The sequence below is a fragment of the Prinia subflava genome, chromosome 2 (genome assembly GCF_021018805.1).
Source record: "Prinia subflava isolate CZ2003 ecotype Zambia chromosome 2, Cam_Psub_1.2, whole genome shotgun sequence".
NCBI classification, from domain to species: Eukaryota; Metazoa; Chordata; class Aves; order Passeriformes; family Cisticolidae; genus Prinia; species Prinia subflava.
Genome location: NC_086248.1, coordinates 92,021,497 through 92,150,393, shown reverse-complemented (window position 1 = coordinate 92,150,393; position 128,897 = coordinate 92,021,497). Strand labels below are relative to the sequence as shown.

General features: G+C 40.6%; 3 protein-coding genes across 4 annotated transcripts; 1 reads left to right on the top strand and 2 right to left on the bottom strand.

The window, feature by feature from the left end:
• Positions 1 to 51,995: 51,995 nt before the first annotated feature.
• Positions 51,996 to 56,377, bottom strand: NENF (neudesin neurotrophic factor). Its single transcript, XM_063391021.1, has 4 exons — positions 56,068 to 56,377; positions 54,865 to 54,925; positions 54,243 to 54,346; positions 51,996 to 53,683 (listed from the first exon to the last, which is right to left on the bottom strand). The coding sequence occupies exons 1-4, from the start codon at positions 56,254 to 56,256 to the stop codon at positions 53,507 to 53,509; spliced, it is 531 nt and encodes a 176-aa protein (XP_063247091.1). The 5' UTR covers positions 56,257 to 56,377; the 3' UTR covers positions 51,996 to 53,506.
• A 1,258-nt stretch (positions 56,378 to 57,635) lies between these two features.
• Positions 57,636 to 75,988, top strand: PACC1 (proton activated chloride channel 1). Of its 2 annotated transcripts, none has more exons than XM_063391020.1 (8): positions 57,636 to 57,976; positions 61,221 to 61,317; positions 62,904 to 63,113; positions 65,164 to 65,318; positions 66,154 to 66,296; positions 71,419 to 71,563; positions 74,509 to 74,613; positions 75,306 to 75,988. In XM_063391020.1, exons 1-8 carry the CDS (start codon positions 57,941 to 57,943, stop codon positions 75,465 to 75,467), a joined length of 1,053 nt encoding a protein of 350 aa, XP_063247090.1. In that variant the 5' UTR covers positions 57,636 to 57,940; the 3' UTR covers positions 75,468 to 75,988. The 2 variants fall into 2 exon arrangements, with proteins under 2 accessions (XP_063247090.1, XP_063247089.1); XM_063391019.1 differs by having other exon boundaries at positions 57,717 to 57,976; positions 61,158 to 61,317.
• A 1,916-nt stretch (positions 75,989 to 77,904) lies between these two features.
• On the bottom strand, positions 77,905 to 120,082 carry PPP2R5A (protein phosphatase 2 regulatory subunit B'alpha). Its single transcript, XM_063391018.1, has 13 exons — positions 119,920 to 120,082; positions 102,741 to 102,937; positions 97,276 to 97,377; positions 92,283 to 92,375; positions 90,106 to 90,236; positions 89,841 to 89,900; positions 88,542 to 88,650; positions 86,138 to 86,191; positions 83,052 to 83,102; positions 82,213 to 82,332; positions 82,000 to 82,127; positions 79,818 to 79,919; positions 77,905 to 79,128 (listed from the first exon to the last, which is right to left on the bottom strand). Exons 1-13 carry the CDS (start codon positions 120,068 to 120,070, stop codon positions 78,996 to 78,998), a joined length of 1,431 nt encoding a protein of 476 aa, XP_063247088.1. The 5' UTR covers positions 120,071 to 120,082; the 3' UTR covers positions 77,905 to 78,995.
• Between the last annotated feature and the right edge of the window lie 8,815 nt (positions 120,083 to 128,897).

Below are 128,897 nucleotides of genomic sequence, written 5' to 3'. Positions count from 1 at the left end.
GTTGAACTAAATATAGGCTAAGCTAATCTGAACCAAGTCTAAACCTGGGATATTTTCATTCCACATCTTAACCAAATGGTTCATCTGGGATTATTCCCAAGTGGTTTTGAGTAGGCTTAGCCAAAGTCTCGACTGGAAAATTGAAGGAAGTAGAGGTTCAGCCCTTTTGGTGTGCCAGTGCACTGTTCAATGTTAGCAGTTCTTCTTTTTCAGCCTTTCTTTGTGGTACAGTGGCATCTGCTTGTGAAGGTTATTCACAAAAAGCCCATTTGAGGGGCCTTGGTGGGCAGTGTCGTGATGGCGTGGTGCAGTGCAAACCTCAGCTAAATTGTGCTGTCCCAGAGCATTCCAAGGGAGGATGGTGTGGTTATTAGACAGTGGCTGTGTCTTTTATTAAACTGAGTCATACAGAGGAGGAGAGGAGAGAAGTGGGCAAGCTTTCAGGAACACAAGCCTTTCTCCTTCAGTTGCCTTAAAAAAGAAATTCTGGAAAACTGTATCAGTAAATTTGTGCTGTTCTTAAAATTGTGTTCTCCATCAAAAAACCTGGATTACTCATTGGCTTCTAGAAATGTAATAGCTGCTAGTTTTCCACTAAGGTGTGCCTGGTTACATGCTGCTAGGGACATACCTGTCAAACAGAACTGGGTTTGGACCCATAAATGTGTAGTTGCACTGCTCACTGCTCAAAGTGCAGCAGAGCAGCCCTGGGATATATTGTCTGGAGATTAAACTGCATCTCCTCTGAAGGGGGAATTTACAATGCTGACCTCACCATGTAGTCACCTGGATGACTATATGCTGACAATAAAAAAGGCTTCTGAATGAGCCACCAGAACATCATGGCAAAGCTTACTGTAACCTGAAGAGGAAATCTGTCCTGATTGTACATCTCTGCAGTTGTGTACTAGCCTATGCTAGAACCTCCCAGTTAAATAATCTTCTTAACCTAGAAAAAAGTCCTGTGATTTGAATTGAAGCGTTCCTGGAATTTTCCATGTGCCCTTCATGGCTTTGAGGTGGTGCCCCCTATCAGAAACAACCTTCCAGGAAGTTTGTCAGCACTGAGCAGTATCAGGCTGTGTGTGAGTCTGGCATAATAAATGCCCTCGACTGCAGAGCTATGGATTCTGCTCATTCCCATCCCAGAATGTGAGGTATCTGCTCGATGTACTGAGTGTCCTCATGGAAATTTTTGGGATGAACCCGAAGAGCTACCAGGCATGGAATGGCTCCCACAGGCTGAGGGACAGAAATGGCCTGTCAGCAGCTGGAGAATATTTTCACAAAGCAATCCAAGCGGACTTATAAAGTACCTCCAAAACATAAGCTCAGAGCTTACCTTTTTTAACCCTGATGGACACTTAAAAACTGTGGTTTCAGCAGAAACATATATTTGGCACCTAATTTTGTCCTCCTGTCAGCCTTTTGCTTTCACTCAGGTAATAATGAGCAGCTGTTCTTCAAGTTCCATGATGGCCCCTCTTCACTTCGAAGTGTCACTTACCCTTTTATCTGAAAACATGTAGCTTTTTAGCATAGTCAAGGCATCCTAATTCTTACAAGACTTATGAAGGTCCGCGTATATTTAATGGATTTATTGATCTTATTTTTAAAAAGGCACCATATATTTTCTGTTGCCTTCTATGTCTGGAAACCATTTTTCAGGGCAGTCTATGAGAAGTTTCTGGTGGAAGCTGGATTCCCTGACTCAACAGGGCTCTTTGTTTTCAAGGAATAGAAATAAAGAGGATCTCTTTTGACTTTCCTTTAATTATAAGCCTGAGGGCAGAGGGAAAGAAGGAGCGATTTCTGTTTCTCAGTATGATGTTTGTGGTTTAGTTCTGCCTGGAGGAGTTGCTGTTTTGTTGCTAGATGATAATTGCACCTTTCCTGTGGCTGTAGAGGAGATTTGGCAGTGTTGCACTCGTGATTTGTGGGAGCTCTCCAAAAAGTTAATTGGGAGTTTCTTCCGTGACTTGAACATGCTACTCTCCTTCGCAGTCCTAAGGATTTCCTTGTGGTATGATCCAGGGCCGGATGTCAAGTCAGTTCTTGCAGTCTGGCTTTTCATTCTGGAGAAAACATGATGCACTTGAAGTGGATTTGAGATAGCATTTTCTCATTAGAGGTTACGTTACGCAAGGTGGAGAACGGCAGTTACCCTTAGAGCTATTTATTACACTTGTGGCTCTGAATCTAATGAGGGAAGATGGGAGTCAAGAAGGGACATGACAGAAGTTTTTGTAAAGTGGGGATAATCTGGATGGTGAAGGTATTTGAGAACATCAACGTTAAAAAAAAAAGATTTTGGAAAGTGTATGCACTTCTGCTGTTATGAACAGCCCTTGATCAGGCATAGGCACCAAGTCAGTATTCTGTCATTTTCTTCATGGGAGTCTCCTGTGTAGTCTTTCCTATTTCAGGTAGAAAAGAGGAGTAAAGATGTGAGCAAGAAATTTAGTTGAAGTGCAGTCTGCCACAGGGTGTTTTGGGTAAGTTGTTCAATGCTTTCTGACAAAGACAGGAGGTGTATCATGACCACCAGGGCAATGTGGTGAGCATCATGTTAAGGTTGTTAATCATGTAAGTACCTGAGAGAATTAGAAATTGCACATTAAAGCTCTTACTTGTTTCTTTTGACCATTGCCTACTTTCTGCAGAACAGCTGCTGCAGCATCTATGTGAACTGAAACAAGGTAGCTTTGCATACATTCTGATGTAGTCTAATAGTCTCACAAATGTATTTATTCCATTTGTGCCATTTGTTACATGATTGAAAATTTGGATAACTTAGCAAAAAAGGTGCCTTTTCATTTCTTTTTAAATCTTGGTAAGAGTTCAAAGCATTCAGCTTTAGCAAATTTTCTGATGGCTTACTGTGAATTAATCAAAGTTTAATTCATATAATAAGGCCATTGTGGCTTTTTATGTAATATGAAACTATTTTATAAGTCTGTTAATTTATAATTGACATTTTGTCACTTGACCTAGCCCGTTTTCAAGGTCAGTGCAGGATTGGTACCTGGTAGTGTTTGTCATGACAGGATGAATTACAGAATTTATGAACTTGCTGTTGTTGCCACTGCTGTGTACCAACAGTGCAACTTGAAAACTTACATTAAATATGGCTTTCAAAATTCAGAAATAGATTAAGCCCTATTCCTCTGTTCTCCCTTCTAATCCTTCCTGTCCTCACTCACCTCACTTTCCACCCTTAGGTCAAAGTTTCCAAGAGTGTAAAGTCAAAATGTTTCACATAAATCTCCTCCATGCACCTCAGGCTCTTGGAAACTTTATTTCTCTTCTGTTTGTTTCTTCCAAGACTTCTTGTTGCTTCTTCTGTATCCACTGCGTCCTTTTGTTTTGTGGTTTGTTTTGTTTTGGTTTGGTTGGGGTTTTTTTTGGTGGTTTTTTTGTTTTGTTTTGTTTTGTTTTTTGTCTTTACTCTGGAGTGTTACTTGCCTTTATCTAGGACTGTCAGTGGACTGGAACTCTGGTGTTCAACTGTTATTTAAAAAATGTGGATAACTTTCTTAAGTTCACAAAGAAACATCTGTGGCATACTGTAAATCACAATGAGAAATACATTTTGCAAAGCAGGCACAGTTGTGTAAAGAAGTTTAAAACAAGCTAAAACCTCGTTGTTTTCCCCAAAGGCTCCTAGTTTTGTAACTGTTTAGATTTGTGAATTCTTTGGAATTTGTCTTCTGCCTTGGAATGCCTAACTAAATGTGAGATGTTGAAAATGGACTCAGGAGATCATGACTACCATTTTGAAACTTCCGTCAACCGTGGGGCACTGTGCACTGTGGAACATTCCTCTAGTTAACGCAATGCTTAGCAGGAATCCTAAATCTGTTACTCATTCAGTTGAAGGCACGGCAGAGGCAAAACCGATGCACGAACACATGTCATGGCAATAGACCTAAATGTTATCAGAAGTTGCCCTATGAGAATTTAATCTTCAATTTTTGACTTTTCTGCATGTTTAAATCTTAAAATATTTTTTAATTGAATGATTCTGAGATGATACCTTCTTTCTGCTCTACGTTTAGAAGCAATGAAGGTAAGGTTGTTTTGCAAGTGGGACATGCCCTGTCCCTGTGGAGCTCAGTGATGTTTCTTGGTAACTGAAGTGATGCACGACTGCGTGTGTAGGTTTTTGGGTGGCAGAGTTTGCTACTTCTTGCTTTCCCTTCTTCACACAGATTGATTGTTATGTCTATGTTGTTGTAAAAGCTGGGTGTTCTAACAGTTTCCAATTAGCTTCTGTCTAATTTGCCATACTTCCTGGAACAGAGAGATTTCCTGCAAAAGCTTGGTTCCTCCCTCATCCTAGTGACATCACTAAACTACTTTTGAAAAAGCATTTCAGGGCTACCACATACCTAATTATAAGTTGATTTTTTTAGGCTTTTAAATTTGATCTGTGTTGCAAAAATGAAATTATTTTTAAGGATTGAGTTGCATACTGCTTAAATGTTGCTCAAAACTCTACAGAAATCTTCCTTTGATTTAATTTTCATATAGTCTGTCATTTTATTAGCATTTTAGAAAGATTAATTACAATAACTGGTCGTGATCGCTTATGTCCTAAAAGCCCCTTGTAATCTGGATAAAAACTGATTTTTTTTAACCTTTCTGCTGCACTAAACAGACTACTTAAAACTAAGCCAAATTTTGCTCTAACTTCTCTGATTCAGATTCCTTTTAATAGCTGTGGTTACAGTGTAGTACTCTTCCTATCTCCTGAGTTTGTTATGCTGTCTTTACTGTAATCTTTGTAGGGGCTTGAAAATGCAGATGAGGAAAGCCAGGTTTTATTATTTTGCTTCTTGAGAACTGCTACAGAGTTTTGTTGATTCATGATTGCTGTTCTGTTTAAATGCTATTTTGCACTGAGAAAAAACTCAGCTGTTGAAAGTAAGAGTGCATCTGTAATAAGGGTTATTATGATTAATTTTTATGCTTGTTGTCAGTTCTCTGAAAAATATAATTGCAAATCTAAAAAGGCGCAGGGTTGTTTACTTAATGATCCCTCAGAATATATTCCTGTATCTCTGAGATCAGTGATAACAGGATGAAGTAAGAATTGATTATTCAAGGTAATATTTTGAAGTTCATTGAGTTTTTTAGCACTAGTGGATGATATTCTGCATCAAATAAAGTAGAAACTATCACTTCTTTCAGAATGAATTTGTGTGAGGCCGAATTTGCTGAAAAGGTCTGTTTTCACTCAGCTTGGAATATGAGGTTTATTTATTGACATATGTATTTAAACCAAACTGGTGTGAATACAGACCAGATGTTTCTTGGGAACATTTTTATAGTACATTTGAACCATAAAACAAGGTGACACATTTTTTTAATCAGCATTCCTGATTGTGTGATGAGGAAATGTGTATTCTAAGTGGACAAGTGTGCACAATCTTGTACAGCCTTAAGTGCTACAATGAAAATTTAGATACAGAATAGAATGGCCCTCTGTATAAAAGAACATGAATCATGTTTGATTTAGATCTTTAACACAAATAAGGACTCTTTTAAATTTATTTTCAGCAATCATTTTAAGGGCTTGGTTAAATCTTCATATCCATATCCATTCTCACTGAGAACACGAGAGGCTCTCAGCAAGTAGCTGGTGACATGTAACAGTGAATCTAGGACTGAAAAACACATTAATATTGTGCAAGCGTTCCACACTTAGTTGCATTGATTCAGGAGTACCTTCATGTTATAAAATTTTCTCTCTCCCATTGATTTCTTCCTGCAAACCCTCCAAGTGGAGATAACCTGTGTCCCCAGTCTTAAAGTCTCTTCTCCCCTTGTGAATGTGCTGAACAAGGCCAGGGCAGAGGTGGGACGTAGTGGTATTGGAATGCATTAATGCCGTAAGTGTAGATTTATCTTATTTCTAATAACAGCAGCAAGGAATGTTATTTGGAGTTTTTTACTTTTTATTTCACACACAAACACACAGACACAGGTGCAGACACACACACACAACACAGAGTCAATGTTTCCCAAAGATGAGCTCAGCAGTTCCTGGTTAATTGCGTTTTCTAGCATTTTGCAACTAATGTTTTATTATGATGATATTCTTATTAAAAATGAGACCTACAATTTGGACAGTTAATTCCTGTAAACTGTCCCTTTATGTGTTGTAACATTAACTCTTGAATCATTCAGTCACAGGAATTTTGGTGTTTATAGAATTGGGAAGATGACTCGCATGGTCTTTGTCTGGTTTCACTGAATACTTAGATTCAACAAAGAGCATTCCTCTCAGAATTGAAGTAAATTAAAGGAGACAAGTCACACAGAGGAAGAAATATTTTCTACCCCTTCTTCAGGTCTCCATTTGTTTTCATTGTATGAAGCAACATACAGAGAACATGTTAAAAGCCACTGGTAACCCGTTTTGGGTATCTTCAGACAGCTTTTCTCAAAAGCTTTGTGGTTTATGAAGAACCCTTATTACATCTGACCCTGGAAATCAGATCAGTCCTTTTCTGAAGTGTGCTGTGGATGCCTGTTCTATCTCATTGTGCACATAGGGAGATCCCAAAGTTATGAATAAGTTCATGGTAGCCATATGTCATGACAGTGTGTCTAGCTTGGGTCTTTGAGGCGCAGTTGGAATATACAGACAACATAAAAGCTCATATTGCATGGTAGAAACTTAAACATTTTTGAAACTGGCAAGTTCTGGTTCTTCGCCTCCATCATTTTCTAAACACGTACAATAGTCTTACCCTATTCCATTTAGCTAAATTTGGTACGAATATAAACTGGCCATCAATATGTAATTGCAGCTTGATTCTGTACACTGAACTAGAGATACAGTAGTTCAAAATGCAGTTGGCATTTAGGTGCTTGTAGAGCTTTGTCAGTGCCGTTCAGCTGCACAGAGGGTGTGTTCATTTAGCAAAGGGTTCAGGCTGCTTCTTGTTTAGGTTTGTTCATACATTTTTTTTCCCTCTCTTTGGTGGAGTTAACCCTTTGCAGAAAGGCAAGAGTGTGTTAAATAGCATCAGTTTGATGGGTGAATAGACCATAGGTATTAACAGATGCACTGACAGGTTTTTAACAGTGGCAAGGGTTTCTAACACTGTTTGCAGTGTCTGGCTCTATAAACTCTGACCAACATAAAGCTGAAAGAGCTGCCAGATTTACTGGCACTTAACTCTATTTGTGAGTGCTCACAAGTCTGGGAATCTGGCTATTGGCAGACAATGTGTCAGTTTGGGAACTTCAGTCATACTCATTTAGCACGTACCCAAGGGTTTGATATCAATTGTTTTGGGGTTGGGCTGTTGATGTTTTTGCATTGTGGTCTTGTTTGATCCAAGTGCTATTGAAAGCAGCACAAATCTCTCCATTGACTTGGATTAGTTGGTCACTGTATGACATAACAAGCCTGTGTTGATCAATTCCCTGCCGTTCCTACTATGAGCCCACACATAATAATGGAGAACAATTAGTGGCCATTGTCACTTTAGTCAGTTCCCAGTAATGTTTCATTTTTATTTTCAGGCTGAACCCCCCAATCCTACGCAGTGTTATAAATAAACCAGGTAAACAAGGCCTCCTTGTCACATTATTAGAATAGTAGGTGCAACATTTGCTAAATTTAGAACTTTCCCAGAGTCATGGTCACAGGTTCATGTGACCTGTTACAAAAGTTGCTGATTTCATTGTTTGGTTTTTGAACATGACTTTCGACTTGTAGCCTGCTGGAGGTTGCTGCAGCCTATAAGAAGGAGGGCACAAAGGGCGGGGTATTGCATAAAAGTTTGTAGCTGTGACTCAGTTTTTGCAGCAATACTCATCTCGCTTCTCCTGCTTCCTCCTGCTTATCAAGAAGTGCCCTACAACACTGTAGTGAGAGAGCACTGCCTGTTCAAAGAGCACCTTCAAAACCTACTAGAAATAGTGAACTGTAAAAAGCAAAGCAGTAAACTGTAGTGCTCCTTTCCTAGTTCTGAAATTTGGGGGAAGTATCCATGCTACAGTGTTACTTCTTATTTTAGGAGCAAAATGTCTATCACATCCTATATATAAATGTCATTTAACACTGGACAAAGTTGAAACCATCTAACAAATATTTGCTGGACAGTATTGTCTTACTGAGGAAATAAAGTGTCAGCTTGTCGTGTGTTTTTAGGGCTACTTTACTAATACATTACCTAATTTACTTTAAAATTTATGAATAATATGCACAATGTAGTGGGAAAGTCACCCTTTTTTGTAGCTCTGCAAACTAATTACTTGGTCACCCATTTGAATCACTGCAAAGTACTGTCACTTTGAGGGTTAATGCAGGTTTGTAATGTTTTTACCTCCTAAATAGACTGTGATTCTCAGGCCAGATTAAGTATGTTTTGAAAGTCATATAAAGAATTATGAACATGATCAGAGTGCCATTTTTCCTTTTTAGAGTTTCTTGCGCTGTGAGGTGTCTTCTGCTTTTCCTTGCATTTCACCATGTGCATCCCTTGGTAATTTCACATGATGGAATAGAAAACAGATCAGAATAGTATACAGATAAAAGTCAGTATAGGGAACCATTATATCTCTTAGGGAGGATGGGCTACTTTTTCTGTAGCAGAAATACTTACTATGTCTTTGATTAATGTTGCTGTTGTCTTTAAGCCTAGGAAAAGAAATGTATTAAAATAGATTGTAAGTGCACTTTTGTTCTGCACGGTAATGTCACTTTAATTCTTTATAAGAGGCAATTAGATAGCAAAGCATGTCTTAGAATATTATATTGATGTCTCTACTCACAGATTAAGTTTTTTGAAGGAAAATTTTCTTATGCATCTTCTTTTACCTTAAGTATCAGTGTTTTTCATGCTTAAAGTTTCATTTCCTACCTGAGGAAAAAGATAAATAGGTAATAACTGTAATAGAGGAGAAAATGTTTTGTTTTATTTGTTTGTGTGGGGATTTTTGCTTGTTTTTATTACCATGTAAGCATGATCTTGTACTGATCCTATGTTTAGGTGCATTTTTTTTTTTGTTTGCTTATCACCTGATATCTGGACATGAGGGAAGAGAGCAAAAAGATTTTGTCTTCCTACCTGTGCACTGTTCCTCTGTCTCCTTTTTTCGTAGCCACTACAGCATCTCTGCATTCCTGGTCCTGGTACATGGCCTGAGCACAGGAGTCATTTGAGCAGTCCGAATGCTTTTATGTGCAGACAGCCAGCTCTCCTGGAATAATTTATAAGGACTGCATCAGGAGCAAAATCGGGGAATTTGGAGGACTGCCCTGAGTTGTGCTGGTGGTTGTGTGTGACCCTGACCCTCACTGAGGGAGGCACAGGCCATTTCCCTTACAGTGCTCTGCCACTGCTGGCATAGAAGAGCAGCAGATCTGAGTTGATGTGGGCAGTCTGTAGGTATTGAGACAAATCCCACAGTAAGGAAAACCTCTGTGGCTCCAGAGCATGTTGCTGTTTTGGGGTTTTTTTTTCTGCTGTGTAACTCGTGTCCTCCTGTTGGCCCAAAGAGTCACCACAATGCAAAGTGGTGTTGAGATAATGTGTCTGTACAAGAAATCCACTCATTTTTGTGTGGCAGGGTGAACTCAGGTGCACATTCCCTGGTTCTTTTTATTACAGGGGATTTTGCTGCTGTCTTAGTTATTATTAGTGGATTCTTAGAATTATTAATGGATTGTTTATTCTGGAAAGATGCAAGTAATTGTGAAAATCTGCAAAACACTAATAGCATATGAGTGTTGTAGGCAGGTAGCCACACTAGCAATTGGTGTTGTGAGCAACTGATGGGTTATATAAATTGACCTTTACCTGTCCTTTAATTTTGCAGTGCCATATCAAGCTATGTTGGGGTTTTTTTTTAATGTATAGATAGGACTTAAATTAATGTCAATGTTTAACTTGCAACTTGAGCTAAGATTACACCAAAACCAAATCTAATACTGAATTTCAAAGGAGCCTGCAGGAGAGTGTGTCTCCTAGATCAAATAGTAATGGTTGATCAGAAATTCCAATCTCATCCATGTATGTGCCTTATGGAGAATGAAAGTGTTAATTCCAGTAAACATAAAGGCAAGACCTAGGGAAGTGATGGCACTGGTCATCCAAGCATGTTGAAAACTGAGGGGCAGTGTAGTTGTACATTTGATTTGTTACTCCTGTGTAAGGATTCAAATCGTATTTTTGTTGTAAAGGCTTGTTGTTATAAAGATTTCAATTCCATTGAGCTTCCGACTGCCCAAAATAGACCATTTTACCAGTCATCTCTGAGCTCTGTGCTGCCCCACCTAGATCTCTGCAAGTATCCCAGAAAATTATTCCAAAGCTAGAACAGGCATGTCTATATTATACTGCAGCCAGTGTTATGACTGCATTTATAATTACTGTGAGTTAACATAATTCTTTCCTTTATGAGGACAGCTCTTGGAGAAACTTCTGTTTCTCTTTGATTTTATTGTTTCTGTTGGTGTAAGATAAAAGCCACTCAGGCTAAAGGAGCATAAAAGCTTTTTCTTATGAAAAAAACGGTATGCCAGTATGAACACATCTTACATGAAACCAAAAAGTTAGTCAGTTCCAATCTCAGCTTTTAAAATTTTAAATGATGATGTACACAAGAGGTTGTAAAGTAACTTTAAAAAGGACCTTATGATGCATACATCTTGTGTAATTCTGGATATTCAGATTACAGAATTATTTTTGCACATACTCAGATTTAGTCATGTGTGGATCAACCATAGATAGCTCTGTAGGTGTTTTTTGGTAGGGAAGTGACATAGCAAGCAGTATAGGATGTAAAATAGAAATGGGCTATATTGAATTGATCTTTAGTGTTTGACCTAAATTCAGAAGGGATTTAGTTACACTCTTAAATTCACTCATTCTCAACAGGTAAGAATTTGAACATCACTATTTATAGTAGAAAAAAGAGGCTTATTAGAATACTAAGTGACCTGAAGTTTTCTAGTCTAGGTATCATTTAATCTAAATATACCTATCAATGGCTCAAAAAAAGTCAAGTGCACACAGCAGTTTGGCTTCATGAAATGCTCTTCTGGGAGCTGATGGAGTGCAGAGTTTCTATTGGTTTCTCATGTGAAAGTGGTCTCTCTCTACCCTTCGTCACTGAGCATCTATATCCATGGCCACCCACAAGAATCTTATTTTACCTCTAGGCTCCATGCACTGGGAGGTCCTGTTGGCATTAGTGAGTATAACTGTGCCCTGGGAAAATAGGGGTTCTGGATTCTTGTTGTTCCCTGTGCTGGATGTACAGTGCCACTTCTTTTATTGCTCTGAATGCTGAACGGACATTTTCGTCAAATATTAATCCTGCCCAGATAAATCTTCCTCCTAGAGTTCTGCCCTTCTCCTTTTAGTTACTGTTCAAATGGCCATCTCTTTTACCTGATAATGTTAATTTTTCACATGAAATCAGGCAGTTCTGTTCCACTGATGATATCAGTTCAGGATTTAAATATTTTTCCTAACACAATGTGTTATACATTATTCATAATTATAAATTACAGTTACTGAGTCAAGTATATCTCAAGATATATACAGAACTGCTCAGGTTAACCATCCAGCAATGCCCCTTGTGTGCCTATGCTAATCTAAAACCTTATCTCTTCTGCCAAGTTTTTCACAAACAAATGTCAAAATCACTGTATTTTGCTTGACAAATTATTTGAGTTTTTAAAAACCACCATATTGGTATCCATTCTTTCCCAAGCTGGTGCTCTAGATGCACACCAATCATACAGTTTGGTAATAAGTAATTTACTTTATGCCTTTGTATGAATACACATAAAAATATCATTTATGTCTATAATTTATGGCTGTCCCAATGGATTTGATATTTCCTATTGGTTGTAAATTAGATTTATTTTCCAGTTTAATTTTTCTATATTACTTTCTAATCAAAAGTTCTGTCATGAAGAAAAAGAAAACAGAGAAGTAATTAAAAACTACCTGGCATAGATAATAGACTTATTTCCTTATACTGGGTGTTGCCCCATATTGTCATGTGCAAATGAAACATTTTTTATAAATGATTGATTTATAGAATGGCAGAGCATATTACAAAAACAACAGTCATTTACCGTAAATATTTAATTTTCAGTCTTGTGTTCTAGTAAGGCTGTTTGGAAAGAAAACAAGTATTGGGATTTTGTGTGACTCACTGTGGCTGGTAATTCTTAATCTCTAAAGAATATACATTCTACAGTCCTTGGAAAGTACACTGTTGATTGTATAAGAATTGCTTAATGCATTCCCAAACACTTGATTAGTAAATAATGCTCTACCTGAGTGAATGCTGCTGACAGAGAAATTCCATGCTAGGTGTGGTATACTACAGACTGAAGTGTAAATGAGAGCATGTTTTGTTTATTCTCAAATCTGTGATCTGGAATGACAGCATAGAACAGAGTTGTGCTGTGCCAGAAGCTCTTGGTAAAATCCAAAACCCTCCCCAAAATACATTTACGTTCATGTTTTGTTATGCACTCTGTATGTGAGCAATGCCCATCCTTGCATGCCAATCTTTTAAGAAGATGTCACTGTAATTGCTGATGTGGATGTCTGGAAAATGTGTGCTAACTAACGTATACAAACATGCAGACTATGTATTCCTGGTGTTGAAATAGTACAGTTAATGAAATTGCATGATTTTGTGGCAAGACTAGCATAAATGTCATTATTCAGATGCAGGGTTGTGAATTATTTTGGTGGTTTTTGGCATTAAACTTGAAGTGAAGTTTGTTTCAAGAAGCAGAAAGTCTGCTTTTGGAATGAGATATATGTAAACTTGTTCACAGTATTTCCTCTCACTACCAATCATCCTTATACCATATGTTCTAAACTAAACAGTGCAGATTCCAAATGAATGCTGATGTCTACAGTACAAACACTGCTTTATCATCCTTTAGTACTGGTGAACTATTTTCTCTGTTTGACTCTGGGTTGCCTGTGGAAAAATGTTCTGTCTATGTATTGATCAGGTCCTGTTATCCTCAGTTGCTCTGGCTGCAGCACAGTACTTCACCATATAAGATGCAGTGCATATAAGATGGTATTTTAAATCAGGCCTTGCTCTGTTAATAGCTTATAAAGTTGCTGCTGCTCTTGACAAAATTGTTTTCATGTTTTCATAGCTGAATGTACTAAATAGGTTTTCAGGTTTTTATACCCTGCTTTACCTAATGGAATAACACATTAAACATATTTTTGCCTTTCTGGATTATTCCTCCTCCTCTACTCCTGTATGTCTGAAAGTTGGCTGGAGAAACCTCTGCTAAACTTGCCCCTAGAGTGACTTTCTTCATGGAAGTCACATCTCATATTTAGTTGCTTACTTCATCAGGCTTACTTGCTTAAATGCTCTGCTCTGTCAGTGCTTAACAATTTAATCCTTTACAGCACTTAAGTATTGCATCACCCATACAAGATCTAAAAGGCCAGTGGCCAGGCTGGGTAAGTCTAGGAACCCAGTTTCTGCCTTGACCTGATGAGAACTGTGAGTTAATGGAAGTTCTCTCAGACAAGTTCATTTCCCCTCCTTGTTTCATTTCTGGTTTGAGCCTTTGAGAGTTTGGAATTGTCTGAAAAGAACTGGAAATGAGTTGTTCTCTGATAAACATGATGAAGGCAGGACCAAAGTTGGTAAATATGAGTTCTGAGCAGAATCAAATACAAGAATTTTATTGGACTATTTCTTGAGGTTTTGTGTTACGGTTGTGAGATTACATTCACTCTATCAAATGAGAAATAAATTGCAGTCTCCTTGTGATAATCTGTCATCCATATAAAAGCATAGATCAGGTCTTTCTCTGAGCTCAGATCCAGTGGGTTGTCACACTTTTTGTTTTCTGCCCTGATTATTTATTGAGAAGGGTATTATTACACAGGCTTTTCAAAAGATTTCCGTTTTGCAATGAACTTGCTGCCAGGCTTCTGACAAAATTCAGTAAATGTATTGAGCTGTATTTATTAATTCAACAGAATGATATCAGTGATACTCACTGAGCAAAGTAACATCTAACATTCAAGACAGTAGCATTTCTGACTACAATGTCTTAATATTTTAATGAAACCACACTGTTTATTCCAAAACTTCAAGGAACATGCTCAGTATAATTTTGAATTTTTCAACTGATCGTCTTTATATATGACAGATCCAGTTTCTGTTAAGTTTATTCAATTTTATTTTATATATCTTAGCTCCTTGGAGCATTTCAAGGTGGTCAAGCAAAGAAAGTTAGAAGCCACCATGTGAAACAGAAAGATAGATACTTGTGATTTGGGGGGTAAGGCATAATGAAAGACAAGAGAAGTAATGGTGAAATGGGTGAAATTTGGATTGGTGAAATGAAGATTCTGGTAGGATTTTTTTTTTGATGTCAGAAAAGGTGCTATTTCAAATGTAACATGTTTTCTTGGAATGGAAAGAATTCTTGTCATCTTGTTGCAAAGCAGATGAGCTCCTTCATTTGATTTTGTTTTCCAGCCAAGCAAACAAGAGCCTGAGGGAAGTATGGACATACACAGTTATTTCATTTACAAAAGTGCAGCTATTATGTCTTTATTTTCAAAGCCTCCTTGTGCAGGGAGCTTCTTCGTTTAAAGATCAACATTCACTAAACAACATTCAATAAAAACTTGGACTAGAAGCATCCACTGACCCTATGTTTTTGGAATTGGTGTTGGAAATTCAGCATTCAGGGTTTACTCTTTGGGGAAGGTGCAGTGGAAAGCTGTGATAGAGATGTCTTGGAAAGAAGCCATTTGTGGTCAGCAAGGATTCTTTGCAAGGTTGTTAACTTCTGTATCCCTGAATTGTGTTTACATAGCTGCCTAAAGGATTTCTGCACTTTCAGTCGGAGTACGTTCCCCAGCCCAAACACTTGTGTGACACAGCTGTTGCCATTTGCCCCATGGATGCTCACCTTTCAGTTAGGCCTGAAGAAACCTCTGGGTAACTTCTAAAATACCTGCACTGGTTAAAATTCTTCATACTCATGTGTTTCAATATTAATTAGGCTTTTAGGCTTATGATTACTGCATTTTGTCAAGGCACAGGGCTGTCACCCAGGAAGTCTTACCTGTTGGCTTGCAGTTTTGCCTAAGGCATGTTAGCCTGACAATTGTATTGGTAGAATTTGGAGAATTTGTTGTAATCAAATATTGTTGCTAAAATGTTTAATTCTGTAATGTAAATGTGCATGAAGGTTATGAAAGATGCATAGTTTTCTACTAGAAAAGATTAAATTTCAGTATTTAAAAAATTAATAAATGTTACGTGCAACTAAAGATACACAGTCATATGTTGGTTTTTTTCATTTTCTCTTGGAAGTGCTCATGTATTTTCCCCCTCTCTTATGAGTCCTTATTTTTCCATCGGAATGGCATGTTCTCATTTGAGAAGTTTTTCAGCAGTGCTTTTTTTTTAAATGTTTCCAAGGTTCATGTTCCTCACTGAAGAACCTCAACATGATGAAGTATTTTAAGGTTAGTGAAGGCTGATTTTTTGGTGATAAGTATCAAGTCCAGATTTGTACAGTGAATCTGCCTCTCACAAAAATCTGTGTCAGCTCACTTTGCCAGTTTTTGCTGTTATCACAACCCAAGTGTAGGAGACTAGGGACGGATTTTTATCACACAAAATTTTATGGAGTGTGTCATTAGGGTAGCATCCTTTTGCTTCTCCAAAATGTGTGCTTGGCTGGAAGGACTTGGAAGAACAATGATAGATGTTCTCTGCTGAACATAAGAAGACATAAATACTTCACTAAATGCCCAAGCCACCAGCATGATGAAAAAGGAGACACTTCAGTTTCCTAGAGCTCAAATTACCTTTCAAGAGTAAATTCCAAACTCTGAACCAGTGGAGTTTGTGTACTAGGTGTGACACTGACATTTTGTACTGCCCATGATGAGATGAACCCACAACTTAAAGCAGTGGCCACCCCTACCTGTCCTGTATTTTACCTGAGTCTGCCTATCTTGGATGTGTCTCTTTCATGTGGGAAAAGATGTCAGTCTTAATTTTGATACTCTGTGTAGGCTGCCAGGCCTTTCACAGCCACATTGATGGTGGACAGCTCTTGGGCTTGCTTGGGGAGTGGCCATGGGTGATGTTTGTGGGAGGTGTCACAACTGTGGGACAAAGAGGGGCTCACCACCTTGCCAATAGTGAGGTGGTTGCATTATGTCACTTTTCCATATCCCTGATCAAATCAATGTGATTTAGCCAGAATAATTTTTAAACTGCATGAGTAAGAAGCTTCCTGCAGGATGTGTTTTTAAGTTCTCTTCAAATAGGGAATTGTTTTGCCCTTTGCTAGGCCTTTTTATTTTAATGGCTGCTGAGGTTAATGGGTCTTGTGTTCAAATTTTAATGCTGGTTTTATATAGCTGCAGAAAATAGTTTAGACACACAACTATTCTACTTGTAAACCTGAGGAAGTACAGGATCTGTGGACTTATAGGCCAGTTGCAGTATGTAAAGGATCTTCACTCAAAGGCACTACAATTTTAATTTTTTCAATATTTGTATGTATTGTTAGAGGTGCACAATTTCTAACTTTCACCCCTCCCAACCCTGTTATGATGTGCTGTTGAGCTGAAAATAAGAACTGGTACCCTCCTCTTGGGCTCTGTTCCAGCAGTGCTTGGGTCCTTGGGAACAGACAAATCTCTCTCCTGCTGTTTGCCTGCAGTTGTTTCCCAGCTCTTTAAATCACAGCACTGAGATGCCAGCAGTCCAGACACCAGAGGTTCTGCTTAATTTCTCCCAGGCAGAAATGTGATTTTGCACTTACCTACCTGTGCTTTGACTGGAACTTTTTAAGACACCTTAATTTGATGTATTTGGGATTTCTGTAAAAGACTTCATATGCTGTAAATGAAGATGTATCATCTGAGAAACGAGGGTCACATGTTTAATTGCAAATGACTTGGGTTTACTGCATTCTGGTGTAATTTTGCGATGTCCTCACCCAAGAAGCAGCACATGATTATTTGTAAGCTTGCCATCCCTGGGAGGAAATTCAATAAGGCTTTCAGGATCTGCGTTGTAAGGCCAGTAATTGCCGTGATCCAATAAGGGAGAGCTCTGTGGTGGCATCACTCGAGAGAGTAAGCGTGGTGTGACTGCTGCTGCTTCTCGGATCATGCTGCCTAATGAAAGATTAATGACGAGATGATGCTCTGTAACAAACATCTAATACTGCCACCAGGTCACAGGTTTGATTTGAACCAATCAATACAGTTCATTCTCCTAAGGGTAGCTAATGATAGCATGCTTATGAGAAATGAAATGGCTTGCAATCTAAGGCAGCCTGCTCCTTCTCACTGTGTCAGCTTTAAAGAAACAGCTTTCCTTTTATTGTGTCATCTAAACCTTGGGAAGAAAGGAGAGTTTAAATTCTGGGGGAAAACATTAAGAAACCTTTTATTAAAAAATGGAACTCAAGAAGAGAATCCTGTATATTCAAAATAAATTAGAATTAAAACTCAATGAAACATAAGTTGAAAAGAAAAATGTCTCATATTCTCAGAGTATAACAGTATCTGAAAGAGAAAGAGTTTGATTTAGCCTTGATGTTTAAGGATCAGATGTACATTTATGTGTGTGTTCTTAATCCTTAGAGTGACTCACTTGCCTAGTGAAAGGCAGGGGGTCAAGTCCCCTCTATGTGACATTGACCCATCTGAGGAGAAAAGGAAAGAAATTGGAGTATCATTCTTCTTCAGGGCCAGATAAATTGCAGATGTAACCAACTGAGTATTTTTTTAAAAAATTATACCAGCTATATTAATTGCAGAAGGCGAGTTTAGGACACAGAGGAGGGACTGTATTCAAGTAATTCCCTCAAAGATAATCCTATGAGAGGCTGAACATAGGATCAAAAATCCTATGAGAGGCTGAACAATCTTAGAATTGGAAGGCAGAATGAGGAAACTCAAGAAGTTTTTTAAGATTTCAAGATTCAAAAAGATTTTCAAGATTTTTTCCTGAACTTCTAAGCCCTTCGAAGTAGACTTTGCATTCTTCCTTTTGTCTAAGTAATAATGTGCTGTGAAAGTGTTGGCAGTAAGTTACTGCAGCTACACATGGAGTAAGATACTGTAGAGTATGAATAAGGGAGCTTGACTTTTGAGCTCTTGATTATGATACTTCAGAGTTCCAAGATGCAAAGTGGGAACTCCCTACCTGTCTTTAAAAAAATCCCAAACCCAAAATCCCTCCCCCCAAACTCAAGCTCAAATTCTCTAATGAATATTCTGACTTTCATAGCAAAGTAGAATTGCTGTCCTCTAGGTATGAACAGAACTATACTGACATGGCTTCAGTTACTTCTTAGGTACAAAATAATATTCTAAAAAATCATGATAATTTGTTTCCTAGATGAAAATAGTATTTGCTTACTACTCAGGCAAGTACCACACTTGTGTACCTGTGTGGTACTTTCATTCTAGATTGGTAGCATCGTAAGCTTTGTAAATGTTAGCATTATTATCATTAACAATGTTACATTCCTGGAATGTATATATAATACCTGGAACAAATTAAGATTGTCACCAAAAAAATCAATTTGTCATCAAAGTATCAGTACTGGCAAATACATTAATTATAAATAGAATTTTCATGCTAACATCATTTCCCAGGAGCAGAGATGCACAGAAACCCTCCCTTGCAGTGACTAAGCAGTGTGTGGTGAGTAAGGCACCTCCTAAGAACAGAACAGCAATTCTAATAGCAATTTCAGGCTTGCATTTTGCCACTCTTACACAGTTGTAAGAAATATATATATATTGACATTAGGTGACATTTCTTAATGTTTAGCTTTCTAGTTTTCATCATACAGCAGGGGTGAGGACAAATTAGTCACCCCTGGCTGCAATCTGAGCATCTGTGCCTCAGTCAGTGGAGCTGTATCTGTTTTATTTGATTTCTTCCCCTCTGTATTGATTACATTTTCTTTCTAGCCTGCACTGTAATCAATCGCTATCGCGTTTCTTGGATTAACTTGGATTTCTCATCTTTTCTATTTCCATTTCCTTTTTTCTATTCCAGTAAGTGCTTTAAAGCTTTAAATGTTTAAAAAGAGCCTCTTTCCCATAAACCCTGGAATTTGCCAGGATCTCTTCTTACAAGAGGACCATGGTCTAATGGTGAGCAACCTGAGGGATAGAGGTTGCTGTGTTTTTATCCCAGCTGATTTACTTTGTGGCCTTAGGCAGGTCTCTGAACTACCTGCCAGGAGAGCTGTGAGGATTAATTGAGCAGACAAACTGCTGTGTAATGCTTAACATTGTCTGACTTGAACAATCAGTGTACATTTAGTGCCAGCTTTGAACACAGTCTGTGCTGTTAGTGGGTGAAATTGTTGGGTTTGGGGTTTTTTGAGTGGTCTTGCCTGTAGAGTGACAATAGGATTCCTGACTCCAGCCATACAAATTCATAGTTACACAAACTTCAGGGAAAAAACTGACATTTCTGTTTCTCCTTAGTAACTGGTATTTTTTTCTAAAATTTCCTGTCAGTCTTAGAGAAAGATGTAAGTTTGTCTGTCTTTGTGAGGATTCATGTTGAAATGAATTTCAAACTTGTTGCTATCCACAGTCCTGGAACTCAAGATGGAAAAAAACAATATCCAGGAAAAAAAATATGCCAAAACTGACGTCTAGAGAAACAAAGTAGTACATAATACTGTTCATTTTAAATTGTAATAATTTCTACATATAGTATGTTGTAAAATAAATATTTTGTCAGCTTTTTAGTAGTTAGATCAGACTTTTCTTTCAGAAGAATCAATTTATCTATATCCTTTGTGTTTATCTTATTTTTATTACTGTGTCAAACTTCTCTGTAATTGCACTATTTGTACTTCATTTTTCTTGAATATGAGTGGCAAATTCTTGCATTATGTTTCATTCTGATTAGCACTTTGTATCCTGACACTGCCTTTCCTGGCAACATCTCACCAGAATATCCTACTGTCCTTTGTGCCACATCACAGTGATTGCTCACAGTCATCCTCTGGTGCACTAAATACACCCTCTTCTTTCTTCTCATTTGTAATTTCCAGCTTGTCACAAGAATTCTTAGTCCTATATGGATGACCATGCACTTTATCTAATTTCTTTCTTTTATGGCAGAGTTCTCTGCTCCCCCTTGGTGTGGAATACAGTCCTTCTTTGTACTAACAGCTTATCACAAACCTAGTTTCTCTGCCAAGGTCACAAGGGAAAATATTAAATATGTCTCGAGGCAGCTACTTGAGGAATTACCCTTTGAGTTTCTCTCTAGCCTGATATTGGAATTGTTTGAATGGCTTTCTCTTTAATTAGAGCGTAGAAATATAAGTGCATATATTCTGAATTCTCCTATTAAGTATATGCATAGATCTTGGATTTTATAAATCATACTGAAACATAAAAATGGATTGCCCTACAGTAATCAGAGAAATCTCTGAGAGGTTCTAGATGTTCTTCAGGTATTTGCAAAACAGCTCCACTCAGTCCACTGTGCCAGCACAAAGATTTCCAAGCCAAGCATCACATTTAGGAAAGCATCTCTGCAATGGTTGCTTCCTTCCAGTCTGCCCTCTGTGTACCCAGGGCTGTGATTTGGAGCTGCCAGGGCTGGTGTGTGCTTTTCAACACCTTTCAGTAGCACAACAAGCCCGTGTTAGTGACTGAAGTTTGGGTTAAGGCATCCATATCCACTCTGAGCTCTGTCTGGTCAGGCCTGGAGTACTGCCAAGGATGAAGCATATGCAACCTCTTTGGACAACCTGCTCCAAAGCCTGGCTGGTGAACCATGCTAATTCTGAACTCAGGTTTGCCTGAGAATCATTATAATTGTATTGGTGTGTTGTTGTTGCTTAGGCCTGATGTACTTAAGCTAGCATGCACATTGTTACTTTAAGTATCTCTGCCCCTGTGTCCTGATTTATGTGTAAAATAAGTAGCCCACCCAGAAATTTGATCGAGTTATTGGCTGTGGACTGACAGTGGGGCCTTTTAGAAACTGGATATTTGAGTCTGAGCACATCTTTAGTTCCTGTTTTCCAAGGCAACCTCCTGCTTCTATTTGGCATGTGATTTGGGAAATAGAAATCAAATCATTTGGCAAACTGTTTTTTTGATGTCATTCACAAATGGAGCAGATGCTTAAATGATCCTGTTTACCTTTGCAATTGTAGCATAAAAGGTGAAGAAGGAACCCCTTTAAAACTAGGCCCTGAACTTTTTGTTCTTGAGTTTCAGTTGAAGCTGAAACTTTTGGAAAACTTGTCTCTGATGTCAGTGGGAATGAGATGGGGCATGTTTATAGAATAAAGGCATTATACTGGCTGTTAGTGGTGCAATGTGTATGAATAAAAAGGGTTTATCTCACTAAATGTTCAGAGGTTTGCCTGAAATCGCTTTCAATATCCTTTCTTGTTCTCTATATAGTAAACTATGTAATTAGGGAACATGTTATACAGCAAACTCAGTTTAAAAAATTGATTTTTAAGGCATAAAAGAGGCAGTGACTGAAGTCCTGCCAGGCTCTATCGAATACTCACATGTATTATATTGTAAACATAATATGGTTATACTGTATGTTGTCATAATAATTGGCAATGGTACTGGAGTCAGTCATTGAGTGCTTTGTTCATGTAGTAATAGATGACAAGGGCTGCAACATTTGTTGGCAGCAAAGTTGTTTTCCTATCTCTTTCTTGTCGTAAATTGGTTTCAGAATAGTTTTGTGGGGGTTTTTTTCAAACTGACTGTCTTAGGATCCAGATGGCTGTATCTCTTTTTAATGAGATTTGGGATATTTTCCTTACAAGTGGTGTTCAGTCAGTGCTGCAACAAAGGCTGCATTCTCAATTTTTCTTAAAGCAAGGCACTGTAATGGGAGAGGGAAGGCTCAGCAGTGACCCACAGCACAGAGGGGTGGACTGAGACTCAGTGGAATCCAGGGCTGAAGATAGCCTGAGTCAGGAGAGAACCTAAAATGTTCGTCTGGAGGCCAGCAAATGGCTTTAGGTTTGTGGATAGGACCAGCCTAGTTAGTCTGTGTGGGCTGGATTCCATGATCCTAACTCATGCAAGCCATGTTACTGGTGTCCAGCAGGCTGACATGGGATGGGACCTGTTCCTTGTGGGTAAGTAGAAAATCTGCCTATCCACTTGCAAAGGTTCTGAAGGAGCAGTCAGAATAGAGAAAAATTGGTAAATGTCCATTTTTCCTGCAGAAACAGCAAGAGGTTCGGTTTTTTTTTCCTGTTAGTTGCTGGAGTTTCACAGGACACAAACCTCTTCAAATTATTTCTTTTAAGATCCAGACCATATGTAAGACAGGGCTCTGCAAGATCCTGAAAGACAATTTGTGATGGCTTCAGGCATTCACAGTAGGCATTCATTTCAGTTGTGAGGGAGTGAATTTCATCTAATGCAGGTTTAACAGCTGAAAAAAGGTTGTCTGTACCAGCATTTCACCTTCCAAATTCAGACTATAAGCCTCAACATCCTTAGCTTCAGATTCTTATTAAATCTGCACCAACACACAACCTGTGCATCACCATGCTTTTACCTCTATGTATATCTTTCACTTTTTGCCAGTTTGAGTCAGCTCCTTCTGATTTTAGTTACACATGACGTAGGCATGTGCTTCCACCCTTTCCAGGCTCCCATGCCTTCTCTTGTACTCCTTATGCCCCTGTCCTGCTGTCTCTGTGTCAGTCATTTTCTGTCTCATTTCACACTGTGTGCCACTCTCCATCTCAGAGCCTGTTTGTGTCCTGTCTCCATTCTCAGTGTCCTTGGACTTCCAGCTGCCGAATATTCCCCCTGCATGTATCTCTACTTCTGCCAGCAGGACAAGAGTTGCAAAACAATCAGTTCTACGAGGAGGTCTTGTTCCTACAAAGCAGACATAACTTGATTTTGTCTTGCACTGATGTGTGGGATTTGGCTTTCTCTGCTGTCTACATGGGCATTCTGGATCCGTAAAGCTGCTGCCAAAAATCTGAACCTAAGGCAGGGACTGTCTAAAGCTCTCACTTGATCCATAGCAATATCTCAACAATTTCCACTTAGAAAGCACACAAATTAACATTGTAATGTTTTTTTTAACACTGTAAAGGTTTTAGTTATTGGTGCCTGATGAAATTGCAGCATTTTTTTCTTACTGATACGTAGCAACAGGTGCACGCGTAAATTCTATTGCACAGTGGATTCTCATCTCAGGTATAATAATTGCAAACTGCACTTGACCCACGTGCTTTTCTCATCAATATTCTGATTGTTTGTTGTGTGACTAATCTGTATTTTAAAGCAATATTTGCTCATAAAGGATTATTGATTAGGACATGCTAACAGGTCCTCTCCCTACACCAGTGATCTGCACAGAAAGATGTACATTGGCTGCATGGGATCAGAACAGGATCAGAACAGGAGAATTTTCACAGAGCACAAGGCAGCTGAAAATTGCAAAACCTCTATGAATTTTTCTTAGTGCACTTTACACCCTGTGAGGGGAAATTTTCATGCAACAGTGGTCAGTACTGTAACTGGGACTGATTTAGTTTGTACTTTAACCAATTAAAAAGTCCTGGTATCTGCAGATTTTTTTTTTTACTATTGTCCAGTCTGTTGTTTTATCAGTCAAGCTTTACAAACCATGAAAAATCTTACAAGTATGGCTGTACTTAGCCACACCTCTTACTCTGGTGGAAATGGCAGAATCTGATAGAAAGGTTTCCTGTGATGGAGTAACCAGAAGTTGGGCCTGTTTGTATCCTCTACACTGGAAAATTCAGAAAAGGGTAGTTTTGCCATGCCTGAGATTCTAGGGTGATGTGCTTGAAAGCACACATCAACCTAGCCATAGGAAATTTGCCTCTCCAGGTGTTTTCCAGCTTTATCAAACACTGTAGCAAAGAAGGAAAGGAGCACACAGACACAGCTTTTCCTTGATGAATCATCTTATTTATTACAATTCTCCCTTTGATAAAATTATTTTCTAAGAGGCTTGAAGCTCTCGTTTTCTTCATAGTGGCACTGTTTATTGGAAAACTGAAAGATCATGTATTGTCTTGTGCATGTACATCTTACGTGAGAGATCGTGTAAGCTGCTGCTTCTTGCAGATTGATAAATTCACACCCATCTTTCTCTGGAGGCTGCCCAAGGGGCAGGTGCAGAGTTTGTGGGCATGAATTGGGTGCTGCACCACTCTGGAGTCATGCTAAACTCTTTGTCCTTCATAGCACCCTACCCTTTCAATGAGTGCTGTGGAAAATGTTGGCTGTCATCCTTTAAACAGCACAGTGTTTGCATTTCCCTTGATCATCACCCCAGAGCAAAGTTCAGTAGGTTGAGGAAGTGTTGTTTAAGTGCAACTGATCTAAAAATATATCCAAAGGAAGACTACTGTATATGAACAAATCGTGGAGAGGCTTTATATAGGCCTGTTGATATCTGTAAATGCATAAAACAAGGAAGCAGCAGCTTCTGACATGGTTATTTCTGGAAAAGCAGAAGGTCTGACTGTTGTTATTATACCATGCACAGAGCCAAGCAGTTGCTCCTGAAGAAATTGTGTGTGGAATCAAGAACCCCAAAATTAGAACCATTTCCATGAGGTTGTGAACACTCTGCTCCAGATCTTGCTGCTGCAAATCGATGGCAAATCACATATTAATGTCAGTGAGATCAGGCTTAGGATTTCCGCTTCCCTTTTAACAAAACCCTTACCTTTCCATGGAATACCTGTTCTAAAGGAAGCCTGAGGATCTGACAATCTTGAGTGAATTGTGGCAGATCTCAACACAGAATATTCCAAAATCGGTGAAGTGGTGTGTTGGTGTCAGCTCAGTTCTTCAGGCAAAGAGAGAAAAATACATTTACAGTATCTGCATGGGAGAACTTACTAGGTCAGTTAGTTTGCTCTCTGTGTCACAGGTCATTATTACCCAGTCACCTCTGTATAGAGTGTTTTATGTGCAACTGCAGTAGTAAGCAGGCAAATACACGCTGACCTACAACACTCAAAAACGTATCCAGCCTTGACATGAAGAGGCCATTGAGGTTTCCCATGATAATTTCAGCTATAAATAACTTGTTGTTTAATTGGCCATGTTTCTACATGAACTTTGTGTTTACACTGAGTAGCCATTAGGAACCAGCATTTTCTGTTCTATTAAGTCAAGCTAGTTAATAACTACTCACTTGTTAACAAGTGAGTCTTTTCTTCAAACATGTCACTGTAAGAAATTTTCCTCTTCAAATAATTTTGCCTGCTTTTTTTTATGTTTAAATTCTATTTTGAAAGCATTCTTCCTAAACTCTGAAACTTGATGTGGTGATTCACAGCACATTTCACTAGTGAAAGAATTGTCTATACATACAAGGAATGTATTAAGACTGGTTTTCTGTTTGGATTTTTTACTACAATGTCAGCTGTTTGTCACCTGCAATTCTTGGTACTTTTCAGACCATATGTTTTCCAGGGAGAAAACTTGGCTAGTGGTGGAGCTTTTATTTCTACTCCTTTTGCAGCTTGCTGTATTAATGCATGTTTAATTAGAACTGGCTTAGTTTATTAAGTGATTCAAATTGTTCTGCATTAATATCTTCATCTTTCATCCTCACAGTTTTATTGATCTCACAAATCTTGTTATCATGGATGCATATATTTATTTTCTTCTCACGAAAGCCCTAAAGTTTATGTTGCAAGTCTCCATTCATTATTACTTTGTTAGATCTTTCAGTTTTCAGTTAATTTAATACATTTTACTGATAGTGTTGTGCCAGTGTTCATAATGAGAATGTCATACACTGTTAAATCAAGTGCTCTCCACAGATATATTGCAAATATACAATTACTTTCATCATCCAAATACTTGTCTCATCAAACAATGCAAAGACTTGTTTTACAAGACCTGTTTGCCACAAAACTGGGTTCACTGGGATGATATTGATTATATTCCATCACTTCCATTCTTCATTAAATTTATAACAGCTTTATTACCTGGAAGGAAGGTCAGACTCGCTGTCCATTAGCTCTGAGTCATCCTGCTGGCCTCTGTTATTATTGGCACAACATTAGCACTTTTTCAGTCAGATGGGATTTCCCTGGAATGCCTTAATTTAGTAAAATAAACATAATTAGCTCTCAAGTGTTCTCTGTCTTAGTTCTTAGGTGTGAGGTAGATAAATTGGCTGACTTTAAAACGTTGATTTCTAATGGATGTTGTATAACGTCCTGCTTGGTTACCAGGGGACTGGAAAATGGTTCAGCTTCATCACGTGACGTAAGAACAGCTGTCCAAATATGGAATAGAAATATTTCTAAATATGCCTGTCTCTTCTGCACCACTATTAAAACTTGTATCATTTCCATCTGGCAAAGAGTTTCTATAGGTGCTAGGATATTGTAGTCTTGATAAGTTTGAGGGGTTTTTAGTTCTTTGTGTTACATTGGTGATGTCAGCTGTGGACTTTCTGCTGATGTGTCTAACTTACTGATATTTTTCCCTTTGTAACTTCTAACTCATATTATAGTTTATCTTCATTATTATATAGCACTTTTTGTTATGAACTTCTGCTTGCACCAGAATTTTGAAAGAAAACAGCATTTTTAGGCAAAATTTTCCTTCCCTTGACTGTGAAATTACAAATTCATGACTATCCTAAGACTTCTTAAAAAAACTTCTCACTTCTGACTTTCAATTCAATTTCAACCATATTTATTTCAACCATTTTAATTACTTCGATAAGATTCTGAACTTGCAGGTTACTGACAACTGCAGCACACTCATGTCTTTATGCAACAGTGTCTCCCTCATCTCATCTACTCATTATACATTGTTAGTGTGTTTTGTTGCATTTTTTAGCACTTAAATCACATTTTAGCATTTAAATCACGTTTCACATCATTGCGCAGTGTTCACTAACAATAATGGCATCATTCTCTTGCATTGGTGGTAATTTCATGATCTCTGGTTCATTACCTCTTCCAATCTCAGTATGTAAAAGACTGAAAAAGTCATATTTTAACACTCTGCCATGCTAGTTCAAGTTTATCAGAGACTGAGCACGTCCTGGGTTTGCTTTCTGGGTTTGCTTTCTTGCCAGCTTCCTCAGGTCTTGCTACTGTAACATCCTCTTGCCTATCCCAACTTATCTCCAATCCAACAGAGGTAAACACTTGCACTGTCCACTTTTTGAGTTTTCCTAAGAGGTAAGGTTACCACAGGGAATGTATTTTCATAAAAGCCCTGTTGAAGAGGTCTTCCCAAGTCATGCACTTGTGTGTTATCCATATAATCCTATTTACTCTGAGGATAATGTCATCTGTTCTAGAAGTGATGCTGCATAAGTGAGATTTCAGATATGTTGCATCACAACCTTGTGTTCTCTATGCAAAATTTTCCCCAGCATGTCTCCCACAGCAGTATACCATGAATGCAGAATCTGTGATTCTACCAGCAGAAGCCAAAACTAATTCTTTTTTTTTTCCCTTATAATCCTGTACAGCAGACCCTCATTTTAGTTTAGTGCATTTTGCCTCTGTGGCTCAGAGTCCCACATATCTGGAGGATGTGTCAGCATTTTGTTCCAAACCAGTGTATATTTTTCTTCTTTTAGAATAGCATGTTGTAAATTAAAAGGGATGATATAAAGGGTGTTGAGGGAGCTATAGCATCCAGCTGGTTTGTAAGTGATGTTAAAGGCTGCTCCCAGGAGTAGAGCACACTGCATGTTTTACAGTGAGAATTCAAATTCAGTCAGCATTCTGAAACAATAGCTCTTCAGAGGTGATAAAGCAAAAATGTGGCTTGGGCATGTCTCCTTACTTTAATATTTTAAATCAAAAGCTTTCCCAGGGCAGGGCCCTTAGCACAGTTCTCCCCTCTGACATCCTCTTTCCTTCCTGAAATATAATCAGCACTGTAAGTTCTCCTGTCTCCTGTACTCCCAGGAAAAACTTGTTTCCTTAGTACACATACATTGCAATTAAACCTCTTAAACATAATTTTAATAATAATTATTTTAGGAATATTCCTGATTAAACCTGCCAATTAGCACAGACTAAGGGGAAACTAGAAGTAAATAATTGCTCCTTTCAGTAGGTTTTCCTATAGATAATGAGCAGAGGAAAAGACAGTTAGCAAAATTAAACTGTACCTCTTCTTTCACGGGCTTTCAGTCTGGCTTCTAACTGAGGGAGGAGAGGAACAATAGCCAAGCAGAATTAGGATGTACAAAGGCTTTTAAATGCAGGCTTTTCTCTTTCTAATTCTTATCTATTTTATACTCTGTTAAAGTGATCATCTTCTTATACATATTTAATCTTGTGTTCACCAGTGACAGAGACAAAAAACTTAATGATGCCTGAGTGTCACACGTTTAACCTGTGGTCTTGATGTGATTTGTCCAGATTGTGCTGCTAAGGAAATCTTTAGGGTCTGAATAAGGACACTTATTTCCTTAATGAAGAATCTTCTTCTCAATGAAGATCACAGAAGGACTTTCTGTGATAAACCAGTACAGTCCTACTGCAGCAGCGGTGTTATGTTTGACATGATAAGTGCAGAAAAACACTAAGAGTCGCCACAGTGGCTGAGCCACAGAGTCATTCTGAATCCAGACTTGTTTGGATGTTTTGAAAGAGAAAATGAAATTGTCACATGGTAGCTGATTACATAGTGACTGAATTGTTTGAAACTCGTGTGCTTTGGGAGTCTGCAGCTGGGAAATCCCCAGCATGTGACTGGTACAGCTGTGTTTGATAGTGTGGTTAAACTTTACTGCAGGCCTAAGTATTTCACCACATTGCATCTTCTACCTGCCTGTTGCAACATTCCAATAACTGCCAAACATTCCTTGTCTTTCAGAGTTTGCGTCAGGGCTTGCACATCTGAGCTGCTTGAACTGTGCTAATCTTTTGTTAATAAAGCAATGGGGAAACAGGGTCCCAAGTGAGGCAAAGGCAAATTTCTCATTAACGGTGAGTACAGTTGCTTTCAGTCATCTGCATTTGTGCCACACTGCCAGAAGACACAAATCAACTGTTAGGAAAAGGGGAACTTCTGGACTTCTGCTTTTCTTCAAGCTATTTTTGTGCTTATCCATCCCCATCTTGTTCCTGTGTTTCATCCTCCTGTGGCATCTTGTCAGCAGTGGATGTGGTGTGTTGTTCGGGATGTGAGCTCTTTGTTACTTATTGGTACAGTGCCAAGGATAAAGAGACAATTCCTTAATGGGGTTTATAAGACTTTTTTGTAATACAAATCCAATATCCACTGCTGGTTCCTTGGTTGACTTGTTTTGACCCACTGTGTTGAAGCTCCCAGTGTGTGGAAGCATTGGCACTGGGTGATGCAAACGCCACCACATTCCCATGGGAAAAGGGAGATGCTGCACTGTGGCTCTGAAGTGAGCCCTCAGATTGCCTGCAAGACAGGCTTCTAGCTACTTCCTTGGAAATTTGGATCATTAACACTGCAAACCGTCCCTGTGGTGACTTCACCTGATAAACAGTCAGCCTTTTCCACACTTCTGCCACTCCCTGGAAGTTTCCTAACATTCCGTGGGCTCCAGTCTCTCCCAGAGAGGAACTCACAGCACAGCCTGGTAGCAACCAGCAAGCTCCGTGGCATTCCAAGGAACCACCTCTTCTGGAGCTTGGGGTCCCTACAACACTGTGATCCCTGACCAGAGCAAGCTACTAAGAAATAACTGGTCTGATTTAGAAGTAAATAAATAAATTAAAGCAATGAAGCACCAAGTTACAAAGTCTTACATACTGTGAGGAAAATACACAATTTTCCCACTGTTTACAGAATACTTGCAGGATGGTGTCCCTTGAAAATACATTTAGCCTTTGCTTCTCAGATTTACCACCTATTTCTTTCACATGTGGGATACCCAGGTAGAATCCAGTGGGGCTCTGATATTTCTCCTCTGTCTCAACTCTGCCAGTTTGGGGTTTGGAGAATGGTGCCACTTTTAATCTTTCTGCCAAAGCTGTGCATAACATTTAAAATACGTTTTCCTCTTGGTGTGTATCAACTCATGTTTCTAGAGCCCAGGTAGGGCTTTTTCTCTGATATTTAATGAATTGTTTCAAAATGCCCAATAGAGTGAGATATTGCCAGAAGCTTCCTGAAAGGATTTTGCTCATGTTTAATTTTATGCCTGAGATTTTTCACGTGTGGTGGCAAAAACATCTGTGGTGTAATACTGCAGCATGTTAACTTTGCCTTCTCTAATTCTCAGTATAGTTGTGTTTGTTGATAATTTCATCTTGGTGCTCAGGGTTGCTTGTTATCAGCTTTACACTGTAAGAAGCAGAAAGGAAAGTTGTACATATATGTGTTGTTACTTCTAAAATATAGAACAAGATTATCTGCAGATTGGTATATTAGTGACATGATATTGTTTATTTTTATAATATTTTTCAAAAAACTTATCCCTTTGTGAGGCCTTTAGGTATTCTCTGCCTTCACTTCTTTCATTACAAAGATCAACCTATGCTTTAATGGATCTGGTTAAGTAGTCAAAGGGTAGCAAGAGATGACAGAAACATTGGAGAAATGCAGAGCATGGAGTAAGGATTAGCACAATAGCAAAAAAACCCCCATGAGATGAGCTATTATTATTCCCCCAATTTGTTGGTTCCTGGTTTCCATATGTTATTAATATTCCTCTGTGTTTTGTTTGAGGAAGTAGTCAGATGAAAGGTCACAACTGTTTATGAAAGTGGGTGAATCATATACTGATTCACTGTGTACAGGCAGTGAATGCTCCATGTATTTGGGACTCTGATTCCTCTATTAGTTTGCCATCTGTTCTGTGAAACCTAATTGACTAGAGATGAAGAGGGCTACAAATCATTTAAACAGAAATGGTGTTGCAATATAACTTGATGGACTTGAACAGGAAATTGCATAGTTCATTTAAATCACAAACTCAGGGCAAATTTAGGCTGCATCCCCCCACAAATATTTGAGATAAAAGTTAGATGAGCAGCTATTTACTAGGCAGAAGTAGGATGGACAGTCATACCCAGTTCTTTGATCATGAGATGGAGAATGTGCTCACTTCAGACTTTTGTGATCATATGCAAGGGCTGTAGCTGAAATTTATGTATTGCCTCCCCAGATTCTCACTAAAAAACCCAGCTGGGGTTGGGGTCGGGGTCAGGGTCTCTGTGACAGGTCATGTAACCCAGAACAGCAGTTTTGCCCTTGCTTTCCCATCACTGGCACTGGAGAAGGGAAAATTCCCACAGCTGAGGTTGGACGAAGACAGAGAGAGAAAAATCATGCTGCAGACAAAAGTTTGGGGAAAAATAATCACCAAAGATTGTAATCAGGATGATGGAAGAGTCTGGGTTAGTTTTGTTTGCTTTTTCTCTAAGATTGTCCAGGGGCAAAGCTGACACATTTTTAAATGCCACATCTGCTCAGTCACTTGGCAAACATGCCTACTTCTGTTACCACCAAATTACATAACGTGGTGGGACCGAGGCAGCCTCACGTGCTTCGCCACAGCCCGGTGGGTCACTTGACAGGATGAGGAACAGAATATGATAATCAGGAAATCTTGTCTTTCTTTCTTTTCTCTCCCTCCAACGCAGACGTGCTTGTGGGGAGGTGCTGTGCTGGCAGTTCTGGGAAGTGAAGCGCTGTCCCCTGAGCAGGCACCGCGCGCACACGGTTACACGGTTACGCGATGCTGCACGTGCCCCTCATCCTGATGGGACAGCAGCCTCATTCCCACCTGGAAAAACAACCTCTAGGGCTGAGAAAGCACATCAGGCCAGCTCAGGTGTTTGGCCTTTGTTACTACACCTTCTTGCCAAGACTGGCAAAACTTTAAAACTGGAGAAATCCCTGTAATTTCAGCCAGAGCAGACAAGAGCCCATCATATCAGTACTGATGGAAATGTGAAGGCCCATCTGCTAGGGGGCCTTTCACTTGGGTCAGCAACTATAATTCTCACAAATCAGGTAGTACAAAGCTTTAAAACTGCCTAATACAGCTGCAGATGCAGCTGTGACATGGGCAGGGGGCTGTATGTACATTAAGCAACCCATGACTGGGTACTGCTGCATGAAGTAGAGAGAGAAACAGTTCTGCTAGAAATGCAGGTGAATCTGCTGTAAACTACTTGGAATCCCAATCCACATTTAGGATCCCATCTAGGAAAGTACTGCTGACCTTCTGTATAGGACTCAAGTAACTAAAAGCTAAGCAATTTCATTGATACATTTCTGGAGTGAGGCCTGAGTTTCTTCCAAATGACAAGTTTAATTACAGCTCCTCTGCTCTGACCTTTAGTTGGCTTTATGTAGGCATCCAGGCTTGCAAGTTGCACATTGTACAAAGGGAGCTTGAGTTTGGTTTTCTCTTACTACACCTACAAGTGGAATGCCAGTCTGATGTACTCAGAAATGAAAATAAACACTGAGCAGAGCAAGCTGAAACACAGTGGGACATGAGGGTTCAGTATAACTTCATTTGTCTAGTGCCATCCTGAAGATTGATTTTTTTTTTTTAAACAGAAATAAGTCTAAATTAATGTATTTTCCAGCCTTTTCTCTTCAGGTGATATGGGATTAATTTATGTGGTAGTGAGCAAATTTTGTAACTTTTTCAGTGCACATCTTTGGAATTACCTTACAACACATGTATTGAGTATTACTTCATTGTAGCAGCCACTGTGTTTTCTGCAGCTAAATTAAGGCTTTAAAACCTGATTTGGAATATGAACTGACAAAACTGCAAAAAGAGAGAATGTCTCTGGAAAATATCTGTAACTATTTACCTTCAAATGTATAGGCATTATGCAATATAGAATCATAAATGTTTTATCCCCTCTTGATAGAAATGAAGCTTATATTTTTTTGAGATCAAAATGTACAACATGCAAGGGGGAAAACTAGAACTGCTGATTCTCTCTAAGGTTGTTTTTTACAATTATTTGTATAAAATCTTCTTTCCTATGAGCATGTTATGATGTTTCATGTGTGACTGTATGTAAGAGGAAGAAGCAGCTGGGCTACAGAGATATGTTTGTGTGTGCTTAAATATTCCATTATTAACTAGTGAGGTGCTTTCCTGAAATCAGGAGCTTTTACTGATGCCTTTTATTTCTTGTAATTTTATGTTAAAGAAATGGTACTGTGTTTTCAAAGATACTTAAGCATGTCATCAGTTCTGGGAAAAATTAGCAGAAGCTACTTGAATATTTGAACAAATTGTACTAATGGGCAATATTAAGTAATCTTTCGGGGGGAGCACATCTGCAGGAGCTGGGTTTGGGAACTTAAACAGAAAAACCACAGAGTGAGTAGGAAGCTTATCTTGGGTGAGAGTAAAGAAAAGCTGGGTAAGAGCTCTCAGAGCAGCATCCTGCTTTACCCGCTGGGGGCAAGTTCAGCTGTCTCATTTGTTTGATTCTTGCACAGCTGGGAAAGATCTGACCCTGTAAAAGGGCTTGTTAGTTTTATCTTGAAAGTAGAGCTGATAAATAAATTGGGAGGGGGGGAAAAGAAACAAACAAAGACTAAAGTCAGTTGTGTTTCTGCTTTCTCTGTGTGGGAGGTTTCTCACCCTTCAGCTGGAGTGCAAGTGCTCAAGGAGGCTGAGTACCTGGAGCTGGCACAGCTGAGAGGCTGAAACTGGTGTGGAGCACAGCTTGGAAACAGTGTCAGACAGCCCCTGAGAACAGTCTGGCACTGAGGAAGGTTCCTGTGCTTTCAGCAGCAGAGCTACTACAGAAGAGTCCCACTCCATCCCTGGCTGCTCCCTCCCATTCCTCCGCTGTGGCAAAGGCTGATCCAGCAGTGAGTGATGGCGTGAAAAGCCCAGTGAGCAAGGTGGAAGTGGAATGCTTTGAAATTAAAAATTAATACCAGATATTAAAACTAACAGTTAAAACCAATTATTATTTATGAACTTAAATTAAAGCAGCACTATTTTGGAGTTAAATTCTATACCAGTATCTTATAACTGGAAAAACTACCTGAGTTTTGGCAAGATGCTCAGGTTAAAATGTTGAGAGCTGAGTAGTTTGACTGGTGCCAAAGTTAAATGTTCTTCCTCAGTGATTAATGATCAGGCTCAGCCTCCACGAGAATGTGGTTTCACAAGCCCTTCTTTCTCACAGCAGTGTCATCTGCATGTCACTCACTCCTGCCTGCTGTCACCATCACCTACGTATTCACTTGTGCCAGTGTAACAGCTGATGTGACTGCACAGTGAGTTAGACTGGGAAGCTAATTAATTCTTTCTAAAAACCTTTTTTGTGGAGAGGAGAAGGGTTAGGACAGGTTAATTTTCCTCAATACAGTTCAACACGTGCCTGTACCAGCAGTTGTCCTGGCACAGGTAAGATTGTGGTGAGAGTAAATTGGAGGGACCAAGTTGTTAAAGCTGCACTGTTACTGAGAAGTTTGTGAAAATACACCTTATTTTGGTGCACAGCAGCAGGAAAGAGGATGTAACCAACTCTTCTGGGAATTTCTGGGTTACGTGTGGTTATTTAGCTCAGAACTGAGACCTAGCTTGGAGTCCCTCTGGATCCCCATTCAGATCCCTTTTTTCTGTAGCAGACTGAACAGGAATCACCTTGCTTCTTAATTCTGAAAGAGCAGGCTGTGCTAGTATGGAATGGATGTGAGTTTCTTCACTGGAGGAGAGAAGAAAACCTTAACTAACCTGAATTTTTCTGTATGATACTGTTGATCTTCAGTGCAGCCATCTCATGTCCTTTCCTCCAGTGTGCTCTGGGCACTGCTGCCGCAGGAGATGGTGCAAGTGGACTGTGGAGTCCCTTCCAGGCACTGGCCTCAAATCTGTCTTTGTGCTGTAAATCAGCCCTCCTGGACTGTCTTCTTCACTGCACAGCCCGTGAGCTCATTGCCTGGGTATCCCACTACCTTCCCTGAACTTCAGTTCCCTCTGGTACAGAGGTTCCTTGCCTTCCTTTCCCCAGGTGTGGGATAGTAAGATTTTGCTCTTTATCCAGTGCTTTCTACTTAGAGTTCTTGCAACTAGGTGTGCACCTCCTCATTTCTTACACAGAAAAATAGATACAGGTGATGGTAGCAGTGGAATACAGTCACAGCCTGCTGTCGGTAATAGTGGAATACAGTCACAGCCTGCTGTCCATCAGGGTGTGGAATAGTTAAATAGCTGTCCTGGCTTCAGGCCACTGTTCGAGTAATCTACATTTAACCATTCCTTTTAGGAGCTTGATTTGCTTATTTTTGCATTTATATACCATGTTTCTGTGGTACGTGTTTTTCTTCTCTCTAGATTAATTGTGCCATTAAACAAAGTTAATGAGAGACAACCAAATTCTGCTGCACGTCTGCAGGCATCTTGCATTGCACACCTGAGACCACACTCGCCATATCGCCTCTGTTGTTCCAGTCAGGTCCCTCCTGTGCTGTCAGCGCTGTCCTTAGGCAGTGGAGATGGAGCCCTGCTGGAGCCCTGTGGGCTGTGAAGCTCCCTCCCCTGGGATCTAAGGGAACAGGCTCATCTCAGGGTCGGAATAAGAGCAGCGTTCAGTGACGTGATTCAGAAACCTAGGTGGGATCAGGGTTGTGTTGTATGACACACTGAGAAGCTAATGATATTAAAGAATAAAGAACAATAATGTTCCCCTCCTGTTTGCTGTAGTAATTTTATTATAAAAACTCATTGATCCCTTCAGTTCTGTGTGTGATCTCTTAACTGGTCAGCTGTCAGAAGCCTTTCTCCAGATTTTGTTCAGTTCTCAGGCAGGCAATTTCCCCATCTAAGTTGATACTATTTTGCCTGAGAAGAGGACCAGGAGTGAGCATTTTAGAGCCTGTGCCACGTAGCAGTGTTAAGATCCTCTAAGACGTCTCTGTAAGCCCCAGGATGGCAAAGGAGCAAAGCCACGCCACCAGCTCTGCCTGGCATCCTCACACGCAGGGTTACCTGGCTGTGGTTTGTGTGGATGCGGCCATCCATGTGCAGTAGATCAGCAGTGTGCCGCGCTTTTCTGCTCCTCGCTTGGCTGCTGGGAGCCCTTTATCTTGAGGTGAGGGTTCCCGAGCCGGGCTGCAGGCGGGAGGCTCCCGGGCGCCGGGAAGCCTTTCCCGGAGGTTGTGTTCTGCCGCCTTCTCGTGGTCACCGCGCTGCTCGCAGCCTTCTCTCCGAGGCAGGCGCTGCCCACCCCCAGCGCTGTCCCTGAAGGGCAGTGGGGCTGTTCTGGCTCCGGAAAGGTTGCCTAAAAGTAACAAAAACATTTAGGAGGAAAGTCTAGAGGAGAACCGCGAAGATGCTCCGAGGGCTGGGGCACCTTTGCTGTGCAGACGTGTGTTTGTTCAGCCTGGAGATGGCTCCAGGGAAACCTCATTCTGCCCTCCTGTGCTTAGAGAGAGCCCATAAAAACAGGGAGAGGAACTTCTTACTCAGGAAAATAGTGATGGGGCAAGGATGAACAATTTTATACTGAAAGAGGAAGGACTTAGATTAGGTATTAAAATGAAATGCTTGAGTGAGGCACTGGAACAAGTTGCCCAGAGAAGCAGTGGATGCTCCATCCCTGAAGTGTTCAAGTCCAGACTGGATGGGGCTCTGAGCAGCCTGGGATAGTGGGTGACATCCCTGCCTGTGACAGGGGATCTGGCACTAGATGATCTGTAAGGTTCCCTCCCAAACCATTTTATGATTCCATGATAAATTCTTAACAGAGGAACTTTGTAACAAAACTGATTTGAACTGTGATACTGGCACTTCGCTGGCATTATTCAGTTTCAGGTTTAGGTTTAAGGTGTAGTTGTCTGTGTCAGCAATCATTTTGTTGTTCCTTGAACTCAAATGGAGGAAAATTTGTTGAAGTACAAAACCCTGGGTCATGGGATCTGAGTTATTGCTCCATTTCAACTGTAAAGTGTTGCTGAAACTTTGGATGTAGCTTTTTTCCGTCCCTTTTCTGTATGGAGAATGAAGTGACAATAACAGCTGCTTTATCACAGTGTTTGGGGGTTGATTGAAAGAAGGTCCTCAGTGCGAAGAATATGTGGTGTAAAAACCAGTAATACATTTCCTGATAGAATGGGACCCAAGTTCTTTCAGAGACTCTTGTCTCAGAGGTTGCATTTTTAAATGCTTGTACAAAATCAGGGTGCCCTCATGCCAAATATAGATCACCATTTTAAGTTGTTTTTTGGCAAATTCTTACTGCAAAGCAGAAGAAAACTAAGGAAAAATAATTGCTTTTCAGGCAGGAGTATTAGAATATGTTTTTCAATATGTTTAGACCTAAGTGATTAAATAATTGATTAATTAATCAGTTGTTTATTTAACCTTTAAATGAAAAAAAATCTTTTGCAATAATTAGAGAGTAATAATAATTTCATTACTGTCTGGTATCCATCCAGCTGCAGTGATGTACAGGTGAAAATTCTACCAAGTACTCTCCTGATAATTAATAACTCGTTTAATAGAAGAAAATTCACTTTTTTTTTTCTGTACTCCTCCAAAGGAGTAAGTATAGAAATAAAGAAGTTCATAAGAAATGAATATTGTCTCCAGCCAGTGTCACTTTTTTCTGCAATGGAGCAGTAATCTGAGGGACTTTATATCTCCGGAGTATGGCAATTAGGGAATGTCTTAGTTTGGAAAGACAGGAAGGAAGAGGTTAATTAAAGAGGGAGAAAAAGAGACAGCAAGAGATCACCAGCCCTGGTTCCAGCATTGACTCCTGTCTGTTATTAATTACTAATAATTATCGGGTATGTCAGTTTCTTCATAAGCAGTGTATCCTGATAATTTTGGCTCATTACATCATATTGTCTGGTTTTAATGCACTTTTCTCTTTAAAAGCTCTTCAAACACATCCCTTAGTTGTATTCCTAACTCCTCATCTTGCATTGTTGTCCGTGAAGTCAGCAACTGCTTGTCTTTAATTCTCCTCTAAATATGGAAGACCTAACCCATTTCCTACTCTTTTAATATAGATCTTCCAAGTTTGTAAGGGTCAAGCCTTTAAAAAAATAATTACTTAACATGTAGCAGTGACAAAGTTGATTTTTCTAAATAAATTACTTCTAAATTAATATTGCTAATATTTGCTAAAAAAAAAATAACCCTGTGTTTCCTTTCTTTTTCTTCATCTTGTACTCAGATTTTTGAGTTTATAAGCCCTTTTGCGGTGATTTATATTTCCAAATAAGCTGTATTTTTATGTACAAGAAAAGTTTAGATATAGCAGGAAAGATTGAATTTTTAATGACAAATACTGCAGATACTTCTTATGTCTACTAGTAAAGTTAATAATCTGTTTCTCCTTGCTCTTACATGAAGATCAAACCACTTAATACTAGGATTTACAACCAATTCTCTGGAATTTTTATCAGTATTAACTGGGAGCTCTATTTACCATGCAGATAAAAATAAGCAGTACAAATAGAGTTAAGGTTCAAGAAAATATTTGGCTAGAAGATAGTAGATGTGAAAAATACGTGTCTGAATGGCAAAGCACTAAAATGAGATCCTGGGTTGACACAGAACATTCTAGCTTCTTGGAAGTTAATAGACCTATCCCAATTCACATGTAGAGTTCAGAAACAAAATAATGATGTTAAGCCTCAGAGAAAAATGGAGAGCCATGGGTGGGACTTTGAGAACGCAGTGAGGAAGGCTGCTGGTTGCATGAAAAATGCACAGCAGAGATTACAGTAGTTCTTCAGCCACTGAAATATTTTTTTCTGTGTTTCTCTGTGTCTGGTTGTTGGCTCGTAAATGTTTTCTTATATTCGCAGGGTCATGGAGCAGCTAAGAAGGTGTTGAGTTCGTCTCCGGTTCTGTTTAAAATGCACTTGGATGGTGCAGCCGCTGGATGTCTCTCCTGCTCAGCTCTCAGGGACAAGGACCGGCCTCTCGGAGTGACCAGCCTGTATCTGGGAGAGATCAGTGGCTCAGGGTGGGAGGCAGCTGCCCATGCTGCCCTGCTGACTGGAGTGATGTGACACAGCTCTCAAAGCAAGAGATTGGGAGGGATCAGCAAGATCAACAGATGAGAAATGCATTTTTCTGCCTTTACAAGAGCACTTTTTTCCCCCTTCTCCGTTGTGCTCTGTGCCAGTGTCCTGCTGCCAATAACTGAAGATTATTTGAAAAAATAAGTTAAAATTTGTAATGCCTTTTTCAATAGTTACCATATATAAGCAAGTACTCTGTTAGGCTGGATAGAAGAAATGCACCAGGTAAATGTTCTTTTTTCATGCCAGGGGCTTCTGGCCCAGATCAGTTAAGCTGGGAGCAATTTCATATAAACAAGAATGAGATTTCCCTTTTCTGGAAGAGCCTGCACTCCCTGCCTTCTCTGTTCTGAAACAGAATTGAGAGAGACATACATTCAGAACTTCCAATGAAATCCTGCTCTGAAAAAGTAGGCTTTAGGGGAGAACTTTGGTTACCTGTGTGAATCAAGGGTACAGGACCAGGTCTTTGTCTTGCTCAGCTGCTGTGTTGGAAAAGCAATGGAAATTTCTGTAGGCACATTTTCAGCTCTTGTTTGTCCAAGACATCAAAAAAACATGAATGCAGCAAAATGCTTCAGAAGTCCTTTGGAGGCTGAGAACCTCAAGGTGTCTGACTCGTGTAGAATCAAAGAGTTCTGTACTGCTGCACAGCACAGAGCTCTCAGAGCTGGGGAATACGGGGGAGAACAGAGTGGTGCCTCAGGCAGGGCTTTCAGAAGGACCCGTGAAGGTGAGTGCAGGAATTTGTGTTTCAGTGATCTAGCGAGGGAATTTGGGGTTTGGTTGGAATGCAACAGAGATCTAGAAGTTTCAAGGTAATGTGATGACTAGATCACTTTTCCATTCCTCAATTCTCCACAATATTTTCAGGAAGTTTCATCTGTATATTGTGAAATAGTATGTTTCCTTATATTCCTATTATATCCTTAATTCTTTAAGTTAAAAAACAACTTAGATTACAAATTCTGAATGCTAAAACTCTGATATATTTCAGGATTATGCTGGATCTTTTTCCTGTGTATTTTTTTTCTCAGTATATATGAAAGGAGTTACATAACTTTAGACTTTAGTGGTTGGCCAGTATTTGAGCTCCTCTAGTTTATTTATGTCAGAAATGTTTATAAAAAGTGATGTATCTTTGTGTACATTCTTTGTAATCAAAGTAGGATTAAACTGAGGTCCTGTTTTCCTGAGTGTAGCAGGAAAAAAAGACAATAGGAAACAGCTCTTTTGGCACTAGCCCAAGCCTCTCTTAATCAGGGCTGCACTCAGAAAACCCTCACTCCCTTTCTTCTCTCTCTGTGGTAATTCAGGATCATTCCACAAAGTGCTTTGCTGGTTTGGGGTGTTTTCTTACCTACATTTGTAACATTTCTGACTGGACCACACAATTTTGCTAAAACTACATACACACACTTTTGTGTTTGCGTCCACATGGCTCAGATGGTTTCTTTATTTCCTTGTCTTGTGGCTGGTGCTTGGGAGGCAAATACCTATTTATCTGTATCTTCAGTTTATTTCAAATCCATTTTCCTCTCTAGGACAACAAACCAGTTCCATTCCACTCCATTTTCTGCTGGGTTTCTCTGAGGCTGTTCAGGAAAACAGGCAGGAAAAGAAGTTTTGGTCTCTCTTATCTCAGACAGTGAAATTTAAGAAATATCAGAAGTGTTGTTTAACAGTCTAACCTAAGTATTAAGCAGGGGAGGTGCTCATTGCCATGTTCTTAAAGTCTGGGGCAGACAAATTTGCATTTTGCTATACTGAATATTTAACAGCCCTTAGTCCTTCTGGATTTTAGCTTTTCCAGGAAGCTAAAGATGAGGAAGATGTTTGCCTAATCCTGACTCTGTATAAAAATAATAATCAGAAGTGGTTATTCTGTGCAAGAGCCAGATTGCATGGTTGTTATCTTAGACTGGCAGTGAAACCCCTGGAGAGCTATTTAAATATGTAAATTAGCATGAAATTAGAAAATTATGTTTACTTTGAATCTGGGGGGGATATTTGTTTTTTCCCCCTGGAAAATCAAGAATAAGCATCATCAAAACATATGGTTTGTTTCTATAGCTTTTAGCTAGATTTAGCAATTGCTTCAGGTTCATAAGTAGTTATCTCATCTGCATCTTGCAACAATATTTGTCAAAACTCCCAGCAGTGTGGATGTCTTAATATTATTCAAAAGAAGAAATGAAGGGAAAGGAATAATAATGTGCACAGATGTACAGTGAAGTACAGAGCTGTGAAGTTCCAAAGGTTTTTTTTAACCAAAAGCAAGTGTCCATTTAGGTCTAGAATTATGGAAGAAAAGTGGATATGTAATTATGTTCCTAATCAGAGAGGTACTTTTTTGGTGCTTAATCTAAATAATGTAAATAAAATATGTAGGTTTTTGAGCAGCATAGAAAACATGAAAGTTGATAATGTAGGAGGTTACTGTGGTCTAGGGAAGAGAGGGGGGACTGGATTCTAAAAAGGTCAAATTCAGCATAACTCAGTTGGAGCTCTGTATTTCTGTTGATGTACACTGGTTGAAAATTGGTTTATGATTTCAAGTTGCATAGAAACAAAGCAAACAAACAAAAAAGTACTGTTATGAAAGCCTCCATCTAGGAAAACATGTGGGGAAGAAAAATACAGTGAAAACAGCGCTCTTTCTAAATTAAATTTACTATTGCATTTAATAAAGTTTTCTTAGTAGGGAGTTCCTGAAAAATGTGGACTGAAATGTGAAGCAAACTGTCAGTGCTCTTTTAGCTGGTGTGTATATATATATATACATATATATATATGGTATATTTACAAGAATAACTGTCTTATTTTTTTTCATTACTTCTAAAGAAGCTTTTCAGAGGAAAAAGAAATACTTCATAACCACCTGGAGGAGCATTTGCTATGATTGTTTCCAAAGGAGCAGCTTAAGAGTTTCATAAATATCAAAGTTAATAGGTTCCTAGAAACAAGGAAAATTGCCTGTAGGTGATTTCTACTCACACAGAAACAGCTCCTCTCTGAACTGCAATTTTCTCTAAACTTTCTCTCCAGGCCTGTTGCCTATTACTCTGCTGTCCTGTTCCTACTTCCTTGAGCTGTTTTGAATCAACAGTGGGTAGAGAGAGATACTTATATGAAATGTACTTGAGGGTGAAACATGATCTCACGAATTACAGAAAATAAACAATATTAAGTGTAGCTTGTGGCTATTGGGAGATCAGAAGCAGTCTAATGGGAACACACTGGCTTTTTGGAAATGAAACAGCTATGCCACACTGTCATAAAGCCATAGTTATGGCAGGATTTGAAGAAGAGAATATCTTTCAAAAAGTGGCTTCTAGAAAGAAGTCTGAGAAATAATTTTTTTTCATGCATTGAGTTGCTATTTGGTATGCAGTAGGAGATGCTTCTCCTTTATTTTTGCTGCTTTTTTATCCCCCTCTTGATGTTAAGGCACTTAAGTGATAACTTTTACTAAAAATATAAAATCATTGTTTTCTGCAGAGACAGGATAATATGCATATGCCTCATAATGGTCACACTTGGAATAAGAGTTCTTTCCTCTCCTTAAAGGTGCAGGAAAACCTTGTCATTACTACAGCTCACAGAACCATGCTTAGGAAAGGACGTGCAGTATGACGAGACGTGCTAGAAAATTGGGTCCTCCTGTTGGGATTTCATGGCAGGCTTTGAGTCCTGATGGGCTTTCTGCTGCCAGGGCCTTAAAGCAGCCTACAGGCAGCAGAGTTGGGTTTACAGAAGGCAGCAGGAGGCTGAGCAGTGCTGCTGATGGCACGGGAAGAGTCTGGTGGAAGCTGCTGGGGCTCTCCCCATCGGGGAGAGGATGAGCCTCACCTGCCCTTCCTGAGCTGGTTCCACCCAGGAGGGGCAGGTGAATTGTGAATTAGTTCAAAATATTGCATCCACACCTGGGATGCCCATTAGATACAAATGAAGAAGGCATTGCTCTATTCTTCTTTACTCTTCTATGTTTTGGTAATTTCATTTTATGTGTAGACAACTGCTCATCATGTTTGATATTTGTATTTCACATTCCTCATGTTTCCTAAATTCTTTGTTGGTGGGGAAGAAACATTCATAAAGGTGTGGCAATTTTCAGAAGTCTGTTATCTGAAGGTTTACATAGGAGCTTTTGTACAAACCTTTATTTTTGAAAACTATCTCTGGAGGTACGTTGTTGCTATTAACACCCCTGGGGTCTGGCTCCCTTTAGAAAAGAAATGTATGCCTCCTTAGCCAAGATGATGTCGTAGTCTTGATTGAAGGGTGAGCTCTTAATTCCCTCAAATGCTGTTTTTAAACAAATCCATCCCTGATTCTCTGTTACAGGGTGTGGAATAAAATAAGGAAAAACATTTTTCCTCCTTCAGGCAACAAGTAAACCTCTCCCTCCCTCCTGTCCTTTCAGCTGCAGTTGAACAAAAAACATCACTGGAACTTAAAGGGAGAAATATAATCCAATATATATTTCTTTTAATCACTGTGTACAATATAAAATAATACTTAATTCCCAACAATTCACTCCAAAGCATGTGTTTCTTCTTTCCCCACTTCACTAGTCTGAAATAATGAGGCAGGCACCAGCCACATAGTGAGGCTGCTCTGGACTTCTCTCACTGCTGTGGCTGTCAACATCAAAATTTCTATTACCTCTCTCTCCCTTGATTGTGAGGATCCTTCTATCCTCTTACTCTTTCTTTATCACTGATTCCTGCCTCCTCCTCGTGTCACACTTTTGTGTTCTTGATTTTCCAAAAGCTTTTCAGTTTGCCCCACACTGGCAGGATGGAGTCCTGCTGTATATTTTGTTCTGCCTGACTGGGGAAGCTGAAATTTAGCAAACCTTGGACTTCTCCAAGTTGCTGTGCATAACTGAATTGTCTAGAGTGCTAATCATCATTGGATTATTCTGACATTCTTGATGCAAAAATATGTACATTAAAATAATAATGTAATTACAGAATTTGCTTTTAGCATGAATATATTTCTTCTTAGTGACACTGAAATTATTTACTACTCCAAATATCTGTGTATTCTTTTGACAGATATGCAGTGGGCTATGAATAATTTTGAGGTGGTACAGTTTATTCCATGCAGCTTAAAAGCGAGGATTTGCCCCTCCCCTTTTACCCCATCACATTTTATTATTTATGGACACATTTGAATTGTCAGCTTTCCCAAAACCTTGGTGTATTGGCTGGAATGATCAGATTAATTGCTTAACCATGTCATCACTAACTAGGAGTCCTGACATGCTCTTGCTCTTGCTTTATCTTTTCTCTAGCAGTTCTTCTGGGTGGTTTGGTGGGTTTTTTTAATTTCTCCTGTTAGTTTAAATATAAGAAATGCAAGCCCAAATAGCCAGTAATGTGGAAGTGCAGGCTTCCAGGAGCTGTGTGGGCTAGGAGTAAACTTTTGACTTTGTCTAGAGGCAGGATGCTAAGGCAGCTCAGCTGGCAGCTTAATGGTGATTGTCATGAATATTAAATGACAGAACCAAAACAAAACTCCCAGAGAGACACTTATGCACAAATCTTACATAGCAACACAACCAGCTCAGACAGCTGGCTCTCTGTGGGCTTTCTTGAAAGAAAACAGAGCTGAGGCGTATTAGGATGATTTTTATAAACCGGAAAGCCAATTTGTGATGCACTGTTTGAAAGTTAGAGGCCTTAATGATTTATAGCTTGAGGCAAAAATCTGTTTTCTGAAGCAGATAAATAACAGGTAGATTATATCCATGCTGTTCTCCTTTGGATTAAGTGCTTCATAATATTTTTGGAGTTTTGTGCTGTCTGAAAATGTGTAAACAAATGTGTAGAAGCCTTACTGTTAAAGTTCATACCAACTCTCTGGTGTGCAGGTTTAGTCCCACTTTTCCCTCTGAAGTTCCTCTAATCCCTTTTCTGTTTTGATCGGTTTTTTGTTTTAGTTTGGGGTTTTTTTTCTCTTTAAAAAAAAACAACCCACCACATTGCAGGGCACAGAATACTGAACCACATTTGAGTTTGTTTCTGTTTTGTCATTTGTCCCAGACAGGGTAAGAACTTGCTATTCACAGAGTTCCTCCTTTGGCTCCTGCGGTGTGAAGCTCCATGTACCTCCTGCTACATGGAAAAAATTGCAAAATAATTAAAATTCAAGAAACCTGGATTTATTTGAAGTAACACCAACAGAGATCTGGGATGATTCCATTAACAGCACTGCAGTCAGGCTGTTTCTAAAAGGATATCTAAAGGTGAGACATTCTCCAGGGCCTAGACAGTAATCTTTGTTACATTTTTAAGTGGGGATCAAATCCCTGCACATACCTTCCTTGACTTTCGTGGTTATTTAATTTTATACCAACTTACTATGTGGTTCAGTGATTTCCATGCTCCAAAAGGAATGAACTGAAATAACAGAGTAGGTTTCCTCAGATAACTGCATGTAGGCATGATCCATTTTGTGGTGTTATTCTGAGTATAAAAAGATAAAGTAAATATAAACTATTTTTAGGTGCAATGAGTCAGTCTAAATGAGTTGATGGAAAAAGAGATAAATGAAAGGACAGTCCAGTTAGAGGAAGTTATGGAGAGTAATGCTCTTATATAAATATTCTACAGAATTCACTTGGCTTTCCAAACTCTGTCTATAAATCAAGAAGTCCTTTCCAGTAGCTCATGGAGACCTCTCAAGTCACATGGTGCTAGCTGTCTACTTTTAGTTCAATTCCATTGAAAACAGAATGGTTATGTATATATTTGAAGTAAAATGGTAAAAGTATTTATGTAAATAATTAGTGCAGGTATTCCAGTGATTGTTAATTGACTACCAGCAGTGTGCACAATGAAAAATACAAGTGGCCAGCAGATTCTCAGCTGTGAAGAAAACATTCAGTGAGAAGATTTTTCAGCTAGTACCAGGAAAAGCCCTGATTTATTTCTGTTGTTCTTAAATCAAACAGCCTAGTGGAGGGGTTTTTTTAAGGGTAACATAAACCAGATACATTTCAAAGACTTAGACTAGCTTATATTCATGTTTTCACAGTACCATGAGGAATTTACACACACTGCCTCCAACAGACCTTGCAATAAAATGAGCTGCAGTATCGTAGAATAATGGTTTGTAACTATTTTCCTATGTATTAAAGCTTCCCATAAATACATATTACTTGGATCAACATGGGCTAAACCATACTCACTTCAGCTGAAAGATGAAGCACCACAAAGTGATACCTCTTTGGAGTAAGGAAAGTAAAGTTAGAGTTCCATTAAGAAGCATTCTTGATACTAGAGCTGACTTGTGTCCAGCCAACATTACCTTCCTCAAGAAGCTGGAAGCCACAGCAGGGATAAAAGTGACAAGGAATTCAAGGAAAACACTGGCTTATTCAACAGCTAGGAAGTCTGTCATTAAGGATGGCAAAGCTGTAGTGAAGCTGAGAACTGCACCTTTATTTCTGTCCCAGGTCACCTCTTTATTGGCTGAACTCCAGCCTTCTTTCCTAAACTGCAACGGGTGTCATTTAAAGATAAAATGGGAAAATTTGTAAGTTATGGACTGAACAGGAGCAGCGTGATTTTCCATGAATCCAGGCACCTGCAAGGTATCAAAGCTAAAGGCATCATATTTTTGGAAAATGAGACTGAGGTTGTCAAGCAAGGAGCCAGCAGTATGACTTGTTTAATTCATGCTGATTTCCCCAGAACTGTATCCAAGGAGGATGTCGCACTTTTCTGTTCTCAAGTTCAGCCTTATCTCTGAGAGCACCAGCAAGTTTCACCTCTTCTGAAAGAGTACTCTCCCATGATTTATTTATAATCTCCTGCTGCTTCTTGTAAGTAGAGTTTCACTCACCTTCCTTTGCTCTGCCTCACGTCATTATATTCCACTGATATGCTGCTGCTTCACATATGAACCTTTCAGCAGCCTGTTTCCTTCCAGCTGCAAGACATGCTAAACTCAAAGGAGACCACTCAGAGGAATGGGAAGGAATTTAGGGACAATAATAATATTTAATGTCTAGAATCACAGAGGCTCAGCACATACCAAACATCCCTGCTAAGTTCATGTTCTTCAAATCCATTCAAGTTCACTAGACTTGGTAGGTTGGTCTTTTAGACACATTAATTCTGAGAGTTTTTCAGATATCCCTACAAGCTCATTTCTGCCTATAATTTTTGTTGTGTCAGGGTGTTATTTGTTACCTGTTCAGTTTAAGAAATACATGGAATACAACATTTTAAAAGACTGTAAGATTGTTGTCTTTGTCTAAATTGCTGGATCTGTCTGTTGTGTATCTCAGGTGCACGTGTACATTTGTCTTTGTGTAACATGAAAATACTTCACAAATGCCTTGAAAGTCCTGCTGCCCTATTCTTAAAAAGTCTTGCATCTATTTTAAAGTACAGAGCATGGTTAAACAATAAATAAGGAAAAATGCTTGAAATGCCTGAGGCACTTCCAAGACATGTTACCTAAGAATGTAATCTCAATTTAAACATGTAATCCTTTTGATTACCACCTTTGTTTTAAGTGTGCTGCACAGCTCAGAATAAACACTTTGCTTTTTTGTGGAACAATATTTATTCTTATTAATAAAGTTTTTAGGAGTCTTGCTCAAACTTCAAACTTAATAAAGGGATAAATGTAATGCACAATTTTGAGTTTACCTGGACTTTTATCTGCAGCATAAAATAAATGCTATGGAGCCCCAGCCCTCAAAAAGGCAAATAACCTTCCTAGGATACTCCTGATCTGCCATGGCTATTTTGAACCAGTTATCAGTTTAATCTGTAATCTCACCCTCCAGGCAGTGAATTGCTTGGTAACTAAGTTCTCTGTATCCAACACAAATGGTTTTCAAATCCCTGCAAAGCAGCACAGAACAAGACAGGAGGAAGTTTTCAGTCATCATCTAATTCTGTCTGCCCAAACTGGCTGAAACAAGTGCCATCTTTAAGGATTATTTTTTTTCCATTCAAAGATTTTGTTGTGTACAAAAGTTGGCATAAAGCTCTAAGTTTCAGCTCTACATTCAGATGTTCCTACTAGCTTGGGCCTGGCTTGATTCAGTTCATGTGTTTGACTCTTTGTACTCCACTGTCTGAGTTGCCATAATCTTTGAATCCCCAGGAGTTACACCAAGCAGTGCATTAAAATTTGCACAATGCAAGGGTTTAGATTCAAGTCTTTTTCAAGGCTTTATCTGCTACCTTTGCACAGTGGGGGAAAATATTCAGCAAAATCTGGAAGGTAAAATACAGACCCTGGGACAGTGATTTCTTTTCCTTTTTCAGAGAGGTTTCTTTAAGCAGAGGGAAAGTTAGGTCATATCTTGATTTCTCTTGGCTGGCTTATCTCCAAGATGGCCTGCACCCAGTTTCTTCTAAACTTTTCACTTCTCAGAAGGGTAATGTATCATGTCAGAATGATAAAGAGTCATGTTAAAAAGTACTGCAGAACATGGTAATTCATCAACAATACAAAATTTCTGATGGCAACAGCTACAAATAACTTACAGGAAACATTAAAAGAAATTGTTTATTCAAGAGTACTTCCTGTGGCTCTGCAGTTCATCCAGGTACACATGCTCTATTTTTCACAGAGCATTAATCTCTGTTTCTCTTAGTTTGGATTTCTCATCAACAGATTACCCAAGCCAAGATTTAAGTGTAAGTTTTGTAAACAAGTAAATCAGGACCCACACTTTCTACGGAGCAGAAAAAAAGCTAAACCAGAAGGTGCTGTGTGAAGCCCAACAGATGGATAAGGGTACAAGTTCACATTGTTATCATTGGCCGTATCTCACAGAAGCAAAAATAGGAAGCACTGCTATCAGACCTGCTCTGCCACATCTACCTTGCCAGTATAAATTGTCCCAGTAGCACACTAAGATAAGTTCTCATTTCCCACCTATTCTGTTTCTGGATTAGGGTTTTTTTTTTTGACATGCCAAGGTGAAAATCATGCCTATGCTATCGAGAGTACTTCTAGCAGTGATGCCCACCTATCACACACCTAGGTCTTTTACACTGATTGAATATAGAGGGGGAAAAAATCACCTTTTGATATAGCACTGATTTTTCTGCCAAAGCAGACAGATACGTTGTACATTAAAATTGTCTGAACTGGCACTCACAGAGCCCTGAGTGAACTGCTGCAAACCTAAAAGCTTAGAGATTTTTTGTTTGTTTCAAAGCATTCACAGACAGGTACTAGTTTGTTTGAGAACTGACATTCTGTATACCATGTAAATAGCTTTCAGCTTGTAGGTTCATGTGCATTTTTGAATATTACTTATATTCATAAGTACAAATTTGTCATATAAATTGCATGGTTTGTGTATCTTTTCCTGTATGGAGAGGAAAACATTAGGCAAAGGAATAAGTGGATGATGGGTAACAAAGTGTGTGATTGTCATCACTTATGTCAGTTCTGGGATTTCAAGATATCCAGTGTTCATCTGAAAATATGCAAATGCTAATCAGAGCTGCTTAGCACATCTTCCTGATGTGCAGCTGAATCCTTCTGAATGGCAGCTTTTTCACTCACACTAGTCAGATTTTTTTTCACTTTTTTTCCTTTCAGTTCAACCAGACTGACTAAAAAATTAGCATTGGGCTTCCTAAGTGGATCTTTCCACATCTCTTCCATTTTCTCTTGAGCAAATGCAAATACGTTGAGCTCATTTCTAATAAATATATTCACAAGAGACAGAATACCGATACGAAAGTCATCTAAACAATTTTTTTTTTCTTGTTCTACAGGTTTTTGGGAGTCATACAAGGGAAAACTACAGCAATTTAATATCTTTCCAAACTATCATTTGTTGAGTGTAGTGCCTGATAGCGGTTTAGAAACAACAATAAAAGGAGGTGATTTATAAACTCTTTTGAGGCTTCTTCCATTCCAAAGTACCAACCTGAAACAGATAAGCATTCTCTTTTAATTTTTACTGAAATGTGGAAGTCTGGCAGGTTGGACAAGTGCAGTCTGAACTGTGATCCCACACTGACTCCTACACTGATGTTGTGATGAATTCACAGCCAGTGGTACCATCAGACCACAAAGTTAGGAGCCTAAGCTGCAGTTTTCACAAGGCCTTTTCAGCAGAAGAAAACTAATACGAAACCTGATTTAAGTCAACGAAAGACTCATATTTTGGCAAAGGGCTACAAAAAAAAATGGTGTCCATATACACATTATGGATAAAAAAGAAATAACTTTTATGTCTTATCCTAAATTCTTGGGAAAATCTCAGCTGCTCAATCTGCAGGATTCTGAGCCCCTGCATTCCAGCAGGTACTCCTGTTTAAATTAGAAATGTGGTATTAGTAATAACGAATACCACATTCTTAGGAGGATTTCTCTTCACTCTCAACAACTGCAAAAAAAGAGAATACTCTGATTTGCATTTCATAAAACTTTTACTGAATTGTTGTTGCTTACACTTGCAGTCCTGATGCTTCACTTGTTAATAAGAGAAGTCCTTCTTAATGCAGGGATAATAGAATTTATCCTGTCACAAATGTGTTAGGGTCACAGTGAGGGACTATTGAAAAGAGTGCCAGGTGGGAAACACCAACTCACATTATGCATCATCTAGGTAAGTGAACCCACCTGATAATTCTTAACATTCTGAAGAGTAAAATATTAAGAAATATTATAACTAAATTATAACTATATATCTATTATATATATATATATAATAACTATAATAACTAAAGGAAGGCAATTCTTGGTGCAGCAATTCATTAAAACCTTAGACCTAAGTTAGCAAGATGTATGTTGGAAGCACACAGCAAAAATAATGGCATTTGCAATGTGATCTGGAAGCAGCAAGCAAATTGAAAAGAAATTCTAGACTCTCCAAAGGAGGTGTGGAGTAGGAGGGCTACAACAGGGCTCTGCACAGCTTGCTAGAGTACAATTTATAGATCATGAGGGCACCTGTTTTACTGGAATAATACAGATGTCAGGGAAATGCAGCTGCCTGAACAAAGCAGACATAGCAGACAATTTGCTTTTAAGCAAAATAAATTTCAAGCCATTGGCAAGTAAAACAACCTTAGACATAACATAGTGTTGTTGAATTAACACTACAAGAAATACTGTGGTACTCTGAATGCTTTTTTAAAAGCAGTCAGTAAAAATGTGTTAAGGATGTGTCCACTTAAAGCCTTATTGTTGTAACACTTCTATTGAATGGGAACCCAAAGTGAAATAGCCTAGGAAGTGATTAAATGTGAAACCTTCGGTTTCCAAATGGAAATAAAACCAAAAGGGAAATGTTTTGCATTCTAAAGTGCACTCAGTTGTGATAACCTCGTCTTTAATAACAGAAAAGAAGGACTAAAGCATCTCCCTCACAGACAAGGGTGAGAGCAGGTTGGACTTGTGAGGATCTTGCATTTCTTACAAGCAGGGGGTTTATATCACCATTTCCTGCTGCAACAGGAGCACTTCCTCACTGAAAAGGACCTGAAATTTAGTACAGGCAGAAGCTGAGTTACCTGCTTTGACATCAGCAAAGGTGATTTCATAGGGAGAACAGGAAAAGCACGGAGAGAACACGAACACTCAGCAGTGATGAGCTGCAATGAAGCTTCACGGTTTTTTTTTTTTAAATACAGATGGATATCATGATCCCAGATGAAGCAAGGACTGCTACAGTAATCACAGCAGCACAACTGCTGAAGCTGCCCCATCAGGAAGCCTGCAAGGAAAGGAGGAGATGGGCAAAAAACCTAGTAGGCACTGAAAAATCATTTGTGAAATGCTGGCAAACAACCACCCCACCATAACCACCAAACCCACAGGCACTCCCACAAAGACAACAGGTATCATCAAGGAGCAAACTCCCAGCTGCTGCTGGTGTCTAACCAAAAGGTCAGCAGTAATAATAATAAACAGCACAAAAATAATTATCTGAAGCAATAGTTATTTCTTAGATGCTGATTTATTTTTTTCTACTCAGAGCATCATCCAACAGTGGGGGCCTAAGGAGTCCCTCCTGCAAATGAAGTGGTCTAATGGTAAGACACAAAACAAATCTAGAGTAAAATCTGTAACACTGTGAAAGAATGGGCAAATACATAGAAACAGCTTTTCTAGTTATTCAACAGGCAGCTGTCCCCTACAAACTAGAAGGTGGAGAATCATTTAACAAAATCTTCCCTTCATAGAAAGTTACCAAAATGCTTAAGAAATAGAACAACAATACAGAACCATATATTTATTATATCTGTGTTATTAATACAGAATTGAGAGCAGCTCCTTAGTTTTTCCTATATGAGTGAAAATGGTGACAGGGACAGATAAATCCACATACGGGACAATTCCCATTCCACTTAAGTTAGTGAAAGTCAGGGGTTAGCAGCAATCTTTACAGCTCAGGCTTTTACAGCCCTCTTGTTGCTGAAAGACTGCCAGGGAAATGCCATGAAGGGGGTCTGCTTTCACCCTGCAGGATCTGCAGCTTGTACCAGGTTAAGAGGAAGAGGAACATGGCACTGCACACACTTCATTAAAGCAGCAGCGATGAAGCCAGGGTAAGAACAAAGGAAAACTAAGAGAAATAAAAAATGAGAGCTGAAATTGTTAATATATAAATGCTAACAACATCCCCAGGACACTAAACTGCTATAATAAACTTGTGCTGTAAGAATATGTGGCAAACGGTGAGCTATGATTTCCTCTTTTTGTCAGAGAAAGATTGCAGGAAGGTACAAGGAAATCGTCATAATCTAATATAGATGACATCTTTGATAATTAGTTTTAAAAAGTAAAGTGTCATTTATCCAAAACTAACATAATAGTGTTATTTAAAATGTCACAGTAGTTTTCATGGGAGAAAAAAACCCATTTATTTTTCTCAGTTTACAGCTGTAGGCTTTGCAGAAATACTCCACAGTAACTGCATTTGAGGAGACTGAGTGGCTTTATATCCAGTATTCTCAAATCCATCAAATATTAAACCTCATAATGCATTTTAAAATGTAAGCCTCGATTGCACCTGTCTGTACTCGTGATACCTACATTCACATGAAGCACAGAGAATTGATGTGAGCTTGTCCAAATAATTCATTTACACTTTTCCAAGGAGTGGGAAATAGCTTGGGATTTACAAAAAGACCAGTCATATTTCAATTATTAAAAGCTTTTTTCTCTCTTCTGAGGAATGTAATGTTACATTATACACTTCTTAACAGAGAAACCCTGGCAGAAAGAACTTGCAGGTTAAATAATTCCTGTAATTCCCAGCAAACAGCCCAGGTGTATGACACTGCTCCAGATCTGTTTGTTTCCTCTGTGCTATGTGTGTACACACACACACACATTCTCTGAGCAGAGAACTGACTCACGGTAGCTAATTGTAGTAATGAACTCCACAACAGGGAATTAATTTAATATTCTGCCACTCCCCAGGCATCCTCTAGGTACAAAAATGCTCCTCAAAACTCATCTTTAATGCTGAAATGTGGCTGATCTTCAGGTTTGAAGTCCAGATTGGGGCTGCCATCCTCATTCAGAATTCGCCGAGAAGTGTAGCCAACAATTGGATATTTGGCTTTATAAACATTATTGAAGATGTCATCCAGGGACTTCAGTTCCTCCTCTGTGAGTCCTGTCTAAACGAAACAGGCAGATGAAAGCCTTGTCTCAAAGAAATAAAAATAGAGATATTTACATGCTTTTTTTTAATGATTATTGTAAACCTTAGGGTCAGCTTTTGGGTTTACACTGCAGAGCATGATGAACAGAATGGACAGTACAGCCTGTAATTGTATTCTTTCCATTCAAATTCAGCCTTGACAAAACTTTAAGGTATTCAGGTCAAACAGCCCACCACCAGAGCTGGCATTCACTGCCACATCAGAATACACCAAACCAATTGACAAAGAAAGTGATTTACTGTCTTTGTAAGCATCTTTTTAAACAGCGGGTGATTTCCCTTTTACATGCTTACAGAAGTTGTATTGATCCCACAAATGAAAAACTTTTCTCTTGAAGACTGTTTAGCACCTTTCATGACCAATAAATATATTTTATGTATCTAAAGAGAACTAATGCATTTTGATTTTAAATATGCAGATCAACTTATAAAAATAATTTAAAATCATCACTCATCATCTTGCACAATAATAAAAATTAGCAAAGTGGAATTAAACTGAAGGCCCATTTTCTTACTGTGTCATGTGTAAGATCTGCTGGATCCAGAGACATCTTTGCAACTCCTCTTGTTGAGTCTTTTCCAACCAAAGCATTGTATGGGGCTCCTTTTCCATAAAATTCTGTCACATTAAAAAAAATAATAAAATCCAGTGATGATCTGACAATGTACTGGGTATGTTCAGCCTGTGAACTGAATGTCAGTGAACTGAAAGCAACAATTCAAGTCTAAGACTCTTCTTTCCAGAACTGACTTTGGATTTCCTACTTCTTGGGATTATAAAGCTGTTGCACTTCCTCTACTGCATTCTTAAAATTTACCTATTATTTAGGGAGTTGTGCTTTACATTCTCATGAGACATCTGTAGACTCCAGAATTTGCAAGCCTGGTGTAATTTAGGATTTGAAGATCAGCCAATCCAACGTGTATGCCCAGACAAGGTTGTTACAAGCAGTTCTAGACAAAACCTTAGTAGGGGAGCTGTCAGAGGAGGAAAATCAAGGTTTTTAGAAGAGGAAAAAGCGTTATCTTTTTGCTGCAATTGAACTGTAGGCTTCCAATACAGTGGGAATATTTAAAAACAAATGACTGAATAATAACATGAAAGCAAAGTAGGCAGCAGAGGAGAAGCACACTAACCTTTTCCAGAGGTGACATCAAACACCACTCCCTTCACTGCCAGGTAGATGGGCTGTCCTTCCTGCAGGGAAAACCATCAATACATCCTCAGCACAGGCAAAAGGCAGTCAGCTCTAGCTGTGAAAGCCACGAGCTCTCGGGACACAAATTCTTTGTTGTACATTTACTCTTGTTACACCACCACACATTTTCCCTCTCTTGACATTTCTTGCTTGTGCTTTAAGCTGCCCCTAATATTCTTTGAGGATTCAAGCATAAGCAATGAGAGAATCTTTTTAATCCTAACAGCACAACCATAGAAGACATGCCCCTTTTGCAAGTAACCTCTTGTCTGCACACTAGTCTGCTTGAAGATTGTCAGCTGCATCTATTCCTAATGCAGATGGATATTGCCCAAAATAAAAGGGTGTGTGGCCAACAGCATTATTTGATTAAGAAGCAAAGATAAATACATAAACACACGTAAATCTGATCTGCTGACATCTGTTTTACTTAATAAGCCAGTGCTTCTGCTTTGTGTTTCATACATCAGATGTAATTTTAGTCAGACATTGGTTAGTCTCTTCAAAGTATCTCGAGAAGACCCTGAGAAGGTCAGACAGCAAGTGCTTCAAAAGAGAAGCAGATGTGTATCAATACAGGACTTTGGGTCTGGAGTTTTGCGGAAGCTTCTGAATCACAGGAAGCTAAACACTCTGAAGTTAAAACCGTCTTGGTATTTTGATAATACTGTTGTTTGGTTGTTGTTTTGGTTTTTTTTTTTTTTTTTTTTTGTTTTTTTTTTTTGTTTTTTTTTTTTTACGTCTAAGTACATGGATTACTGAGAGAAAATTAACTTTGGCTCCAGCTCATGGTAATTTGAATTCTCCGGCGGGAGCACTTTGCCAGGCAGGGAGCCAGTAAAACGTGCACATGGCACCCCATTATTTCAGTGTGTGTGCGCAGCACCAGCCCCGCAGCTGCCAGGCGGCCCGAGGGGCAGCGGCCGGAGCACACGGGTGCCTGCCGGCTTCCCACAGTCTGCTGCCCGAGAAGCAAGGGATGCCCACAAGGGCAGGGCAGGGATCGCGGAGCAGCACGGCAGCAGAGCCCGGGAATCCCCAGCTTCTGGCGGCTCCAGGGCAGCGAGCGCAGGGCAGGCGGCGGCGCCGGGGCTGCGCGGGCCCGGCCCGGCCTCGGCGCGGAGCGGCGGCCCGGCCCTACCTGGTGCCCGTCGTATCTGGCCAGCTCGGGCTCGGTGAAGAGCCGGACGGGGGCCTCGGCCGGCGGCCTGAAGCGCAGCTCGGGCTCGGCGCCGGCGGCCGGCAGCAGCAGGAGCAGGAGCAGCAGGCAGGGCAGAGGCAGCGGCCGGCAGGGCCGAGGCAGCGGGCCCCGGGCCGCAGCGCCCGCCATGCCGCGGAGCGCGCACCGCCCCCGGCCTGCGGCCCGCGAAGGGAGCGGGGCGGGCCCGAGTTAAGGAACGCCGCGGAAACAGCAGCGCAGCGCTGGGGGATGGCGGGGCTCAGCACGGGGAAAAGGAGCCTTTGGGGGAGCTTATGGCGCTCCACGGCTGCCTGGAAGGAGGCCGCAGCCAAGTGCGGGTCTGCCTCTCCTCACGGGTGACGATCGATAGGACAGGGGGAAATAGCCTCAGGTTGTGCCAGGGGGATTTAGATTGGATATTAAGGAAAACTTCACAGGAAGGGTTGGCAGGCAGAGGAACAGGCTGTCTCGGCAGTGGTGGGGTCACCATCGCTGGAGGTGTTTAAAAGAAACATGGATGTGGCACCTAAGGACGTGGTTTAGCGATGGACTTGGCGGCACCAAAACAGACATCTAAAATTAAAAGATTTCTCAATTTTCCTCCTTCTTCCCCTCTTTGAAGTTTCTCTGCTAGCTGCTTTCAATGTTTATTCGCAAAATTCAGTGCAGGCTTCATCTTTGTGACTTAAAAAACCCAGACATTTTTAGCCTAAGAATGGAGAGAATAAATAGGAAATTTTCAGATTACATGTTTTCCCTATGCTATAAATACGGCACGGGGGAAGATTCGGGACTGGCTGAAGAATAAGCTTCCTCTTTAACATTCTATATAGAATTAAGAAAATTAGAAACTTTTTACAGTTCAGATTCACAGATCACATCCCTCACTGCAGTGCTGACAAGTGAGGATCTGAAGGATTTAAAGCCAAGATGTTCGATCCTGCAGCATCCACTCTTCCTGACTGCAGTGCTGTAATTCAAATGTATAATAGGATTGTCATTGTCAAAACACTTCAAATCTTGGTTATTAATCTACAAGGTGTGAGCCTTAGGCGAAGGGAAATGACCTACTCAGCAGGGACTCCCTCACACTGTTGCATCTCAATACAAAGACATGTTGCACATGCTTTTTCTTGATGATGAAACATTAACAATTACTCCCACGCTGGGAAAAAAAAAATGCTGAAAAGAAAGCTGTGTATGTATTTGTGGCCACGTGTTTCGTGAATTAGTCCTTAGCTGGTTTGGCTTTTATTTTCCTGCAGTGCCCCATTGCTGCGGGCACATTGTGCGTGGCTCACACAAGGAGTCCTGCAGGAGTTCTGTCTGCTGGTCGAGCACGCCTGATGTTCCGGTGTCTTGAGCAAAACAAAATAATTTTTTTAAAAAAATTAAAAGGGTAATATTTTGTGCAGGTTGGGGGGAGCTGGCTTTGTAAGTCTGGTCCGTGCTTGTGTTAGCAGAGTTTGCGCTGTGATGCAGAGAAGTCTCACCTGCCCATCGGTACCTCTCAGAGGGATGTTCCTACAAACCTCCCCCGAGCCCATTCCGCGTGTGCCCAGCGGCCGGACCGCAGCGCCGTGCCCGGACTACGCCTCCCGGCAGCCCCGGCGAGGGGCGGGCACGGCCGGGGCGGGAAGGGCCGGGCCGGGCGGCTCGGGGGTCCCGGCGGCGCCTGCGTGGCCCTGCCCGGGCGGGGCGGCTCGGCCCGGCTCGGCTCGGCCCGGCCCGGCTCGGCTCGGTTCGGCCCGGCTCGGCCCGTGGCTGTCCCGTCCCGTCCCGTGCGGTGGCGGCGGGCGCTGCCCGGCCCCGCGGCGCCGCTCCCGCCGATGCTATGCCAAAGCCGGAGGTGTCCGCATCCTACCAGGAGGTACGGGGGGCCGGGCAGGGCCGGGGGCTCGCCGGGCGCTGGTGCCCGGGACGGGCTCGCCGCTTGGCGGGCGGGGACACCCGGCGCTGTCGCCGTGAGCTCGGCTCGGTGCGGGGTACCCGGGGCTCAGGCGGGAGCTGCGCTCTGCGGGAAGCACCGGGCGGCTCGGGAGCGCACGGCTCCGTGTCTCACCTTTGAACGTGGTTAGAACAGAGGGCAGCTGCTGCTCAGTGTGTGGGGTGCGTGCAGCTGGACGCTGTAGCCGGGGTTTGGTAGCAAGGGAGCGATCTGTCGGCTGTGAGAAGAGCTCGGGTAGCAGAGCTCCCGCTTCCGAGACTGAAGGACGCTTTATCACACTGCCAAAAGCCCGAGGCAGCGCCTGGTCTGCATATCAATGTACGGGCTCAGCAACCCTTGCTCGTTCCTATCTCTCCTAGTAGACACACAAGCAATTTGTGCCAAGTTCAGCCGCGGCAGAGAGTCACTGCAGAGCACTTTTGTTTGTATCTTGCAGGCAAAGGGAATGTAGATATTTTCCTTCCTCTACACGTGACGGGGAGTTTGAGGCTCAGTTTTAATGCGTTCTAATTTGGTGTGGTACGGTCTGTTTAGTTTCAGCTTCTGGTTTTCTTGCCAGGCTAGAAGGCATTGGAAGGTGATGAATCAGCAGATCAGTAAAAGCCTGCATGAACAAGTTCTCCTTTTATTTAAAGGAGTTTTATCCAGTAGGAAGGTTTTAGCCTGTGACTATCAAGATGGGATTGACTTGTGTGCTTGTACCTAGGGGAGGTACTTGAGAGGGTTAATGAAGCTGCATTAATGCCTGAAGTGTGGACATGGATGATGCATGTTATGTTTCCACCTTAAGTATCAGCCACCACTGACACTGCTCCATATGTCTGGGTTTATCCCAAGCTGTGGCAGGGTTCAAGATTTGTTATGTGTGTAAGTGCAGCACCTGTATGTCCGTTCCTTGTCTGGCACCTGCAGCAGTCTTTTTTGCTTCTGCCCTGGCAGGGATGCTCAAATGGCTGGAATTGCCTTTTCTGAGCTTCTTTTTGTCCAGGGCTTTTCTGTGTGCAGAACTGAAAAAGAGCTGCTGGGACATGGGTGGGTTGCTGCAGTTGTTTCTCCCTTGGATGTATGTGCTGAACCCAGAGGAGTGCTGAGTGAAGGTCTCTTTCATGCTCTTCCTGCCCTTGATGTCCTGTCCTGTCTCTGCATCCTATTGCAGGCTTAACCACCCTGCAGCCTGTGTTCCTTCTGATTGGCACCACACTTCATCAAAAATACCACATAGGGAGGGCTGGCCTGTGAGGGTGAACCTGCTTGGCATGCTCCTGGTTCGCTGTTGGCAGAATCCTCGAATAGAGATAAGAAAACATAGTAGCATATTATTGGGTATTTGTTTGTTTGTTTGTTTCTAAGGAGTGCTGAAAGGTTGTGTGTTCTGAGCTCATCACAGAATCATTTAGATTGGGAATTGCCTCTAAGATAATTTTTCTTCCACTTGAAAAAAATTGCTGTAGGTCCTCTGGAGAGGATAGGAAATGCTGCTTATTTTGTTCTTTTTTCAACTTGTGCTGGCATCTCCTGCCATCAGGAATAGAATTCACTTACCCTCCCAATAACCTCTGTCAATGAGGTGTCTGTACCTGGGGAATCAGAGAGGTGGGATTCAGCTGAGGAGCTGCACTGACTTTGTAACTTACCTTACATGTGTCGGATCAGCTCTGGTATCAGCAATTTGCACGAGTATAACTGGGACTGGTTTCTTAGCTGATTTAGTGTAACTAATACAAGAGGGTCAGGGAGTATTTTTTTGGGTCAGATAAAGAAACAGAACCAGCATGTGTCTACAAAAAGGAGCAGTTTTAATTTCCTCTTATTTTATGGTGATAATTGAAAAAGGTATCTTCGGTTGGACCCTGGTAAGAGTCCTGCACATGAGCTGAGTTTTTAGCCTACAGGTTACCTGTTCACTTCTTGCCTCATGCTATGGGAAGTCATGCTTTATTTATGTACTAAGCATTTAGAAACAGCTGGGTCACTGCTTTCATCTTGCTTTGTGTGATGGAAATGAATTCAGAAATACAGCAGGAGGTGATGGAGACTTTACGCCAGACTTTGAAGACGTGAAATGAGTGGACTCTTTCCTAATAGGTGCTAATGATGATCTGGTAATGGCATAATGATGATTTCAGTACTGAATTAAAGTTGGGTGAAATAAAAGCACTCCCTTATGGATACATGCGCATTACTGTTGAGTAAGTTAGGGGTGTAGTGTTTAATAGCATTCAGTGCAGCTGCAGCATTAACTGTGCCCCCATTTTCCTTGGAACAGAACAAAGCCAGTGTGATGTGCTGCAAGCTCATGCCTTGGTTTGCATTGTTGTAATCTCTGTGTTAGTTCCCACTGTGAAAGAAAACTTGGAAAGCATACAAGAGATACTTTATATTTATAACGTGTAGAATCTGTGGTGCTTCACAATGTCATGGGGTGCGTATCTGATGTGACAAGCTTCTGACGCTGACAGAAGTGGCCTGGCAGTTTGAGCCCAGAGCTCTGCATAGCAAAACAAGAAAACATCAGGTCTCTGTTGGTGTTTCAGAAACTCTGGAAGACTAATTAGTTGCACAACCACTAACACATAATAATCTACACAGTGAGATCAAATAAGGACCAAAAAATACAGAGATGCTTGACTGTTGTCTCATAATGACCCAGCCACCTGTCTGGCTGAGACTGTATTTCAGTGTCTTGCCTTAACACCTGTCAAAATGCATCTCGTGCTTTTTGTACCTCTTTATTAAGAAGTGCTAGTGCTCTGTTTGCTGCTATGTGCTGTGGTTTCCTTATGCCTAAAAATATATTCTTCAGTGACAGAATGAAGTTCCTGCTTTTCAGAGGACACTGTCCTAATTGCAGGCTTAAAGTGTGTTGGAGCTGCTGGGGAAATAATTACTTTGAACTTGAATGGAAAGGTGATGTTATTGTTGTTGGCAGCAGAGTAGAAGTAGGTTAAATTTGTACCATGCAAGTCACTTAATTTTTGGCTCTAATTCTACAGAAATGTGGCTTTTGTCTTGTGAACAAGTGGAACAGATGTTGGGTTCTCTTGGACTGGGGGCATCTTTTTGTGTTTTTGGTTAGTTGGAGCCTCTTTTATTTGTACCATAGAAATTCCAACAATTGCAAGTTGAGAGCATGTTTGGAAATTGAACCACTGTTTTAACTACACAGCTGAGTGAAGATGTGGAGCGAGCATCTGAAAACCCAACAGAGGAGAGAGAAGGAGACATGGATGTTCATGAAGATTCCAGCTCTGTTATTTTACCAGGTGAGAACTATTGACCCCAAAATTACTGATTTTTAGGGCCTGTTTGCTGCTGCTGTGCGTGGCTTTGGTTGGTTTCGTTATCTTATTGCACTTGTGAAAGTAAACAAAACACTAATTTCACCACTTATTTAACTTACTTCACTAATTTCACTTACTTATTTTGTGTGAATCAGTACTAATGGAAAGCCAAAGAGACTTTCCAAGGACTGTAGCAGAATATTCCTTTGTCAGGAACTGTGCTCAATCAAAACAGGTTCAGCACATCTGATTCTGAGATAGCTCGGTATGTCATCTTCCTTTATGCTGTGTCTCCCCTGAGTGTCAGTGGGTTGCAGGCAGGGTCTGTGCCAGATTGACATGAGCAAGATGCAGTATTGAACAGATGCTTTGAAATAGATTCCTAGTTAGACTGTTCAGGCTGCTTTTGGAGGGCATGGAGCAGTGTTGGATGGGCTTACTGCAGCTCAGGTGGGCACTGAGGTTAGCCAGCCTGAAAGGAGCGTGGCCTAAATGCCTTGCAGCTGTTCAAGATATATTTGTTTCAGCAGGGCAGTTTATCATATTAATGTCCTAATTGCCTTGGCTGCCACTTCCTGGTGTGTAACTTGCCCATGGACATTTGTGAGTGGTTGTGTGTGCAACAGGGTTCACTAAAAGGCTCCTGTTTGCTGTGGGAAGGCACAAACACCAAACCATGGAGTTGGAGAGCAGCGTGTGGCATGAGAGGGCCTGACACATTAAATGACACCTCACAGAACAGTCAGCAGGAAGCAGGGCTGCTTGTCTCCTTTCTTAAGCTGAGTTTTAGCAGAAAGTTTTGTGTGTTCAGCCGTATGGCACTGATGGCAAAACATGATGTGTAACTCAAGAGTACAGAGCTTCTCCTTTTCCTTAGAAGTATGGCCAAAAGAAATGGCAAATGCAAGGAGTATGGGTAAAGCAGTGTCTGTGTGTGAGTGAGACAGCTGTGAAGATCTAAAGAGAACAAGAATTGAAGGAAAGGAGACTCTGGGAATGTTGGGTCAGTCTCTTTCTAACTGTGATTGGAAGAATCCTAAGAAAGTTTTTAACATGCACAAGGAATTGTGAACTAGAGGTTAGCAAATTTCTAGTGACTTCTGCCATGGTGGAGATGCAATGCATAGAGCTGAGCGTGAGCATTAGAATATTAAATCACTCCACTGGTGTCTATGCTGAGTGTGTGCAAGAATCACTTCAGACTGGAAATGGGGGAAAAGGAGTTGATTTTTTCCAGAAAAAAAGATGACCACCAACAGACTTTCTTGTGAACTTTAAACTTTGTTTCTCAGTTGTCCTTGAAAATAAACCCTGTTTCCTGCCTGCAGTGGCCTTAAGCAGAGTGCCAGATCCTGACATGTGAAAGGGAGGCACAATCTTAGGTTGATTACACCTCTTACTCGAGAAGGAAGCATTTGCCTGGCTGATCATCAAAACCAGAATTAGTGGTTTTTTAAATCCAGCTGAGTTTGAGGCTTACTTTCCTCTCACATGATTGATCTTTAAATGAAAATTCAGCAAAAATATCTGTATTTTAAAGTCCCAACCCATATTCTGTTTGGTTCCAGATGGTGAACTGGGTACCACTACCCCTTCTTTGCGTTTCAGCAAGACCTGCCTAAAGAATGTTTTTTCAGTAATTCTCCTGTTTATTTATCTGCTGCTCATGGCTGTAGCTGTGTTCCTTGTCTACCAAACCATCAGTGACTTCAGGGAGAAGCTCAAGCACCCAGTGATGTCTGTCACTTACAAGGAAGTGTCCTTGTATGATGCACCTGGTAAGAGCGGTAACAAGCAAGATGGATTAAGTTCTTGTTCATGTTTTTCTTGGGTTGTTTTACATTTTTGGTGTTCATTCTCCAGAGTCCAGAGTGCATATAATACCTTGACTCAGGGCTTTCATTTCCTCACTCTTTAATGTAAAGTTGTGTTGACTTTGCACAGAAATGTTAACATTGTACAGGAGACTTTTGGGAGCATTTGTGCCAATGACAGAAATGGCAGAAGCTGTGGAGAATTATGCAATATTTCATAGATAAGAAGTGTTTTCAGACTCCAGAATGAGTCCTCTTTTAGGGGAGAAAGATAATTCCGTTTGGAAATGTTCTCCAAACTGTATCATTTAAACAGAGTAACACACAGGTTGTGTATCAGGAGCTCAGTGCTGCACTGGGCAATGAGATGCCATTCAAGTAAAGAAGGTGAATTTTTCAAACCAACCACAAAATAACCACAATGTCACTTTCCACTTCCACCCTGCCTTGTTTACAACATGGTATTACGTCAGCAGGCAATGAAAATGTGATGTGACTGCAGGGAACAATGTTGGCATAAAAATGCAGCATGGCAGCAGAAACTGTTGCAGTTTGCAGGAGGAATTGCTCCACAGGAGCATTTTTGAATAGTGAGTTCTGTTGTTATTATTCTTTTTAATTGTCTAGTAGCCATACATAAGTAGAGCTGTGGTAGCAATGCAGCTCAGTCAGTCATCAGTGAGTTTCCAGTTTAACAATAACACTTATGTTTGAAGTGTTACCACATTTTCCAAATGCCCATTTCAGTAGTTGGGGCTGAAAGGTGTTTTGAGTTGTTGCCGTATTATTGTAGTTGTTTTTCTCTATGGCCAGTTAGGCCCAGCTCTGGAAGTAGTGCCTTATGTTTGGACCATATGAATCTGACTGTAAGAGCAGGCAAACTCAAGCTTCGCCCCCATTTTTCCACCCCTCCAGCAACAAGAAAGGAAGAATATAGGCAGATTTAAAATAGGCAGATTTTAAATAAACAGAGCAGCATACATATAAATCCAAAAGTATTGTTGGAGATCCCTGCAGATCAGAGAACCTAAATCAATGTAGTCCTTTGTTTTATTGCTCTATTAAAATGATGAGATGGCAAGTTGCAAGCATGAGGCTCTGAAGGAAGGAATAAAGCATTTGATGTATACTGAGTGCTTTTGACATCTCACATTTTGGTGGGCAGGTCATCTCAGTTTGAGTTAATTATATCTAATCAATCATACTGTTTTGTTTTTTTTTTAAGTTGGACTAGACTATCTTCCAGCAAGCTTGTTTCCAATAACAAATACAGCATAAGGGGTGTAAAAGGATTTTGAGGTTTGGCTCCTGTATTTTACTAGTCTTCCAGAGCTGAGGTGGCTGAGATTGTTTGAGTCTGCTGTTGGACTGGAACAGGAGGTTTATGGCATATATGGTTTTACATCCAGGTGCAGCAGTTGCCTGCCCTACCCAGTGATGTCAATAATAAGGGATGGTAGCAGTTAGTGTGTGTTTGATGGCTTTGATTTTTATCATGAGGTCACATTCAGTTAACAGAAGATGTTGTGTTCTGAAGAGCTTCTTTTCACTTCTGTTAGCTCAGGCAGTGATCTTTGATCTGTCATTTATGGTATGTACATTATTTCCAGTTAACCTTTGGTGTGTTAAATGCTAGTATCTGAAAACTAAAGCACTGCGTGTCCCATTTGATGCCCCCTTACATATTTTATAGATTCATCTGGGGTTGAGAGGGACTGATGGATTAGCTGCTGGCTTGTGGGAAGACGAGGGAAACTTGGTAGCTTCTATGAACCTTAAATTGTTGTAACAGAATATGAGCCCTGTTTTTTTTCAGTGCATCGTGGGGTTCTGTCCTGATGCAGTTGATGCTTTTGTCCTCTCCAGAAAAATGTGGAAGTGCATGCTTTAATTTGATTGTTTTGTGACATCTTAAAGCTAGCTCAGTGTCCCATGGGATTAAATTCCAGAATGAAGATCTATGTCCTCAGGAAGGAAATCAGTGCTCTCCAGTGTTTTTTTTCTCCCCAAACAGGTATTGCCTTTTACCCAGGCAAGGCTCGGCTGCTTAGCTGCAAACATCATTACTACGATCACATTCCACCTCTGATAAATCCAGGTCAGCCAGGAGACATTGAATGCACCACTCAGAGGATCAACTACACAGATCCTTTTACTAATCAAACTATGGTAATAACAATATATAATGGAACAAAGCTTATTCAGTGTGGGTTTTCTGCTCATGATCTGGTTGGAAAGTAAGAGTAGGTACTACATGCTGTGAAAAATCCTTGCTTCTGGTTTGAGTTTTTTGTAAGCCATCTGTCATTTTGTTTTCAGAAATGTAAGAGACCTCAGTCAGTGTATATGTGTGTTATGGAAGATCAGCTGTCCTGTGGGGGTGTGCAGCACAAAAGCCTTAATGGGATAAAATAAGTCATTTTTCACAGTGACACTCTCACTTCATTCTGCTCCTAAGTGAACGGGGAAGCATTTTCCTTGATACTGTAAATCTAGCTTTGATTGAAAGCAGTATGAGTATCCATTAAAGGAGGATAGCTAATCTTCTTTTCTATGTTTGCTAGGAATTCGTACATGAATTCCTGCTGGGAATTACATACCATGTTTGTCACACTTGGAAGAATCTTAAATGGGCACCAAGTGTTTCATTACACTGAAATGCTTTGAGACAGCAGATGGGTACATTGAGTGATGGTCTGCCTTAAATTGCCCTTAGAAGTGCAGGAAAGCTTGCCTCTGTAGAAACAAATGTCCAAACGCCACAAATGACCATATTTAATACCTAAATATTAATATTTAAACACTGAACCTTGATGTAAAGACCTCCTTTTTAAACTAAAAGGAGGGACTCAAGTGGCATAGGTGTTTTAATAGACGTGTACTTAGCAGCAGCCAAGAAACTCTCTATATGTATTAGATTTCTATAGAGTATTGCCAGGTGGCAAATTAATGAACAGGAAATGAGGATTCCTTTGTTCCTCTCACCATCTCTGTTTGCTTGCAGAAGTATGCTTTGGTTGTTCAAGGCCCTCGTGATGTGAAGAAAAGGGAACTGGTGTTTTTGCAGTTCCATTTAAATGAAACAGACCAAGATTTTAGTGCCATTGACTACCTGCTCTTTTCTTCTTTCCAAGAGTTTGTCAGCAGGTATGTAAAGGGGGGATGAACCTGTGGCTGCACTGAACTTTCTGTCACAATACTTGTGAAAGCAGGGCTTTTTCAGTAAAAATCAGGGAGACTCTTATGATTTTTTTAAAATGTTTGGACTATGTCGATGCTCTGATGGTCTGACCTTTAAAAAATGTATTGTGGGCTTTTTCACTGACAAAAACTCTTCATCTGTGCTTAAACCCTTTGTTGCTGCACTTGCTAAAAGCTTGGAGTTTGTGCTGGCTTCCTGCTGCATGCTGCTGTGGGTGATCAGGAAGTGTGCTGTCCTGGGTAGTGTGGCAGGAAGTGCACCAAAAACACAAATATCTCTGTACTATTTGGGAGTTTTTAAAGCAATTAGTAAAGTTCAGATCCCTAGATTGCTATGTTGTGATTAACTCTGTTTCTTTGTATTACTGGCTTTATTTAAGACTCTGCAGAATGATGTAAATTCATTTATGAGGTTTCTGAGATTGTTTTGCATTGGTTTGACATTGGTATCATTGGAGAATCTAATCAACTTTCTAATTTTAACAAGAATGGAATTAATCCTGTCTTGAACTTTCTTGAAAGACCTACTCTTTTTTCCACCTTTTGAGAATAAATTTCCTACTTACTGGTTTAATTTTTGCTTTAATTTAAATTCAATTTCTGTTCTTCTCTCTGAGATCCAGATTAAAAGTTAGTCAAGAAATATTAGCGATAGTGACACCTGATAGAAAAGCTTAATGTGATAATAGATGCTCAGTGAAAAGAGATGGGATAGAGGACCTATGAAGAACAAAATTAGGGGAGGGAGGGAAGAGAGCAGTTTTTATTGAAGCAAGGCCTTCTCAGAGGCTTGGACATGGTCATACTGATGCTGTTCAAATGGATCAAAGACTGGAAGTGTTCAGACACGATACCTCTGGGTGGCCAAAGACCAGTTAGCTGGATTTGCCTTTTACAAAGCATTTCTACTTCAGTGAACACATCCCAGGTCTTTAACTATTATCTGTAACTTTACTGAAACACCTCATAAAATGGTGATCTTCTGGGTATTTTAGGCATTGATATTTTAGGGTGAGAGAATACCAGTTAAGAGTTGTGGTGCAGAAGGTGCTGCTTGTTCCTTATGTTGTTTTTTTTCCTGGTTTTGGCTCATGCTTTGGTTAGAAACACAGTGGAGCCAGTTGCAGCAAGGTGCTCAGCTCTTTCTGTACTGCCAGACACAAGCACTGCCTGAGACCTGCCCTGGTGCTGCACCTGGCTCAGGGCAGGATGAACAGCTCAGTCTGGGCATCCTCAGGCCTTGGAAGCCACGTGGGAGATGGGGATGTTTGTTTGGGGCTGCATCCTTTGTGCTTGCTGAGGCAGGTAGTAGGAATGGGAGTTAGAAGTGGTTCTGAGCTAACCCGGTGGATGGTAACACTGGCAAGGGGATGAATGCTTAGTGGTGAATGATCTGCATGTCTAGGTGGAGTACAGGAAAAGAACCAGCTCTGGGCAAGAGGCCAGTGGTGTCTTTTTTGCAGCATCCTCCAAAAGTTGATACAGATGGTGTGGCTTGTCTTGCTCAGTACTGTGTTTGCTGTCCTGGCGTGAGCTGGCTGGGCTCAGGGCAGGTTGGGAGTTTACATTTCTCCTGACTGTGGAAAGTGCACGTGAAACTGCACTGTGTGTGTGGAGAGCACTCATTCTGTCCAGCTTCCAGCAGAAGAGAAAATAGAAATGATTTCTTGTTCATCAGCAGATGCTAAATTTAGCTGATGGGAAGTCTGGATTAAGATATCTGTAGAAACTATTGTGTGTCCTTCCATACAGCCTCTGAAAACTTCAATTAGTGGCCTCTGTTAACTGCTTTTCCTGACAAAGTGTCTCACTGGTTATGAGAGCCCAGAATAAAACTGTGCCCAGCAGTTCCTGTGCAGTGTTATCAGAGGTGCCACAAGCAATAAAAAAATGGCTTATACCTTTAAGAGCTTTTTTGTGGTGTAGTAAATGCTGAGGACTCGAGCAGGGTCCAGTTGTTTCTGTCAAGGGCTTTATTCTCTGCAGCTCTTGTGTTAAAATTGGATCAGACTCCATGAAACTGGCACTGCTCACTGGTTTTGTTCTGGTGTTCACAGAACACTGCTGCACTGTGTGCTGTTGTTGGCCTCTGAGCTGGAGGGAGACGCTGCTGCTTCTTTTTCTTTTTTTAAGGTAGTGGCAGCTGCTGTCTGTACCGTATTAATTGGAGGGAGGGAAATAATGAAACCCTTGGAAATTACCCAGAATGTGTGGCTAAAAATACAAGTTCCTGTCCTGAACCATCATTAGGATAATACATGGGGTTTAGAAGAAAATCTGAGTGTACTCCTGACAGAACTATTGTTAGTGTAGCACGTCAAATAACTTACGGTCCTGTGAAATGATGGATACCAGTGTGGACAGATCAGACGTTATTTAAGGGTCTAAACAGAGCTCCATGTTCACGTCTCTGATCTGGATTGCTGCATGCAGAGAAATACAACAGAGAAGGGTTGAGACTTCTGGTACCACACCAACCTTTGTTTGAGGCTGTTTGAGAGTTTCCTGCTCTAGGGAAACACAAAAGCAATAAACACAGACTGGGTTTGAACCATCAGTGGGTTTGGCTCTTGCTGTTGCATTGGAATCTGCTGGTGGGATGTCCTAAACTTCTCTGGCTCTTGTGGGGTGGTCCATTGACACTGGTGTTAGAAGGATCCACTGCAGTGCCCAGTGCAGAAATAGGTTAGTGACTCCCACAGATAAAAAAAAAGAGAAAGAAAAAAAAAGAAAGAAAAACAAAAAACAAAACCAACCAAAAAAACCCCCAACCAAACAGCAACAGAAAAAGAGGTGTAGCCTGTGTAGGTTGTTTGTCTTTGGTGTGAAGAGGGAATTAGAAGAAACTGCCTGGAGAACTGTTTTTCAGCTTAAAATCCCTTTCCTGTCTTGTGTTCACTTGGTTCTGTGTGGTTTTAAAGCTGTGTTATTTTCCCTGTGCTATAATTTGTGCAAAGCTTGTGTCTCTGCTGTGCTCCTCCTGCCCACCCCCCTTTTCTTCCCCTCACTCTGTGGCAGTGGTCTGGATTATGGAGATGCCTCTCAGATCACTTCTCCACAGCTTCTCCTAAGATATTATTAATCCTTCTTTTTCAAGCCTGCAATTACTGTCGAAGGCAAAGCATGCTGCTGCTGTCTGCCACCATGGAAGTTGTGGCTGTAACATTCGGCTCTGTGTCATAACTTCCTGCCTCATTTTTCCATGTTGGCCTGGAAGGCTTTTCTGGGGTGCTGTATTTAGGCAGCCATCAGGCGTATGACTGGCTGGCAGAGTGCTAATTGTGTATGTTCCCCTTGAGTGGCAAAGCACTCTGGTGCTGCCCTGTGCTGTCCCCTCAGCTGCTGCTCTGCCCACACCCCCAGGGGGAAGCAGTTGTTGGATTTGGTGTTCCTGGTTTGCTCTGCTGAGGAGCTGCTCTGCTGAGATTTGTCCTCAGGCTCTTCCCACGTCTTTCCTGTGTGAGGTAGAGAGGTGCCATCCTGCTGGGGTCGCTAAACAAGCAGCTCATGTCAAAATAAAGATATTCCTAACTTCTAGAACACCCTGGGAACAGCATCTGTCTCTATGGGTAGCAAAGTGTGTTAGTTTTTCTTTCCAGAAACCCTTCTCTTTTCTGTGCATGTGCACAGTGGAATTCTGTGTTTGAGTCCATTGCCTCAAACCCTGACTTGAGAGAATGGCTTTGCTGGGTTTTGCCCTCCCATGGACATTTGTGTATTTGTCTGTTAAGCCTGAGCAGGTGGTGTGGTACAGAGTAGCCATCAATGTGATGTTTATGTCAGTGCAGTCCTTTTGGTCCTTGTAGACAAGGCACCTTGGTTTGTAGAAAGAAAAGAAGCCCTGAGTTGAAAACTAAGAAAAAAAGACAGGAAAACTGCAAGTCCAGTTAGGGCTGGACAATTCTTCCTGATTGGCCTGTTCTGGAAGAAGAGCTTGCTTCTTCACCTCTGCTTTTCTTCTTTACTTCTTTGCATCTTTCTCCTAAAAGACCAAAAGACCTTCATCTCCTAAAAGATCCAGTCATGCACACCCTCTGCCTCAAAAGTGAAGAACACTCTTTCCCTTCTCCTAGGCAGATGGATTTAGTCTGGATCAAAACCCTCTCCCTGCTTTTAAGGACCAACCCTGGCATTTTAAGGTTATACCCTGGCATATCTCTGGAACCCGAAATCTATCTTAGTAAAAATAGCCTTTAATGATTCATGACTTCTCACCCCTTCTTCTCAAATGAAACCTTATTGGAAAAGCAGCTGCAGGGCTGGGCTGATTTCACAGGGATGACATGAAAATGGCTAAAATCACAGTACTGAGGAGCTGCAAGTAAATAGCATGGTTAATTCACTAAGTCCTGTGCAGCTGGTAGAGAAAAGATGGAGAGCAGATATGCCTTAAAGCTACCTCCTTACTACTTGCAGCATGAGGGGTATTGGAAGCCCTAAAGATTTACAGTCATGATATTAAAAAACAAAACCCAAACCAAAACACACGAAGCAATCCTGATGTTCTGGGGGCTGCAAATATCTGTGATTGCATATTGGGAAAACAGCTGAATTATTGCAGGTGGGAGCCTTCCACCAAAGCTACAGTGTTTCCAAAATCACAGGAATATCCTGAATGTAGATGTCGAGGCATTTTAAGCATGTCTGCATTGCAAGTGGTTTATTTGACAACCAGAAATGAGGTGAAGCACCCTGTCCTTCCTCTAGGCTCTTCCTGCTGTCTCTTGCTTCTTAACATGGTGATGAGTTGTTTCCTGAGGTCCTGGCTCTGCTCCTTCCTGTGCCAGAGGTGACAGATGAGCAGAGCTAAGCTCCCTGTGTGCCAGAGCAATCCCTACAGGCAGGCACAACTCCAGGGGCACCAGGTAAGTCCTCTGCAGCTAGGGATGCACCAGGGAAGTGCTGCCATTAATGAAAACATCACTACATGCAATGTTTCAGATATGTGGCATTTAGCAGGTGGAGAATGAAAGGAATTGTGAACATAGTTTGAAGTGCCTGTAGGTCTGACCTTCTCCTGCCTACAGTGCTCAGTTTGGTCAATAAAGCAATGCTCTTTTTCCTTTAGTCCAGAAAAAGCAAAATTCATGAAGGACTGTGAAAGTTCATACTCCGGCTGGAAGTTTTCTGCAGGCTTCCGAACTTGGGTCAAGATGTCCTTGGTCAAAACAAAAGAAGAAGATGGTAGTGAGACTGTTGAATTCAAACAAGAGGTAAAAAAAAAGAAATACTCATAATGTTTTGGGAGTTTGGGTTTTGTTTCATCGTGTCCATGATGCCACTTTGCACTGAGCAGTTTTGGCTCTAGTTGCTCACACTGTTTCTCAGCGAGGAGGGATTGATTCTGTAGAAGTGTAAATGTCTTGATGTGCTCAGCTGTTGTTATGGCCTCGTGATACAGCTCAGGAAAACACAGGGAGGCCAGAAATCCAGGCCTCAAATGGGTTAGGACACCTGTAGTCTGAGGTAAGGGTCCCAAGAGACTGACACAGAAATATTCACACAGCTGCCTGCAGTTCAAGGTGGAGAAAAGTGACAAAGAAATTGTCTAAATAACAGCTACTGTTGGAAAGAGGTATTGTTTAGGTTGCCACTGATGTCAGGATGAAGAGGTAAATGTAAGCCTTGTATCCTTTGTAGCCTTCTCATGTCTGCTTTTTGTTTGGTTTTGGAATTTTTAGCAGTTGAGTGACCTTAGAAACATGGAGTAACTTCACTTCTTGCATCCTTTACAACTAGAAAATATGCAGGTGGAAGATGTAAACTTATCTAGAGAGGAAATGAGCTTGACTTTCATTGCTGTTCTGTTCATATTTATACACAGGGAAATAATTGTGTTTTGAGTTTGTTTTGCTTCCAGAGTTGTTGGAAAGGAAGTGTCTCATCAGTGGTGAGAAATGAGACTTTTAAGAGCTGCCCTTTTCAGAGGGTGTCTCTTCCAGAGACTATACTTTCTCTTGGTACTTTTGGGAAGAGTGTTCTGGGAGGGGCAAAATGAAGCAGAACCTTCGGATCTATCTTTAGTTCTCACAGCTAGGTGTTATGTGGAACACTCTTAAGGGAAGAGCAGATCTGTGACTGTGAGGGGGTTACACTCCTACTCCACTAGAGAAGGATGGGAGGCAAATCCCAGAGTCATGCAAGTCCCAAAGTAATGCCTTGATTTGGAGGAGAGGAAAGGTCTGCTGCTGTTGTGTAAGCACTGACAGCAGCTGTCTGTCTGTCCTTCAGAACCTTCAGCTCTTTATCATAGCTCCCATTTGGTGCTTACCAAGTATAGGATTTTGAAAGTCCTCCTTTGTGTGCCCAAGTCTAACGTGTCTCAAAGTGGAAACAAAAGGCTGGCTCAAATTCAGAAAAAAAGAGCTTTTTGTGGCCATAAACATCTATTCAGTTCAGCAGTTCTGGACTGATGATCTGAGTAAGTGAACACTGTTGCTGGTTTGGGTTTTCTGTTTGTTTTGTGGGTTTGTTTGTTTGTTTTAATGAAACCTAGGAACCAGGAATCAGATCCCTATTAATAATACAGCAGAAATTGAAGCAGCTCAGACATAAATTGGACTTGCTTTGTTTGACAGTACAGCATCTGCTCAAATTGCACCAGGAAATCCATTAGCCTTTCAAATCCAAACCTGGGAGCTGCCATACTGGAAAGATGGGTACAAATACGAGATCAAGCAGAACAGTCAGTCACTCTGCTAACTAGCCCAGCAGTCATGCATTTGTGTTTTCTTCCTTTCCCATTGCCTTCCTTTAGCCATGTGTACTGTTGTTTCCTGGTGTGTGGTTTTCTTGGATGAGTGTGGCTGGGCTGCTGGCACCCTGCAGTAAGGAAATGAGCTGTGCAAGTGTGGGGCAAGTCTGCAGCCAAGGTGTTTGACCAGAAACCAGGAGCTGGGGAAGCTCCATCAGCTCTGAGTGGCCATGGACAGTGTTCTGGCTTCTGCTTCTACTTGTCTGCAGTCTGAAATCTGTTCAGGGCTGGGACTGTGCAGAAGACTGAGAGGAGCCCTGAGATATTTGTGAAGAAACTGCACCATGGTAGATTGGAGGCTTTTGTGGCAGGTCATCCCTCATACAGTGGGAAGGCTTGTAAGGAGATGAAGGGAGTGGTCTGCTTAGAGACTTCCAACTCAGCCATCCTCTGCCTGGAAAACTGGGCTCACAAAACATGGAAAAGACATGTTCTTCCATCATCTGCCTCATCTTTGTGTGACAGCCCTGATACAAAGCCACAGTGCTGCTGGATTCATTGCTGCCTGTACAGAATCGAACAGGATGGGCAGCAGCACTCCCCTCTGCACACACCAAGATGTGACCGCTCCTTTGAGCTCTGGAGAAGGGAGAATCCTCCCACCACTGTGCTTGCCTGAGGTCACTGTGCGGCTCTTGGGCAGTCTGTGTTCTCTCCCAGGAGCAGAGGGCAGCTCAAACTGGTGGTTACTGCCTGTGTACAAACCCTGTGTAGCTCCCCCCTAGGCTGAGGGCAGCTGGTGCAGTGCAAGTGTTTTCCTAAGGCCTGATGTCTCAATATTTCCCTGGTTGTGGTTCTTGAGAGTCTGGCTTCGTGTGGCTGTAACGTAGTCTGGTATCCTAACCCAGTTCCCTGCTGGAATTGTGTTACAGCTCTCTCTGGGCAGCATTAGCTCCCAGTGGTGACCTAGTTAATGGGCAGCACTGGGATGTATGGGTTTGTTTGGTAACACCTGGGCTTCTTTCCTTCCATGTTCATTCTGCACTTGCTGCAACGTTCTAGTTTATTCTACAACCCATTTTGCAAAAAGAAGGAATCTTCCTGCCACCATTATTTGCTTCTCTGGCAAATAAAACTAATTTAACAGTCATTCATGAGAACTTTCCAAATGTTGTGTTACTGCAAGTAAATGAATTTTGGAAATTAATTGTCCCCTCTTGAGAGGCAGTGTAGAAATTGTAGTGTGGTACTGAGTGAGAAATAGGAAAATAATATGAACATGAGACAGAGGGAGGAAACTGCCCTTGCCGTGTTTTGGCAGCCCCTTGTTCTAGGCAGAGAAAGGCTGTGGTGGAAGTCCCTAAACAGTCTGGTGTTTTCACCTTCTTACAGGCCTTCTCTGTTGCACAAGACTCGTTGTACTGCTGAAGAAAGTAACCTGCACTTGTCTTTCCCTGTCCCCAGACCAGTGTGGTTAACTACATTGACCAGAGAACTAAACCAAGGAGTGACCAGCTGTTCTTTGTGGTGTTTGAATGGAAAGATCCCCTCATACAGACTGTTCAGGACGTGAGTAACCTGCTAGTCCCTTCTTGAATCCCTGCTCCTGGTGTGTGTGTGCATGCCCTTGCCTCTGTTACCTCACTGCTGGAAGAAATGCAGAGAAGAGTGAGGATCCTTCTGAAGTTCCAGCGTAGGCTCTTCCTTACGTCCAGCAGTGCATTCTGTGTGGAGGTCAGAACCATCTGATGCTTCTCCTTGTGACCCTCAGCATTCTGCTTGCAGCTAGAGGTGCAGGTAGCTAAGAACAGCACCTGTGCCCCTGTGTTCTAGCAAAGGGTAGCTTTGGTCAGGGCTGAACTTTCTGCTTAAATAAGTCTGCTTGGGTAATCTGATTTAATGACTTTTTAAATTAATTGACATGAAGCCTAGGCTGAAATAAGAATAATAGAAATAGCCTGGTGTATTTTTTTTATCCATTATTAGAATAAATCCATTAGACTAAAATGTGGTACTGTATTTACCCCAAAACCAAGGTCCAGCAGCAGCAAAATCTACAGTGTTGGTATTTTTTTGCCCAAAACCAGAGTGTGAATGCAGACTGTGTGGGACAGGACTTTGTCCTTTGCACTGCTGCTGTCCCAGCAAGACCCAGACACCTCCTTGGCTCTTAGAGCCCAGTACACCTCTCACTCCTGTCTACTTATGTGAAATCAGATGAGGGGACCAGCACTTTACTGATACTAATACATCTCTTTCAGATTATCACGGCAAATCCCTGGAACATGATTGCTCTTCTTTGTGGTATCTTTCTGGCCCTGTTTAAGGCAGCAGACTTTGCAAAGTTAAGTGTTAAATGGATGATCAAAATCCGAAGAAGGCATCTGAAGAGGACTCGTCAAGTAACGAACCACATAAGCTGAGACTAAGACTGCCTTTTAACTGTTCATAGCAGGAGGGATAGAAAATAACTGGAATAAACTGCAGTCAGCAATTAAAGCTGAAAAACAGGTATGTTTTCTTCCAGAGAGATGCTGGCCGGAGGAACAGCCTTGGAACTGGAGACGGAGCTAACTCTAGGGCAGGTCTAACAAACTCACGCTTTTCTAGTCCAAGTTTAACAAATTTACCTCAGTGTATGGGGAACCAGGGGGAAAAGAGGGAACTCACTTATGTTCAGAAATTCATCACTGTAGTAAATTGTGAAAAAGTGGGCAGTGTTTGAATGTTTCTCCAACAGACCCTTTAGTTTCTGCGTCAGCTGTGAGCTGCTCCTGTAGCAGTCACTGCCTTCATGGTGCTTAGTGGAAGGTAAAGTACTCTGAAAACAGCCTGGCCTCTCTTCTCCAAAGTATGTTTTAAAACAAAATACACTGGAATTCTATTACATGTCATCTTTAAATCAAAGTACAATGACTTTAATATTAAAAAATTCTTCAAGTAATCTATTGTGTGCCTTCTTTGAAACTACCTGCTCTCAGGTTCAGCAGGAGCTTTACAGGAGGCAGGAGTGCTGTGGCATGAGGGTGAGGTGAAAACCACAGCTCAGTCCAGCTCAAAGGAAACTCAACAGGACAACCTGAGGGGCTGAGCTGGTGGTTGATCTCAAGGTCTGTCTCAGGCTGTTGTTTTATCCCTCTTTCTGGCAGTCATTCCTAAGGAGGTGGAGAACAGTCCTTCACCAGCATGGGACTGTGTTTCTCTGCTCTGTGGGGAGTGCCTGCTCACCAGCTGTGCTGGGGTGCCGGTGTCTTTTCTTCCTTATAAGTCCCTTGTTAGTTGAGATGCCTGACTTGGACGTGTGGAGTCTACAGGGAGCAGGGCACCACTGTGTGTTTGCTCTAAGACTATTGCAAGGATGCCAACTCAGAGTTGGCTTCTTCCTTCCTCTTTCAGCAGAGAACTCAGAGGAATAAGTGTGTCAAAAGTACCCCCTCACCTTTCTCCCTTGGTTTTGGCATCTGAGGAGGCCTTTTGGGACAAACTTTTCTCCTTTCAGCTGGCTTGCAGAGCAAATTAAAGCACTGCATTGACCAGACACAGCCTTAAACAGGGGAGCAAGAACTCATGGTACTAAGACAAACAAAATAGCAGCACTGGCTGTTTGGGGGAAAACATTTAATCAGAGGACTAAGGTGTGCAGTCCCCACCTTATCTTCAGTATCTCACACTGATGGCTCTGAACAGCTCAGCCAAGGCACAGCAAGGAAATGAGAGCAAACTGGACAAGACCAGCAAAGGCCAAACACTGCATGGCTGAAGCAAAAAGGGTGATGGGGAACAGGAGAGAAGCCAGGCAGGGAATGGGGGGGTGGATAAAATCCCCCACACTTAACCCTTCCACATCAAGAAAACCCTCACTGACTTTGCTACCTAAAAGCCTATGCTATGACAACTGAGCTTCCTTGATGCCTCACTGCCAAAGGAACACCCAGCTGTTCCTTGAACAAATGATATTACAGCAGCTATTTCTTGGATTTTAATATATATATATATGTATATATATAAACAATTGGAACTGGTTCTGATGGATCCTACTGCATTTTTTTTCTTTTTTTTTTTCCACTAATGAGGTCACAGAAGGTAAGTTGGAAGACAAAGTAGCTGTGGGGTGAGTAGAAAGCATAGTTAAATAAAGGATAAACTCCTTTTTGAAGCATGTACTATTTTTTCCCCTCAATAAACTCCCACAGCAGTCCACTTCAGTCACTACATCTCAGCTGTCAAGATGTTTTGTTTTATAAGGAAATGTTACAAGAGCAGGCCGGTGATCCCAGCCAAGAAACCTTTCTTTTACAGACCTATTTATAGGAGCCATACTGACAGCAAGTGTTGCACAATTTAGAAGGGAATCTTCCAGCTCCTGTGTTGTTTTTTCTATTACTTAAGCCTGATGTCTCTATTTGTAACTTTGGGAGAAACTTGTAACAATTACAAATGCCAGTGATTTATTCCTTAAACCGCTGCAAGGTGTTTGGCCCCCCAACATTTGTGTAAGTTATTGTCATTTTGGCTCTAGGACAGCTTGGATCCTTGGATCCAAAACAAAGCCACACACTGGGAACTTTATTCTTCTAAGAGCAAAAAGGTACTAAAGCACTAAAGCAAGGTGAGCTGTGCCTGTGTGACTGTTCTCTCCCTTCAGGCAGTGCCATTCCCATCCCCTCTGTGAAACAACTGCTTAGAGACAAAAATGGAGCCACAAGTAAGGGTAACACAGTTGACTCAAAGAGCGTAGCAGGGACTTCCCCACTTCTGCCACTCAGTGAAAAGCCACACTGGACAGTTAAAAAGCTTTGTAACAGCCATTCTAATTCTCCTGGTCTTCAGAAACACAAAGATGTGAGGTACAGCACTAAATACAAACATAAAGACTTTATTGAATGCTGCTCAATTCCCCAAAGATCTTTCATTACAAAATTTTTCCACACAACTGCAATTTAAAGAGATTGGAATGGTACTCTGATAAAAGATGTGAAAAAATACTTGATCAAGTAAACAGACAAGACTTCTATTGTCAACCTTCCACCTTTAAGAAACACTGCATTTTCTTTAAAGAAAACAAGGAATAATTTCTTGACATTCTTTCCTCCTTACTGAAAAAAAAAATATACTAATGCCAATTTTGGTCTCATTCTTCAGTCCATGAGATGCTAAAACTAATGCAGAAACATCCAAGATGGGTCTCTCTTGGAGACTGCAGCGCTCTGGAGGGCCCTTGGGCTGATGAGGAGCATCATTGATGGGCTCTCCAGAGGAAGCTCCATCCTCAGCTGTAGCAGGAGCAAATCCCTAACTAGACTAGCCCAGGGCCCAAGAGGCAGCAGGAATGGGGCACAGGCACTGGCCACCCCAGACTGTTGCAGCTGGTTCTCTGCCTACCTCACCTCCTTTCTAATGTGAGCATTGTATAAATCTAAATCGGAATCCAATCAGGAATTTAAGGACAGCTCTGTATCTGAGTTCCTTTCAGTGCTGTACGGGGCAGATACTGAATATCTCAAGTTACTGGTAACGTACCTTGGTTTTATTTGAGAAAATACAGCACAACTAGAAGCCTTTTCTATCATCTTAACCAAAGTATGCAGCAATGTGAAAAGCACATATAAAACAAGGAAAAGTGTGTACGTAGCAAACTATACCACCTATGTGCAACACAATCAAAAATTCAAGTCATAATTCTCACCACTCCCGTAATTATTTCACTCATTAAGGATGATAATTCAGTTCTATGAAACATTGGAAGTGACAGTATATCAATAATTAGACAAATTTACAATGTGTTGTGGTAATGACATCACTTAACTGCTGTATTTAAATTCAAATCTTTACATTTGCCAGAGAAAAAAATTGGCTGTTTTCATCATACTGATGAGGTTTCTTTTGCAAATCCTTATATTTCAAAAGGGTACAAAAAAAGAATGTCTGCCGAGTAGAGGTGGTCATTTCTTTTATTTGGCACTTGTGTTGTGTGCATTGAGCACGTTGTGAGTGCTGTTCTGCTTTTCTGCCATTGCCTTCTTAAGCTTTAACTCCTCCAACCTTCTCCACAACTCTTCACGTTCCAATTCTTTCTTTTTCTCTCTGAAGGAAAGAGTGAAAGATCAATTTCAGATGTGTTTCAAGCACAATCTGGAGACACACTAACTTAACTGTGACTCACATCTACTAATTCCTCTTTAAACTTTTTTTCAAAGCTATTTTTAGAGGCAACTACAATTTCCTCAGTTAAAAAGAGAGCATAACAAATCAGTAATGGCCAGTGATGAAACTTTGTTCCCCTGCTCCAGCAAATGCAGACGATTGCTGTAGGGTGGCTTTGCACAGCTGTCTGCTGTTTTAAGGAGGTTTTTATCACATGCCCACAAATCAAGGGACTGACAATCTTTGGGGAGGGGGGAAGATCACAGCTATTGCAAGGAGGCTTGGCAGTGGTCACAGCTGGCCAGGGGTCACCTGTGCCCTGACACAGCAGTGCTGCTTGGCAGGGTGAGCAATGTTCTTGCTGAGCTCTGAAGAGCCCAGCTCCATTCTCTTCAGGCACTAAGGCAGCACAGGCAGCAGCAGCAGAGACCCCCTTCAGCCAGGAGGGAGCACATCCCTGCACAGGCAGGATGGGAGCTGGGGCGTCCCTGTGCCCCCTCTGGGCTCAGCTCCCCACGGGACACCCAGCACCCAACAGCTCCACTGCAGAGCCCCACAGCCACAACAGCAGAGCCAAAACCACAGCTCAGACAAATCCATCAGGGGGAACTTGGACAAAGGCTCAGTACCTTTGCCTTTCTGCTTTGTACGAGCTTGTGAGTTCATCAAAAAGCTTGCCATTCATTTCCATCAGGGTCTTCAGCACGTTGTACACCAGTGCCACAATGGTTCTGAAACAGAAGGAGCACAGCCATTAGGTTTACTCACTGACAAAATCAACTTCAGAAAACAAGCATATGATTGCTTTTTTGGATTCTGAGCTTCTAATTCAAGATACTACTGTAAGGTCAGGGAGTTTCTGAAAGAAAATCCATTTTATTAACTTACAGAGGAAATTATAGTACAGTTAAACATTTTTTGAAATGGCTATATAATCTTAAATTCCTGACTTGTATAATTGCACAGGATATAATTATTCATGCTGTGGCTGTACTTTAAAGCCGTTCAATTATGTGAACCTTTAATAAACCACGTTTTAACAACAACTCTGTAATATTTGAGCAATGAAATATGAGAGTCTAGAAAAAGACAACTTCTGCCTCATAGCTTCAAGCAGGCAGCAGACAAACCACAGGCTTAGTGTGGTTTAGCAAAGCTAAGCTCTCCTAGCAGTGTTTCTGGGCAGCTGGAGTCTTCCTAGAGAACTGGAATCAAGAATATCTGTTAATAGATTTGAGTACCTCAGTTTCCTTAAGACACTCACCAGCCTGAGCAGCACTGGCTGTGTGTTGCATGGCTGCCTGTATTCCTGCACTACCCTTCTTTTTGTGAAAGTATTCATATTTCAATAAACCATCTTAATCATTGTATTACCGCCTTTAAACCCACTCTTATTTATACCAAGAAATAAAAACCCAATAAAATTAAACATTAAAATGGCTGTCATTAAGGTTAATCACTAAGCAAAAAGCAGGTGAACTGTATTCCCTGTCTTACCCCTCACTAGCAGTTCTCCACTGACTGCAAAGCTGCAGAGCCCTGTGACCTTGAAAAAGGAGTCAAAAAAACCCCAAGGAAATAACCAAAGAGCCAGGTTTGCCTTTTCAGTGCACTCTGTCCATTGTGGCAGTAGGAAATCTCCCAGCTGTTCATCACAGCCTTGTGCTCATTCCATTCAAAATGTGCAGGATCCTTTGCCTGTTTATACACTTATCTTTTTAATATGATTTTTTTTACCCTGCCTTTCTTGTGGTTTGAGGTCGAAAGCTTATTTAAGGTTTTGGTTTTCTGAGAGGAAAAGTTGGATTTTGAGCAAGGAGTTGAGTCCATATCAGACAACCAGATGGATAAAAGCACGTTTTGCTGTCCTCCAAAACAGATTAGAATCAAAGGATTAGACTTTCTTCCTTAAAATTCCTTGTCCTCAAGCAGGCAATTATCCTGTGTTTTACTTCCTTTATAAAGGGCAACCTCTGCCTGCAGATAGGGAAAGAGGGACACCCTCCAAATTTGTTGAGGTCCCAAATACACTGACAGTCCAAGGACTATTTCCCCAAGTTTGTATTCAGTCTCAGGTGCTATGTTTGCAACCATCTAGATAAACCCAGAATAATTGCAAAGCCTCCAAAGGCTTAAAGCAGGACATCAGTTTTACTGCAGGGCTGTGGGAGGCTCCTGCCCACCCTGGCTTTTGCCTTATTTTCTGCATACTAACTTGTAACTTAATTCAGGGTGCTGGCACCAGCAAGCTTTGCTTTTCAGTATTTCAATACCATTACTGCTTCTTTCAAACACAGCAATACCAAATATTTCACTTGTGCCACTAAATATAAAGTAGTCACTCATTTCTCAGTCCTACCACCCTTTATAAGGTTTGCTCTTCTCTGGAAGGATCTTTTCCCCTTCTTATCTCACTGATCAGTAAACACCTATGAAGACACAGATGATTGTATTCATCTGAAGTGTCAAAGGACTGCAAAGCATAAATAGAAGCACCCTTGGAAACTGCTTTGGCCTAAGCAGCATTAATTTGCAGTTTGAACTAACACAAAGGATCAGATGTGATTACAATATAAAGACCATCATCCAATTTCCTCACACTTTTCCAATAAATTCCAGGTCTCCATTGTAACAGAGCAGAACAGTGAAAGAACAACACAGATGAAAGTGACACTCCATTTAACACCCAGAATGTCACGGATTTCATCTGATTTCAGTAACAATGAAGTCACATTTACAAGCTTCCAATCCAAACCTGAAACAGTTGATAATTTATTTATGGTGCCACAGATAAAGTGAAACATTACATACGGATTCCAGTGTTCTTTGGAGATCTTGTACAAACTGCCAAACATAATGGGGAGAATTTTATCAATGTTCTCCTCAATCAGGCTAAGAATATACTCGTTATTCCAGAAGTACAAAGCTCTTTCTGCAACCTGAAACACAAAGTTAAGGGTTCATAACCATACAATAAGTTACCACAAGGTTTGTTTGGGGGTTTTTTATACTTATTTTATTTACCTGAAAATGTGAACTTGACACACTTTTGGATATTTGCTTAAATAAAGGCTCTTCTATTTTTTTGAATTGTGTTGGTTCTATAACATCTAAGATTTCTTCAATTTCACCTAAAAACATTACCTGTTTGTTTAGAAAGGAGAAAAAGGATGAGAATGTTTCATATCACCCCCACAAACAGAAGCAAACAAAATACAGCTTATACATGAATCATGAACCCTGCAAAGAACACTGTTTGTCATTACAAGGCATTTGGACATTCACAGTGGGGTTGCAGCCTAAAAGAAGTTCATCATCACTCCCAGCTAACAGGTCCCAGCTCTCCTCTTGGACTTCTTTTGTGTAAATGCTGAATACTTCACCAAGTATTCACCAATACTTCTGCTTCTGCAGAAAATGGGGTCTTACAGTTAAAAAAAAAAAAAAATAGGGCATCTTATTTCAAGGATGGTTGCAGAGATTATCAGAGATCACCAAAGTAGCTTTTGAAGTGATAAGTAGTTAATTCCCATATAAAATTGCAACCAGCAGAATTCTGTGTAGCTGGCAAAGAAAAATTTATCACCACTTGCAGAAAAAGAGACAGCAGTGTTAAGGGACCCACTTTTAAAGAGCTTTTGGGGACAGAATTTGTCAGGATAAATCAAACTCCTGGGTTTTAAACTCATTTTAACTACACAGAAGAAACCAGACTGAGTCCCATGACAAAGGTGAGTGTCTCAAGAAACTTCAAGAACTCCAAGTTTTCTGCAAGACCTCTGGAAGAGCAGACAGAAGGTTTGTGAATATGCCCACAAGATTTTACATTACAGCAGACACAAGAAATGAGACACAAAACCAACCTCTTTCTGACTGCATGTTTTTGGCCAAAATTTGAGCAGTCCTCTGATTACCTGCATGAAAAATACAAACAAGTTAAAGCAGGACAAGTTTCTGCTATGTACTTGATAAGAAAAAGAAAAGTACTGATTTGATTTTCCTTATTCAGGGGTTCAATAAAAACTAAATAAACACTCATTTAAAGTTTGTCTTGTTCAGGTTATCATAATAACTCAGACCCTTATTGGTTTGTGTGCCTGTGATTATCCACCCACACTCTTCTCCCAGTTCCCACATTAACTGACAGGATGCTGATCACATCAAAGCATCACAAAGTTAACCCCCGTAGCTAAATCTCACAGAATACTTTTGTCTTCTACTCATCCATACTTTGGGGAGCACCTGCCTTGACATCAAAGGCTTGAAGCCTGAGAGGAAACAATAAATGCTGACAGGGCTCTACAGAGGAGCCATGGCCTCCAACTCTTCCTTTTCCCTGCTATAATTTGACATGTTAGACTGGAAACTAAAGCAAGACAGATGTGAACTTACAGAGAAAATGTATTCTAGTATCTACATTTGAAACTACCTTACACAAGAATGGAAAAACAAATTTGGGAAAATTAATTGGAAAGTACAGCCCCCAAGAAGAATGGAGGGAATACAGCAAAGAAAGGCTGGAGGCATTTTTCCTAGAAATAAATGTCTAAATTACAAAACGAATGCTGGCTTTAAAAAAAGGAAAAAGAAAAAGCTGCAACTATGTTCCAGAAGCAGAAACATTCTCAGAGCCTTATAAACTTTCATTCTGAGGAAAGGACTTCTATTTTTTTATGATTCAACAGCACTTAATCGATTGTATCCAAAGGGAAAACCTACTCAATTATTCAAATACCTTCCATATTTGCTTTTTGTCATGTTGATTTTTTTCCTTCAGCTTTCCAGCTGGCTGCTTTATTAACAAATATATGTACTATCAAAAGTGGCTTTCCAGAGAAAAAAGCTAATATGACTAAAGCACAGTTCCCAGCACAAATTACTGCAAGAAATTTTAAATATACTTTGCTAGAGAAGAGACACACATTCTCAACTTGATAAAGAAATAACATGTTCTAACTGCACACCTCAACAAGATACCTCTTCCTTGCTCCTCCTTGCTGGAGTATCAGCTTCCAGCTTGACTGGTTTTATATTAAAAATCTGATACCTGCACATTTCTGTTCATGGATTGCTGCTTTTACTACACAAGATTAATATTCTTCCCTGAGCTACGGCATTCCTTACAATTCCTTACATGAATTGCCTTACAACTGTAGGCACCTGCTGGAAAACTTAACTCATGCACAAGGACTGCACATTTAGCCTGATTTAGCCATGTAAAGGCCATTGCACTCAGCAGGGTTAGGTAACAAACTCTTCTTGTCAGCTCTGCAAACATCAGGTCTGACCTGAGGCAGACTACCATAGCTACAAGAGCTTGGATTGAATGTCCTCCAAATTGACCCTGAGTGACAATTCCTGCCAGAAAAATAACAGTAAGGTATGTGTGAAGACAGCCTTCCAATGGAGTTCTTAAAATATTACTTGACCTAAAGCCAAGAAAAATTTCCAATGCTATCTCATCAGTTGCCCCAAATTTTAACATTTACTTTTCAAGCATTTCAGAAAGTTTCTTAATGCTTCACTTCTTATCTTATTTAATGCAATAAAGCAACTTTTATTATACACCCAGAGTAACAACCAAAGCAAACAGAGGCAGTGACTCTGCAGTGAGTTCTTGTGTCTTCTCCAGCCTGAATTCACCTTTAACTGATTAAGAAGCAACCACAAATCTGTAGAACCCAGTCCAGATGAGCCTCAGAACTGCACTGTGGCACTGGCCTAAAGCCCTGCCTTCTTCACAGCAGTTTGGGCTTGGATCCTGCACCACACTCCCATAAATTTGTGTCAGCAAGTTCTGACCTTGTCACGTTGTCACTTCATTCAGTCTTGCAGGTTTTTATGTAACACCACACATTTTCTGCTCACATGTCAACTTCAACTGTCAAAGTGCCTGGGATGTTTCCTCACTTGGCTTAAGGAATACAGGTTACAGAATTCCTTTCTCCTTGTCCTAGCCCCCAAAATAAGCTCATTGACCAGAGTGCCTGGGAACACTGCAGCAGCACAGGGGGAGGAAGATGCTGCAGGCACCCGGGGCACATCCACAGACACCCTCCAGCACCGACAGAATATCTGGTCAGCTGAAATGGCTGTGCAGAAAACCAGCCTCCACTGAAAGACCACTCAATGTTGTTTTCCCAAAGCTGTTTAACCTTTTTTCATTACTGAAGAAAAATTTAGGTCTTGTATAAGCTCTTTATTTTTCTGGCACGAAAGGGGTAAAGTATTTAAGTGTCAACAAAGCCCTAATGTCCAACAAAAATCAGTTTCTTTTATAGCTGCCCTGACATCACTCTGTCTCCTCACAAGCTGCTGCACTGCCCTGAGCCTCTGTTCCTCTTTGTGGGCCCTGCCAAAGCCTGTGCACAAACCCTTTTTAGCTGAGCTGTCAATATGTATCACAGGAGATTCAGTCTGGCAAAAGCCACAGATGCCTGAAGCATCTGAGTTTTGACTGCCAAGAGGCACCCCAGGAACTGAAGAGGCAGGACAGAAACACCACATTTGGAACTTCAGAGTTCTTTCTATCTAAATGAAGTGTTGTTATTGTTTTCAACTTTTATTTTGGGATTGGTTATTCCCTAAAATATTTCAACTTCATGCAGTGGCTAAGCACAAGCAATCAGTACCAAAACCATTGAAATTTTAATTTTTATGAGGAGAGAATACAGTCATGACATGCTCATTTGGGGCAGTTTGCATGGTACCAGCAGTTCAAACTTTTAGTTAAATCTGTGCTCTCTCTTGGCCACAGGTCAAGAGATAACCCTTTCAAATGCAGAATTTTCTTAACTATTCTAGATTTCATTCTCCCCCAGCCTGAAAAAAATCCTACCTATCCATCTTTAATCAGAATAACACAGCACTGCTGAACAATTCAACAGGTTTCACTGCAGTATTTAATTAAAATTAAAAATAGAAAGACATCCAAGTGAAGAACACTTACAGGCTCTGTTAAAGTTGTATCTTTTTCCAGGAACTGTACAACGCAATAGGCGAGCTGGAATGTAAGTCATATGGTTATTTAGTTTAAGCAGACACTGTTTGGACATTGCAGCATTAGTATGTATCACAACTTCTAATGAAGCACTTCAGATCATGGGGGGAACCCAACCCAAGACACCCCTACACAGCCATTTCATATTAGTCCAAACTAAACAAAACAGCAATTAAAGCAGCAAGATACACAGACCTGCTCTATCTTAAAAAAACTTCCTGCATACCAAAAATCATCTTTTTTTTTTCAACCCAGAATATTATTTTTAAGCTTGGCAGATATTTCCCTAACTCAGATCCCATATCCAGACAGATTTTTCTTAACATCAACTCCTGTATTAACATGACAAAGCTATCACTTTCAAACATCTATTTTGGGGTAAAAAAGGCCATACTTCCAGTAAAGAACAAGCTGTAGCACAGGTTTGACTGAGCACACATTGCACACTGCTCAGGTACCAGACATCTACAGCTCACAACATTCAGTAGAGATTACAAGTGAAAGAATTTGAACATATTCCAAGGCCTCAAGAGATCAGGCAGCTGAGTGTCCTGTCCCAGGGCAGCACTGGCCAACAAGGGCCTGTGGAAAGGTGGAAGGAGTGGGGAAGCATAATGTGATTGTCACCAGCACTGCTCTCCCAGCCTCTCCTGGGTTCTGTGCAGGGCCTGCTCAGGCCAAGGATATTTAATGTTGTAGAACGACTCAAGAGTTTAGTTACTGAGCACACAGTTGAGTAAGTAAACAACCATCCCATGCAGAAATCATACAATAACCCTATTACTGAACTAGTTACAATCCTAAATTCCATTAAGACCGATTTTAAAAAGTCACAGTATTTCACAATATAAAGCAAAGACAGAAATTATGTAATATGCATTACATTTCAACACTCAAGACACTTGAATTTAAGCATTCCTTTTTTTTTTTTTTTTTTTGTTATGACAAAGCAGATAATTACAATGCTGTAATTGCAACAGGTCTAATTTATTTCTTTTGCCCTTAGGCTACTGATGCATTTGTATAGATTCAAAAAATAATAAATGTCACACATTAATCTCGTAAATCCCATTATAAGTGTGTATTCAGTACAGTAATGCTTTACTGTTCAAAGACACAAAGACTCAAGCTTAATTCATCTTTAAGGCTTTAACTTTTAAGCGTAGGCTGTACTTTACTCAGCAACAAAGCAACCAGGCCACTTGGGATTGCAAAGGAGATTTCACACTGGCTTAGACCCTCAGGATAAAATGAAACACTCAGTGCTGTGTGTGCACCTGGCATCAGTGTTTAAGAAGGGACAAAGGAGTGGCCTGGCCAGCAGGACAAATGCTACTTTCAGGTACAGCTGAATTAATTGTGCCCCTTTCAGTAGCCATGGACTAGATCAAATGTACCCCAAAAAAGAAAGAGCAGCTCGCTGTACTGATCTGTTAGTGAGAACACCTTTGGGATGTGACTTTTATTTCATTGACTCATTTCATGGAACAGCAAGGCAATAAACCATGAAGACAAGTGATTTGATTAATTTAAAACTTCATATGAGAATTAGGAATTAAGTGAGCTCTTCACTTGATCCTGTTTGTAGGCTATACAGATATAATGATTTCAGTTTAATTAGAAACCCATTTTCTTGTATCTTTAGTCTGTATGGAGCTGTACTACTGAGCTAAGTTACAAAGCAAGTTTTAATTAGCCACAGCAGAATGACTTCCAAGTTTACATCAACCATATTCAGCACTTGAAGTGCCATATGTCTGAAAAGGATACAGATTATTCCTCAAACGAAATGCTGAATGTCTGTGGCAAGCATAAGAATCAAAGTCAGCTGAAGAACTGCAGCATTCTGACAGCATGTCATGGATCTACATAATTCCTGGCTGATCCACAGAGCTACTGTGCATTTCTGCCATTTATAAATGGCAACAACATTCTCCCTCCCACCCCATCACTGGTGCAGCTTTAGAAGGAAAAAATGTCTTCTGAAATAAATACCTGGCCATACCCAAGGTTCCTTTACACACAGCATTTAAGTTACATAAAGGAAATGACAACAGCACAAGGCCCTGGGATTAAATGAAGCTTAAAGTGTGACAAGACTACAAGCAAAAAAGTTTCCAACTTCAGTTGATAAGTCTTTGACTCACTGGTACATTCTTTCACTTGTAATATATGGCAAATACCATCTCAAAATTAAAATTTAGATATAAGATCTGTAAGACTTTTTTAAAAAGTGACTGAATTTGCAAATATTTTGGTATATTGGTATTATAACACATAGTGCTTTAAATTTCATTAGTTTCAAATGTAAATACAAAAACCCCACCACTCTTAAAAATAGGCAAAAGCTTACCTGTGCATGAAACAAAGCTAATCCCTTTGCAGTATGCATGGGAATCAGAACTTTCATAAGGAACTGTTTGTGTTCTGCTTTCAGTGGCAGTGCAAAACCATTGATAATACTGAAAACATGAATAAGCAGGATTTATTTTTATTAAAAAAATATTTTTTTCCTGGCAAGTCAAGAATTTCTCTAAGTTCAACTGAAACTCCATTTCTGATTCAATTTTTAAACCTGATTATTTTGAAGCCATAAAATAGCTCTACAGGTGCACAATCTTTAAAATGCTGCTATCATAAGAGTTTAGACTCTTGATAAGGAATACCAAAAAACCACACTAGAGGCTAAATAATACTCTTTAGATGAGCTGAAGTATTTTTATCACAATCTCCATTAAATAAAATCATCTACAGTTAAGTCTTGCTGTCTAACTGTAAAGCTTAGACAGATGTATCTGGAAGCTGATCCATTTCACCCAGAATCACTAGCAACTTCCAGAGAAAAAAGAACAGATTATACAATTTTAACAGTGCAGTTTGAACACTTGTTTAGAGATTGTTGAACAACCTTTCCCTTCAAAAACAAAGTTTAAATGTTGTCTCATTGACTCAGTCATCTTATATTTAAGAGTTGATGAGCTATAGAACACATAAAAGTCCTTCAGGAAAAAGTTCATTTCTTTTGCCCCTTACATTTCGGGCAAACCTGAGAAAATGATGATTTTTCATGCAAGTTTTTTCCACAGTATTTCACTGTATTTGTACTTTCAGTTAGACCAGTAATACAATTTTCTACTGTGAAATGCATGAGTTTTGGAAAGGCAGTAAAAAACTACCAGAGAAAAACTTCAAAGTTAAATTGAAGTTAGTGAAGTAACATCCAAATAAAAGGTAACTAAAAAACCCTAGCACTTACAAGGCTTTGCTGAATAGAACTGAAGGAAAACCAGCCTGCTGAAGATTAAAGCATTTCACTCAGCACAAGGGCAAAAGTTAACATTCATTTTCTGAATCAAAGAACAAGTCATCTATCAGGTAGAAGATAAGAGTAGATAGGTCTGACACACAAGGACCCTTGAGAAACATTTTTTGCCCATCATCTTTAAAACTTGCACTGAAAAAAGACTAATTTATTCTGTGTCCTAATTTGATATTCATGTGGTAACCCAGACAGTATTAGATTATCAGTGACTGCACTTCATCACCCATTACTGTAATAATTCTCTTCCCCTCTCCACTCCCAAAGCACAAAAGCTGAAGCAAGCATTCGAAATAACATTTTTTTATTTTTTCGGTGTGAGATCCAACTTACCTTCCTAATATTTCAAGAAGTTCAGCAACACCATTGAAGTGCTCTGTTTCATATATAAACCTGTTACCAAAAAAGACAACCATCAGAAACTGCCACAGAGGATCAGAGATTCCAAAGAAATAACCTTTAGTAAGCTTCAAAAGCTTCAAAAAGCAAGATCACAGACCAAACACAGGTCTTTTACTTCAAGAATAAATCACTACAGACCCAGACCATGAAGGCAAGATAAAATATTCCTCTACCTAGTCACACACACAGAGCATACCTGAGGAAAATGTTGTTTATCTGTTTCCTGATGAATGCTCTTAAACCGAGGAATTTTCCATAAATTCTATGAAGAACTGTCTTTAGGAAATCACGTTCTCGTGGGTCCTCACTGTCAAAGAGCTCCAACAACTTTAAAAATTAAATTGAAATGTGTTACTTTTGAAAGACTTAAGATTTTGGGTTGTTACTACCTGTTTTGATTTTTATCTTTAATTTACAAGTCTACATTAGGAAAAAAAATCGAATCAGTTTAACTGTACATTTTGTTCAGATGTCAATAGTATATTGTAATATTATATTTAATATTAAAATATTATATGTAATATTAAAATACTATATGTAATATTAAACTATTATATATAATTATATATAATTATATATTAATTGTTAATGTATAATATTAACAATTACATCTGTAATAAAGTGGATTTTTTCTAATAAACTCAACTTCATTCCTTTCCTGTGTACAACAGACACAGAAGTTATTCCAGTAACTATTACACTATCAAAATAAAAATGCAATTGCCAACATGAGATTATCAAACTGTAGGTAAGTGGTTTACATTTGTTATTTAAGAAACCAGAATGAATCAAATCCATATCCTATGTTTACAATTTCTTAATTAAAATCCTTTACTGCTTATCTCAAAATGGTACTTGTGTCCTGATGGCCAAGCAAAAGCATTGAAATTTTACAATTAAGAAGGGGCTCACAGAATAAGCACAAGATATGTAATTATTAACCAATACTGACTAAATGCTGCAAGAAGCTAACAAAACTTTCCACACACTTTTTTCTTGTAGAAAGTCTTCCAAGGATACAGAAAAGACTATGCTCACTCAGAGACATAAAAAAATACTCCAATCACATTACAGGCCATAATTTTTGTTATTTTTTTAACCCTGCATGCCCAAGCAAAGGCATATTCTGAAATGTTAGCTGCCCTGAGCAAGTCAGTAACAGCTCAAGCAGTCCCCAGAATCTCCTGCTCAGGTCTGAGCTTAGGTATGTCTGTACCAAGCAGCACAAGGGACTGGAAACAGCTGTTCAGAAACTTGGTTCAGGCTCATTTCAATTTTATATTTAGCAGGAATTTCTCAGGGTCACTACTCCACGTTTTTTCCCATATATAGCTAGCTGTTGGTTGCATTGTCTCTGTCTTGTACTCTAGAGAAAGATCAAGTGAAATGTCAGCAACACACTCTGCAATGCTGCTCTTAAGGACCACAGGTCAGTTTGTAAACTGGATACCGACAGCCAATAGCTCAACAGCAGCTTCAGGCTTTAATTTTGTGTGTAAGTTGAATAAAACTAAGAAGGAAGCACTTGTAAACAAGAATAGCAGAACCATAAACTAAGTGGAAATTAAATGCAGTCACTGAAGGTAGGCAGGGAAAGCACCCATCTTGTGTTTTTACATTTCATTGCTGTATTGTGATGGCCTGCCAGCACTCACTCTTCAGATACTGAGCAAACAAGTATTCTGACAAAATTTGGCAAACAAATATTTCAACACAGTGAAAAAATCCCCACTGAATTCACCTTGAACCAAAAATTGTTATTGCATTCTACACCATAATTCCCTGAGAAGTTACATTTAATATGAGATTTCACTTCATTTTCTTGCTCCTAATTGCTTTGCATGGTAAAGCATGACTTTCCTAAGTAATTTCTCACTTGATTTTCCTTCCATGGTTAATACACAATAGTAAAGAGAATTACACTATCTGGACACAAGTAAGAAGGTTGTGAAACACATTTCATGTACAACAAGTACATGAACTTTTTACAAGAGAAAAGTCTGCTGTAAGTTTTCCGTGGTAAAACGATAAAAAAAACCCCAAACATAGGACTACAAAAATATAATCACCACATTGTTGATTTGACTGGGATTAAGTTACAAATCATGAAAAAACGGAACTTTAAAAATTTCAAATATTTTGCACTGCAAAGCACTGTGGTTGAGATCTGAAAACAAAGTATTCCTGAAGTTACCAATTACATACAGACCCTGTGGTATGACGTGCTGTTTATTTAGTGTTTGGCAGAAACCACTGCTGTAACAACTGAAATTTACCCTGTGTCAACAGGAAAGCTTTAAGAGTCCACCTGATAAATTAAGCTCGAGAGGTGATCTTTAAATCCCACTTTCAAATTTAGAATTCCCCTCTTACCTGCTGTACAAATCTCTGGTCAATGTATCGCTTCGCAATGCTGGGCTGAAAATCCGGGCTCTCCAAAAACCTCAGGAAAAACTCATACACCAACTACAAACATGGAAATGAAAATTCTGGAGTAAGTACACCATAACACAGATCTCAGCCTTGTCACCACCACCAAAGTCAGTGGGACTATTCATGTGCTCAAAAAGTACAGAAGGAATCAAAGCCTAACACATCAGTGCTTAACCACAGCTTCTACTGGGATTTACTGAAAGAATTACAGAAAGCACCCAGAACACTTTCATTCCCGGAAGAGTCAAAGCTTAATAAATAATCTACTAAAAATACCACTGGTGGACAAAAAACAAGTTCTAAATGTTACATTCCTGCCATGTTAAGAACTTATTACAAAGAAATAGGTTACCAAACATTTAGCACCACTGAGAGTTAAATTAAGTGTTCTGACATTACATAATTCCTTAAAGAGATGAAGAAAAATCTACCAAGTGTTCCTGAAACTAAGTTTTGACTGCAAACTCTGAAAATGAAAAGTTGTATTAAAACAGCTGAATGAATTCACAGAAACTGAAAGAGTTTGGATTAAAATTAGGCTTCTGTATGCTGGAAACTCAATTATAATATCCATTACGGCTTGCAGCATATTATTTCTACGTAGTTCCTGTTCCTGTTTGCTAAATCCCACAATATCCAGAGATAAAAACCTGACAGGAGATAGAGCTACCGACAGCCCGGGGTAGCAGAGAGTGGCATGAAGATGCCAGAGCACAAGTCCCACATTTTGGGATTCATCAAAAGTCCAAGACAAAACACTGCACTTCCATAACAATGGCAGATCAATAAAGTACACAGAAGGCATCACTTCACTAAGGGAGAATTGAGAGGAAGGATGCCTTATGTTTAGATTACATTCAGAGTTGTTCATGTTCTCAGTGCCTATTTCACAACTCCATATAATTAAACAACTGATTAGTAATAATATTACAATGCAATTTAGGTACATCTTGCCATCACTGACTTGGCTTCTAAATAAAATCCACACAGAGCTGTGCTCATACTCATAGGTGTGAATTTCAACTATTACTACTCTGAGTACTTAACTAAACTGAGAGCAAACACCTGAGTGTATATAATTATAATTAGGAACCTCACTGCAGAGAAAAGCATGACAGTAAGTACTTTTATGTAGAACATTTGAGCTGACAGTTCCTTATGCATAGCCTCAAGGCAGGTGTCCTGTATTTGCAAAGCAGAAGCTCGGAAACTCAAGCTACCCTTCACTTTGTCCCCCTCTGTCAGACTGTAAGAAGAACCTTTCATATCAGCAGTTTATATAGGATAACAGGATTGTTAGGGTTGGAAGGGATCTCTGGAAATCATCTAGTCCAACCCCTCTGCCAAGGCAGGGAGGGTCACATAGAGCAGGTGACAGAGGAAAAGGCAGGGTTTGAATGTCTCCAGAAAAAGAGACTCTGTGACCTTCCTGGGCAGCCTGGACCAGTGCTCTGCCACCCTCAATGTAAAGCTCCTCACCTGTTTCAGAGTATGGCCTTTACCCCTTGTCCTGTCAATGGCCCCATAATAGACAGCCCAAGAGTTGAATTTTAAATGTTCCCATCCTCCATCCTCTGTCTCAGAAAGAGCTCAGCCATGGCAGTTTGGTATCTCCATCAATGACACAGACAGGGGGACTGAGAGCACCCTCAGCACATTTGCAGATGACACCAATCCGAGCAGAGCAGGTGCCTTGAGCAACCTGATCTTGTGTGAGGTGTCTCTTCTCATTGCAGGGGGCTTGGACTAAGGTGACTTTTAAAGGTCCCTTCCAACCCCAAACATTCTGATTCTACTCATCTTTTTCAAATTAGCAACTAGATAAATTCATATAGAAATGGGCAATATACAATCAGAGGGAGGTTATATAGCACAGATTCATAGGGGTTGTTTTGGAACTTAATTTAATTTAAGATTTCTGTAATAAATTCCTATATGAACTGTTTATGTCAGTGACAACAACAAAGGACAGCCATGTGTGATAACTGCTTAGACAATGCCACAATATTAGAAGGTACCACCAGGGGGGAAAATAGAAAAAAAACATATGTCATGTTACCCACAAGAAAGGACAAACTGACCCTGAAGCCCTAAAAGAATAAATATAGGATGAAACTCAAAGATTGCAAAGTCACAGTTGGAGTTCCAAGAAAAAGCTCTGCTAAGCATTTGCAAATCCTTAAGCTGAGAAAGGGTTACCCATAGGATGATTAAGATCTATCCACACAATGAAGCTATGGAAGTGAGAGATGAAATCCTAGGGTATTCCAGGAAGATTCTGACAGCACAGACAGATACACAGACCTACACGTGCTTGAGGAAATTTATTAAAACCTGAAAGGATACAGAGAGAGATCCACTAGAATTGTCATGGGATAGAACACTTTTTAAGAGTGAACACCAAATTGGCATATTTTGTTTTCCCTGAAGGACAGGGGAGGAAGGATAATTATGGCGGCTTTCCATAAAGAGATACAGTGACTGCAATATGCAATAGACATCAAGCAGATGAACCAAGTGAAAAGCACAATGCTGCAACATCTTGATACAAGCTGTCCAAGATCAAATTCAGGATATCAACTGGGTATCAAATAACTTGGAAAATCCTTATGAGCCTTGGGAGATACATGAAGGCCTCTCTATCCAGGGCATTTCAGGAAGCAAGTTGCAGTGGCCATTTCTGCACTTCTCCTGTGTGCTAATGTTTGCAAACTTACAAGCATAACAACAACAATCGAACTAGGGGCACCAGAACAGATTCCTGGCCACAACAGCTCCTACCTAAAGAGACAGGCATGCTCAGCTTTCTTGAGTTTAACAGAAACATTACTTTTGGAAATACTAAATCAGGGGAAAGATGTTGGGATTTAATATTTTTTGTTCTCAAAACTGGTCTGCTTGGGTCAAAGAGCTGTGAAATACAACTCCTAATGCTTTATTGATTCAATCTTGCAGGGACCCACTAGAATATTATGGCTTTAAACTACCAATTCCACCAACTCTGCAACTCCCTAAGCTTCAAAACACACGGTGGCTTTAAATGCCACCCTGTTCAACCTACTTGGTTACAAACATCCTGAGCACTGCTTTAAAGCAACATCTTTCAAGTGCCACTCATTTTACTGAAGGTCTGAAGTCTTTTGTTGTGGCTACATACATTGGTAACTTACTAAGCAATTATGTCAACAGATTCAAGCAGAGAAGAGTAGAGGTTCAGATTTTTTCTCTTTCTTCTCCCAGAAAACTGGCTACTTGACTGCCAGATCAGGATAGAATTTGGAATTTGTTAGTAACTGATCTGTCACAAATCACAGCCAGCAAAACATCCACACCTCCACTCCTTAAGCAGTCCTGTAGACTATGCCAAAAAATAATAGTGTATTTTGCTGGGGAGGAGAATGGTTATGTACAGCCTTTCTTCCACACACAAAATCTGACATTTCCAGCAACTTTGTGCTCCTGAAGGGCAATGAGCAAGTTATCCAACTCAGTCTTCTATGGTCCAGTAGGACAGAGTGGGAAACACAAACTGTTTCCACTGTGCTGCAAGGAGGGATCTATTCCAAGGACAGGATGAACAGCAGACATGGGAGAGGGAAATGCACAACCAGTGACCAGACAGCCTGGCAAAAACTCCCTTGGAAAAAAGCAAGGAAGAAACCTGAAAATAAAATTTCAAATAATACTACAGGCTATAAACTTCTTTCAATTCCTCTCAGGCAAGCCTAAGACACAAGAGAACTAATCACAAAATCCACAGGTCTTTTTCTATGAACAGGACTAGAGTTTAACTATGAACTAAAGTAACTGAGCAAGCATGTACGAATTTTACACCTGAGCTACAGGTATTTAGAAGTCAGATGATGCTGCTACTGACTACAAGAGACATTTCCTTAGCCCTTGCACCCTCCCACCCAACAAAGTCAAGCCTCTCATCTAGTTCAGTTATAGCCATTTCTCCTATTAATTAGAATCAGCCATATATAAGAAAAAAAAATATTACAGCCTTTAACCTGCAGAGTCATTTTTTGTGATAACTTAATTCTTGTTTGGTTTAAGTCTGAAACACTATGCTGAATACGTACTTTTTAGAGCCAATATTAGAAACGCAGTTTTTAAATAAGAACATTTGTGGATGCTTTAGAACTGTAATATTACAGGGGCAGAGTAGCATTTTATCTCTTGAGAGGAAAGAGCAAATGGTATGCTGATGTGCAGCAGCTTAATCTACTCACTGCTAGGAGCTGCTGCTTCACTTTTCTTTAACAGATACTACTCACATAAATTCAGCAATGAACTACCCGAGACATGTGCTTAAACATTTAAAGCTTCCAAGAGTTAACTGAAAATAAAATTCAGCAGCATTTCAAGTCAATCACGTGATTGATACAGCAGTGCCATAAAAATCACGAGATGGCCACAATGGAATAACCATGCAACTGTTACCAAACAACGCTGATATTGTCAAGTTTTGCATGGAGGGAGGGAAAGGGGTGGGGAAGGAGGAGGGGATTTCTATTTGCTCAAAGGATAAATAAAGGCTATTACTCTATTTTTGTTATTGCCATGAGAAACTGAACTGTTAATACTAGCTTCTATTTGATTGAGACAACACCAAAAAGTTGCTCAGTTGCAGAAAACAAACCTCTTAGGTGAAGAACATTATTACCTAAAATACACGGTTTTAAAACATACATACACCACTATTTAACAGTGCAAACCCTGTTTAAAAAATAATGTTTAAGTCATTTAGAAGAGTTACATTCAGCCATATTTATACATGCTAAAAAAGCACCATATTTTTCCCCTCTCAAGTGTAAAAATTCAGTTGTATTATAAAAGCAATTTTTTATTCTTAACAAAGGTGCAAAATGACTGAAGTATCCACACTTCTTGCCTTACAAGAAGGATTGAAAGTAAAGGAATCACACACCTGTATGTGGGGCCATGAGGCTTCAAGAGTTGGTTCATCTTCTTCTGGATCAAAATCCGGGTTATCACTAGGTGGAAGTGTTCTGAAAATATTAGAACTAATCTGCAAGCAAAGAAAAAACGAATTGCATCACTGTTTATGCTTTCAAGATCACACTCATTAAGGAACTGCATTTATCCTGAAGTCAAATGAAACAAAACCATCTAAAAAAAGTAACATAATAAATCACTAGCTCCTTTTTTCAAAACTGCAAAATAAAAACAGCTAGAAGTCTGTAACATGTCAGTGAAAATAAGAAAGTAACTTTTGTCTCAACTGCTTTACAAGCTTGTAGCTAGACATGGTCATATTCCAGAATCTTCCCTGAAACTATGAAGTTCATAAAAATTCAGCTTTGCAATAAAAAACAATTTGTAACTATGTGACATCAAGAGCTGTTTTTATATAAGACCATAAACAAAATACAACTAATCAGTTATGATTTAAGGAGAGTTCTCTCCTCATAAGAGAGAGATTGTCTGTCATGTAAGGCAGACAATCCCAAAAAGTATCTTATTTCTACAGTTCTTCACTTTACTGGATTTCAAGATGTTTCTATTTACATTTTTCACCTTTGAAAATTTCAGGATGTTTCAAGGGTTTGGAAAGCTAGAAACATGTAACCATTCTAGCTTTTCCACTTCACACAGTAGCTATTTTTTCTTAAAGTTACTCTAAGTTACTTTTAGTACCATACAGTCATATCCAATCAATTTCAAAAAGAACAAGTTTAAAAAGGTTTCTTCAGGGATTTTTGAAGTGTATTAAAGTGTGGATAGAAGACCATTCAGATTTCAAAGGAAAAATGTCATCTCTTGTACCAGATATAGCATACTGGATTTGAATCTCTAACACAAACAAAAGAGAACATGAAGTTCATTTCATTTCTGCATTTTCTACCACTCTTTCAGGAACAAGTTTAACCTGACTTTTCCAATCACGTTTCAAACTCTTTTAGTCTTTTTGATCAAATCTGTTTCAAGTAGCTGCTTATCACCCAAGGCTTCTAAGCACAAAAGAAACTGTTCAACAGTTTGCAGAAAATCCTCCTGCACACATTCCATGGAGTGTCCAAAGTGTTTGAAGAATTGAGCAAAAGGACTTTAGAAAGATCCTGAAGTCACCCAGCAGGCTCTGCACATAAGAATCAGCTGCCTCATTAAACAAGAATGGGTTGGAAGAGACCTCCAAGATCATGGAGTCCAACCCAGCCCTAACACCTCAACTAAGCCATGGCACCAAGTGCCACATCCAGTCTTTTTTAAAACACATCCAGGGATGGTGACTCCACCACCTCCCTGGGCAGGCCATTCCAGTACTTTATCATCCTTTCAGTAAAAGCATTTTTTCCAAATATCCAACCTATATTTCCCTTGGCACAGCTGAAGACTGTGTCCTCTCATTCTGTCACCTGCTGCCTGGAGAAAGAGACAGCTACACAGCTATTGCACAAAATGACTTTTCATTTCCTCCTATGCCCTTTGTCCTGTGCCCTGTCACTGTCTCCTGTTGGGACACGGCAAAGCTGTGGCGCTGCTGTCCTGGACTGGAAGGGCAATGAAGTTCTGTGTGGATTGGCTCAGCTGTCTCTGAGCTTAATGCACAGGAAAAACAACAAAAAACCAGAACAAAACCCCAAACCAAATACAACCACTCAGACAAACAACCCCGCTAAAACCAGTACATTTGTCATGTTGGAAACACAAAGGACTTGAGATTCGAAAGCTCAAGAACAAAAGGCTGAAGGGGAGAGAAGGGGGAAACAGCAGTCAGAGAACATTAATTTTAACCAAATTCAAAATCAACATTACAATCCTGGTTCTCTTATTTGCTTTGTCTACTCTTACCAGGTAGTCAATAAAATAGACTCAGTCTGCTGCAGAGAATGTTCTACCTCTGCTTGCAAGTGTTCTGATAACATCTCCTGAAAACACTTCTTTTTCTTTCTAGAGGCATCTCACCGAACTGAGCTGGTCAGCGTTTAGGACAGCACCTCAGAGTACTGAGTAAGTTTCATGTCCAAAATGAAGTTTCTAAATACACTTCTGTAGCAGAAACAATTAGCAAGCCTCTCAGCCAAACCTTTGGAAAACCACTTGTATGATTTTCAGAGTATTTAGTACTTCCACTAGTATTTTTCATCTCCTGAGAATATATGAAACCTAAATTAAACCTTGCACCCTTTTTACATACTAGCCTGTCTCTCAAAAAAAACCCAGCTGATTTTCTTTATTATGTTTGCAATACTTTTGCAAATTGTTCTCTATATCCTCTCATATTATTTAAAACATTATTTTTCTTTCCTAAGTGGTGACTTACCTCAAAACTGTGATTTCAGAAACACAAATCATGAAAGGTTTTTAAAGCTGGATAGACTTCCAGATAAATCCAGCATCAGCTTTTTAAACTAAATCTCAAAGTTTTCCAAAAATGACATCAGAAAATGTGCCAGGTAGTGTGCTGAGAAACAGCAATTATATTTTATTAAAACAAACAAACAAACACCTCAAAACAACAACAACAGAAAGTCCCTCATTGTCTATATATTTAATCAAAACATTTGAAAGATACTAGGTTCAATTCCAATTTCTGAGTGAGCAGATTGAGGATACCTGATTTCTTTTAAATTCTGAATTCACAACTCATACAGCCTGTTAGGACAATCTCATTACATTATTTTTTTATATTCTGCTGGGGAACAAGGCCAGGTTGATAGGCAGAAGGAAATGACGAGTTATGTGTACTGCAGAGACATTTCTGTCGTGTTCCTAAAACTGATAAAAGGTGGAACTTCCTTATTTCCCAGGAAGTTTTAGAACTTAAAATATTCACAATGCCAAACCCTAATTTCCTTTCAGCTTCAGAGTGGTTTTAACTGAGAATTTCCAAACAGAGAAGACACTTGTTTTAGATGACCCAGAACAGAGGTGCACTGACTGCTGTTACACCTTCTATTTGTAAGCAAAACTCCACCTCAGCTGAAGGAAAATCAGCTGGTTCTGTTGCCCAGGGCACCAGAAAGATAACCCACAGTGTGTCCTGCACACCTGTTTAAACAAAGACCTTTTATTAATGATGTTGTTCCATCCTCAGTGGCTTGAAATGAAGCTGGTATCACTTCAAGCTCCCTGCCTCAGGATCCCAGCAGAGCAGACAACCAGAGGAGCCTGTGTGATCCTTGGCTCTGCAGCTATCCTGGCAACAGAGACCAGTGAAGGAAAGGAGTGCCAGAGACCTCCTCACCTGCACACACCTTGCCTATGCACTGGTCAGAAACAATATTTGATTCCCCTTCCTGCTACCTTTTAGGCATTGTTGACTCAGCCTCCCCACAGCTCAGGCACCTCCAAGGAAACCTCTTTGCAACCTGAGGCTGTTCCCTCTGCCAGCTGGAGAGAAGGTGTCCCTGGCCTAGGGAAAGACAAGGGGCTTTGCAAAGAAATTGTTTCTGGCTTTTTTCAGGGAATTCTTTACTCTGCCTGTCCTCTACTACCAGCCAGATGACAGCTGGATTTCACTAAGGCCATTTCTACTTTTTTATCCCAAAAACACACTTCAAACTCTCCAGTAAACTTCAAACTTTTTTTCTTTTAATGTAGGAACACTCAACAGCCTAAAAACTTAAAACCCAAATAAAACAAAAGTGAAACAGTAACTCTTCAATCTCATACAAGTTTTGCTACCAAGAAAGGCCTGGAGTCTGACACAGGTGTCATGTGGAGGGAGAGACAGACCCATGCAGATTTTTTCCTGAAAGCTGGTACTTCATCCTAATTCACAGGAAAGGCCTTTGCTGCTGCCAGTTGCCAGGGAGATTAGAAATACTATTCAAGCTTGGAGGGATCTTTTGTCTCAAGCTCTCAAAAAGCTCTCACTGAGCATTTAAAACTCTCACTGAGCTTCTTCACTCCCTGTCATTTTAGGGGAGAAAAGGAGATGGAAATTTGTTATGGAAGGAAAAACAAGCATCCACAGAATCCAATCATTTGCACAACAACAAAAACCTCAAAAGAACAGCTCAACACCACCTTATCTCCAAAAAAAGAAAACAACTCCAACATAAAAGAAAACCTCCCCTCAACAAGTACTATGGGCCAGTTAGTATATTCTTTCTTCTAACAAGGGGCTACAGAGGGCACACGGAATAAAAAAAATACTGCAAGGATTTAGGCTTGCTGCCATCAGCAGCAAGGAAAAAAAGAAGCCTAAGAAGAGGTGAACATACTTTGTCCCTTATTTTCTTATGTAAAAAACATTTAGGACAGAAAAACAGGTCCTTTAAGAAATGAAACTATACAGAACCCTGCAGTGTCCTAGATTTTTTTGTAAAACTTAATAAGCATCTGCTGAAACAGCCAAAACCATTAAAAAAGTTTCAATAAACCTAGCCCTTCAGTGTAATGGCAAAACATCCACACTTATTTACATTAAAGATCTGATCTTCCCCATCAGCTGCCTAGAAAAAAAAAACACCCAACCAAACAACAAACAAACCACCAAACACCAAACAAAATGAACCTCAATAAAAAACTAGCTTGTACTGTATAGAGAACTACACAGGTTGCAGGCTGTGTATTTGAACTGCTCTGATTATTTTCCTGAGAGCTCTTTTAAAGTAAGCATTTTATCTATGTAAACTTCACCAAAGTTTAGAGAACCACTAGGGTAAATGCATGGGCGCTAAAGCCATTGTTTTTACATTTCACATTTCTAGGGAAAATAAAAATCAGATTATTCTCAAGTGTCTTTCAGTTGCACTCCCTGTACATGGAGTACAGGCAGATCGAAAAACATTACCTAAGTAGCACTTGAAAATGCACATAAACACCTGGGAAAGTCAGCAGATAACAACCACAAATATTTTGTTCATTATTCAACAAGCCATTAGTAGCAACTTCATGGGACAAGTCATCCTGTGGTTTACAACTTCAGCAAACCACTTAGGCTACTCTAGTACAGCTCTCCAAGGCCAAAATAATAACAAACAGCCACATACAGAATTTACAAAGTAGAGCTGCTTTCTTATACTGATAAACCTCTCTGCTGTCACCAGTACCTGCAGCAATCACTACCAGAAAACTTTAGCCGAACTCTCCAGTGCCTTTAGTAAATCAAGATAGGCAGCACTGAAATATTGCCATTTTCTGAAAGAGAACAACTTTAAAGCTTACCCAGACTGCAAGTATCTGCAGTGTACTAGTTCTTTCATTTTAATTAACCTGAATGCATCATGTTTCAGCTCATAATTAAAACTTTCAAGTTGTTTGTTTTTACAAGCCTTTCTGAGCCAAGTTACCATTAACAAATTATATTATATTGTATAAGCAGAATAGCCAACCACAATTCTGAGTTAAACACCATTAGAGTCATAAACTGATTAAGATATTTTATTAAAATTCGAACTATAACAAGAGCATTCTACTTACCATTTTCACTATGTCAGCATAAGCAGATTCAACAATCACCCCACGATTTGTTGAAACATATTCAACCAGTTCATTCAGTGTTGCTCTCTTGATTTCTTTGCTTTTCAGGTCTGAAACAGAGTCCATGAAGTCAAAGAGCACACAACACTGTTGCAACTTCTGACAAAAAAGATCTTGCTGTTCATTGAAGGTGGCATCTATAAAAGAAGAAAAAAAGAAAAAAACCAAAACCCAAGTGTTTAAGTCTGCAGAAGCAAACATAGGATTTCTAATTCTATTTTGTTGACAAGAACTTGCATAGCTATTGCTTGTTTTTTTAATAGGGAATGTTGTGCTTCACAGTCAGCAAACTAATAGCAAATTATTAGGCAATTCTGTCAAAACTGAAAATATCCGAACATCCACCATCGCCAACTTTTGGTACATGAAAGAAATGATGGACAAAGATATGGCAATAAATATATTTATCAACAATAAATTCCTGAATTAACTTTATTTGAAATACATAGACACTAACAAGTCCCAGCTCTCCATCACCAAAGTCATATCCAGAAGCAGTGCATCAAACTAACCTTTCATTCATCCGATTTGTCTCATTCTGTTCCCTAATCCTTTATTATGTAACCTGCTTAAAAGCTGTAAAATCTGCTTTGAAGGAACCTTGTCTTTTTACCCCAATGCAAAATGCTTCACATACTTTTGACATCATGTGATCAACGTTTCTCTGAAGAAAGAATTCCAATATTTCGAAAGGATTAATCCTGAATTTTAATGCTTTGGTCTAAATAATGTCTGACAATCTTAGTCGTATAAGGATTTTCCAGATTTTTTGGCCTATTAAGACAATGTGTTTGGCTGTGACTTAGCATTTTCATTTTAGCATTCAGTACCTCTGTAATCTGATAAGCAGAATTCTTCCATTAGCATTTCACATTAACTCTAAAAGAGACGGATTATCAAGCACTACGCTCTTCAAAAATTTAATACACCCTTAATATGTTGTAACTGTTCCAAAGCTGCATGACCATAACAATCATTAAAAAGTCATGGGTTTTACTGAAAATTCGGTTTAACGTTTCCTCTGTTCTTGTTTTCACCTGTTTATAGGGGTTCAAAGCCACTGCACCAATACAGTATCATCTCATCTATCAGCCAGTAGGCATTTCATTCACTCTGGTGAAAAAAATAGTATTCCTAATTTTATCTCCAAATAAAGAATGTTCTGCCCTGAAGAATTTTCAAGACTTGTCTACAGCCTGACTACATCCCTTAGCATCATTCATTCACTGCAGAATTGCTACAAGCACTGCTGTTTCATCACCAAAAAAAATTATCAAGACAAGAAAAAAGGCTATTGAGTACTGAAAATCTTAAGTCTCGCTTTAAAACCTGAACGAATCAGCAAAAAACACATGCTTCTCTTTAATGTTTTAGAATTATTCTAATTAAGGGTATGAACTTAATGAAATTTGTTTAACAGTTCATTTTGACAATGCCCATTTCTCAAGTTTCCTACCAAAACACCTTTCATTTAGTGGCTGGAACAACAACAGTCAACAGCAGGTTTAATACTCAGTAGTTAACTGATAGAATTGTTTAGTTTCCATAGGCAAAAAGTAATTGCTGAAATGGACTGAGACTCCTGTGCTGTAACCCATCCTGCTCGCTGTGCCCTGGCAATTCAGGCCCCAGAATCCTGTACTGTGTTCCCTCTCCCCACCTGACAGATAGGATCCTTTTAGCTCAGTACAAAAACTTCAGGGAGCTTTGGAACGAGCCAGCAATTACCACTCCCTCATGAAGAACGATTCACACTTCTGAATGTCAATTCTGCCGTTTTAACCATTTTTCTCTTAAATAAAACACCTTGCAAGATGCTTACTTCACTCAGATAACTACAAAGACACGAATTGTTACGCTCTGCAAAATAATGAACATCAGCTGTAAAAACATTTGTAAGTTATGTAACATTTCGGGTCAGATCTTCTAATATTCTACAGCGGATTGCATGAGTAAGTATTGTATCATAGCAACAAAGCATAACAGTGACATGCTGAGGATAAAATCCAAAAAGCCTAATTTAAGGAACCGACACAGGGAGGGCAGCTTCTTTTTGTTGCTAGCCCCAAGCTGATAGTCAGATTAACACAGGAACCATGGCTACTCTTATTTTCCCCTCACTTCAAATTCAACTGTACTCCAAGTTATAAAGGTCCACATGAGAGGCACAGCTAATACAATTAGCTGATAATAAAAAATTAAAAAGAAATTTTAAAAAAAAAAGTTAAAAATCAAGTATCACTAAGTAAGATTTACTTAAGACATTTCAAAAACCAGCAGACTGCACCTGAATACTTCTAACCATGGTTCAAACAGACTAAACACCTCAGGTTAAATGCCAGCAACTGGAATTCATTCAAAATCATTAAATCACTTACTACCTTCCCTAGGATACCAAATAAATTCCTGCATTAGCCACTTCTAGTTAGACACCAGAGTAAAAGAGAATCTCTCCCCTGCCATGCATCAGCAGTCCATTTCATTAGCAACCTGATCTCTTTCAATTGGACATGTTTCCTCAAATGAAAAACCTGCCCATTAATCTGTTTTGTTACTATTAAAACATTTAAAGTAAAACCAAAGGAACTATATTCTTCTAAGCATACATCCTTTTTTGTACTTACAAGGGGAAACCCAATTATTTTACCGACTTATTACTCTAGTCATCTGCAAAAGATGAAAATTATGTGCAATCATGCCAAAAATAAGGTAACAAAAAGCCAGTTCTGTTCTATCAGCACAATCTGTCTTCATGTGCTCAATCCCTGCTTGACACATTGCACATTTGTCCCAGGAATGTTATGAAAGGTACCATGGGAACCACCAAGTGATTGAGGAAAATTTGTTTGTCAGGTAGGGTTCTTAACTTCTCAAAGCCTTGCCTTTAACTACCCCAGCACAGTGAAAGCTAGACAACTTTATACCACAACAAAATCATACCACAATAGTTTATTCTAGTTCTAGGAATAAAATAAACTATGCCACCATAACTGCATAAACACTGGAGCTTTTAGCTTTAGTAGTTGAACCCACAGCAGGATTTTTAAACCAGCTCCGAGCTAATATTCTACAAAGATTTACATTGTGAATGTGGAGTTCAAGATAATTGTTAATCTCCAAATACCCTAAATACCATAAAGACCACAGAAGATAAATTAGGTTCAAAGTAGACAGTGGATGCTTTAATGAACCAACCCTGAATCAAGCATGATGATGGGAAATCCTGAAGACAAAAACTTAACATCTAGCACCAAAAGAATTATTACAAATTATTACACTTTAATCATGACTTGCCTCTGGTCATTTCCATGACAGATAGTAGACAGCTTGTACCTGATAAAAATACTTCATTTGATTGTTGCACTTCATAATACTTAAATTCTCTACAGACTATTTCTACTGTTTACAAACTCCCCCTCATTACAGACAGTAGGCATGATAATAAAGGACAAAAAGTAGCGAGCAATTTGACTTGGAAGTTCTTCCTGAGCAGGAGTCTTAAAGGGTTGAAACAGCATGACTGTACAGACTTGGCTCTAAATTGAATGCTTTCAGATTTATAAGGTCATCAATGCAAATCTAAGCATGCAATATTCAGGTAAGAGACTAATCTTTAGGGAAGGCCCAAGGAAAATAGCAAAAGAAAAAGAATTCACAAGAGCTACCTCACTGGTACGTAACCAGAGACAAAAACACACTACGAAGTTTTTCTACAATGTATTTATCTCTTATGTTTACAGGCCTTCCTCCTGGAAGGAAAAGGAAGATAATTCTCCTTTCTCCACACAATTGTTTACCCAAGACCTTCAATACAAAGCCAGAGAACTTAACATAACCACTGATTCATCAGCAGAAACCAGACTCTAAATCCACAAAAACTCTCTCAACTACACAAATGGCAAGTTCAAAATTTGTAGTTTCGCTGCCAATACAAAATAAACTGTCTCAAACATTTGCAAATATTTTCCATTTATTTTTTTAAGTCTCTCTATTTCAGTATTTCTACTTTTTCCTGAAAGAACTATCCCAGGAAGATGCAGAAAGCCAGAGGAACGATCAAGGAGCTTTTGTCTAACAGCCTCTTAAAGTAGTTCATACACAGCCCTTTCAAGCACTTAGAACACAATGATATTATGGAATAAAATACCACATATCTCCTTAGAACCTAGTGACAATTCTACACTTCTGCATAATTCCCTGACAAACTGAATACATGAAAAGGATCATGTCATAATTATGCTGCATTCCCCAGTGCAAAGTTTAGGATTTAGTCTCTGCTATCTGGTTACATTTTCTGCACTGTGTTCAGCTGTACTCAGTGGTGGAGAGGACGAAGCCTTAACACTGACATGGAGAGAGGAACACGTGGACTAAGAGACACCAAATCTCTGGGTTTGGGGCTTTTAATTTAAGGGAATCAACGTTCTTGTAAACCCTGCTCCTTTCAGAGACACCATTAGTCTGCAAAGGAGGTAGTGTGATAAACTCTGCCCCACTTACATAAACCAAGCATGGGGAGTCCCATTGGACCTAAATTTAATATTTGGTTTTGTCCCACAGAGCCCTTGTATATGTTTGTTGTTATCTCTCCTAGCATCTGAGCGTCAGTGCTGATGTTACAGGCATGGCCAAACACTGCTAGGAGATGCACTTTTGGTGCAGCTGGTGTTACAACAGGGCACAGAGTGTTTCCAGGTTCTCAGAAGTCTCCATCTGCAGCCTGACAGGCAGCAAAGTCGTTGGCTGACAGAGACTGAGAGAGGTCTCTCTCCCTGCTACCCCCCTTCCCATTTACTCCTCCCTTCCCCTTCTCTGTTCTAGTCACATCCATCCATCAGCACTAGCTCTGGAACTTGTCAGGCTCTTCCCAAGCTGCTTTAACTCAATAACATGGTCATATTAGTGGGGTTAAATGGCTTCTGGAGAGGCCTGATGTGCATCAGCTCTGGCACACGGCTGGAGACAGGAGCAGAAGCTCTTTGCAGTGAGCTGCTAAGTTAGTTTACCATCTCCTCTGGAACCGTATCATCCAAGTATTGAGACATGAGATAATGTGTAGGTAAGATTTTTCAGTCAAGTTAGACACTTCTGAGAATACAGTTTGGGTTTCATGTTTGCTGTGGGGTTTGGTTATTTTGGGGCTTTTGGTTTTCGAAATCACTTTAAGCTCCTTTTTAAATAAAAAATGTAGCCCTCGTATACTTGGCTGCCCTGGTAGTGTATAACACTCCCTGGCAACTCCATACACCCATAAGAGACGTGCCCACAATTCCAGCTTTTGGCAGCTCAAGAGTCCCACTAAAACTGATGGGGCTACTCAGACGAGCTCTGTGCAGCACCGTAGACATCCAAGGAACTTTTCATCAGTATTTTCAGGTTTTCCACACTAAAAAAGTCTTTGTCACTCTAAGGATTAAGCACTATTTTTTAGTAGGCCAGGGTTGTAGGTTTTTCCTCTGCCACCTCAAATCAAGAGTTCAAAGAATGTATTTTCAAATTACCTGTTACTCCAAAATCTCTGGATGTTGCTAGGACTCGGGAAGGGGCTGAGTGAATTTTTCTGCATGTTGTCAATAAACAGAACTCTGACTTTCCAGGGCAGATAAGGGAGTCAGAACAACATGATGTATCTTAAATGTTGACTAGCTCCTTATTCAATAGTAAGTTTGGTCACTAGAGAAGGAGATTTGGAAGACAATGGAGTAAAAATGCATTTTCAATTATCATTGAAAGGAAATTTATACTACCTATAGGAGATAAAAACCAAAACAAAAAACCACAGAAATACAAAAAAGACTTGGCACAGAATTGCCAAGCTGGTCAATCCTGTCTAACATTTAACCTCTTCATTTCAGAAATCAGGACTGCAAAGGGGCTATCAAGATAATCTGAGCTCCTCCTGTACTTCCATTTTTAAATAAACTATTCTGCAGACAGTCATCAGGCAAGACTTGCACACCGTGGCACCCGCCACATGGTAAATCTCCAGTCTCTTTTGAAATAGTTAGAAAATCAGAAATTTTGCTCATTGAAATATTCTGAATTTAAGATTAATTCTGAGATACATGCCAGGGAAGAAAAAAAGGAAATCATATATTAGAATCAAAACTAGATGAGAATAACAATCAACAATTCCTTTTATTCACATACAGCACTGCAGTTTAGAGAGTTAGTTACAAGTCTAGGCTACAGGTAATTTTTAAGTCATTCAGTAAAAAGTACTCATGGAAAGCTGTCTCCCACCCAGTAAGAAATTGTTTATTCAGAGAGTCTCATCTGCTGCTCCACGTGGCCAGCAGTTGACCTCCACAAATCGCTCCAGAAAATCTGAAAAGCCCATGCTGATCTAACAACATCTGTCACAAATTCTGTGTCACGGCTTCTTGCAATGATAATGAACTGCCAAGTGTCTTATCTAGATTGTTTCTACCATCTTCCAGGCTTTCTTATAACCTCATATAGTTAAGAGTCTCCAGCTACTATACCATGTTAAATCCCTTGATTTTAATTAAGATTTGAGTCAACCAAGACACTTCAGAGAGTAAGAAAGTATGCTGCTGAAATGCTTTTGTATTAATAGCCCTATTTCTTACTGTTCAATTACAGAAGACAACAAGCAGTTAAAGTGCAAAAAGTAATACAAGTTATCTTCTTGGTCCTTAAAGTTAGACTCTAGTAAGAGTCTAACCTGCCACAATTCACCTTATTCACCACACTTTCTAAAAAAAAAAAAGAAGAATTAAAGCACCATTGATTCTTTAAACAAATAAAAACTCACCAAGCATACCAATCACTGGAACAGGAACAAAAAACACCCTAAAGTCACTCTTTACAAAATGTACAAGTTTGACAATACAAAGGTTACCTCAAGAGCATGCCAGCAGTTCAGATTCTAGCTGAAATTCAGTTCCACAAAACAACAACAAGGAAAAGCAGGGGGGAAAAATGTCCAATGGACTGACACGGTTGCTTTGGAAAGTACTGAGAAGTTAAGGAATTTGCACATGACTAACCATATGAAGTTTTATTCAGAATGATACTGTGTTTGTTAGAAAAGGCAAAGAAGTTTCACTTTTTACACAGCTGAAGTGTTCTATTTTCAAAAAAACCAATTTCCCCCCACTTGCTCTTGCACTTCAAACAAGTTTACTCCCACCTATAAGTCAACTACAATATTCTCCAGTGCATTCATTTATGGTTTTGGCACACACTGCTACTGTATTTGCTGTCTTCATTTACAACCCATAAAGCAGTTTTAGTGGCTGATCATACAGCAGGATAAGCCTCTTTTGAATATATACCCAGAGCTTCTAAAAATTAATTAAAAACAGGGACCTGCTTCTGTAAGGAAGAGACTTCTAGATGTAAGGGTGATAAATCCTACCATGGAATTCATATGCATAGCCAGGTCATTCAGTTGGGAAAAGGGGAGAGCAATTGATTTCTTGAATGGGAAATTGTTTCTAAGAAGATGTGAATGTGGAACAGATAGCACCTTTAACTTAAAATTACAGAATTTGATACAAAGGTCCAAGAATTGAAACTACTTTCCCAAACAGAAAAAACAGCTCTTAAATAGCTCTTTAAATATTGAAATGCAACAAAGGTTTTTGTTTTTGTAAAACAGAGATGCTTTCAAGAAGTCTGCCCAACAAGACGGCAAATAAAGATCAAGGTAAAGCTCTGTGTCTGCAAATAGGTTCCTTCTTTAAAATTTAAGTCAGGTTACACTGAATGAGCCACAAGGTGAAAGTACCCAGAGAGGCTGCACAAGCAACTTGTTACTCCACGTAATTCGGTATTTTGCCAGGAAAATTAACAACCAGCAAAACCCAAGAGATTACAGAAATGGAAGGACACTACAGACCAAGCTTCTGAGAGAATCAAATCAGAAAGATCAGAAGGGACAATTGCTCCATGTTCCCAAAACATGACATGATTTACACTTTTCCACAAATGGAAGCACTTGCCCTTGAGGAAACACTACTTATAAAGTTGGTTCAACATAATACTGGACTTTCACATGTCATTTTGAAGATGCAATAAAGCCCTGGAGGGTGTGACCAGGTGGACTCAAGTAAGCATTTCACCTCTACCCTGCTAGGCATTAAAAGAATAATCTGAGCAGCTCTGCTCCCTGTTCTACCCCACAGCACCTGTAGTGCTCTGCACAAATTTTACCAGGGCACACAGAGAGCTGAAAAGCAGGTGACAAAGTTGTGTGCCACACAGGCTCAGTAAAAATTTCAGCTTAATACCCATTATCCAAGACTGCATTAACAACATTTTCAATTCATAGGGACCTAAATACTTTGTTTGAACAAAACCAATTGATTTGTACCTTGTAAATCTGAAGGGGCAGCAACTGTATTTACAATTTAAGTTCCCTTTACATCAAGCTAACTGCAAAACTCTAGTCTGACAGACATTACTGTCAGTCACAGTAGTTTATAATTACTGAGTGGTAATTATGAAGTATGCTATAAGTGGATCTGTGTGGCATATTATTAACAGATTAAAAATCTATTAACTTGTATTCTTCCCCATCATTTCCTCACCATATCCAAGTATAAAATTAATTTTAAGTAAGATGAAGTTGCTCCAGTTTGACATCACACTAGACTACAAAAGTCAACACAAATCAAGTTTATTTTCCAGAAACTGAAGAAACATTCATGTAATTTTCACATGGCAATATTAGTGCTAAGTGAAATATAAAAATACCCTTTATTGAAACCAAGGGTAGCTGTTAAATACAATTTAACAGAAGTACAGAAACTCATTTTGCAGTTAATTTAGCTTTTAAATGTGAAGGAGATACATAGAAGAGTAATTTAACAGGAAATGTGTGCCAGAGGAAACAGTCAATCCAACTTTTCGAAAGACAAGGAAAACCCACCTCTTCCTCTGAATTCCTGTGTAAATCTGTGCGGAAGTTACAAGTATTGGATTAACTCCTTGCATAAATACAGTATACAAATTGGCTAAACAAGTGTTTCTTACTTTTCAAAGTCATCTTGGATCAATAACATAAGCAAATACTTCATAATTATGTTGCAGTAGCAAGAACTCTGATTAAATTAGACAGGGAACACAGGTGAAATCCTGGTTGTGCTGCATTCAGTGCCTCAGCTCCCATTAACCTGAATGAGAACAGATCATCCTGAGCAAACACCAAACGTTTGTGAGATGTCTTTGCTTAATTTAAGTGAAGTGGGCATTTAGCCTCATAAATAAAAGGCTGAGATAATTTTTTCATCAATTTTAAGCATACTCTAACAGTTACACTCTTTCTACCAAAAACTCCAAACACAAAGTGTTCAATAATGAGGGAACCTGCACTTTAAGTCCTTTCTCATTTGGCGAAATTTCTTGGCTATTTTTAAACTCAATTTACATCATTTTGATGTATTTGGTTTATTTTGATCCTGCTTCCTACTCTTAAGGGAAAATGAACAAATATGTATTACCAAACCCTGTCCTTCCTGACTTTACTGTGGGACCAAGCCCATCTCTCTCAAGAGGGTGCTGATACGCACACCTTAATTTTTCTTCTCAAAACAACAGAATTTGTTTTGAGAATTGAATTGAATTCTGTTTTCCTACAGAATCCAACTATGCTGAAATGCACAGGTTTGTTTCCCATATATAATTCAAGACCTAAGCTCAGTTCTCCCCATTTGTTGCTTTTACATACATGGGGAACCACAGTTTTGCTGCTTAACAAGACTTCAATCTTACATGTACGTCATATTTCAAGCACAGAATTTATAATGAAAAATACAGTACACTTTTCAAAAGTTTTACACAATTACACTAAACTGGAACCATTTTTTAAAAAACACTTTTTCCCCCTACATCTCCCATATAATTTTACTTGGGATGATATTAATAAAATAAAAACTGTGGCTCTGTATTTTGAAGGACCAACCATCTACAGAAATAAACCTGTTAAATCACTTCTAAAAGCTCACTTGGTTATGCAGTGGTGGACTCTGCTAATCCTTTCATACAACTATAGCAGAAATGAAGCTGTATCCCCATTCATATTTAGACACATTGCTGTGGCTTTTTATTCCTGATCATTTTCAGACCAGCCTTCCTGCCCCATGCTATCCTATCCTTCTCTAAACTTGCTCAACCCACCTCCTCTTTCAGCTCTGAGAAAATAAATCTACTGTGCCACTTCCATTGTCTGTCACTCACAGCTTGCCAACCCTCCAAGTGTGTGATGGTCTCAGATACAAACTTCTAATCAGTCATTTGACACTTGGATAACATGGGGAAAGCTTTTCTCTTACTGTAGGGAGTAACTTTATCATATTTTGAATTCTTAGTGTTTTAAAAAATGATTTATTAGAACTAGAACTTCTTCCTTTTGCTGCATTGTTCTCGAATAGACGTGCACAAATATAATTTTTGCTGTTACTCTCACCTTGACCTCTCAACTCCCCAGCAAAATTTGTATTTCTCTTCTGAACTCTATCACATCAACAAAGCTGAGGAAACCAATCAATTTCACCAAAGCTTTGCTTGGTAAGATCAAGAGAAACAATGGCAAAAAGAAAAAACTTAAGCTGAGAATGAGACAGAAATCTTTTCCCAATAGCAAAAAGCAAAACAACAACACCATTTTTATTTTTTAATCTATAGCCTTTTTTTCACCATATCCACTGCAGCAGTACATGCTACTATTTTAGCAGGATATAGGTCTGCTGAATTCTGAGCAGACTACTGTTTGTTCCCATAGCCTCCATATCCTTAAAATACTGAGGCCTAGTAAGGATCCTGCATTTACATTTCACCAGCCTTTTCCAGCTTCATTTCCCACCCCCAAATCTAGTTATGCTTGCCTCAATTTTAAATTCCGAAGCAAAAAAATCTCTCATTTGATGAACTAGGTAATCTGCAATCAATTTCTGATGTACAGAAGAAAAGCCCCAAGCCTGTGAGCTTTCAGAAAGATCATGGGAAGTTCAAAATCCATGGTTGCAATGAAATGTTATGAAGAAATTAGAAGAGAATATGGTGAGAAACATTTCCAGAAAGTTTGACAGCCAACAGGAGTGCTGAGACTCCAAACACTGAGCTCCCTGCAGCCACTGGAGAGGAGCTGGCCTCTGCCCTCTCTCTCCATTTAAGCTTTTCCATCATCTCAGCAGTTCCATACCGTGCCTCCACCTGTAATGCACTCCTGGGCTCTTGCTTGTAGAAAATGCCAGGTTTTGCCTACACTTGGCTGCTGTCCTGGCAGTACCACAGACAAGAAGCTCAAAGAAAGCCACAGAGAGCAGCCTCAGAGCACAGCAGATTCTGAAGGAGCTCTGTGTGACAGCGTGGTAAACACCAACTCATCAGTGCTGCTGCTGAGCTACAACAGCCACAGCTGCACCAAACAAGAACTCGGACCAAAGGAGATCCATGTGCTTTAAGAACCACGTGCTAAGCTCCAAAGTACAGCAAGCACTACACCTCAACACAATTCATGGGTTTGGTTTTTTTATTTAATATTGACACTATACAAATTTATCTTTCCTCTACTGTTTGAAGCAGTTTATTGGTTTTGCTGAAATAAGAAAATTAGCCTGAGGAACAGTTGCAAATAAAACTGTCCATACTTGGCATGGAAAAGTTCAGTCCAAACAGTTCAGCAGTGCTGTAACTAGCTGAATAAAGTCTTGTGAAGAAAAACTAAAGGCAACCTTAATTGTGATGAGCTCTGCTTCCAAGTCAGAAACATACTATGAAATAGGCATCTTGTAGACAACATTATTCACTGGCCACAAATTCATCAAAACTTGAAACTAGTTCAGTAATTCTCTGAAGGAATCAATGATTCAGACTCTAAAAAGAAGTTACCATCTAGTTTCTAACAGAGCATTTTGCCAAGGGAGTCTTGTTAAACAGGTGTTATTTACCAGCTATTCATCGAATTGGGCTGCAGCTCCAACCCTCCAAATCCACGTGCTGCTAAAAGCCATAATTTTAACTTGCTAGATTAAAACAGGAGTCAGGACAAGGGTATAGAAGCTAAATTTTACAGCCTTCTCAATGGAAGTGTCTTTTTTTCATCAGAACACAACATATACCTGCTCTGTGCTTAAAAAGAATATTAATCTGTCCAGAACTGTTGGTATGACACCTTTTCAAAAGCACTGAATGATTTTAAGACAGACAGATGTCTCAAAAAATCCCAAATCTATAGACTGAAGCAATCAGATAGCCTGCAGCAATAACTAATTCCGTTTGTATTTGCTACAGCAACCAACATTAAATTCAGCACCTGCAAAACTACTATCTGACTAAACCAGAAAGCAGCAAATATGGAAAAAGAAATCTGATACTAAGCTGGCACACGGAAGATGTGAAAGATTGAAATAGAAAAGTTCATGTGAAGACTGTCAATAGGCTCTATTTTTAGGAGTTGCTTTTGATGGAAGTATATTCCAGGACCAAAAATTCAAGTCTAGGGATAAAAAAGGTCAATTTGTTACGAATTAAAGACTAAAATGTTCCGCTCCATAAACGAGGAACAGTTACTTAATATAGAAAAAAATTCAAACAGCTCGTTTTTCATGGAACTACTACAGCTTTTTCATCTGTTCTAGGTTGTTTCTCAAGACTGCAACTTCACTAAAAAGGAAGTTTTGACTACTTCATAGTGTGCCCTGCTGAGATTATAGTAACAGGTAAACATAAATTCCTCACAGAACATCCCCATTCTTCAACTGAATTAAAGATCCTTGCTTTTAAGGAAAAACTCATCCAAGATGATCATAGTTGCAAGGGATGTTGAATACAAAAGGTGGAGGATGGGGGACTACAGAAGAGGAAATAACAATGAATCATGAGGAATACAAAAAAAACCAAGTGCAAATCTGAGAGAGAAAACTCTCACTTATAAATATTTATTAAGGCTTTAGTAAAAGTAAACCATTCTAAAACTTTGAAGCACATTTTCCCTTGGGGAGCAAAGGCAACTTAATACGACAAGAAAACTCCTCTCAGCTGTTTTTAATTCCACTTATTTATGTCACTCTAAAGCACACACTGTGACTCAAAACCAGTCAAAGATTGAGGCTTGAACTGATCCTCAGATTTAATAACACCAAAATTTTACCTATTGGCAAGGTTACCAGGCCTCCCTGCAACATTTCCACAAAAGCTTCGTTTGAACACGGTAACTGGTTTTCAGCCAAACCCAAGCTCTCTCTCAAGGGTTCAAGTCAAGAAAATAACCAGAGTTAACACCTATTTTACACCCCGTATTTGAATGCTGACACTACACACTGGGAGGTCTTCTTAAAAATGTCCTCTCATTCCAGTACACTTCACCTCTGTAGCTCTCAGCCCCACAGAGATCCCTCTACCTATTGCTAGTCCAGAGCTGAAAGGTTTCTGGACCACTTTCCTATTCTTCTCTTGTGAAGGCAGGGGGCATCAGGAAATGTTTATTCTTTCCAGCTGCAGCTGACATGTTTGGTACACAGAAAAAAAAATCTATTTGTTTTACAACCTGACAGGCCACATTAACTGTACTAAATAAAAGCAACAAGTTGTGTTTTCTATTCACCACATTTCACCTGTATCTCTACATGCTGCTTCAACCAAAAGTGACAGAGACAAGCATGCATACATCTACTGGAGAGTCAGATCAGGTTCCAAGGTCAAGTTGCATCTCTTTTTCAAAAATGAAGGTAACTGCCAAGTTCTATTGCAATCTCTTAAAACAATTTCCTATTGGGACAAAATTATCACTTCTTAAGACAACAAAAATAATACTCCCTTTGCCAGATTTCTTTAAAAGCAACACTCAGAATTGTCCATGAAATGACAAAATTCTGCTGTGTTCCAGCACATTATTTTGGTTGAAGATTCTTCAAAATTCTTTTATTATGCAAACTTCAGGTAACAAAATGAAAAGAAGATTGGGAGGTGATTAAACAATCTTTTTTCTTTTAAATGCAATCACCGTGTCTTCAGTATTTCTTATTCAATTGTTAAATTATACAGGAAGATGGACACTGTCCTGAGCAACAATGCTTTGGGAAATCTCCTAAGTTAACTGAAGAACAGATTAGTAAATTATTTTGAGCATCCTGCCATCAGTCAGGTTTTGCTGAGCTTTCATTTAAACAGGATAGGTATCATCACACACAAAGATAAGGTGAGTGTTAATCACACCACACAATCTTTCCACCCCTCCTCTCAATTTCACTCCCCAACAACACCTCTGAAGGGAGGAGCTCCTGCTCTGGGGCACTATTTGGGACTGTCACCCACTAGCAAGAGATGTGATGTATCACTGCTAGGAGAAGAAACACACAGCCAAAGCACAGAATTTTGGTAATTCAGAGCAGCAGCACAATTAACTGCAGAAATACGTATTTTTAAGATTATCTGTCTAAAGGCTTTGAAACAATGCAACTCTGGAAGTGTGCCTCACCATCTGAGCTGGCCATTTCAGTGGCAAACAAAACAGCCCCTAGAGAAAAGGAAAAATCCCACAACACTCTCTACCCAAGAAGGTACTTTCCAAAGAGATGGGTAATTTCTGTTTTTCTTCTGGAACATCTCTCCCTCTAGTAAAATATATGCAAGTGTTGTAGGCCAGTCTGACAAACCTACTGGGGAGTTTTAAAATACTGTTTATACTTATTTTAGAATATTTTCTCTTAAAAGCGATGAAACAGGACAATACCTATAAACAAGATGAAATATCTTACAGCAGCATAATACTAAACTACCTTTTCATCTAAAAATATTCCGTTTTCTCCCAATACAGGTTTGAAATACTCAGGTTTAACATAAAGCAAAAAACTTATTCTAATTACACAAGTGTATGCTGAGCACCCACAGGCATCATTACAATGACTGCACTTTCCTTTTCCAGGCCAGCCCTGGGAATTCTGGCTCACGATTCTGCAGATGATACTACACTGGAGCATCAAAACTATTGCTGAATTCCATATCCACTTTAAAGAATAAAGCAAAGCTATATCTTCCCAAGACATATGTGATTAGAACAAACAGTTTTCTAAAATGGTCCATTTGCAGAGAGAGCAAATTCTTTCTAGAACCTTTTTTGGTTTCAGGGGCAAGGAAGGTCTGAGAGGGAAAGGGAGAGAGGGAGCATTAAAAGCTGAAAAGAAAACATCCCATGTCCACAGCTAAGTTCAGGACAAATCTAACATCACAAACCTAAGGGAGAAAAACAAGCAAAAGGAGTGCTGCTTGACTTTCTGCAAGCTGGCTGCTTGGGATGCTATAGCTCATAAAAGTCTATTTTGCCTCAAGCAGTCTCCGAGGCAAGACTTCACATCTGAATCATAAGCATAAAGACTGAAGGGATTTTCCTTTAAGAACTTAAGGCAATTCAAACTACAATAAAATCCTGCATAACTGAAGAAATTCCTCTGCTGGTTTATGGCTTCAAATTTCCAAACATCTGAGCTGCTGATGCCACACAAAATTTCTCTGTGTTACAAGAAAAAAAGCTGTAAAACCACACTCACAAAACTACGAGACTTAATAATGCAGAGTTAAAAATTTAATATTAAAGTCCCAGCTCAGCAAAGAATGTAAACTTGGCCATTTTGCTGATTTAAGCTGGAATTGCTCCCTGCGTAGCACACGTATGTTTAACTGTTTGCTGAACCAGGACTCAAACTTTCTGAAGCCTGCCACCTATGTGCAGTATTTACCAAGGGCCTTTACAAAGTCTCAAGTGTGGTTTCTGAAATTCAGCTCTGAGGAAAATGTATTGTCTAAACAGCATGGGAACAGCAGAAACAGAATCTTGATCTCAGTCAAATTACCCAGGTTATAAACCCCTCAAATCAAAGCAGTGGACCAAGACAGGACACAACTTCATAGAGAAAGGAAAGCCCAAAACAAGCAGGGAGGACACCCTGCTGTTGTTAAAACTAACACCCAAAACCACTGCAACAAACATGTTAAACCCAAACAAACAACTCTGCCCTTGCTACTCCCCTGCCTAAGCTTATTTCTAGCCAATAACATTTCTGCAAAGAGCCAGATTTATGATTCATGTACATCTGCCACTCAGAGAGCAGGAAAAAGTGGCTGTTTTGGAATATGAGAGACACGATTGTAAATGCTATAAAATCAAACTGGAAAAAAACCCACCTCAGTACCTAGGAATATTTTTAAGTTTTATATCTCGTTCAGATTTTGGCTATTTGCTGCAAATCAGATTTTTTTCCCACCATCATATGATGCAGCTTCAAAAGCCTTAAGACTTTAAAGGCAGTGGGAGCAAAATTAACATGCTAGGTCACGTTAAGGTAATTGCTCTCCCTTATTTTTCAAGTCCTTGACAAATGCTTTAATAACAAGTCTTGCATTCTCTCCCCAAAACGTACTTTTTGTAATTTTAAAAACATACAGAAACGTATTCTGGTGTTCACAGAAGGCTGCAATGAACTTTACTTCAGGCAACATTTTTGTAACCTGATGAACTGAGCCTTCTCAGATTTTAGCTGCAGCACAGTGGATAAAACTTTCACTGTCTATTTCCGTTTCAGCAATGCCAGCATCCAGAGTTTTCATTCACTTGAGCGTGTTTCCACACAGCACTGTGCAGGAGGAAGTCTCCGAGGCAGCTCCCGGAGAGCAGCAAAACCTCGTTCCAGCACTGTCCCAGAGAGGAGCGACAGCCCGGGGCAGCCGAACCCGAACTCTCCCGGTAATTCAGGATGTTTATGCCACGGGCACGGCTCCTCTCCGCAAAATCCCCCGTGGGAGGAGCCACCGCTCGCTCCCAGGTTTTAGCGCTCAGCTGCCTGCACTCCTGAGCTCAACCTATCGTCTACGTTTTCCTCAGTAAGACCTTAAAAAACACGCGAACCAGCCAGGGAAGCGGGGTGGCGAGTTAGTGGAGTCAGCGCCCGGGACAGCGAGCGAGAGCCGAGCCGTGCGGCGCTGTTTGTGCGAGCAGAGGAGGAATTCCCGCCGCGGGGTCCCCACCTGGAAAGCACCGGGGCAGGGGAGGACACGGCTAAAGGGCAGAGGGCGCGGGGCAGGGGCCAAGCCAGGGCAGGCGCTGTGGGCAGCGGCACCTGCAGCCCGAGGGGAGGGCGGGAGGGCAGGCTCGTACCTTTGAGCTGGGGCAGCGGCGACAGCTCCACCGGGCTGCCCTGGCTGCGGAACTGCGAGGAGCCCTGCGAGCGCTTCTGCCTCTGCGCCTTGCGCACCGATTTCCGTGTGAAGCCATCCACCTTCTCCGCGGCAGAGATGGCCGCCGACATGGCTGGGCGGCGGGGCGGCTCTCCACGAGCATATATTGTACCGGAGGGAGAAGCGGGCGGGCAAAAAACAAAGGGGCTTAAAAAAAAAAAAAAAAAAAAAAAAAAAAAAGAAAAATACCAAGGGAAAAAAACACCACCAAAAACGAAGTCCTGGCTGCCCTCACACACCACACGGACGGGAGGAGCGGAGCGGGCTCTGCCGGGCGCTGGGGAGGCTCCCGGGTCGCTCCTCAGTTCCTGCTTCCCTCGCCGTTTCCTCCCCGCGCGGAGCCGCCGGGGGAGCGGAAGGGGGGAGGAGGAGGAGGAAAGGGAAAACAAACAAACAAACCCAAAGACAACTTTGCCCGGCGGGGCGGGGGCGGGCGAGCGCCAAACTTTCCCTCCCGGGCTCCCGCTGTCCTCAGGGCAGGCGCAGCGCGACCCGCCGCGGGACGGGCTCAGAGGCGCCGCTGCCCCGCTCCCGCCTCGTTCGCTCCGCGTCCCCTTCAGTCGAGCTCGCTGTCATCGGCCGGACTCGCCCCTGGGCTTCAGCCGCTCGTTTCCACACGCCCTCGTCCGCCTTCAGCCGCCGCCGGGCGCTCCCCGCGCCTCCGCCGTCATCCCGCCTGGTCGCGCTCCGCCGGGGGCCGCCGCGCGCGGAGCCACCAGAGCCGCGGAGCCGCCGGGCAGCGGCCGCGCAACTTGGCGGAGCGAGCGGAGTTGAGGGAGGGAGGGGGAGGGGCGGGGCGGGGGCGGGGACAGCCGCCGCTGTTGGCGGTGCCAGGTGATTGACGGCCCCCAGCAGCCAATGGAAGGAGAGGAGCCCGGAACGCCCCCCGCCCCGCCCGCGGCGGCCTGGAGAGGACGCGGGAGTTGGGCCGCGCGCCGGGGAGCGGATGATTGACAGTCGGCTCCTCCAACCGGGAGCCGGGGAGGCGGGGCGGGCGGGGTGTCCCGGCGGGGGGAAGGGAAAGGGGAAAGGGAAGGGGAAGGGGCGGGATGGCGGGCGGGGCGCGCTCCGGCCAATCCCGCGGCGGGGAGGGAAGGGGCGCCGCGGGCACGGCGGGTGCTGCCCACGGGGACACCGCGGAGAGGATGTTTGAGCGGGAGCCGGGAGCGCCGGGAGCGGCGGCAGCGCTCCCAAGCGCATCTCCGTGCCATCTCCCCAGTGCTCCCGACTCTTTTGTTGTTGTTGTTTTTTGCCCACCCTCCGGACGCCTCGGCGCTTTGTGTCTTCCTCCCGTGCCCGCCGGGCTCGGTTGTTTGACGGTCGGCGTGGCCGCGGTGCTTTTCCCCTCTCGCAGCGAGCCGGGCGCGGGCTGGGCTGCCAGGGCTGGATGGGTGCGCACGGAGAAGCTGCTCCCGCTGCTCCGGGCGGGTTAAGAGGGTCGGGCTGAAGCCCGGCCGTGATAAAGGAGAGTGCCGCAGCAGCAAAAGCCGTGACTCCGTGTGCTACGGGGCTCGGTACAGTCCGACTGTCCCATTTCCATCTGCAATTCCCCCGCCCCCGTTCGGAACTGCTAACACGTGGGATGCCTTACCTTGTAGCCATTCACGTAGAGCTAAGTTTTATGCACATCAGCACATTTCTTTTTTACTGTATAGTTTCGGATAGCAATTCAGCAAATAAGTGTTTGTAGTATTTTAAGCACACACTCAAGTTTCAGTAGCTGTGGTAGGGCATAAATACAGTAAGATCACCATGAGCGTTTGTAAATGCCTTCCTGACTTGGACTTTAATCTTTGTGTGTATAAACCATAAATCAAAAGCCAAATGATTATAGCTTTATGTGAACATAAAAGACTAAGACTGTGGAAGCCAGTTTAGTAGAAACTGCTCTCTCTGTTTCCTTCTCTTTTCTTTTTCCTTTCCTCTGTCAACACGATCTCTAACTTGTGCACTTCTCATCTTTTTAGTTTTTGGCGAAATAATCTTCAGCAGAGAGAGGAAGTATGGGTCATTCATTTAAGAGTTGGACTCAATGATTCTTGTGGGTCATTTCTGGCTCAAGAATATTCTATAACCTCTACCAGCTGAGCTGAGCTCAGAGAATCCTTTTCTGTACACTTTGGATTCAATTCTGGATACAACATACCTAGGAATTATAAGGTACCAGTGTAATATACTTTTGTCTTTCTTGTAGGTGTTATAGACATTTCATTTCATTTCTTTATATTACAAAATCCATTTTACAGACAATGTAGCAGCCTTTAGGCACTTGTCCTTTAAACTGCCAGCTCCCGTATTGATGGCAGTAAAGGAAATCCTGGCATTGCTTACCTGGTTAATTCTCAGTTCACTTCACGGCCCACAGTTCCTATGGAGAGGTCCCTGGGCCAAGCCCGTGTGTCGGTGTGTCCCTGTGTTCCTGCCTGCCCTCCCACAGCTGTCATTTTCTGCTGCACCCATTTTTAGAAACTGACACTGCCCAGCACGTCCTGTGCGCTGTTTATTGGCAACTCAAGCCTTGCTGCCAGTTCCCGGGGTAAAAGAGTCTACCTTAGAGCTTCATGAATATTTCAGAGTTTGGTAAGGAAGTTTTATGCAAGTTCTAATTAATGTAATAATGATTTTTCTGGGGTTTAAAATGTTTTCCCCAAGGTTGCTTAGGCTTAGAAATGCTGTTTGAAAATGTGCTGTAAAAATTTGTTGGCAGTCAAAATTCATGACACCAAGACCTCCATAAATAATAGGTATAGTATGATGGGATTTTCATATTGACTGCACTGAAAGATATTTTCAGAATTCATCTTCATGTATCATTCGTAAAATAAACACTGGTGAAATCTGAGTCAGCTACACAAAATGAAACTTTTATTCTCTCAAATAAATGAGACGTACTTTTAAACACTGAGTTTTCTTTTGCCTTTTTAATATAACTCTTCTGTTTCAGAAAAGAATGAGCGGCATCTCTGGTGACCAGCTACCATTTCCAAAACTGAAATGGTAGCATTTGCTTTAAGTTACACTTGAAGTCAGTGGAATTACAGCAGTGTCTGAAATCATTGGAACATACAGGCCTGTGGGACTGGGGTATTTGGAGATAAAAAAATGAAAGTGAGAGCTGTGAGTGGCAGTCTGAAATAACTGTGTTTGAGAGGGCTGGAGATTGCCCTTCCCCGCTTTCTGCACATACTGCTTCCTACACAGCTGTCGGAGCTGCTCTGAGTCAGCTTCTGAAGCCCCTGGTTTTCAGAGTGTATTTAAAGGCACACAGGGACCATGCCAAGTTACAAGCTGCTGGCTTCAGATTCAATTCATTGAAGTCCATGGTGTCCACAGAGAATGCTGTGAATAGTAATTTGATGCCAAGTTATTCCCACTCCTAAATCAGGGCCCTCAATATGCACTGAAGCCTTGATTCTGCAAAACTTCTCGCATATCTCTAGCTCGGAAGAAGGCTCATTATCATTCATGATCATTATTCAGAATGGAGAAGCAGGGTTCTGGAGCAGATTTTACTGAAAGTCACTTTTACAGTTCTTTTCATTTAGTCACAGATGATTATTTCCTGCACTTTCTTATCATCTTTTCACCCAGAAGAGAAACCTTTGGAAAGGTGAACAAGGACATGACACATCATTAACTTGCAGAATCCTGGCCAAGTTGGCTTGCAAACCTGGTGCTTCAAGTATCAGGTTGCTACCATATTTTTGCCAGCAGATGAGGAGTTAACTACAGCTCTGCTTTCTTTCCCATTTTTCTATATGGATGCTTGGAGGCCAAGCTGCCAGAAATCTAGCTCTTCGCAGAGACAGTGGGAGGAATATTTTAGTAAAAAGGATGCTCTGAGTGGGTGAACTCTCAGCCACGAAGGTTTGCGCAGAAAAAGTTATTTCCTTCTCAAAAAGTAAAATGAAAATGAAAAGCCCTGTTGATTGCAACTGTGGTTATGTTTACTACTGCACAACCCCAGCAGTTTTTCAGGGTATTTCACAAAATCATGGAACGGCCTGCGTTGGAAGGGACCTTAAAGGCCGTCTTGTTCCAAACCCCTTACCATGGGCAGGGACACCTTCCACTAGACCAGTTTGCCCAAAACCCCATCCAACCTGGCCTTGAACACTTCCAGGGGTGAGGCATCCACAGCTTCTCTGTGCAACCTCTTCCAGTGCCTCACCACTCTCAGAGTGATGAACTTCTTGCCAATATGTGATCTAAATCTACCCTTTTTCCATTTGAAGCCACTGTCCCTTGTCTTATCACTACATGCCCTTCTAGCAAGTCCCTCTCCAGCTCTCTTGTAGATCCCCTTTAGATACAGGACATGCTCTAATGTCTCCCTGAAATCTTCTCTTTTCCAGCCTGAACAACTCCAACTCACTCAGCCTGTCTACAAATAAGAGGCACTTAGTCATAGCTTAAAATACTTCCTGGGCTAATGCCCCAGTAAAACCAAGTGAGCTATTCACCTAGTTTGGGATAAATTGTATTTTTACATGTTCTGTAGTCTGCGTTGGGTAGTAGATGTCTAGCATAAGTGTTCCCAAGTCTTCTGCTTGGTAAATCCTTGAATAATACAGCATTAGTTATCTCAGGGCCATCTGTCACCTTCCTCCCAGAGCAGAATTTGAAATTCAGGGATTGGAATTCAGAGGTTAGTTGACAAGATCTTCTTTGTAAGGGTCCTGAGTTTGACTTCCTTCAGCATACCTATGAATACATCATTACAGTCTTTCCAGGCAAAACTATGGGTATGGGTATGTGCAGGCAATGGATTGTTAAAACTAGCTCTGATTCTTGTTGTGATTTTAGAAATGTTTGAATTGAGTCTTCTGTCAGGCAATCTAGTGTGATTGTGTTGCAAATAAAAAAATGTATTTTAAGAATTTTGTATGCACAGACAAAAATACACTGATTATTTTAACTGATGGTGCAATGAAAATGTATCCCAATTTAACTCCTTAATTCTGCCTGAGTCTTGAACTGTCATTTTGGCCATAAACAATGCTGTCTGAGAATTCAACAGCCATATTTCTGGCTCAGTAAGATGCAAAGCATCCCTTAGGGACATAGGTTTACAACTAAGCTTTCAAAGTCAGTTAACATCTTTGCCATAATGATATTTCCTTAGCAAGAATCTCCAGAACATGAGCATATGTGTATTAATTAATGTTCTCTGTGCCAAAGATTTATTTGAATTTTATATATATAAAATGGGTAAAGATCTTCAGCAAGAGGAGTGGATTCATAGTATTTTTAAATGTAACAAATGGTACTTGTATTCACTGAAATGCAAAAACGACACCAAGCCTCACCAACCAGCTGCCACTGCCAACAACAAAAAACACTGTAGCTTTTCCACTATCACTCCCTACACCAAATCTGACCCTTATAAATGCCCATGAGCACTGTCTTCAGCTTTAAAGATTGTTCAACACAGCATTTAGGAAATAAGTGGGAACTGCTTCTGGTCTGAAATACTTCCATGTAAAAAAGAGCACCTGGAAGCCCGAGTTCTTTCAGGAGTAATTCTTAATGCTCAGTGAAGGGAATTAAACAAACAGCAAGGTTTATTCTGTCAGCTTCTTAGCAGGCTAACAAGAATTACTGCATGCTAAGAATCAGCTGCTTGGAAACTTAATGAATGTGGCAGCCAGAAAAGTACAAAACACTGCCAAGAGTTGCAAACCAGAGATATATAGGCTGAAATGAAGAGGATAGGGAAAAATGTCTCCCTAAACCCAGAGTGTAAAGGCTTTGCTGTGCCAGGGTGTCCAAACTACTTGATGGTATAAAATGCTTTCTGTAAAGAATTGTGTCTGCATCTGGAATTGTAATTCAATTCCCTTGTAGTTCTATCCTCCTCGGAGAATACTAGCAGAAAAGTATTTTTATATTTGCCTGTGTCTCTGCTACGATTCAGCAGCTGGAAACAGAGCCAAGGCCCCCGAGCAGCCAGCTCTCCATGGCCCACCGTGACTGGGCTGGCACCCATCGCCTCAAATCCGCCCTCGAACCAGGCCCACATCCCAAAAATACCTTTTCAGCAGCATTGTTTAACCTCATTTTGCAAAACCAGAATGAGTGACACTAGTAAGGAGGAGCCCTAAACATTGATTTAATTAAAATCAATCTTTCCGCTCCCTGGTTAATGAATGAAATGAAGTCACATGCCCTTGTGGATACTACTGATTTGTTATATGGGTTGCAAAGTTTTTGTGTGCAGTTGTTTCACGTTTTCAAGTGTTTTCAGAGCTGCAAGAGACTTAAAAGAGACAGCTGTGGCTTTTTATGTAATAACATGATTTCCAGTGCTGGATCTTGGGGGAAAAAAAGTAAGTAAGTAAGTCTTACTTAAAAAGTAAGACTTGAAACAGAGTCGTAAGTGTGGGTAAGCACACAGAAGAGATTGACATGAGCTTTAGAGAAGTGTAGGTAATGTTTATAGCAATTTACTCATTTGTCCTTTTGTTTGTAACATCCCAAAACACCGGTCTTTGCAAGCAGATGCCCTCCGTGATCTCACTGGAGGTTCAGAAGGCCGTGCTGGGGCCTGTCCCTCTCAGGGGATGTGCTGCCCGCCAGGGTGGGGGAATGCCCGCGATGGCTCCAGCGCGGATCGCCCTGAGTCACGGGCTGAAGCTCTGCAGCTCCTCTGTGCCCCGGTGGAACGGGACATCCCAGCAGCAGCTTCCCCTCACGAGCAGGAGCCCGGCGTTTCCCGGCTTCAGCTGAAGGATGGAGCCCCTTGGGTGGCCTGGCTGGCTCTCCTCGCAGCGGGGCCGGCACCGCCGTCCCTGTGTCCCCTCAGTCCCCGTGTCCCCGCCGTCCCTGTGTCCCCTCAGTCCCCGTGTCCCCGCAGTCCATGTGTGTGTCCCCGCCGTCCCTGTGTCCCCTCAGTCCATGTGTGTGTCCCCGCAGCCCCTGTGTCCCCTCAGTCCCCGTGTCCCCGCCGTCCCTGTGTCCCCTCAGTCCCCGTGTCCCCGCAGTCCATGTGTGTGTCCCCGCAGTCCCTGTGTCCCCGCAGTCCCTGTGTCCCCACAGTCCCTGTGTGTGTCCCCGCCATCCCTGTGTCCCCGCAGCCCCTGTGTCCCCGCAGTCCCCGTGTCCCCGCAGCCCCTGTGTCCCCTCAGTCCCTGTGTGTGTCCCCTCAGTCCCTGTGTCCCCTCAGTCCCTGTGTGTGTCCCCGCAGTCCCTGTGTCCCCTCAGTCCCCGTGTCCCCGCCGTCCCTGTGTCCCCTCAGTCCCTGTGTCCCCTCAGTCCCTGTGTCCCCTCAGTCCCTGTGTCCCCACAGTCCCTGTGTGTGTCCCCGCAGTCCCTGTGTCCCCGCAGTCCCTGTGTCCCCTCAGTCCCTGTGTGTGTCCCCTCAGTCCCTGTGTCCCCTCAGTCCCTGTGTGTGTCCCCGCCGTCCCTGTGTCCCCTCAGTCCCTGTGTCCCCTCAGTCCCTGTGTCCCCTCAGTCCCTGTGTGTGTCCCCGCAGTCCCCGGGCACAGCCCTCGCTGCGAGCTCGCCCGGTCCTGCCCAGCCAACACATGAGCCGCAGTGCGCCTCTCAGTCTGTAAAGTGTTCTTTTGTTTTGCAGGCTTTACTGAACACAGTTTTATTTCATGTGACTGTGCTATTTATGGAGGAGTAAATATTGCCGGGGGTCTGTTTAAAAAGGCCAATGACCTGGATTTTTTTTCCATTTGAATTATCTCCAAGTCAGACGTGTTTTACCACTGATTCTCCACCCCCCCACACACCTTTTTTCTGTAGACTGCGATCATTTCTAACATCTTAGATCAACACCAGCTAAAAAGACAGAGATTTTGAGTGAAATAAAACTGCTTGTAGTATGAATGTGATCAGACAGTATGTGACCTTGCCATTTTTGGAAGAGCTGAATTCCATCCTGATTTACCAGTTAACAACATTGCATGTTTTTAACCTCTGCATATAAGCCTTTTTGTACTGTTGTCGTAATTTGAGTTCATAAATCTGTTTGTTCCTTTTATTGTTGTCTTTACAAAACCAATTATCAAGTGTGTTTTCACAAATTATAAGTAAATAAATAAACAAGCCATATTTTCAGAAAGGGAAGATTTAAATAAGCAAATGTTCTTCTTTCTGTTCCCACAATCTAAATAGCAACATCCCTTTGCTATTTAAGAAAGAGAAAGTTGAACATTGCAGGGGAAATAGTGCTACATTTTCACTTTTAAGAAAGAGCTTTGTGAATGCAAACAGGTAGCCAAACATGTGGAATATTAAATAGATTTAAGTATTTTTAGACGTTGAGCCAACCATATCTTTTTTAATATATAAATTTTCTTAAGAGTATACAATGAATTGACCACCATAATATAATGGGCTTCAGCCTGAAATTTTGCTGAGGACGTATTTATCTTTACCCAGTCATGTAGAAGTATGAAAAGATAGAATATTTATACTGAATGCCATTCAATATATGCTCTAAAGTCTGTGGTGTTTACCCTGTCATTAAAAGGCACCCTGGCTCCAGTGCAAAGCTGCCTTCAGAAGTCACAACCCACTTTTTCCCTGGAGAGGTGGAGCAGGTGGACAGGGATGGGATTCCCTCGGGCTGGTCTTATTACCATCACACCTCATTGCATTTCTTCAAAATTTCATCTTTCCTGGTGTAAACGATGAGCACATCTTCAGTATTGTTCTGGCTTGAACCACACCACACCAGGGAGTAGCCATGCTGCACAAGCTGCCCCATATACATGCACACATTATATATATATATATATATATACACACATTTACATATACCAGTTCTACCAGTCCAGCTTGACCATTTGGTAAAATACTAAAAGAGAATGGCAAATCTTAAATCTTCTTGCCCTGTTGATGTCTTAGGAGAGACAGTTAGTTCAAGGTGTTGGGGAAAATATTTCA

Bases quoted from the DNA above. Each gene is read 5' to 3' on its own strand.
- PPP2R5A (XM_063391018.1), bottom strand. From the start codon at position 120,070: ATGTCGGCGGCCATCTCTGCCGCGGAGAAGGTGGATGGCTTCACACGG. The intron at 90,237-92,282 runs GTAAGAGGGGAA...TAATTTTTAAAG, and splicing joins ACCAGAGATTTGTACAGCAG to TTGTTGGAGCTCTTTGACAG. The intron at 82,128-82,212 runs GTAAATAAAATA...TTTGTGTTTCAG, and splicing joins TGTCAAGTTCACATTTTCAG to GTTGCAGAAAGAGCTTTGTA.
- PACC1 (XM_063391020.1), top strand. From the start codon at position 57,941: ATGCCAAAGCCGGAGGTGTCCGCATCCTACCAGGAG. The intron at 63,114-65,163 runs GTAAGAGCGGTA...CTCCCCAAACAG, and splicing joins GTCCTTGTATGATGCACCTG to GTATTGCCTTTTACCCAGGC. The intron at 66,297-71,418 runs GTATGTAAAGGG...TTTTTCCTTTAG, and splicing joins TTCCAAGAGTTTGTCAGCAG to TCCAGAAAAAGCAAAATTCA.
- NENF (XM_063391021.1), bottom strand. From the start codon at position 56,256: ATGGCGGGCGCTGCGGCCCGGGGCCCGCTGCCTCGGCCCTGCCGGCCG. The intron at 54,926-56,067 runs GTAGGGCCGGGC...TTTTCCCTGCAG, and splicing joins CCAGATACGACGGGCACCAG to GAAGGACAGCCCATCTACCT. The intron at 54,347-54,864 runs GTTAGTGTGCTT...TTAATGTGACAG, and splicing joins TGATGTCACCTCTGGAAAAG to AATTTTATGGAAAAGGAGCC.